This window comes from Microchirus variegatus (genome assembly GCF_963457635.1).
Source record: "Microchirus variegatus genome assembly, chromosome: 5".
Taxonomy (NCBI): Eukaryota; Metazoa; Chordata; class Actinopteri; order Pleuronectiformes; family Soleidae; genus Microchirus; species Microchirus variegatus.
The window spans coordinates 16,820,922-16,938,202 of NC_139806.1; the positions used below are offsets into that span (position 1 = coordinate 16,820,922).

The 117,281-nt window shown below is 39.3% G+C and overlaps 14 protein-coding genes and 1 pseudogene across 16 annotated transcripts in view; 9 read left to right on the forward strand and 6 right to left on the reverse strand.

Annotated features, from left to right (window-relative positions):
• LOC310927276 (espin-like protein) overlaps positions 1-3,210 on the reverse strand; it is a gene marked incomplete at both ends in the record, with an annotated part of 4,899 nt that extends 1,689 nt beyond the window's left edge. The window contains 4 exons of the mRNA XM_083889571.1: positions 1,074-1,253; positions 1,824-1,942; positions 2,424-2,526; positions 3,196-3,210. Of these exons, the coding sequence (XP_083745697.1) occupies positions 1,074-1,253; positions 1,824-1,942; positions 2,424-2,526; positions 3,196-3,210 (417 nt within the window). The remainder of the gene's footprint in view (positions 1-1,073; positions 1,254-1,823; positions 1,943-2,423; positions 2,527-3,195) is intronic.
• A 6,840-nt stretch (positions 3,211-10,050) lies between these two features.
• kif1ab (kinesin family member 1Ab) lies at positions 10,051-29,654 on the reverse strand (the record flags this gene model as incomplete). 2 transcript variants are annotated; one of them, XM_083889822.1, is made up of 48 exons in its annotated part: positions 10,051-10,108; positions 10,918-11,036; positions 11,159-11,351; positions 11,493-11,612; positions 12,274-12,383; positions 13,039-13,110; positions 13,219-13,401; positions 13,728-13,873; positions 13,975-14,036; positions 14,149-14,282; positions 14,390-14,504; positions 14,638-14,661; positions 14,791-14,896; positions 14,980-15,064; positions 16,110-16,176; positions 16,264-16,372; positions 17,101-17,156; positions 17,254-17,372; positions 17,507-17,597; positions 17,850-18,033; positions 18,352-18,487; positions 18,654-18,739; positions 18,869-18,987; positions 19,090-19,227; positions 19,882-20,060; positions 20,251-20,399; positions 20,536-20,626; positions 20,722-20,794; positions 20,879-21,059; positions 21,143-21,226; positions 21,334-21,440; positions 21,534-21,613; positions 21,703-21,778; positions 22,419-22,498; positions 22,580-22,779; positions 23,818-23,856; positions 24,013-24,155; positions 24,809-24,887; positions 25,229-25,307; positions 25,417-25,434; positions 25,514-25,579; positions 25,704-25,781; positions 25,949-26,060; positions 26,198-26,376; positions 26,885-26,953; positions 27,142-27,321; positions 27,556-27,629; positions 29,549-29,654. In XM_083889822.1, 48 exons carry the CDS (start codon positions 29,652-29,654, stop codon positions 10,051-10,053), a joined length of 5,154 nt encoding a protein of 1,717 aa, XP_083745948.1. The 2 variants fall into 2 exon arrangements, with proteins under 2 accessions (XP_083745948.1, XP_083745949.1); XM_083889823.1 differs by lacking the exon at positions 23,818-23,856.
• Positions 29,655-35,612: 5,958 nt separating this feature from the next.
• agxtb (alanine--glyoxylate and serine--pyruvate aminotransferase b) lies at positions 35,613-38,680 on the forward strand (the record flags this gene model as incomplete). The annotated part of the gene is made up of 11 exons (XM_083889009.1): positions 35,613-35,873; positions 36,378-36,570; positions 36,663-36,727; positions 36,848-36,948; positions 37,034-37,104; positions 37,190-37,274; positions 37,375-37,473; positions 37,556-37,625; positions 37,763-37,858; positions 38,002-38,130; positions 38,573-38,680. 11 exons carry the CDS (start codon positions 35,613-35,615, stop codon positions 38,678-38,680), a joined length of 1,278 nt encoding a protein of 425 aa, XP_083745135.1.
• Positions 38,681-39,416: 736 nt separating this feature from the next.
• Positions 39,417-42,911, forward strand: LOC310927277 (peroxynitrite isomerase THAP4-like; the record flags this gene model as incomplete). Its single annotated transcript, XM_083889572.1, has 6 exons — positions 39,417-39,441; positions 40,412-40,562; positions 41,127-41,236; positions 41,363-41,466; positions 41,589-41,636; positions 42,810-42,911. The coding sequence occupies 6 exons, from the start codon at positions 39,417-39,419 to the stop codon at positions 42,909-42,911; spliced, it is 540 nt and encodes a 179-aa protein (XP_083745698.1).
• A 452-nt stretch (positions 42,912-43,363) lies between these two features.
• On the forward strand, positions 43,364-46,912 carry LOC310927278 (peroxynitrite isomerase THAP4-like; the record flags this gene model as incomplete). Its single annotated transcript, XM_083889573.1, has 6 exons — positions 43,364-43,388; positions 44,345-44,495; positions 45,128-45,237; positions 45,364-45,467; positions 45,590-45,637; positions 46,811-46,912. 6 exons carry the CDS (start codon positions 43,364-43,366, stop codon positions 46,910-46,912), a joined length of 540 nt encoding a protein of 179 aa, XP_083745699.1.
• A 452-nt stretch (positions 46,913-47,364) lies between these two features.
• On the forward strand, positions 47,365-50,913 carry LOC310927279 (peroxynitrite isomerase THAP4-like; the record flags this gene model as incomplete). Its single annotated transcript, XM_083889574.1, has 6 exons — positions 47,365-47,389; positions 48,346-48,496; positions 49,129-49,238; positions 49,365-49,468; positions 49,591-49,638; positions 50,812-50,913. 6 exons carry the CDS (start codon positions 47,365-47,367, stop codon positions 50,911-50,913), a joined length of 540 nt encoding a protein of 179 aa, XP_083745700.1.
• A 452-nt stretch (positions 50,914-51,365) lies between these two features.
• Positions 51,366-53,711, forward strand: LOC310927280 (peroxynitrite isomerase THAP4-like; the record flags this gene model as incomplete). The annotated part of the gene is made up of 5 exons (XM_083889575.1): positions 51,366-51,390; positions 52,347-52,497; positions 53,130-53,239; positions 53,366-53,469; positions 53,592-53,711. 5 exons carry the CDS (start codon positions 51,366-51,368, stop codon positions 53,709-53,711), a joined length of 510 nt encoding a protein of 169 aa, XP_083745701.1.
• Positions 53,712-54,454: 743 nt separating this feature from the next.
• On the forward strand, positions 54,455-57,433 carry LOC310927281 (peroxynitrite isomerase THAP4-like; the record flags this gene model as incomplete). The annotated part of the gene is made up of 5 exons (XM_083889576.1): positions 54,455-54,479; positions 55,550-55,700; positions 56,821-56,930; positions 57,092-57,195; positions 57,314-57,433. The coding sequence occupies 5 exons, from the start codon at positions 54,455-54,457 to the stop codon at positions 57,431-57,433; spliced, it is 510 nt and encodes a 169-aa protein (XP_083745702.1).
• Positions 57,434-59,587: 2,154 nt separating this feature from the next.
• LOC310926835 (bcl-2-related ovarian killer protein homolog B-like) lies at positions 59,588-65,733 on the reverse strand (the record flags this gene model as incomplete). The annotated part of the gene is made up of 4 exons (XM_083889039.1): positions 59,588-59,713; positions 60,457-60,620; positions 64,014-64,142; positions 65,511-65,733. The coding sequence occupies 4 exons, from the start codon at positions 65,731-65,733 to the stop codon at positions 59,588-59,590; spliced, it is 642 nt and encodes a 213-aa protein (XP_083745165.1).
• A 6,179-nt stretch (positions 65,734-71,912) lies between these two features.
• On the forward strand, positions 71,913-75,527 carry LOC310927282 (very long chain fatty acid elongase 1-like; the record flags this gene model as incomplete). Its single annotated transcript, XM_083889577.1, has 7 exons — positions 71,913-72,015; positions 73,820-74,010; positions 74,105-74,185; positions 74,322-74,378; positions 74,478-74,583; positions 74,970-75,109; positions 75,219-75,527. The coding sequence occupies 7 exons, from the start codon at positions 71,913-71,915 to the stop codon at positions 75,525-75,527; spliced, it is 987 nt and encodes a 328-aa protein (XP_083745703.1).
• Positions 75,528-76,788: 1,261 nt separating this feature from the next.
• LOC310927283 (cell division cycle protein 20 homolog) lies at positions 76,789-79,873 on the reverse strand (annotated as a pseudogene). The gene is made up of 9 exons: positions 79,690-79,873; positions 79,279-79,377; positions 79,064-79,189; positions 78,620-78,816; positions 77,853-77,947; positions 77,523-77,760; positions 77,302-77,427; positions 77,057-77,174; positions 76,789-76,949 (listed from the first exon to the last, which is right to left on the reverse strand). The product of its transcript is annotated as a cell division cycle protein 20 homolog (transcript).
• Positions 79,874-82,376: 2,503 nt separating this feature from the next.
• Positions 82,377-86,068, reverse strand: LOC310927552 (cell division cycle protein 20 homolog; the record flags this gene model as incomplete). The annotated part of the gene is made up of 10 exons (XM_083889867.1): positions 82,377-82,555; positions 82,651-82,768; positions 82,901-83,026; positions 83,139-83,376; positions 83,469-83,563; positions 83,789-83,985; positions 84,186-84,311; positions 84,890-84,986; positions 85,149-85,282; positions 85,879-86,068. The coding sequence occupies 10 exons, from the start codon at positions 86,066-86,068 to the stop codon at positions 82,377-82,379; spliced, it is 1,500 nt and encodes a 499-aa protein (XP_083745993.1).
• A 1,886-nt stretch (positions 86,069-87,954) lies between these two features.
• On the reverse strand, positions 87,955-92,978 carry LOC310927100 (uncharacterized protein). The gene is made up of 6 exons (XM_083889351.1): positions 92,739-92,978; positions 90,891-91,073; positions 90,532-90,789; positions 89,153-89,251; positions 88,884-88,901; positions 87,955-88,601 (listed from the first exon to the last, which is right to left on the reverse strand). The coding sequence occupies exons 1-6, from the start codon at positions 92,803-92,805 to the stop codon at positions 88,516-88,518; spliced, it is 711 nt and encodes a 236-aa protein (XP_083745477.1). The 5' UTR covers positions 92,806-92,978; the 3' UTR covers positions 87,955-88,515.
• A 6,472-nt stretch (positions 92,979-99,450) lies between these two features.
• Positions 99,451-105,955, forward strand: ppp1r7 (protein phosphatase 1, regulatory (inhibitor) subunit 7). The gene is made up of 10 exons (XM_083888813.1): positions 99,451-99,523; positions 100,693-100,788; positions 101,377-101,432; positions 101,705-101,770; positions 101,929-102,059; positions 103,294-103,456; positions 103,602-103,718; positions 103,823-103,927; positions 104,026-104,112; positions 104,203-105,955. The coding sequence occupies exons 1-10, from the start codon at positions 99,484-99,486 to the stop codon at positions 104,389-104,391; spliced, it is 1,050 nt and encodes a 349-aa protein (XP_083744939.1). The 5' UTR covers positions 99,451-99,483; the 3' UTR covers positions 104,392-105,955.
• A 1,274-nt stretch (positions 105,956-107,229) lies between these two features.
• On the forward strand, positions 107,230-116,969 carry ubxn7 (UBX domain protein 7; the record flags this gene model as incomplete). The annotated part of the gene is made up of 11 exons (XM_083890389.1): positions 107,230-107,335; positions 109,661-109,814; positions 110,037-110,101; positions 110,221-110,286; positions 110,644-110,756; positions 111,345-111,491; positions 112,922-113,012; positions 113,461-113,591; positions 113,869-114,382; positions 114,505-114,584; positions 115,937-116,969. 11 exons carry the CDS (start codon positions 107,230-107,232, stop codon positions 116,096-116,098), a joined length of 1,629 nt encoding a protein of 542 aa, XP_083746515.1. The 3' UTR covers positions 116,099-116,969.
• Between the last annotated feature and the right edge of the window lie 312 nt (positions 116,970-117,281).

Genomic DNA, 117,281 nt, shown 5'->3' on the forward strand with positions numbered 1-117,281 from the left:
TTATGAGATAAGTGAGAACGCTTGTTATCGAGTTACTGGGATCCAGAGTCAAGTTTTTACTCTACTAAGCAAACTCGCTGCTGGTTATAGCTTCACATTAACTGCACAGCTATTAGAGTGGCATCTTTATAATTTGGCCTTCTTTAAATCCGCAACGCACATTCCTAAACACAAGCCTAACAACTCAGGATAAGGCCATCACAAAGGCCGCTGTGTAGCCCTGGCACCCATCATTTGTCCACAGAATGTGCCTCATTATATCTTTGTTGTACAGAACCCAACTGGGACAAAATACCAATAATTCAACTACGCAGTCCTCTCCAAGGTCGACTCTGGGTATGAGCAGAGGAAGGCACCGGACATCGTGATCTGACGTCTCTCTCTCCTCTCCCCCATGTCTTTAAAGCCTTATATACACCATAACTGAGATTAGAGATTGACAGGCAGACAGACAGAGGACGCCCAACTGCATATTCTTGTTCATGTTTGGTGTTGTCTCAGTTAGAGCTGAAAAGATTAGTAGTACCCTAAATTAATCGCCAACTATTTTGATAATCAATAATCGGTTTCAAGCTTTTTTCATTATTAGAACATGATTTCTGATCGTTTTAGCTTCTTAAATGTGAATATTTTCTTGGTTTCTTTGCTCCACATAACAAAGAATTAATTAAAACGGAATCACGTTCGAGAACATCATCATTTCCAGCTTTGACAAACACTGATCAACGTTTTTTAACATTTTCTGACATTTTATGGACCGAAAGATTCATTGATTAATCGAAAAAATAATCGACAAGAAATTGCCAGTTTAACTTAGCACAACTCTTTAGTTGTTGCTTTTGTCTTTACACTTTGGATGTGACATTTCTGCTCCATAGCCTGTTGCAATGTAGCAGCCATTTTACAGTTCATTAATCAGAAATCTACCATTTCCACCCAGATTATATCACAATTTTTCACTAAGGGTGCCCACTCCTTATAGAGCCACACTGTTTCTGTCCGTGCAGTTTCTACCTGACCCCAAAAATGAACAAATATGTTCTCATACAGTACAAAGTCCAAGCCAAAAGTACCTGTGTGCTCTGTTCCTCCTCGTCCTGCAGCCTGACCTGCAGCTGCTTCACCATCACCTGTCGTTTCCACTCTGCTATGGGGCGACCGGCTTCGTCATGAGTGGGCACCAGGGAGTCGATGTCAGCCAGAATCACGTCGAGGACTGGCGTCTGGTCCAAAACCTCCTCGCTGTCAAGCCTCTGACAGCATTTCAGCAACATAAGACAGTCCACAGTGTCACAGCTGTGCTCCACGTCTGAAGCCACATCCACAATATAACGTCAAAATATCTGTAAGCAGCCATTCTGCATACATCATAAGCTGGAGATAAAGTTATTATGAACACCAAGGATAAATGATTAATTAGTAAGAAATAATAACAATGATACTTTTATTTGAATGCCATTCGTACATTAAATGCAGCGCAAAAGATAGATGAACATAATCTAATTTAAGCTTGTTAAGATTCAAATCCAAATGCTGATATTGGCTTTGTCAGCCAATCACACAAATGTGAAAACTAACAGACTGTTTTGTGGGGGAGTTTAAGTCAAGTTTAAATCCTGTGGCGGATGAGACTGCTTCCAAATTCTTGCGTGCCTGTATTATAATCGGTGTTGTCCTAGATCCTGTATTATATCGTCATTTGTTGTGCATGATAGTTGTATTATGTCGGTCTGTGTTGTTGTAATCTGTGACCACGGAAGTGAAAACACTTTCACTCTTCTTTACTGCAAATCTACAACTTCATCTCGGAATGACTGGCTCACCGATTGTCCAGTGAAGACGGCAGTGAAGCCAGCATGCCTCAGAGACTTGACAGACTTCATACGAGACATGAGGCTCAGATCTCTCTCCGGAGGTTTTAGATGATGGAACGACGTCACAACTGGAAACGAAGAGAATATAAATGTTTGTCAATGTTTCCGTGACCCAGTGCTTCTCAATCCTGTTAGAGCAGGGTTAACATCTATAAACATGCAGGGCAGTACTGAGAATTCCTGCTGTAACCTTTGAGCTACCGCTTTAAATAATCATATCAGTAGTATTTAATTTCATATACAAGGCATATATTTACATTTGTGATGTGTATAAAGTCAATATTTATATAGTTGTATTATTATGCATTATTTTTTCTTTGCAAAAAAAACAGTTGATCACCACTTGAGGGCCACCTAAAGTGTATTTGTCAGTACATAAAGAGAGGTGGAACACATTTAAAGCAACAAATGGCTCCAGTTTATTACATTTTAAGCACTTCAGAATTAGGTGACAGATGTTGCATCGCCGTCATCACTTCCAGCCTTTCATTAATCTTAAAATAAAACACACAGTACACAAACTGAAATCCAAAAGTGTTTTTCCATCACCTGTCGAAGCCAACTGTACGTGCTGCATGGAGCCTGTGGTGTGTTTTCTGGACGTGGAAGCAGCAGCAGGGTGTCGAGGTAAGGGGGGCACCTCTTTCACTGGCTGCTGGACACAAAAAGAGTATGAATAAAAAAATGGTCACCTTTTTCAGATGTTTCTTTTGGAGCTAGACTGAGGGAAACTGTGTGACAATAAAAATCTATAAAATGTCAAAAAATGTCATAACTGCATATGTATGGAAGTAATTCTGTGCTATTTGAGTTTGAATATGAATTTAGAATTAGACTTTGAATGTTAAAAACCATCAAATTTCAAGCACTGATTTTTTTTTGCCTTTGATTTTTTTTTTTTTTTACATTGAATTCAACGTCTCAAACGCCTCAAAATTGAATTTCTTGCTACTGAACTTTTTTGCAAAAGTGATTTTTTTGCAACTTCATTTTTTGCGACTGAATTTTGTTTCAACATTGACAAAAATCAAAGGCAAACAAAATATCAGTGCTTGAAATTCAATGGATTTTAAGTCCAATTTCGATGCACAAAAAACTCAGTGTTAGAAATTCGAATTCAAACTTTAAACAGATTTACTTCCATACATACTATGTCTGTACAAACTGCTGAGTCAGCACTACTTTCATGTTCAGGGAGGTAAAACCCTATATCCCACATCCTTAAACAAAATGAATAGTTGATTTATAAAACCAATCAAAGAGGCTTTCTCTTTCTCTTCAAAAGTGTATCTGTGAGTAATTTAATTCTCTTATTGGTCACCTTGATGTTCTCCATGTCAACTCTGTTCTTTCCTCTACTGCTGTGCTTTAAAGCCACAGAAGTTCCTCTTTCTGGGGGGGGGGGGGAATGAAAAAAAAGGTAATTAACATAAACAGAAACAAGATAAACCATACACAATAAAAGTCCACTGGTGGAGAAATATGACACAGCTCACATGGTCACATACTGTAATCCTCTAAGTGACCGAGACCCCCAATGGTGCAGCTGCACAGAGAGAGAGTAACTCAAACTGGTGACACTCATGTGTGGACCAGTGACCACTGTACTTTTTGGATTGGATACTGATGGACACCAGTGGACACCAGTTTGCGTTCTATTTTTGTTTCTGCGCCACACTGAAGTGCCCTAAGTGTTGTCATTTTTTCTTTAAAAGTATGTGTGTCCATCTTGATTGCCATATAATAAAATAAAACAAGTCCTCGAGTACACCATTACTTGGTTTCCACAAATTCAATCTGGTCTTCACAAAGATAGAGAGGTGCAAACGTATCACTGCTCCAAAAGACAGGTGTTATTTAAAGAGAAATAGGAATGACTCTAACAACAATTTTAAAAAATCTCTTAGCATTCGAAAAAAAAAAAAAAAATTTTATTTCCTAACTTTTTATATAAACAAATCATTATTTAACAACGATCATAACCCAGATGCATTCAGTACTTACCCTAGAGCTCCAAAAACTGTGGACCCATCAAGAGAGTGATGGCACAAAATAAGACTTGATGAAACAGAAGATGGTCCAGTCCACTTCACTGTGGAGCAGCCCGTGTACAGTAAGACCAAGGAGCAGCATCAGCTGGAGCCAGAGCCAAGCCTCAGATGGGGGGGGGCCCTTCTTTGTGTGCATAATTAAACAGGTGGGATAGAGTGACCCGCACCTGGAAGTATAGAACGATAGCACACTGTATGTGGGAGATGGCAGCTGTATGGGCTGTATGTGTGTGTGTTTGTATTTATGTCTTTGTGAGGTCAAAAAAAATGTAAACCGCTATATTTGTGGGGACATTTTGTCTGGGCTCCATGACTTTGAAGTGCTTTTTCAGGGTTAAGACCTGGTTTTTGGCTTAGGGTTAGAATTGGGATTAAGTTAGGTTTAAGGTAAGGGTTAAGGTTAGGAACTGAGTTGTGATGGTTTAGGTAAGGGTAAGGGGCTAGGGAATGCATTGTGTCATTATTATGTGCTCACTAAGCTATAAAGACAAGTTTGTGTGTTTGTGTGTGCATGTGTGAGACATGGCCTTGGAGCGACATTGTGTTTTGTTTTTTTTGAGTTGATTTATTGTTCTGGCCTTAGCGGTTGAACATCCTGTTGCCATAGAAACCATCGCTGACATGGTTCCTCAGTGGTTATGGTTTTATTCAACATTCTTTTACTGGCAAAAAAAAGAAGCTTATACTAACATTATATTTAACATACCTCCTGACCTTTAGTGCTTAAAAACTTGAGTGTTTTGCTTTCATTTTATAGCTCACCATTCTTCAAGCCCTGCTACATGAGCTGTTTATTAAGATGATGAACCGTTGCTGTACTTCTTTGACTGTATTTGACTATTTTTTATGTTTACTGTGTTACAAAATGTTGTGTTTTTTTTACTTTGCAATCGCTCTTATTGTTATCATCCTCCTTTTCTGGATGTTACCTCGCTGTTTGGCACATGCAGAGAGAGGATTATGTAGACAGGTAGACAGAGATATGGAAACACAACACATGGTTAAATATTCAACGTCCATTACAGAGAAAAGACCTACAGTATGTTACCAAATATATTGTCCGGCGTTTTTGTGTAACCATAGACTGTCGCTCAGTGCTCGATGGGAGGTAGCTGCTCAGCTGCCCCTCACTCAGTCTGGAGCCTTTGTGTCAAGCTCAGTATTTCTGCCTCTGTCACGAGTCGGACTGGTCGTGCTGCTGCTGCTGCTGCAGCAAAGCATATGTCAGTGCATAATCAATAATGGAAGGCGGTTGCACAAACACAGCAATCTCACAGACACACACGTGTGTGTGTGTGTGTGTGTGTGTGTGTGTGTGTGTGTGTGTGTGTGTGTGTGTGTGTGTGTGTGTGTGTGTGTGTGTGTGTGTGTGTGTGTGTGTTCACTCAGAACAAAACTGTTGCATAACAGACATGAAAACACCATTTTGTTGGGGGTTAACATCAATATAAACTTAGATTAATAACCTTTGCTGAATCAAAAGAAAAAACAGACCAGACCCAGTATATTAGGTTTGTTGTGAACATTTTCTGATGACTGTTAACACCCAGTTCTGGTGCCTGACTCTGACCCTGGTACCATCTAATGGATGCTTCTAGGAACATTCAACATCTATTTTCATGTAATAAAATGTATTATGCTTTTTTCAATTATGAATGTGACAGTACAAATACTTCATTTTTCAGTGTACAACTTTGCAGATATCCAACATTTTGTCTGTTCGCAGCCAATTACAAGTCAAAAGTCTCTGCTTTGTTGTATCTTAGTTGCAGGAAAATGCAACAATCCTTTCCTGGCTATGGATATAACATCTTTTTAGGATAGGAATTGTTTGGATAATATTGGTACAGACACCGATCAATACTGGTGATGCTTACGGACGAAGGAGGTGTCCTTCCCACCCCACCACCAGAGGGCAGGATCCTCGAATTTAGTGAGAAGCTGTCAATCTTTAAGGTTAAATTTGGCCACAGAACTTCCTCATTCAGCTTTTTCTCAGTCATTTTACCTCCTATGTACAAAGGAGTATGAGCTGAACTGGTTTCCATTTGTTCTGCATGATGACAAGAGAGCAAACAACACAGTAAAAGTCAAAAGTAACCATTACGAGAAGGTTGAGAATTGCATAACTATTGATTGTTGGCCACACACTTATTGATATTGGTGGCAGTTTAGCTTTCAAATACCTTCTCCTCAATAGATAAAATACCAATAAGCGTGTAAACAGAATAATTTCTATACATTTGACACGTACTTTGTACAGAGGGATCAACAGAGGACCAGAAACCCATCCCTGAGGAACTCCTTATTTCAGTCTTTTTGGACACATGCTATAAAGGTAGAAAAATTAAACGTACACTTGTTCGTGCTGCTAGTATTGTACAGTATATGTATGGTGATTTAACACACTCGTCCACATACCATTAAATATACAGCAACAAAAAGACACAATGCTAAAAAGCTGCTTAAGTTTTCAACACTTGTTTATTTATTCGCCTTGCGTTTTTTGTTTTTTTTCTTCTTCACAATTTTTGTTACATATCCACAGATATGAGGAAAAAACTCTGGAACACTCAAAAGATAAACGTGAGGACTGAGATTAAGACGTCGTCACAGGCTGGGACCTGCCACTGCTTTCGCTTTGTCAACTCAGAGCAACGGCGCAGACCTGGAATCAGCAAACCACCATCTCATCCTGACGCTGACCTGAGGTCAGCGCCGTTTACTCTGAGGCGACACCCGACAAAAGCATGAGGCCAGTTCATCTTATTCATCATGGTATACAGAGGAAGAGAGAGTTAATATCATCTGTGTGACGAAGACCCAACACAGACATTCTCGTATTTATTTACAAGACAGAGCCGAGAGGAAGGTTTCCAGTTATTCATTACAAGGATCATGAATGACAATACTTTACAAGCAGCACTTGAGAGGGAGAGGGAGGAGGAGCTGTTGTCATTAGCAAGCAGTAGTAAGGCAGGAGAGAGGGGACAGAGTACAGCAGAAGATAAGTGGACCTGCATGCTTTGATCCAGATGACAATTAAAAAGCAGCCAAAATATGAAATAATCATTTAACTTTCAATTTTTGGCCTGTGCACTAAGACTGTCTTCAGTGTTTTGTTTTGTTTTTAAATGATGCCCTTGAACAATTAGGGCTGGAAGCACTGCTCAACATCTGCCAGTTATAAACTGAAGAAAAATATATAAAATCAATGCATTTTGCTGCAGTGCTGTTTGTTTATAATATTGTCAAAAGTGAAGATGGCATCAAATCTCCGCCTCCTTTCATGACATTTAAAACACGACCCGGCCTTTTCGTCACATTCTTGAAAACATCATCACATCAAATCATAGGAAATAAACTTGCTTTGTGCCCGAGTGCAATATATTATAATCTACAACATAATCTATCCTTCGAAGCGGCATAAATAAATCTATTTTGTGTTCTGTTCCAGCAGACGGTATACATTATATATAACTCTTAGCCGTTAATCAAACAAATGGAGTGGATTATACCAAGATGACACAGTGATCGTTGATTTTTTTTTTTTTTTTTGCTCATAGAAAGAATATCCAGTACTATAAATAAAGTGGATTGTGAAAAACTATGTATTAGTCTGGTTTGAACAGATTTTAAAGCATTAGGCTGCTTTGCTCAACAGGTTTGCTGGCCTGTGGCATAAAGAGGCCTAAAAGCTTCTTGTGGGAGTCGGATTAGAATTAGAAAGGAGATTAGAAAGACATAATGGCTGGCTGACCATGTCTCTTATTGTTGAGTATGACATCTAATTTAAATGATGTCTGGCAACAAATAACCAACATTCAGGGGTCATCTTGGTACAGTGCAAAATAACTGCGACAAGTAAAAGCAACCAGGAGCCATCCTTGACATAGACATAGTCATAACAACAACAAAGCTAATCATACTGTACTGGTTTCAAGCTGTAAAAGAGTAAGCATTTACAGTACAAAGGCAAATAAGTGCAACAGTAAATGATAATGGGATATATCTATATATATGCTGTACTGTACCGTCACTGTACCAACATACTATAAAGCATCATTGATAATATTCACTCTCCAAAACATTTGACATACAGTAGTTCATCGATATAAAAAAAGACCCATAACGTCCCCTTCTACTCTACATATTAGGTTCCTACCAGACATTTTGAAACAAAGTCAGTGTTGATGTCAAAGACAGAGATGATGAAGTAGGAAGGGAGGAAATAAAAAAAAAAGAGGTGAAGAAAGGGAGGCACTATCTGGTGCATGGGGGGCAAAAAAGCCCACTCAAAGCAACTGCCCTCGACAGATTACAGGTCCTGGGTCATTTTTAGCTTTCCACGTAGCTACAGTAGGGGACTTAAATAGTAAAATGTATAACAACTCTGCTGGCTCAATTTTAACCAAACATTAACTCTAGTTGTTCAATGTGTAACCGTGTGGTTTTAAAAACTTATGCCTAAGTATTTACCAATTTGCTTTCTAGGTAAAACTTAGAAAACCAACAGGTTGTAACAAATGTTCCTTAAGAAATTATCTTGGTACAAGACTTAAAGTGGGGGACAGTGGCCTTGAAAGTACATTGAGATAGTAAACATAACAAAAAAAAGGTACAGTATATGTACATATGTACTCACAGGCATGTACTGATCGTCTAATCTTAGTCTCAGAAGAAGGCAAAGACGCCAAAATCCCCATAATGTCTATTAACTACTTGCTTAACTTCCTGTTATTCCCCAAAAACTGTCTGTGCGCAGAAGACAAAGACCAAAACAAGACAACAGCGCTTTTGGTTAACAATAACTGAGTAAATGATACGAGACGTAAAGATAATAAAGTGCCATTAAACAAAACAGGTTCAGCGGTCCTGTCACAAACGAGAACCTAAGAGAGCAACAACACAGGTACAAACTTACCCCTTTTTTTTGTCCCACATCGTTCCTCATGCTACTTCAGTGTTAAAATGACTCTGTGAAACCTCTGCAGGGAAACAAACACTCTATAGTAGAGCACCAAGCCATTCCAAAACAGACATAATATACAGTATTTAAATAGCGTATGTATGTGGAGTTACACACTTCTACACAGAAAAGAAAAACATCCAGTTTGGAGTTTTGGTTTTCACTCGTTTCCTAGAAATACATGGATATATAGTTGGGACCTTATCTGGTAACAATTTGCATTAAAACAAACATGGTAATAGTGAGTTCATAATTTTGTAATAACGAGGTAACACCATCTTATTTCTCAAGTAACTTCCAGTATGGTGATAGCAATTATTTAATATTACTATAAAACCATGTTATTAAGAAGGCATTATCCAGGTTACAACTTGGTAATGACAATAACTACAATTCCATTACTTTTTAAATGTTTGTTTAACCCCTTTTTTTAAAACCAGGAAATCCTTCTATGAGGGAGACCTGGCCAAGACAGCTTCAAACTTCAAATAATATAGTACACACAGAGAATATAAAACAACAGTCAAATGTATTTACAGGGGGTGAACAGCTGCACATTTATATCCCAATACCTAACCATATAGATTTTTCCACATGGATTAATATACTTCCTTCATATTGTTTGGAAGTTACTTTTGAAAAAAGATGGCATTATATTAATATTTACTGTCTATCACTATAATGTTACTGTACCGTCATGTAAAGTGTTGTTTTTATTTCAGTTAAAGAAGATAAAGCACATAGTAACTAACTATAGGGATGGTCTCAACGGTTTCTACATGTATATAAAATTAAAGACTATAAACTACAGCAGAACTAGAGTCCAGTCGTCCAGCAGAGACAAGTTAACTAACATGTTTGAGAGGTTAGTATTTCAAATATTTCTGTATATTTGTAATGGTCAGGACTCAGGAGGGAGCACACACCATGCAGGGACTGAGCTGCTGACTGTAAAAAGAGAGTGGGGACAGTTTGTTGTGATGAGTGAGCGACTGAGTGATTCCACATAGACAAGGTTTTATATGGTTAAATGTATATGTTTGCTTATAAGGTCAATGTTCATAAGAGCAGGATTTTGAGCGTTTTGAGATTTTTTGTTTGTATTGTTTTGTTTTGTTTCTTTTTTCTTTTCCCCCCCATCAAGCTGGTTCACCTCTCACATCCTCTGAGCAGACGGAACCGACTGCACCGACTTTCTCCGAGAGAGCTTTGACCTGCAGAGACGTGAAAACATTTGGACATGGGCTCATTAAAAGTTAAAAGTTAAAAGTTAAAAGTACACTGTGTAAAAAAAAATATGTAAGACTTTTCTTGTAACATCTCCCTGTGAATGTCTTCGTGGAAAAATAGCTGCAAAAAACGTTTTTGGCCACTTGAGGGCGACAGAACCATGTTATGAAGCTAACATATAGCTAACATAAGCTAAGTTTATTGTTTGACTGTGAGCAGCATGACTGAAAATATGGGTATATATGGAAATGCAAAGAAAATATTGTTTGTGATATGGATATTAATCCAGATTATTATTTGCATTATTTTAAACGATTGTTGACTTTGTGAAATAGGGGAATAAACAATAAAAACGCCACAATAAAAACAGTGGCAGAGGTTTGTGATTCCTTTTCTAGTTTAGAGGTAAGTAGTCTGGATGTAAAGGGTGATTTCACAATTTCAGGCCTCTAAAAACACAAACAATCCTAAAAACAAAACCTGATAGGATGAATAATAACTTTTTGTCTCAACTATACATACAATATAATCTGTTCTCACGATGCCATGACCTACAATGACTATTAACAGGTTATCATTACTTTATTTTCATAAAGAAGGTTTGACTCTACCTAAGCAGCTACATAATCAGCACCTATGGCTTTTCATATTAAAAAGCTGACATAATAAGTGCAACTGCTGTTTGCTAGTTTATGAACAAACAAGATAAAGCTTGCATTTTCAAGTTTTGAACCAGAATCTTACAGGGCAAACACTTTAAACCTTTAAACAGTTACGTTAAAAATCCACCCACCTGATAGTTCCAGCTAACAGAGGGTTGAAAGCATACAGCCAGTCATGCATCTCTTTGTCATTGGCGGCCTGCAGCAGAATCCCACGATGCTCAGTGCACACAGCGAACGTGTTGGGAGTCTGGAGACATTCAACACACTCGGGTTACTAAGTCATATGAAGATCATTCAGGTTCACAAAAACACTGTTTATTTCTTTCATTGATAAATTGGTTTCAGCATTGAACGGCGGCTGGGTCGTACCCGTAGTAAGGTTTGTTTGTCCTCACTGTATTCCACCTTTGCAGAGGACAGGTTGATGACGGCTCTCTCCACGCTGTCCCTCTCGCTGCGGTACAGGTAGACGTAGGGCCTGCGCACCACCACGTAGCGCTTCACCCAGCCGCTGGTGTGGGGCTCAAGGAAGTGCAAGTAGCCCTTCTTTGACACGATGGGGCTACATGTGATAAAATAATAATATCTAAGAAGATGATTATTTCCTGAAAGAAAACATGTGTGTGTGTGTGTGTGTGTGTGTGTGTGTGTGTGTGTGTGTGTGTGTGTGTGTGTGTGTGTGTGTGTGTGTGTTTATTCTGACCTGACACGTATCTCCTGTATGTCAGGAACAAAGCTGTATCCTCTGAGAGCTTTCTTTCTGTCCACTGGGCTGAAAGGATCCAGATCTGGAGTCGATGCCTCTGAACAGGGTTCAGTCAGCCTGCAAAAAAACATGAATATATTAATATTAATAATGTGACAAAAAAAAGGGATAATAAGCTGGTGCCGATAAGCAAAGCAATTTTACTTAATTCTGAAAAAAAAAATACGAAAGACATCTCACTGCTCTGATTTAAATGTTTAAATGGGAACATTTTACAAGGAAAGTCTAAGATGTAAGGCGTAAGCAAATGAGATGCATTGTAGGAAATGTAGGATTCAGAGGTTTTAGGGCTTCAGTTAAAGTCAGGGTATTTTAGACTGTGATGCCTTTGTTTAGACCCATGGTTCTTAAACTGTGGTACGTGTAGCACCAGTGGTACACGAGCTTCCTCTGGTGGTAAATGTAGGAAAATCAGAAATGTGATCGGAGTGGAGCTGAGGAATTCTGCTCGGAGTGCGTAAAAATTGAAACAATAATAACAAATAATAATAAATGAAGCCTTATTTCTTGCTTCATCTTAATCTAATTTCACTATACTAGTGTCTGAAGTATTTGTGAGGAGGATGATGACAGAACAAATAATTATCTTATTGGGAATAAATCAGCCTACTGTGAAAAGTCTGGAGCTTTGCTCGGCCTATTTACACCACTGTATGCCTTTCACACACTTGCACCAAATTAAATCGACATTTAAGACAAAGAAGATATTGCTACATACCTGATGTCATAGTGTCCTTCGACCAGCGATGGGCAGGTAGAGGACGGAGTAAGCGTGCTCAGTCCAGACGATGACGAGTCCCTCATTAAAGATGCAGACATCTCAGACAGCTAAAACACACGCACACACACATACACAGACAGAGACACAAGACAAGAGGGACAAATACGGACAAAACATGCCAGCAAACAGTTAAGCACGAACAACACAGACACGCATTCAGAAAACAACTCAGTCAGACAACTGTCATTTATGCAGCAATGCACTGGGAAATAATTCTGTACCACTTCAACACAAATCCTCATCATGTCTAAGAGCCCCTCATTGATTAAAATATTAAAGAATACATGCACGGGGGATACTGAGTTAGTGGGAACCTCTCAATCTCTGAAAAGGAGGAACTAGTGAGGGATGAAGTCAGGAGAGAAACCTGTTGTAAGTGATGGGTATTGAAAGACAGAAGTGAGTGAAGACCTTGGTCAATATTATCCTAAAAAGGTTTCTTGTTTGACTGTCATATACATGTATCATCCACCAGATACAAATATATGGTATATGAATAACATTTACCCATGGTCTACAAAAAAAAGTTTAAAAGAATTGGGTGAAGTGAGATTAGATCAGAAAAGGAAAGAAAAGAATCTGTTCTGAATTATTACATGAGTTAATGGGTGAAATGTGGGGCTTAATTATTTTGTGACAGTACAGCAGCAAATGTTCAGAGGGATTATTGGGCCGGGTTAGAGGGCCTAGACTGGGGCTCACCTTGCTCTCACTGGCACTGCTGCTCACCTGGCTGTACTCTCTGTTGAAGGTGTGCATCAGCAGACGCAAACACTGAAACGGAAAATAGACAGAAAATGATGTTGAATTATGTCGGCACGGGATCACAACGGTTAAAAAACATGAGCTGAGCTCAGGCAAATGTTGTGGAGCAGCACTCACCTTGGCCGCCAGCTCCCTCTGCCTCTGGTTGGGGCTCTCGGGGATGAGGCTCGGACTGTGGCTGAGCACGGGGCTCTTTGCAAAGTCGCTGATGTCACTGCTTTTATACAGCACTTCCTGTCCGGCCTGCAGAGTCGCCTCCAGCTTCTCCCTCAGCAGCAGGTAGTGCCTGGTCTTCTCCACCTAAAACCACAAATGTGAAAGTTATATATCATTTGTTGTGGTCAGAAAGAACCTTTTTATATGCTTTCTGAATGCTTTACCTCCTCATTTTCATATTAAGTATTTTCACATTAGGCTGTGAGCAATAACACAGTTATATAAAACAGTTGCTACCTGAAGATGGAAGGTTTAAGGGAAGAATTGTACATAATTGTGTTTCATGATTCAGCTGGAGTAAAAGCAGTTTTTCCAAATTTAGAACCCATGGAAGACTAAACAAATTTTTTTCTGACTTATGTTTTGTTAACATCATCATTCTTACAAATCTGTCGAGTTTATAAACCCACCTCCTGAAGTAAGCTGAGTTTCTCCAGCTCCCACTGGTGGTCAAGGATGAGACTGTCACTGCGAGGCCTCCATCCAGCCAGGTTCTCCTCTCCCCGGACGTACGCCACCGAAGTATCCAGCACACGCCTGCGGCGGCGCTGCATGCCTGACGGGGAACAATAAGAAAAAAATGAATGTTTTAGAACACAGATACCCTGTTATGGTTCACAAATTTTTTATTAATTTTACATCTTTGTTTTGTCTCACCTGGACTTCCATTGTCTGCCACGTGACAGAGAGTGACTTCATAAACTCCTGTGACACGGTTACTGAGATGGAGAGAGGAAAAATTGACACAGTACATTTAAAAAAAAGGGAGAGGTGTGTAGAAACACACAGTGAAGCCTGAAACTCAGATTGTATAAATCTAAAAATCTGCACCTCTCAGAGGGACGGAGGCAGCCGGTGCTGAAGAGATTTCTGATGGAGCGAGAGGCCGGCAGCTTTGTGTCACGAGAGTAAAAAACCATGCAAAAATCTTTGGTGATCACTGTCGGTTGTGTGCAGTTCTCCATCTGATTGAAACACACAGAAAACATCAGAATACATTCGCAAGGCCACAGTGATTCCACTGATCTCAGTTCTAAAGAAATATTGTAACTTGCAGTTTTCCACATATTACCTCCAGATAAGCAGAGAGGGTGATGTAGATCTTCTCCCTGTAGGGAGTGACTCTGTTCAAGAGCAGAGAGTTGTGCATGGAACTGTCCCACGCTGCCTCAAACCGGTAGAATGTTCTGGTGTGAGAAAAAGAAAATGGGATCATTTACCTGCTTCATTTTAAAAGCAGAAAGATTGCGATGTGAGGTAAAGGGCATTCTTGTCAGAAAAGCCATTAGTGAAAATATAAAAAAGTGATTGCAATTGTACCTATGATCTACTCCCAATGAGACGCTGCCATAAACAAAGACAAAAGGTGAAAAGGGTGAGAAACTCGGCAAAGAAACTGATCCAAGCAAAATTAAACATGCAGTAATGCAAGACTTTAGCGACACACACACACACAAGCAGACAGATTCATACTTGTCATCATGTTTAGGCCAGAAGTATCCAGACGACAGGATGTTGAGGGAAAGAATGTTGGGGTCTATGATGGTCTCATCAGCCTCTGGTGTGTTTCGAATGCGACCTAAAAATCACATAAATCATAAATGAGATGAATTCATTCCCACTTGGACAAAGATTGTGTTGTCACTTTCCGTCATTACTCACCAATGACCAGCTCTTTCACCTCTTTCCACTCAATGTCATTTCCTGTTTCATGAGCAATGGTGACTGTGATCCTCCTCTGAATGCCCTGTGGAGGTTGTGAAGCAAATCAGCAAATCAATATTGTTACTAATCACATCCACTGGAACAAACTGTATCTCTTGCTATGATAAACAAGTTAAATGAATGTGGATGTAACATGTTTTATCCGGATATTTTAAATATAACTGCTGATGGTAAAAAGACTTTAAGCACACTGGGCTTAAAGTGACGTGAAAGACGTAAAAGGGGTTGTATTTAGTGTCTGAATTATTAGTAGGTGTGTTTAGGGCAATTTGGCAATTAAGTCAATCAGTATTTCGCTTCCAATTCCCTTTCAAATTCAGGTGCATCGATGCCTGGCATATTGCTATTTAAATGGCAAATGCAAGAAACTAGAGAAAATAATGATTAGCTGCTGAGGGGATTGAGAATTGCAAATTACAAATTTGAGCTGAAAATCAGTGCTTAAAAAAAGAAATGTTTAAGGAACCTTTCCACTTTTAAAGGTTGTGTAGATTGTAATGCAAATAATTGCTGTTTTCACATTTAAGACAACAAATAGCATCGCCACTAATGTGTGTGTGAGATGCTGATGACAAAGAGGAGGAGAAGCGCTGAAGTTTGATGTGTGTCCCCATGTGACACAAACCACCTGCCTATGTTGGCCCATCTAATGCCCCGTTTACACATGAAAATACTGCATCAATGACTATAGATCAGGGTGTTTTTGGTCAATGGTGCGGTGGCTTCCTGCCGCCTCCAGATAACGATGGGCCAACATTGTGTCCGACTACACCTCATTTTAAGAACAAAATACTGATGAGTGCAAGTGCTTTTGCTACTCACACGACACTGGCCATGAAAATGACAAATGAGCCAATTGGAAACTGTGGTTTGCATCAGTAAGACATTTCGATCAAAGCAAAAATAAGAAATCCTAGTTTAATTTCAAACGGAAGTACTATTGAGTCGAACAACATAGTCATGTGTATTCAGATAATTAATTCCTTTTTATTAATTATGTATATTAGCTACTGAGTCTATTCATGTGAACTTAGGAAAACATGGATGTCATTAAAAGGTGGTCAGACCTGATGTAAGAGGTACGTGCCGTGACAGGGCATCCCACTTCTGTGGTCAACAACAGCAGGTATGTAGCTGCAGACAAGGAAGAAATGTTGTTAAGTATTCAGTTTAATGTTACAGTATATACTATGACGAAGCAATTTTATTTAAATGACTCACTCTCCGTTGGCCTCCAGCTCACAGATCTCAAAGAAGGCCATGAGGTCATATTTGGCGTGACATGGTCCCGCAGTGGAGCGAGTCAAAGTGCTGAGCTTTGTGGCTGGCACTGAAGAATGACAGGAGAATAGATTAATGTGTGACAGACCAGACCAGTTCACCCCAGACTGAACTGATTAGCATTGAGCTGGAGGGGAAGACAGAGCAGGATGTGGAATTTTGCTTCAGTGTTTGTAGTACACTACAACACACACAAACTTTCACATTATATTAAAAATACATCGGCATGCTTTAAGTTTTCCTTATCAGTGAATGTTGAAGAAAAGTAATTATGGTTTTAAAATTCTTAATAGACTGAAAAAACACTTAAAACATAAACAAAATTTAGCAAATATGAGGCCGAACATACTTTACAGTTAGGTGTTCCATCTAAAAGTGTGTTTGCACAAGGCAAAAACATTGTATTGACACTATTGAAGAACATTATATTGTTATAGTGTATATTATTCATGAATTATTGCCAAGCTCTATACAGTATGATGACTATAAAAGCTATGGAGAATCATTGTTTATTAATATATTAGGGACGAACATGACATTCAGTTATTCAGGTGAAAAACACATTTATTGAACAGATGCAGCATAGCAGTTGTTTCTCAATTTAAATGATACAAGCTTTTACGGTTAGCCAATTATCTGCAGGTTTGACTTTATTCCTTCTTTTCCCAGTGATTTGATGATAATAAAACTTCTAAATCTACTACCTATAGAAGGCCATGGAGTGGAATAAATAAACAAATCATGGATAAATGCTAATGTTTAATCAACTCGACAAACCTGGTTTGGATAAGGGCATCACCCTGGGGAACTGTCTCCTGGAAGGTCTCAGGGGACTAAGAGACGAGACAAGGAAACCAAAATGTGAAATGTGTCTGAATAATACATTAACTCATAATAAGTCACCAGTTGAAATAAACATTAGTGTATAACCTGATCAGGTCTTTGCAGAGTGGAGGGAAGGGTTGTTTCTGATAATGACCAAACACCTCGAAGACGATGGGCTGAGTCTTGATGTACTCCACGAAAGATTTGGTCACCTCCACTGTGATCTGGGGAAGGACGGAAGCAGAGAAATTAAACTTCATGTTTCAGACTAGTCAAAGACCCTGTTTACAAACAGCAGCTAGCCTCTAAACATTAATATTTGTTAATAATAGGAGAGAGTGTAGAGTTCAGTACGCACATTTTGTACGTGGTAGAAACCCAGCGGAGGTCCTCTGCCTGTGTTCTTCAGCGGTTCAGTGGAGAAAGCTTCATCGTGACGGTGGATGAAACTGAAAGGACAGAAGATACAAGTGGTTAATATTTTGGAAAATCAGTTTATCTCTATCACATCTCAATAACTTTAAAAGAGATCAAATTTGTTGATGCAAATGAAATGTGGACACAAATGTATGCATTCTACTAGAGTTTTGTGCCAATAATAGTGTAACACATGACAATTGGACCAACAACATAGTCCTTTTCCTCACAGCGTCTATGACGACGTGCAGGGATTCAAGTGTTTCTGTTCAGTGTCCACTCACTTAAACTGGCAGAAGATGTCGGCATACTCGGCTGAGATGCTGGACGCCTGTAAGACGGTGACTCTGAAGGTAAAGGTGCTGCCAATCTTCAGGTGGGTCAGAGCTTTCTCAGGAGAGAGGTCCAGAGGAAGATCCAGACCCAGACCTAAACTCTTGGATGGGCTGCTAGGAGACTCCAGTGTGGCTGCACGTTACAGAGAAATTGGTAAATGTGTGTGTATTTTTAATTGTGCTTTTCTATTCTTAATGGCCATTTGCTTTACAGTACAATTTCGCATTTTACCATACAAACACACATTCATTTTGGCTCCTCTACAGGATAGTGTGTAACAGTTTTTCTATCACATTAGAGCAAGTAAGGATCAAACCTCAGTTGAAAATGCTTTATGTTGAAGCTGATAATACGTTTTGTTTTAGATCTGTATGACAGAGCAATTTCTCATTTCTTCTCCATTCAAAGTCAGAACAATAAAAAAAAATGACGCACACGCACCCATCTCACCTTCACAGGTGTTGTTGTTGACTTCGTCGACAGAAATTCGCATCACATCATTTTGTCCTTCTCCCTCCACAATTCTCAGCTCCTCCTGAGAGGTGTTGGAGTGCGACATAACACCAGGACAAACATCTGTTTGGAACTGAACACAAGACAAGGAAAACATGAGCTCAGCGAAGTCGACAACATCTGAAAGGTTTTCAACCGTCTCTCTGTTTGTTTTTAAATGACATGCTTAATTTTTACAGCAACACAAGCAGGATCATGACATACTTTAAAAAAAAAAAAAAACTATAAGGAATCACTACCTTCTCAAAATGTTTGTCTTCAAAGGAGATTTTGGCAGTGCCAGACTGCCTCACACCAGAGCCATAATCAGGGGCCTCCTCATCAGCTGGAGAAACACAAAACAGAGGAGAACGTGACCAACTTTTCAAAAACAAACCAACAGTTGCTCAATTTTTTCATTATCTTTATGTGTGATTATATCTGAAAAAACTAATACTCATATAGATGTTTGTACCTGAGATGGCCTGCACAGCCACTCTGAGGAAGCCTTTCACTTCCCCTTTCTCGCTGACAATGGCCACGCGATGCACCAGAGGTACTGGGTACAGCAAGTTACTCAGGTACACAAAAGCCCTGAGGATTAAAAGCAAAGAGAGTGATGATTTACAGCATATTAAACGAGTGTAATTGAGAGGAGAGGAGTTGTTTGTGTTTGGTGTTCGGTCGACGTCTGACCTGCCAACAAGACGGAACCAGGGGAAGCGATCGTAGAAAGGGTCGCCTCCGGTCAGGGCGTGGTCGCAGTCCTCCACAGCGCTGCTGGGGAGTTCTGCAGCACGGTCATACATTTCTCTCATCAGGTCCAACCTCTGCCTGCAGGGAGCAGATGACCAAAAAACACAGACAATGAGGGCCAGACGGCAACTGTCAGGCTACTCCTCCCAAGTCTTGTTTTAGCTGTAGTTTGGCTGTACCTTACAAAGACAAGGCACCATATTTTAAAATATTAATTTGTTTTTTTGCTTAATTCTATAAATTGTTCAGAATTCAACATTCAATCAAGTACTTTTTCTTTAAAAAAGTCTTCGTAAAAAAGACACAAGCCAGTAGACAGGAGATAAAGGGAAAAAAAGATTCTACATTCATACGTTCATACATATTAATGCAGATACTGATTTCATAAATATGGATGATGCTGTTTACATATATGCGACATTTCCATTACCTTGATACCTGGGAACATCTTAAAGAAAAAAATGTATTCTTAAAAGACAACATGTACTAAAAAAAAAGACCTCTATCAGGCGTTTTTCAGCCATACTTACTAAACATGAAGTAAAAATAGTAGTACTCCTAAAATGTATGTTTTTTTTTATTGTTTTATCTTAATTTCTATGTGGGGTGCATCAGAAGGCATGACACTGACATTAAAATGAACTAACTCTATCATCATGAACTTAAATAACTATAACTTAAATAAAAACATTGACCAAAGACTCTTCAAAGAGAAGATCGATAAGCTTATACCTGAGTTTCTCTAGAGTCCAGTAATGTGTAGCTCCATTCTTCTGATCCTGCACTTCGACAGCTACTATAGTCTGAGGGAAAGGTCGGCTTTCTCTCTCCTTGGCCACACAGGACGGCATCAGGTCAGGAGGCAACGGAGAGTAGAGAGTGTCCGTCAGCAAGACAAACTGGAACTGAACCTGAGGACGACACAAGAAATAAAACATGAGAGACTGACTCTTTACATCCCACTGTGATACTACTCACCAGCCCACTCACATCTCCAAACAAAAGCAAATTCCACTATTCATAAACAATTTTTTTTTTTTTTTTTACCCAAACGAAATATGTCCCAGTGTTAATTAAGGACAATGTTTACTAATGCCCCACCTTCTTCTTCAGCTCCACACTGATAGCATTGGCCTCCTTGAGGAAGATGGCGTTGCCCCAAAGCAGATCTCTGAGAGAGGTGAACTGATAGAAACGCCACTTTCTGAAAGCCCACAGAGCCAACTCGGTCTCATGCTCTGTCCAAGGCACTGAGGAGGCAAGACAGTTAATGTGAGAATCACATATGATCAAATAAAAGCCAGATTTGTTTGAATAGAGACGAACTGTGTTTGTGATGTTGGGCTATTTAAATAAAATTGACTTGACTTGACTTGACTGCATCACCTTCCTCTTCAGGCTCCTCCTCTTCTTCGGGTGACTCCAGGTACCGAGAGTCCACTTGTTTCTGAAGAGCCTCCAGTTTGCTCTCATAGTCCTGAAAGAAAATAGATGATCAGAAAGAGAAAAAACTTTTATGGGGAGTTCTAATTCTAATTCACTGTAATATCTTCTTGTCGTGCTCTCTCTCACCAGTCTCTGCTGTTCTAGCAGGTTACTGGCTTCTTCTCTTTCTTTACGGTACTGATCCTCCAGTTCCTGAAGCCTGGAACAAGATTTACATAGTTAGAGTTACAGTAAATGACAAGGCCATGTTATTAAATTAAATGTTATTATTGTCCAAACTCACCTCTGCTCCATCTCCTGCTTCATGTCGATGCCTTGTTTCTCCAGCAGTTCTCTCTGTGCAAAGGCCCAGTCGACGGGTTCCACGGGCGTCTCAGCGCACGGCGTCCTCTCTCGCTCCAGACGAGCCTGTTCTGGGTCGTTGAAGCGAAACACGTGGCTCTTTCCCATTATGATTCGATTCCCTATGAAGTTAAGTTAGGAAAGGGTTGAACGCCTTAATGAATTCTAAAATTAAATAGCAATGTATTAATTTTTAGAATCTTACCTGATCGCAGAACAATAGGTGAGGTCACTCTCTTCCCATTGACGTATGTCTCTGATCCCTCACACGGCTCAAGGATGACACATCCTAATTTGCAGATATAGCAGTTATTTTAAATATATTCAATATAACAAATGGAGGATTGGAACATTCATTTTCACATCTTAAGGTAAAAACAGCTCCAAGCCTTTTACCTTCTCCCTGAGGGCCTATGGTGCTGCTGAATGTGCAGTGCTCATCTTTGATGAAATGGCCACTGAGAACAATGTCTTGGCGAGTCTTGGCATTTTCACGGCCAACCCTGTGGGATAACGATGTCAAATTGAAAATGAGTAATAACAACAGCTCTGCGTAAGGACTACACCTCGAAACAGGAAACGTGTAAAAGCCCTACTTTGTAGTGCCGTCTTTAATGTAATAGAGAAGACATTCAGACATCAGTGGGTCTTCGTTCAGGTTCACCAGGTGAGGCGTCTGAAAGGTGAAGTCATGATCTTCGTTATTTAATGTGTGTTTTTGAAAGAATAGACACATCGACAACAAGCAGCTTGCAAACACCTCACCTTTTTCGGGGAGAAGACGCCCAAGGTGCCTCCGTCTTCTCTCATGGCAACACCCATCTCAGCCAGCAGGGCCTCTCTACAGTGAGCACACACACACAACACATCGCACACAGTGGTAGGGTTGTGTGAGCTGAAAGGCCTGGATGATGCATGAGACACTGCTCATAAAATATTTATACAATTTCGAAATGTCAGGCTCCCATCAAAGTCAAGAGAATTCTTTCATAAAAAGAAAAAGAAAAATACCTTCAATATCACATAAATGACTCATTAAGCATGGGTTTAAAAACATATGGCACTAATGTCATGTGACCAGAATGTGAGTGACGGATGCAGTAATCATGTGAACCAATTTAAAAATGACGGTATCACACTGATATCAGTATCAGTAGCTACTCCAGGCTGTGATGATAGTATCAGACGAAAATCAGGCCACTTTATCGGAAGAAAAAGTGGTATATCGAGCCATCCCTGTTGTCAGTTTCATCCATAGATTCATACTTTCATCTAAATTATATTCTATACAGCATATGACAGATTCCTAGACACCAGGAAGCAGCAAGGAAATTCAAATAGCAAGCATATCCTTGAATATAAATCATGTCAGGTGTTCAATTACATGAATGAGGGACTTTACTTTGGTTTTGATGAAACAGACCTGATAAGTAGAACTGCATAAATGTATATGAATGAGAGCTGAAGACCACATGACCAACCTCTCCATGCGAATGGCCTCCGTACGACGCAGCTTTTCCTCCCAGGTTTCATTGAGCTCAGCAATGATTTTCTCAGTTTCCTGTGAAATGAAGACATGGATCTCATTACTGTTTCTCCTAACTCTACATTAAACTAGACAATTTTCACCTATCTATCCTACCTTGAGCCTCTCGATGGTCTCTTCACTGGCCGGGCTGAAGATGCGATCATGAAGGTTGGTGATGGACCCGGCGCGACTGGACAAGGCCGAAATGGAGGGAGACGGGCTCATTCCTGTCATGACGTGGGTCACTGTGGAGAGATCACCCCTTTGATCGACAGCCTGGCGATTATTTACAAAGTTCTTATAATCGCACAGGTCTGCCAGAGAGAGAGGCGTTGCATGGAAGAGAGCAAGGAAGGAAGTACAGGAGGAAGGGAAGGTAGAAGCAGATGCCAGGTAATTAAGGAAAGACATCAGGGATTGAGAGGAACACGCGGAAAATGGGAGAACGACAGGGAGGAGTACAACAACAAAAAAGAAGAACAGAGCTCAAATAATGGATCAAAGAAGCAGAGGTCATTTAAGCCATCACAGACGGAGAAAAAAGAAAAACTCAAACCACCCAATAAATGAAAGATATTGAATGTTAGAGGCAATATTCTCTGACACTCAAATACACAGAAACCGAGTCAACAAGCTTGCAGGCATGAGATTATGACAAAGAAACAAAAGAATACTGTATGTCACTACAATGCAAATTTAGCTTCACCAATTCGATTCTGTCTGTTGAGCACAGCTCAAAGCTCCTGAGTCATAGATCCACGCACAGAGAACCTGGATGCAACACTTGCCCCTCACTGATCTAAAATGGCGTCCTCCCAGTCAGTCCTTTATTCCATGATAACCAATAATTGTTTTAGAAGGTGCATTAACCTGCATGCTTTATGCCAACCATGATTTGTATGCTGCCAACTTTTCTAATGTATATTGGAGAAAATACGCAAACAAGTATGCATAGGATTGGGGACAGGACAAAGTTTTTCAGGCATTTTATAAATGTGCTTACATCAAAATAAGTGCTTACAGCTTCCCGTATTAAAACGAGAGGCAGAAAATTAGTGATACCATGGAAATAAGAACTAATGGAGAAAAATGGAGGCCATGTTGCTGAATTTTCAAGAAAAAACATAGATAGATTTATATTTTATCCTTTTGGGTGGGTAATATTTGTGATGCTCTTAATAATTACTGTATGATTTAAATAGTTTTTGCTTATTTATCTATATTCTCTGACTTCACATATGGTCTCTTGGGGTTGCTAGTCAGGTCTCTGGTGTGGTAGAGGAGGAAGGTCGGCTTGGGATTCATTTCTTTTGGTTGCAAAGCGCAGGCTGGCTAGATTTATTTATACACACATTTCAAACCAGCGATGACTGGGCCGGTGCAGCGATACGCTGATAGGACAGAGGAGAGAAGACCATGTGTGAGAGACACTGTCTTGGATGTGAACTATGAAAAATGTGTGTGTGTGTGCATGTGTGTTTACACCCTATATGTTTGACATACATATACTGTGACTGGAAGTTGTGTTTACCCCATGCGACACTCACTCTCTATGATGTCTCCCAGGCCCTGTGCGTACAGCAGGTCCTTGAGGCGAGCCACCTCCTCCTTCAGCTCACGCACCAGCCGGTTGTTGGGGTCTTCGTTGATCACAGCATTGCATCGAATCTGCTTGGCACGGTCAGCGTACCTGGAGGAACAGAAAAGTGCTAATCGGTCAACAGGTATCTGTAATTATTCATTACTGACGCAACACTACAGAGCAACATAATGTTAAGTCCATTTTCCTTTCCATGCATCCAATTGTTGCAAAATCTAAACTGTTTACTCTGCATGTGTAATGGCAAATTCAATTTCTTTGTCTAGAACCTTTCCCTAACACAGAATACCAGGTCCTTTTGTGTATTGTGTATTGTATATTGTGTAATTAGGCTGCCTATCTAGCCTGAACTTGCACCTTATTACAACATCCGCAGGGAGTCGGCTCCCCGATACCTACAGTAGACAAAGAGGTGTGAAATTAGGTGGGAAAGGCAGACTCCTTTGTCTATTGGAGGAATGCAAAAGGGGAGTTGCTTGGTTATAAATGTGGAGTCACTTTGCTCCGGGTCTTTCTCCAGCTAGGATCACGCCTGTGAAGATTGACCTTTTCCTTGCAAAGAAAATAAAACCTTGTCGGCCAGCAGAAGTTCTCTATTTCATTCTTCACCGGCAGCAGAGAATTTCCACAACACATGTAAAATCTGTTGCCTTAGTGTGCAGGGAGAAACTGCACATTTATATGATGATGATGTATACGACTGACTATCTTTAAAATATATTTAATTGACATTAGTTTCTTACCGGAGAGTACTGAGGGTTTCATCATAGTTGATGTCAGCCGGGCTGAGGGCAGCCACCATAGCAGTGCGAGAGTTTCCTCCTACAAGACGGAAAAGAAGACGAAATGCTCCAATTACTAGCAAGTAGAAAATAAACAAGCAATGTTACATGTCTAACTGATTATGAATATCACGGATTATGTGCCTTCACTGGTATTGATGCAGAATGGTCATTGTCTTCATCACAATGCATCTTATTATGATAAAAATATATTTTTGGGTGTTGAAAATAATTATTTCTAATTAATATTAGAAGTAGCAGTAGTGGATTAACCACTACAACTGTACATCTTTCTTATAAACCACCTTTTTGCAAGAAAATAAAAAATCAGTATTCGTAGTAGCAGCAGTAGTAGTAGTAGTGGTAAAAAATAGTATATACCCAAGTTCTCTCTCAGTAGCCAGGTCAGGACTGAATCTCTGTATGGAATAAAACTTTCAACCTTCTTCTTTTTCTTGTTCTAAACACAAAACAAAAACAAACTGATTAATTCGTCATTGATCCTGAAGAACAAAAACAGAGTACATCCTCTTTGCCTCTTCCCAGCTGTGGTAGCTCATGTTGCTTACCTTGTTTGGTGCCGAGTCCTGCTGATGAGAGACAAATGTGTTATTATTTAAATAACAGGAGTACGTAAAGAAGATGAGAAATTAGTAAAAACCATACCTGTTCAGCTAGAGCGGAAATAACTTTGCCCAGAGTGGTTAAAGACTTGTTGATGTTTGCTCCTTCCTGCAAACACAAAAACATCAAATTCAGTTATCCGACATGTTTTTTCCCCATCTATTATGTGTGAATGTTTTAAAAATGCCTCATAATAATTTATATCACAATAAAGGAGCAACCTCCCTCTCACCTTCAGTCTGGTCCCTTTAGCTCCGGTTGAGTCAGCTCTCTCGCTGCCGGCCAAGTCCACCAGACTGATCTTGCTGACCTATTTGACGGTAGAAAATACTTTTAATTATTTCACCTGTAACTCACATAAAAGAATGGGCAGTAAAGCTTAGCTTGTGGTTAAAAGTCAATACTACAGCATTTCTATTAGATAAATAGATTGTGACTTGTACTCGTGTCAGTATGAGCTGAACTTAGTGTCAGAACCTTTTCCAAACTGTTGTCCGTCTCCATGTCGTGTTTCTTCTGTGTGAAGATGATGTTGAAGACGGCGTGGGAGCGACTGCTGGTCTCATTCATGTTGGTAGCAGCCACAGTCCTGAACATTTAGGAGGATATTATTCACTCCAATTCACCACGACCAAATCGCTCATCTAAATAACATCTGCCATCCATCACTACATCGACCATCATGAGAGAAGGTTCATCCATAATTTGCAAACAAGCTTCAGTCACCTGGCTTTGTTTCCAGAGTCCATCAGGTCCTGGATGTCGTTGTAGGAGGTGACGGCAAGTTTGGATAAATCTTCAACATAGGGTCCCATCAGTGGATGCTCTCTGACCCGCAGGTTGCCTTTGTTTTTGGGGTTCAGCAGGTCACGCACACGCTCACAGTAAATCTCCATGTAACTCACCTGTAGGAGGCAAATAGGAAGTCATATCATACAACTGTGTACTGTAATGAGCTATACAGTAGTTACAGTTGTACCTATTGTGGGAGGTAAATATCAAAAATCAAGTGAATAATCTGATTCACTCCAGATCTCAGGTGGACCATGAGAGGCTCTTAACAATAAATCACCAATCATTTGTGTGATTATGGGCGGTTCGGTAGAAACATATTCAAAGTTGGTTAGTATTGTTTAATTGTGTCTTTAAGTTTGAATTGCATTGTATGGACTATACAATGCAATTCAAACTTAAAGACACAGGAATATGGTCTGGGACCTTTAGATTGGTCCCAGACCAATCTAAAGAGCCAGCAAGACCATGGTATTTCAGATAAAATTATGTCTTATGTGGATATTAGGAATAACAAAGGAAAACATGTGTATATCCTTGTGTGTTAAATACACATAATTATTGGGCTGCAGACTCCCTAAAATATTTCAGGAGAAAATGGTGGAGGTCAAGATCACTCACCTCCACAGAGTAAGACATGTTGTTGTCATTATTGCAGTCATTGATTTTGGTGAAGAGGTCCTCACACAGCTAGGAAATAAAGAGGAGATTGTCACTTTTATAGTCAGAATTGCACCCATATACGTTGTTTTTCAATATTATTTAAAAAAAACACAATCAATCACATCAAAATACTATTGCTGTGTTTTTACTTTCTGATTAGGAATATTGACATTATTTTTCTCTTATTGATCAATAAGAATTGTACGCTGTGTTACCAGAGGAATGATTCCTTGTTGGTCCTTCTCCTGTCGTCCCATCATGGTGTAGCTTTTGCCTGCTCCCGTCTGGCCATATGCAAATATGCAAACGTTGTAGCCTTCAAAGGCATGAAGCAGCATCTCCTCCCCGATGTCCCTGTACACCTGCATCTGGGACGCATAGTTGATGTCCTCCGGCTGCAGATGTGGAGGGAGTGGAGTGGAAATAATGGCAAATGAAGTTTAGGGAGACATGCTTTTCACAGCATGACATGTCATCAAAAGCAAGCCCGCTGCTACAACAGAATGTGTTTAACAGCATGAAATTATTGTCAAACTATAAAATTAGCCGTTAGTTTGAGAGCAAGTCATTCATTTTTTCTTATCTGAGCAGCAGCAGTATGTTAAAGAAACAGAGATAATGATACTCACCGTAGTGTGTGACCAGTAAGAATAGTCAAAGTTAAAGCTCTTGTTTTCTTTTGGCTGTTTGGGGTTCAGGATAGCTAAAAAACATGGAGCAAAACAGACCCATCAATTAAATAAAAACAAAAGTAAATATACACCTTTCAATGCAAAGTGACACACCGTTTGTCTCCTTTATACGGTATGCACATTCAGCTGTGACAGTTTTTTCCAGAGTAATTTACACATTAAATAAAACAATGTAAGGGTGTTACCCACTCAAGCTGCTACAACCCCACAGTTTGGAGTGTCTCCTTTTAGACTCAATTTAATTCAAATTAACAATCAAACTAAACAAAGGATAACAGATCAGGAGCGAGGGTGGACAGACAAACAGACAAACAGACAAACAGACAAACAGACAAACAGACAAACAGACAAACAGACAAACAGACAAACAGACCACTGGATTGTCTACACAGATCAGACAGGACTTATAAGAGTTTAATGAGTGTCAATAGCAGATGTTATTAAATGCACCTTGATCCTTTATTAAAGAGAGGAGGGGTGCAGTATATGTGCAGTCAAAAACCAAAACAAACTGAGCAGATGTGCAGATTTTGCTTGCTGCAAACTGAATCCAGTGTCGCCCCCTGCAGATAAGTTCAACATAGCAGCAGAAATCTCCTGCTGAAACGTGAACTCAGCCAGAAACAACAGTAATGCTAAAATTCAGGGGAAAAAAAATAAGAGGAGAGAGCTGTAAGCAAGTTAATTAGCTGAAACAATGAAAATTCAGACAGAGTGAGGTCATTAAAAACACTGACAGGCACAAACGCGCGCACACACACAAACAGTGTGTTTGACATCAGCTGACCCTGTCAGGGCTCAACCATAACAATGAGGTCTCTTTGGTTCCTGTAGCTTGTGTGATGAGAGCGCAGAGCTGTGGCGGTCGCTGAATCCTGCACACAGTGACAGGGTTTCAGGCCTGACTGAAGCTTTTGTTTCCCTGTCTAAATGCCAAGATGGCGCATGCTTTCCTACCCTCTCTCCAGCTACCGGAGGCCAAAGCTGCCTACCGGACAAATATCTGAGGTGAAATGCAAAACTTGGCTCAGTGATAGGTCACAGGACTGCAATGTAAACAGAAGCACAGAGCCACAACACTGTGGGTCGAATAAAGGCAAAAGTGAGGACGTATGATTTGCCGTACACTGTAAATGAAGATAAAACTGCTGCATCAGAGTGACTATGAATTATCATGTTCCTAATAAAATGCTTATTTTCATATTCCTGTTGACATGTTGCAATGCACGATCTAACAGGACATTCAAATCTGATGAGTAATGTAAATAATCTACATTATGTGACAAAGATTGAAATACATGTCTAAATCCAATGGTTGCTTATTCTGAATAGGACCTTGTTTAACCTCAGGTAATAAGAATGATAATGCTGTTAACAAGACAGTGTCTTATTCAGACTACTGTCTTAATCAGGGCTGATATCAGAATATTGTTGCAAAGTAATTACTGTCTTTACATGTTGGGATTGAAGCAGCATGACTAGTAGATTTCAAAATGGGAAGTATGGACAGATATTTATAATTAGTCTGGTATTTTTCCAAAGATCTATTGAGATTGTAGCTTTGACAATTGATATGTAGCTTTTATCTTTTTCATCTAAAACTTGCGCTGTGTCATAATCAGTATATTGATAACTGATGAATAACGTATAACTGAGTAAGGACAAGGAATAGTACAAAATGTTTAAAGAGTATACATTGCATGTACATGTACATATTATATAAATGTTTAATATATTTGTTTTGCGGTCTCAAGGTGTACTTTGTTCTATTAGAACAAAGTGAGCAGCAGATCAATACTGTAGCATCTCTCAACACCTAAATATGACATAGTCTGTACATCAGTGTCAGTCCAACTTCAGTGTTTTACAGCTACATCCTCACTGCAGTCAAATCATGTGCCACATACGCAACCCTTCAGCTCGTACTCACTTGTGGTGTTCCCCGTCATCTGAATGATGCATTTACTGTCCTTCCCGATCTCTCTGGAGTTGAAGGGTCGAACCCTCACAGCTACTTTCACCGAGGCCGCTGCCATGATGCAGGTGGGTGTGTGAGCAAGTGGAAGAGCTGCAGATCCTTGTGGCGACGCACACAGACAACTGACTCCTGCACAGGCAGATCACGAGAAACACTTATTAGAATTGTCAGCAACATTTGCTGTCAAGCACCTATATGTTGTCATTACATTAAACCTCAAAATTATTTAATAATCTGGCAAAAGGATTTGTTTCACCTGACTCTTTTGTGGCTTGTTAATGTAAAGATAGATCTATATTGAGGGCGCAGCTTTGACAAGCTCAGCATACAGCTGAGAATAACATGATCCTCCATTTTCAGGCCCTGAATCAGTGAGTTTGTCTTCAGCCAGAGACTCAAAACTCCTACCTCACACTGACTAAACATCTGGGTCATCAGTGGTCAGAAGGATCATCAGCATCCCTCATATTCTACAGTAAAATGGCAGCTTTTTCCTCTCCGGACATCATCCTCTAACCTCAGCATGAGCTGAAGGCCTTGTGCATAAAACTGTCTCACCACAACACAGACAATAACACATTTCTCCTGTCGAAGTAGACCTGTGACAACTGATTATATTTACAATAAATAATCCTCTCATCATTATGTGAAATATGTTTCTCTGTACATGGCCCATTTATTTATTTGTGTTGTTGTTTTTAAGGGTACATTTTGCTCCACTTCATCGAGGCGCATCAGCCTCCAACCAATGACAAATCTCTCTTCGTCGTATGTATAAAAAAAGAACACAACAGACACCAACTGTAACATGTGATCGCACATTTATATATTCATATTTGTATAAGCTGTGTATAAATACTGTCTCCTCCATCTTGCGAAACCTGCCGCACCTCAAAAACAGGCCGCGTAAACACAAACGGAATAGAGACTGGATCATCTAACGCTGCGTCAGAAACCAGGTCAATTCACATTCGTTGTTCGAATCACATTTTCATCCATTTTGGCCTTGAATTGTGTATTTTTACTGACTCGTGGTGAGTGTGTTATTTCCTGAAATTCATAATTGCTGGACAACAGTGGCTCACGGCCACAACAACTCGCACATTAAAAATCCTGTCGCGGTCGTTTCTAGATAACGTACACAGGCCCTTTACGCGTCACCTGTCCTCATCTAGGCGTGACACATGCAAAAACATCTCACATTCGTGTCTTACCTCAGCGACTCAGGCTCGACGACCGCAGAGGGACAATCCTCTTGTCCATTCAAACCTGCCCCTCAGATTTCCTCAGTGTGCACACCGTTATGGTGCGTCTCTCTCTCTCTCTCTGTTTTCAGTCTTCGCTGAGTCTACAGCATCCTTCCTCCCAGCGCATCCATACATGGAGAATCCGCCGGGGAAACGAGCATTAATTTTAGGAGCAGCAGCTGCGCTGGGTGGGCTGATGAATACAGCGGCGCTTCAGTGACGGCGACAGGAGGAGAGAGGAGGAGGAGCGAGATGGATCAGCAGCAGCAGGGTGGATGTTCCAGCGCGCTGTGCGTAAGTCGGTCTGAAAGAAGGGAAAATGGCGGTGTTGCTGTGGCAGGGATGCTGCTGGGAGGCGGTGGTGACATCAGCAGCATCAGCATCACCAGCAGCAGCCATGCAGCTCAGACTGAGGCACAGCAGAGGAGAGAGGGATCACAGCCAGTGGCGTGCACAAACATTTCATGGGGGCAGGGGCCCAAGTGATGAAAAAGATGAATAATTAGTCATTGAAATTAAATAAATAAATTACTTTACAGTAGTACTTGATCATTTTGTAATTTGAACACGACCATAGATGGATGACTGAAGAGCTCAGGACCTGGACCTGCAGAATCTCTATATATCAAATTTGTATAGTAGATATCATCCAAAGTCAATTCAATGTGCTTTACAACACAATAATACAAAATTAGAATAGGACAATGGGTGAATCAAATATATGTGTAACAATATAGACTAAAAAAGAGACACAAAACATATTAACATACAAAATACACAAATATGAGGGAATGCAAAAGAGCCACAAAGACATAGGTGGACAGTGCCCCCAATGGCTAAAATATATAACTACAAAATAGGTCCAATAAAACATTTCTGGTTAATGTATAATATATATTTTAAGTAATGCAGTGAGATAAATAAATAACAGTGAGGAAATAAATTCCAATTGTATTATTTTGGCACGTGACGTGGTGCATTGTGACATACAGCACCACAGTGACATGAAACAGCTCCTCAGCACTTTCACTGAGCACTGTTCTGATTTTTTTTTTTTACCCTTTGTCTTCTCTGCTTCCCAAATACAACAGCGTAAGAAAAATCCACATTGTTGGTGTAATATATACTGTATGTGTGCGTGTTGTGCTTCGTTATTAGTAACTGGAAAAACATGTTTCTGTTTTCAACTCTTTATCTCCTGTATGTGAATGATAGGCACTGCAATGAAAACTGCATTCACTCACTCATCTTCTGCCACTTTATCCTCCACATGAAGGTCGCGTGGGGTCGCTGGTGCCAATAGCTCAGTGTTAGAGCGGGTAGTCTTTCAACTCAAAGGCTGTGGGTTTAATTCCTGGGCTCTCCTGGTCTACATACTGAGTTGTCCTTGGGGCTGTGAGTGAATGGGTGTAAAACAGCTCTGAGTGGTCATCAAGACTTTTGTTGCTATATAAATACAGACAATTTACATAGGGCAAAAGGCGGCGTAAACCCTGGACAGGTCGCTAGTCGACCACAGGAACCAAAAGACAAATAACCATTAACACTCACACTCACTTGGTGTGTGAAAACCCACAAACCACAGGGAAAACATTCAACCTCAAACTCTATGCAGAAATGCTGAAAACTGCATTATTTGCTTCATTATTTTCATTTGAACTCGGCTCCTATGCAGCTAAAACCCAGCTTATGTGCAATTAAAGTGGTCAGAAACTGATTAAGCGTATGTGATATACACATTAGTTGCACTGTGTACTGTTAAAAGGTTGTTAAAGGTTTGCCTCCCTCTAGCACAAAAGTCAAACTCCGCCTATGCACAAAGTCAAAGCTGCCATCTGAGTGACACCTTATGGTGAAACTGGAGATTGTGACAAATGGAGACTGCTGAGACTCAGCTCACACAGCCTTTTTCCCAAGCTCATGTCAGGAACTATGGTGACCCTCACATGCCAAACATGATGTTATGTCAAAGAAGGGATGTTGTTTGCCTTTGTATACACAGTAAGCTGCCACTTTAAAACACATGCTCTGACCACAGTTAGTCCATGATGTAGAAACATGGCAGTTCACGATGGTGTCCTCTGTATAGAGCAATGTCTAAAGTACACATAAAAGGTTCTGAAAGGCTATGAAAACCATATGATTTTCATCTAAAGTGGATATGCACAACTTTCTGCCAAAGAAAAGGGAGTTGGAACATATAGACTTACAATGAGAAGCAGTTAATGCACACTCAGTAAGATTACACATTAATCAGCTGTGGCTTCTCTGTGCAAAGGGGATGGGGGCAGGCCTTTTACATGTCCAGTGACTTGTTGTATTTCCCTTTTTTTGACAGACCTTGGAAGCTCCATGTGGCTAATAATTGAGCATTCAGTTTGTGTCTAAAACAATACGTAAAATATTTCTGGGCTGAGTCCACGTGCCTGAGTCATTATCTATAGCCAACTGTACGACAGTGATAACCTGCAGGTTCAACACGACAAAGTTGGATGTTTAAGTGAGAGAAGACCAATGCTTTTTTTGATTCGCTTTGACACGAGTCATCATACACGAGCGTCGTGTATGCACTGTCTATGACGCAAGCAGTGATGTGGAAGGCCTACCACTGGGTTAAAAAATAACTCATTAGTACAAGATAATGTCTCTTCACCGAGCTGCACTATGGACAAACAGTTTTATGATGCCTTCTTTGAACAAATATATCTATCTGCGCCCCTTCTCTTATGGTGTTTTTGTAGATTTTGAAATAACAATCCATAGCAAAGGTCAGTGAAAGAAAAACATCAAGTCCCATTTATTTACAGGTGGTCTAATTATTGACTAAGACAGACAAGGAGAGGGCACTTTCGGCTATGACATAACCAGAAGACAACATTATCAGATTTTGTTTAATTACTGACAATAGTCACATAATAAGTCTTACTTTTTTTTCTTACTTAGAACAAATGGGCTTTTGTTTCTGTATAAAAAAAAATTATATGACCATTTTCTTGAATGTTACCTGTCATTTTAACAGCTTGTACTGCTTGTTTCATATTATTGGTGAAAAAAATAAGCTTCAATTGTTAATTTTTGTCTTCAGAAGAAAATACTTTTACTACTTCTATTTATGATGCCATGTTTTCTAAGTCGTGTGGACACTTCAGCAAAAAATATACAATGTTCCATGAGCATAAAGATATCACAACATTACACCATATCACCCTTTTGCTTGAACATGAATTTTCAGGATAACAGGATAAGGTGAGTAAGAGTAAAGGTGAAGAAGAACCTGTTCAGCCAATTTTTGTTTTCGAAAAAAACAACAAGCCACATTGATTCTGGAATTCCTCCCTCTGGCATGGAGTGACTTGTACTTATTTGACTTTAAAAAAAACCTCATTGGAATGACCCAAAATCCCAAGTAAAGCACCGCAGACATGATCATTCAGAGAAGGAGTGATCAGAGACTGATAGATAAAGATCCACTTGGTCAACATTATTGTGTACTTGTGTGCGTGCGTGTTAGTGAATCCTATAAAACAGGGGCAAAGTGCTCGTGCAAAACGTAGAGGACTTAGATTCCTTCATTTAAAAATTTGCTAAAAGAAAATGTGTTTTTTTTGTTTATTGTTATCAAATGTGGATTTGAATTGAGTCATTATGTGACGTCTCACATGGGAACAAGAATGTTTTGTTGAAGAACAAAACATTTGTCTATAAAATGAACTACACAAGCCTTTAATGGCGCACTTGACAATGAAATTGGTCTGTTTCCTCAGCTGTGTATTTATGGGTCGACTGGGGAGGGGATGTGTATCTACATATTTACCGGCCGCCCCTTCCTCCTCGGAGAGAGCAGATTGGCTCTGAGAGGAGACTCCTCTTTACAAGCCCAGTGCTGGCAGGACAGGAGAGTCAAACAAAATCAACAAAACCACCTGCAAACTAACCTGAACTGGATCCAAGCTGATAAGGTGCTCACTTTTCCCTCAAAAGTTCAAGAGTCAGGTTTATTGGACTGGAAATTGGGACAGGCAATAGAACTGAAATCAGCACCAAATGTGAATATTTATTTATTTTTTAAATCCAATAATCTCCTTTAAAGCACTTTGAGTTTTAAACTTTAAGTGGCACTTTACATTATTTTAATACTTTTGAAGTAAATAATTGTTTTATGTTGGACTATAATATAACTTTTTATATATGTGTCTCTATTTGGTTTTATTATTAGTGCACTGGGTCTGTTCAAATGGTGTGTTATGTTATGTAAAGTTGCCTCTGTGTTTGAAATGTGCTCTACAAATAAAGCTCCCTTCTGTGGTAAAACATCCACTATTAACTCTTTGCACCAGATGTGTTTACATTCAAATTAGTTTAGAAAAAAGTGAGTTTGCTTGACACATTAACATTTAAGTGAAATGTGGATTTGTTCTTTTAAATCACCAATTGTGGTTCATTTTATTATTGAAAATGTACACATGAACCACATGATTATAAACTATGCTTTTTAACTATGTCCGTTTCGAAACTTTGAATCATTGAAATCTGGCCTGTACATGACATTTCTTTAGTTTTTGACACATGTATCAACATGACCTCATATGGCATAGAATAAATCCCTTGTGTCATCCCTTAAGTCAAGTGACACACACCGCCCCTCGGCCAACAGGTCAAAGGCCTGTTTTAAATCTTCACCCAAAACTCACAGTCAGACTCAGTCTCTCCGTCTGTCGGTGCTGGTCACACGCGGTGAAAACGTCTCAGGAACCCGCACAGCAGTCGTGATGCAGCGGTCTCTCTTCAGCCGGGGTGCGCTGCTCGCCCAGCAAACTGCAGCGGCCCTCGAGGGTCGGGGCGCACCGCTTCTGCAGCGCATGGACCGCTCCATGTCCTCAGTCACCATCCCGCCGCCGGCGTGCATGCAACGGCCACTCGAGGCTCCACTGCGGTACCTGTTCGGGCCAGGACCCTCAAATGTTCCTCCACGGGTTTTAGCTGCTGGGTCCAAGCCGATAATTGGTCACTTGCACGCAGAAATGTATGAGGTAAATGTTTTAGTCAGTTTAAGTCAGTTGAAAATATTAATGGTAAAACTGTCGGGAGTCTGGGAAGTTTTCAGTCAACTGAATTTGCTTTAGTCGAGTTAGATTTCAAATTAATTCGCCTATATATCATTCCGAACAGTCCATTTGTGGCTATGAACTCAGGATACATAATCACTCTACTCTGATTGGAACAACATTATTATATATAAATATATTTTATTAAGGGTTTAATTGAAAATATGTTTACATCACATACTTTCTATTTTATTTAAGGTTGTAGAGATGCATGCCAACAATTACATTACAATAAAACAACTATATTTTAACTATAAGGACACTACATAAATATTTATGGAGTATGTTTCCAGATCAATAGTTGTGCGTAATAGCGCATTGGATACGATGTTCACCAGCACTTCAAACACACACTGATCGGTGACCACTAAACATTTTTGTTTGTTCGTTTGTTTGTTTGTTTGTTTGTTTTCCTGCTCATTGTCTTAGATCATGAACGACATCAAGAAAGGGATCCACTACGCCTTTCAGACAGAAAACAACATGACGATAGCCATGAGCGGCTCTGGTCATGCTGCTATGGAGTGTGCGGTGTTCAACATCGTGGAGCCTGGAGAGAACGTGCTCGTCGCCATTAACGGAATTTGGGGAGAACGCGTTGCCGAAATAGCAGAGAGAATGGGTACAACTTTACGCACGACTTTGACGGACGCATCATTCATGTCTCTGTGTCTGTTTATCCAGTATTAAATCACATTTCTGTATTTATTTTAGGTGCTAATGTACATAGAATGGTAAAAATGCCAGGTGGATATTTTACTAACAAGGAAATTGAACAGGTAAAGCATTTTCTGTACTTGTATACATACAAGCCGAGTGCAGAGCAAAGGGGCATGGTCAAACAGTAGAACATATTTGCTATATTACATGAAGTGACTTCATTCTTACTTTATTTGCAGGCCGTAGAAAAACACAAGCCTGTCCTGTTTTTCCTCACACATGGAGAATCCTCTGCTGGCCTCTGTCACCCAATAGATGGCATTGGAGACATCTGCGAAAAGTGAGGCTCATCCTGTATCTGTCACAAACACAACAGCTGGCTAATTATTACTAATCACAATGTCATCATTTCTCACCTCCCACAGACACAACTGCCTCTTTCTGGTCGACACAGTCGCCTCACTTGGAGCAGCACCAATTTTTATGGATAGTCAAAGTAAGAAAAACGATGAAAGATTAAATTCACCTCCCTGTTGCACCTTGCACTCCCATGTGACGTAATATGTCTCCTGTGCTCCCAGATATTGACATCCTGTACACTGGTTCTCAGAAAGCTCTGAATGCACCTCCTGGCACAGCTCCCATCTCTTTTAATGACAGAGCATGGTAAGTGACGTGCGAGTCCTACATTTGATCACAAATCTGTAGATTTGCGAACAAACAAGTTATCAAAGTTTTGCCATCTCTTTGTGCCTTTCCTTCATAGTCACAAGATGTTTAACAGGAAAACAAAACCAGTATCCTACCTGTTTGACATGACACATTTATCCAACTACTGGGGTTGTGATGGCAAACCTGCCAGAGTGTAAGTAACACCAATGTTTTGACCTATAACACCAAAGTTTGCTGTAAACATAATATTAAATGAATTATATTCTGGCTTTCAGATACCATCACACTGGTCCCGTATCAGGATTCTTTGCTCTGAGAGAGAGTCTGGCAATTCTTGCTGAGCGGGTAAAGGACCGACATTTTGTTTCCAGACACTGGTGGTGGTACTTTTCACCACTTTATACATAAACCACATTAATGATACACTCAGTGGCCACTGACAGCCTCTCCCCTCATCTTTCTGACACTTTATCTCCCTCTAGGGGCTGGAGGAGTCCTGGAGGAAACACAAGGAGTTGGCAGCCTACCTTTACAGAGGATTGGAAGACCTTGGCATGAAGCTTTTCATTCCCGACAAGGTGAGGGACATACTACAAAACTGTATGATAAATATCAGCTGACATTTAAGAAGCTAATTGTGAATATGAAATGCTGCTGCCATGTGTGTTGATCTGTTGGGATCAGATTAGTTTGTTTTTTTAATACATGAAACATGTTGCAGGATTTGAGGCTTCCCTCTGTCACAACCATGGCCATCCCTGAAGGCTACGACTGGAGGGAGATGTTGGCCTATATCATGAAAAACCACAACATAGAGCTGACTGGAGGCCTGGGCCCCTCCATTGGCATGGTGAGCTGTGTCTACTGTTTATATATATATATATATATATATATATACATACACTCAGTAGATATTTCTTACAGACATAAACACAAAATTCACAAACAAAAATAGACTTTATCTATCTCACAATCAACTATTATTTGTCTCCATATTGCCCTATACATCGTGTCCTCTTCTGTTACACCAACTGTCCTCATGTCTTCCTTGATAACATTCATGAACCTTCTCTATCCTCCCTCTGCACATGACCAAACCATCGCATCCTTGCCTCTCTTACTTTATATGCAAACTGTTCAACCTGAGCTGCCTATTTCAAAGCGTATTTGAAACTAATTTGTCAATTATTTACCTTACCTTAAATGTACGGTTATCAGTCGGGTGTTTTCATAGCGGTCAGAATTGTGCTGCTGAGTCACTGTGGTCTCTGATGCACTGCTCTTTTCAATAGGTGATGAGGATTGGATTGATGGGATACAACTGTGAGAAGACGAACGCCGACATGGTACTGCACGCTCTGGAAGACGCTCTCAAGAACTGCAAAAAGAACAAAGCCTAAAGCAAAAAAAAGAGCAAATTCCTCCACCTGCAGGGCAACTGGAGAAATGCACGTTAGTGTAAAGCAGGTGTGCTTTTGACCTACAGACATTTTATAAAACACATACCATTCTTTTCTTTCTTGTATAAGTAGTAGGGTAGTCAGCTGAATGACTAGATAATAAACTCCATGAAGGAGCATCCAGCAGGTGCTGATCTACAGTTTCCCTTGTATAAAAAACAGTGTTGTTTGAGTGGTGAGTGCACTGAATAATGTCAATAAAGTGTGCTTTATTTTATCAATCATTTGTGCTGCCTCATTGTGGGTGGGGGGTGGGGGCAGATATACCTATATGGACAGTATAATCAATGAATGCAAATAAACACAAATATTACTCAGTGGACCTTAATCTGTGCCATAACTACATTGCCTACATTACCTTGCCTTGCCTCATTGTGTGTGAGTGTGTGGGGGCAGCCTCTGTAAAGCAAAGTTCTTGCCAAAAGTACACATGAAAGCTTATTAAAAAAACATTTTATTTGAAAAAGATTAGACATGTATGTATAAAAATCTATGGTCAGTATAATCAATTAATGCAAATAAACACAAAAATTACTCAATGGGCCTTAACTACATTTCCCACAATTCACCTCTGTGGTCCTTCCTGTATAAATAGACGTCACATCGACACCTGTCACAAACAGACTAATTAAAAGCTTGTGTTTGAAATCCAGATTTCCTCCTCGTCAAAATTGGAATGGCGTGTCCTGTCACTCAAACAGGTGGGTTCATGGTTCACTGTCATTTTCTAACTGCTAAATATTGACTTTGTTTGCATGCTCACTGTCTACAATGTTGTGTTAACACACACGTGATTCCGTTTCTTATAAATAAGCTTTTAACAAAACAATTGATAAATTAAAATGTGTTCCCAGGTGTGTGTCGATTGTTTTACACTCTTGCTGACCGCGTGTGGTGCGTTCACGTACCTCCACTTTAGCCAACTTTAGCTTCAGTGAAAGGAAATTAAAGCCCACACCGTACCCATTTAGCTGTTTACACGAGGTCACCTTTACATCTAAAAAAAACCAAACAAACATGTTCTTGTGTTTGTGACCATAAAAAGTGAGTAAGAAAACTATGTTTCCAAACTAGTTCAATAGAAGAGTCAGTCACCTTCACATGTTTTGCTGAGACTTCTCCTTCCGGTTTTCATGTCGTCGCCGCCACAGTAACCGTAGCATTACCGACCCCTAGTGGTTAAATAAAGGCGTGCAAATACAGAAATATGAAGTACTCTTGTGTTGCTTGGGGTTTTCATAGTAATTAGGATTGGACAACTATTATACTACTATAACTAGACCAAAATACATGAACATAACGTTTATGGATAATCACAAAAAACGAATAAATACAGTTGGAAGCAAGGAACAGTGTTGAATGCTTAAAATGTTTTGAAGTATTTCAAATATTTTCAATGACCTCTACCATAGGTGAGGTGTCAAGAACTCATTTTTCTTGCTGCAGTTTTACTTTGGCAGCTACCTTGGTGTTTATTTGAAGTACAGTGCAATCTGAAGGTTTTTCTTGTCCAGTATTCAGTCTGTGGAAAGAGTTTAGCCCAGTACAGTCCTTTGTGATACCTTCATACTAATTGGTTTGAACAAAATCAGTAGTTTCACCTTCCACAACCTCCTGTGATCCATGGTCTTGCTTTTTCATGTTTGTGTGTGTTTGTTTTACCACTGGCAGCATTGAATTCAGCCCTCCTCCCTTTGGACTGGCTTCTGGGCACATGGGAGTCTGATGAGCATGGGGAAGGCAGCTTTCCAACCATCAACCCTTTCCGCTACACAGAGACTCTGCAGTTCAGCCATGTGGGACAACCAGTCATCAACTTCATGTAGGACACTTTGTCACTGAAAACAAACACAATGTCGTTTTCCCTGAGAGGCAGTGGTGTGTTCACGTTCCTCCACTTTAGCCAACTTTAGTGGGCACATGTGGTTTTTAAATCATTTCATCTTGTACTTGATGTGTCGTCCCTCCTGAACTGAATTACAGCAGACTGGTATAAATTCCTGCCTTCAGATACTAGAAATATTGCCCCTAAAAACAAGGGGAAGGTTAGAGTTTCACCTGTTGAAACTCCTTTTCAATACAAGCAGTAAAATGCTGGAAACTTCTGGAAAGTAAAATGGCCTGTACATTTAAGCCTCTGAATGACTTAATTTCTGCCATGATGGTCATTTGTGACATGAGATTAAGGCCCATACCTTACTTTCAGACACAGCCTTGTTGTTTCTGCCTCAAAATGTCTTGATTTCATTAATAATGGTTGATTTAACTCACAGATTATGGTCCACTCAGTCATTTTGCCTGTTTAAATCCTATAAAGGTCCAATTCAAACTAAATGAGTAATAGAAGGCCTCTCTGTATGTTGACAGACTTGTTCTGTGTTGACAGGTCTGATGCCTTCCATGCAGAGTCAAAAAAGCCTCTGCACAGAGAGTGTGGCTTCATTCGAATGCAGCCGGAAACCAACAAAGTGGCGTTTATCATTGCACAAGACTCGGGTACTTTGTCACCTTGATATTGGGTTTGTTTCTAAAGGAAAGCATTGTACTTGGGCTCCCCACAAGATGCGTGATTGTGTAGCGAAACACATGAACATGTTGACTGCAGAGTCTTGTCTTATTCAGGCCTGGTGGAGCTCGAGGAGGGGGAGTTGACAGAGAAGCAGCTGAACCTGAAGACACACACTCTGGACAGGATTTCTTTTGCCAAAAAGCCACATGTTGAGCAGGTAAAACAGTGATTCACTGCATCATGCCATACACTTTGATTTTGAAATCTGCAAAATCTATGTCCACTATGTTCTCTGAAAATGAATCAGTAACATCTTTGCTGCTCTTTTCCATCTTTCAGATTTCCAGAGTGTTTCAGCTCAGGCCAGATGGGAAGCTGGAGCAGACTGTTTCCATGACAACAGACAAACAGCAAAAAATGACGCAGCACTTGCACATCATTTACTGTCGGTCCACTTGATCCAACAGGAAGGCGGGGTTCTTAATTCCCATTGAAGAATCTCTCTAGTTACACAAGTATGTTAAAAGGAAGGAGGGAGTCTGGATTGGGTGTTATGGTGTAGAAATTGTTAGCGCTGCTATTCTCTGAGCACCAATAAATACTATGCAACTAAATGTGAATTGTGTTGATTCTTGTTTTGTCTACATGTTTGGGCTGTAAAGCTTATAAAGCACTGATTAATAATACAGTAAGAAGTCCTTGTGTCTTTACTGGAGATGATTATCTATGTTTTGACTGGGTGGAGTTTGAGTTGTGCTTTTATTTTTTAAATTTGGTGACATGAATTCTAAGTTATATTTTCAACTACTTAAAATAAGCACAAGCTTCCATCACTCTTTCAGGTGAACATTATGATACAAATGAAATGAGTCAAAACATCAAACTCAATTCAAAGCTGGCATTAACTTCCATGAATTTCAATCACATGCTGACCACGTCAAGTACAGGTCTGAACGCACCAAATCCGGTCCCACATATAATCACACAAACCACAATCACAGGTGGTTTGGGGGCCACATTCAATGTAATGTGTCCAGACAATAATTGAATTCTCGCCAGCGCTGCAATATCATAGTATAGATAACTTGTTTTTTTGAAGGATAAACGTCTCAAAATCTTATCTCACAATTACAGCAAGAGTCATGTTTATTGGACTGGAAATTGGGACAGGTAATAGAACTGAGATCAGCACCACATAAACCTCCTTGGTGGAGGTCAATTATATTCTGGGTTTCAGATACCATCACACTGGTCCTGTATCAGGATTCTTTGCTCTGAGAGAGAGTCTGGCAATTCTTGCTGAGCGGGTAAATGACAGACATTTTGTTTGTTAGGCTACAACATGCACATAAATATTTAACATGAACTTGTCATTTTTGTTTTGAATACATTAGCAGGAAAAATAGTTCAATTCAACACTATTTTCAAAGTGAATTTGGCACTAATGTGTCAATTATTTACCTTACCTAAAATGTACGGTTATCAGTCGGGTGTTTTCATAGCGGTCAGAATCGTGCTGCTGAGTCACTGTGGTCTCTGATGCACTGCTCTTTTCAATAGGTGATGAGGATTGGATTGATGGGATACGAGAAGACGAACGACGACATGGTACTGCACGCTCTGGAAGACGCTCTCAAGAACTGCAAAAAGAACAAAGCCTAAGAGAGCAAATTCCTCCACCTGCAGGGCAACTGGAGAAATGCACATGTTAGTGTAAAGCAGGTGTGCTTTTGACCTACAAACATTTTATAAAACACATACCATGCTTTTAGGGTAGTCGGCTGAATGACAACATAATAAACTCCATGAAGGAGCATCCAGCAGGTGCTGATCTACAGTTTCCCTTGTATAAAAAACAGTGTTGTTTGAGTGGTGAGTGCACTGAATAATGTCAATAAAGTGTGCTTTATGTTATCAATCATAAACATATATGGACAGTATAATCAATGAATGCAAATAAACACAAATATTACTCAATGGACCATAACTACATTTCCCACAATTCACCTCTGTGGTCCTTCCTGTATAAATAGACGTCACATCGACACCTGTCACAAACAGACTAATTAAAAGCTTGTGTTTGAAATCCAGATTTCCTCCTCGTCAAAATTGGAATGGCGTGTCCTGTCACTCAAACAGGTGGGTTCATGGTTTACTGTCATTTTCTAACTGCTAAATATTGACTTTGTTTGCTTGCTCACTGTCTACAATGTTGTGTTAACATACACGTGATTCCGTTTCGTATAAATATGCTTTTAACAAAACAATTAAGTTGAAATATTAAAACGTTCCCAGTTGTGTGTCGATTGTTTTACACTCTTGCTGACCGCGTGTGGTGCGTTCACGTTCCTCCACTTTAGCAAACTTTAGCTTCAGTGAAAGGAAACTAAAAAGCACACACACTGTTCGCATTTAGCTGTTTACACGAGGTCACCTTTACATCTAAAAAGAAACAAAAGTTCTTGTGTTTGTGAGCATAAAAAATGTGTAAGATCCCGTTTTCCAAACTAGTTTAATAGAAGAGTCAGTCACCTTTACATGTTTTGCTGAGACTTCTCCTTCCGGTTTTCATGCCGCCGCCACCACAGTAACCGTAGCATTACCGACCCCTAGTGGTTAAATAAAGGCGTGCAAATACAGAAATAGGAAGTACTCTTGTGTTGGTTGGGGTTTTCATAGTAATTAGGATTGGACAACTATTATACTTCTATAACTAGACCAAAATGCGTGAACATAATGTTTATTTATAATCACAAAAAAACCCCGAATAAATACAGTTGGAAGAGAGGAACAGTGTTGAATGCTTAAAATGTTTTGAAATATTTTCAATGACCACCATTTTGTGGCCTCTACCACAGAGGAGGTGTCAAGAACTCCTTTTTGTTGCTGTAGTTTTACTCTGGCAGCTACCTTGGTGTCATAGATATTTATTAACTCTACTCCGATATTATCAGGAAACTGTCCGTGATGTACAGTCATTTTTAATACCTTGATACTAATTGGTTTGAAAAAAATCAGTAGTTTCACCTGCCACAACCTCCTGTGATCCATGATCTTGCTTTTTCATGTTTATGTGTTTGTTTTACCACTGGCAGCATTGAATTCAGCCCTCCTCCCTTTGGACTGGCTTCTGGGCACATGGGAGTCTGATGAGCATGGGGAAGGCAGCTTTCCAACCATCAACCCTTTCCGCTACACAGAGACTCTGCAGTTCAGCCATGTGGGACAACCAGTCATCAACTTCATGTAGGACACTTTGTCACTGAAAACAAACACAATGTCATTTTCCCTGAGAGGCAGTGGTGTGTTCACGTTCCTCCACTTTAGCCAACTTTAGTGGGCATGTGTGGTTTTTGAATCATTTTTGGCTCAAGGCCTGGGCTGTTGAAGTTTCCCTGTGCAGGAGACAAAACCTGGTCATATCTTGTACTTGCTGTGTCGTCCCTCCTGAACTGAATTACAGCAGAACGGTATAAATCCCTGCCTTCAAGCACTAGAAATATTGCCCCTAAAACAAGGGGAAGGTTAGATTTTCACCTGTTGAAACTTTTTTTCAATACAATTAGTAAAATACTGGAAACTTCTGAAATGTAATAATGGCCTGTATGTTTAAGCCTCTGAATGACTTAATTTCTTCTATGATGGTCATTTTTGACATGAGATTAAGGCCCATACCTTCCTTTCAGACACAGCCTTGTTGTCTGATTGGTTGTTTCTGCCTCAAAATGTCTTGATTTCATTAATAATGGTTGATTTAACTCACAGATTATGGTCCACTCAGTCATTTTGCCTGTTTAAATCCTATAAAGGTCCAATTCAAACTAAATGAGTAATAGAAGGCCTCTCTGTATGTTGACAGACTTGTTCTGTGTTGACAGGTCTGATGCCTTCCATGCAGAGTCAAAAAAGCCTCTGCACAGAGAGTGTGGCTTCATTCGAATGCAGCCGGAAACCAACAAAGTGGCGTTTATCATTGCACAAGACTCGGGTACTTTGTCACCTTGATATTGGGTTTGTTTCTAAAGGAAAGCATTGTACTTGGGCTCCCCACAAGATGCGTGATTGTGTAGCGAAACACATGAACATGTTGACTGCAGAGTCTTGTCTTATTCAGGCCTGGTGGAGCTCGAGGAGGGGGAGTTGACAGAGAAGCAGCTGAACCTGAAGACACACACTCTGGACAGGATTTCTTTTGCCAAAAAGCCACATGTTGAGCAGGTAAAACAGTGATTCACTGCATCATGCCATACACTTTGATTTTGAAATCTGCAAAATCTATGTCCACTATGTTCTCTGAAAATGAATCAGTAACATCTTTGCTGCTCTTTTCCATCTTTCAGATTTCCAGAGTGTTTCAGCTCAGGCCAGATGGGAAGCTGGAGCAGACTGTTTCCATGACAACAGACAAACAGCAAAAAATGACGCAGCACTTGCACATCATTTACTGTCGGTCCACTTGATCCAACAGGAAGGCGGGGTTCTTAATTCCCATTGAAGAATCTCTCTAGTTACACAAGTATGTTAAAAGGAAGGAGGGAGTCTGGATTGGGTGTTATGGTGTAGAAATTGTTAGCGCTGCTATTCTCTGAGCACCAATAAATACTATGCAACTAAATGTGAATTGTGTTGATTCTTGTTTTGTCTACATGTTTGGGCTGTAAAGCTTATAAAGCACTGATTAATAATACAGTAAGAAGTCCTTGTGTCTTTACTGGAGATGATTATCTATGTTTTGACTGGGTGGAGTTTGAGTTGTGCTTTTATTTTTTAAATTTGGTGACATGAATTCTAAGTTATATTTTCAACTACTTAAAATAAGCACAAGCTTCCATCACTCTTTCAGGTGAACATTATGATACAAATGAAATGAGTCAAAACATCAAACTCAATTCAAAGCTGGCGTTAACTTCCATGAATTTCAATCACATGCTGACCACGTCAAGTACAGGTCTGAACGCACCAAATCCGGTCCCACATATAATCACACAAACCACAATCACAGGTGGTTTGGGGGCCACATTCAATGTAATGTGTCCAGACAATAATTGAATTCTCGCCAGCGCTGCAATATCATAGTATACATAACTTGTTTTTTTGAAGGATAAACGTCTCAAAATCTTATCTCACAATTACAGCAAGAGTCATGTTTATTGGACTGGAAATTGGGACAGGTAATAGAACTGAGATCAGCACCACATAAACCTCCTTGGTGGAGGTCAATTATATTCTGGGTTTCAGATACCATCACACTGGTCCTGTATCAGGATTCTTTGCTCTGAGAGAGAGTCTGGCAATTCTTGCTGAGCGGGTAAATGACAGACATTTTGTTTGTTAGGCTACAACATGCACATAAATATTTAACATGAACTTGTCATTTTTGTTTTGAATACATTAGCAGGAAAAATAGTTCAATTCAACACTATTTTCAAAGTGAATTTGGCACTAATGTGTCAATTATTTACCTTACCTAAAATGTACGGTTATCAGTCGGGTGTTTTCATAGCGGTCAGAATCGTGCTGCTGAGTCACTGTGGTCTCTGATGCACTGCTCTTTTCAATAGGTGATGAGGATTGGATTGATGGGATACGAGAAGACGAACGACGACATGGTACTGCACGCTCTGGAAGACGCTCTCAAGAACTGCAAAAAGAACAAAGCCTAAGAGAGCAAATTCCTCCACCTGCAGGGCAACTGGAGAAATGCACATGTTAGTGTAAAGCAGGTGTGCTTTTGACCTACAAACATTTTATAAAACACATACCATGCTTTTAGGGTAGTCGGCTGAATGACAACATAATAAACTCCATGAAGGAGCATCCAGCAGGTGCTGATCTACAGTTTCCCTTGTATAAAAAACAGTGTTGTTTGAGTGGTGAGTGCACTGAATAATGTCAATAAAGTGTGCTTTATGTTATCAATCATAAACATATATGGACAGTATAATCAATGAATGCAAATAAACACAAATATTACTCAATGGACCATAACTACATTTCCCACAATTCACCTCTGTGGTCCTTCCTGTATAAATAGACGTCACATCGACACCTGTCACAAACAGACTAATTAAAAGCTTGTGTTTGAAATCCAGATTTCCTCCTCGTCAAAATTGGAATGGCGTGTCCTGTCACTCAAACAGGTGGGTTCATGGTTTACTGTCATTTTCTAACTGCTAAATATTGACTTTGTTTGCTTGCTCACTGTCTACAATGTTGTGTTAACATACACGTGATTCCGTTTCGTATAAATATGCTTTTAACAAAACAATTAAGTTGAAATATTAAAACGTTCCCAGTTGTGTGTCGATTGTTTTACACTCTTGCTGACCGCGTGTGGTGCGTTCACGTTCCTCCACTTTAGCAAACTTTAGCTTCAGTGAAAGGAAACTAAAAAGCACACACACTGTTCGCATTTAGCTGTTTACACGAGGTCACCTTTACATCTAAAAAGAAACAAAAGTTCTTGTGTTTGTGAGCATAAAAAATGTGTAAGATCCCGTTTTCCAAACTAGTTTAATAGAAGAGTCAGTCACCTTTACATGTTTTGCTGAGACTTCTCCTTCCGGTTTTCATGCCGCCGCCACCACAGTAACCGTAGCATTACCGACCCCTAGTGGTTAAATAAAGGCGTGCAAATACAGAAATAGGAAGTACTCTTGTGTTGGTTGGGGTTTTCATAGTAATTAGGATTGGACAACTATTATACTTCTATAACTAGACCAAAATGCGTGAACATAATGTTTATTTATAATCACAAAAAAACCCCGAATAAATACAGTTGGAAGAGAGGAACAGTGTTGAATGCTTAAAATGTTTTGAAATATTTTCAATGACCACCATTTTGTGGCCTCTACCACAGAGGAGGTGTCAAGAACTCCTTTTTGTTGCTGTAGTTTTACTCTGGCAGCTACCTTGGTGTCATAGATATTTATTAACTCTACTCCGATATTATCAGGAAACTGTCCGTGATGTACAGTCATTTTTAATACCTTGATACTAATTGGTTTGAAAAAAATCAGTAGTTTCACCTGCCACAACCTCCTGTGATCCATGATCTTGCTTTTTCATGTTTATGTGTTTGTTTTACCACTGGCAGCATTGAATTCAGCCCTCCTCCCTTTGGACTGGCTTCTGGGCACATGGGAGTCTGATGAGCATGGGGAAGGCAGCTTTCCAACCATCAACCCTTTCCGCTACACAGAGACTCTGCAGTTCAGCCATGTGGGACAACCAGTCATCAACTTCATGTAGGACACTTTGTCACTGAAAACAAACACAATGTCATTTTCCCTGAGAGGCAGTGGTGTGTTCACGTTCCTCCACTTTAGCCAACTTTAGTGGGCATGTGTGGTTTTTGAATCATTTTTGGCTCAAGGCCTGGGCTGTTGAAGTTTCCCTGTGCAGGAGACAAAACCTGGTCATATCTTGTACTTGCTGTGTCGTCCCTCCTGAACTGAATTACAGCAGAACGGTATAAATCCCTGCCTTCAAGCACTAGAAATATTGCCCCTAAAACAAGGGGAAGGTTAGATTTTCACCTGTTGAAACTTTTTTTCAATACAATTAGTAAAATACTGGAAACTTCTGAAATGTAATAATGGCCTGTATGTTTAAGCCTCTGAATGACTTAATTTCTTCTATGATGGTCATTTTTGACATGAGATTAAGGCCCATACCTTCCTTTCAGACACAGCCTTGTTGTCTGATTGGTTGTTTCTGCCTCAAAATGTCTTGATTTCATTAATAATGGTTGATTTAACTCACAGATTATGGTCCACTCAGTCATTTTGCCTGTTTAAATCCTATAAAGGTCCAATTCAAACTAAATGAGTAATAGAAGGCCTCTCTGTATGTTGACAGACTTGTTCTGTGTTGACAGGTCTGATGCCTTCCATGCAGAGTCAAAAAAGCCTCTGCACAGAGAGTGTGGCTTCATTCGAATGCAGCCGGAAACCAACAAAGTGGCGTTTATCATTGCACAAGACTCGGGTACTTTGTCACCTTGATATTGGGTTTGTTTCTAAAGGAAAGCATTGTACTTGGGCTCCCCACAAGATGCGTGATTGTGTAGCGAAACACATGAACATGTTGACTGCAGAGTCTTGTCTTATTCAGGCCTGGTGGAGCTCGAGGAGGGGGAGTTGACAGAGAAGCAGCTGAACCTGAAGACACACACTCTGGACAGGATTTCTTTTGCCAAAAAGCCACATGTTGAGCAGGTAAAACAGTGATTCACTGCATCATGCCATACACTTTGATTTTGAAATCTGCAAAATCTATGTCCACTATGTTCTCTGAAAATGAATCAGTAACATCTTTGCTGCTCTTTTCCATCTTTCAGATTTCCAGAGTGTTTCAGCTCAGGCCAGATGGGAAGCTGGAGCAGACTGTTTCCATGACAACAGACAAACAGCAAAAAATGACGCAGCACTTGCACATCATTTACTGTCGGTCCACTTGATCCAACAGGAAGGCGGGGTTCTTAATTCCCATTGAAGAATCTCTCTAGTTACACAAGTATGTTAAAAGGAAGGAGGGAGTCTGGATTGGGTGTTATGGTGTAGAAATTGTTAGCGCTGCTATTCTCTGAGCACCAATAAATACTATGCAACTAAATGTGAATTGTGTTGATTCTTGTTTTGTCTACATGTTTGGGCTGTAAAGCTTATAAAGCACTGATTAATAATACAGTAAGAAGTCCTTGTGTCTTTACTGGAGATGATTATCTATGTTTTGACTGGGTGGAGTTTGAGTTGTGCTTTTATTTTTTAAATTTGGTGACATGAATTCTAAGTTATATTTTCAACTACTTAAAATAAGCACAAGCTTCCATCACTCTTTCAGGTGAACATTATGATACAAATGAAATGAGTCAAAACATCAAACTCAATTCAAAGCTGGCGTTAACTTCCATGAATTTCAATCACATGCTGACCACGTCAAGTACAGGTCTGAACGCACCAAATCCGGTCCCACATATAATCACACAAACCACAATCACAGGTGGTTTGGGGGCCACATTCAATGTAATGTGTCCAGACAATAATTGAATTCTCGCCAGCGCTGCAATATCATAGTATACATAACTTGTTTTTTTGAAGGATAAACGTCTCAAAATCTTATCTCACAATTACAGCAAGAGTCATGTTTATTGGACTGGAAATTGGGACAGGTAATAGAACTGAGATCAGCACCACATAAACCTCCTTGGTGGAGGTCAATTATATTCTGGGTTTCAGATACCATCACACTGGTCCTGTATCAGGATTCTTTGCTCTGAGAGAGAGTCTGGCAATTCTTGCTGAGCGGGTAAATGACAGACATTTTGTTTGTTAGGCTACAACATGCACATAAATATTTAACATGAACTTGTCATTTTTGTTTTGAATACATTAGCAGGAAAAATAGTTCAATTCAACACTATTTTCAAAGTGAATTTGGCACTAATGTGTCAATTATTTACCTTACCTAAAATGTACGGTTATCAGTCGGGTGTTTTCATAGCGGTCAGAATCGTGCTGCTGAGTCACTGTGGTCTCTGATGCACTGCTCTTTTCAATAGGTGATGAGGATTGGATTGATGGGATACGAGAAGACGAACGACGACATGGTACTGCACGCTCTGGAAGACGCTCTCAAGAACTGCAAAAAGAACAAAGCCTAAGAGAGCAAATTCCTCCACCTGCAGGGCAACTGGAGAAATGCACATGTTAGTGTAAAGCAGGTGTGCTTTTGACCTACAAACATTTTATAAAACACATACCATGCTTTTAGGGTAGTCGGCTGAATGACAACATAATAAACTCCATGAAGGAGCATCCAGCAGGTGCTGATCTACAGTTTCCCTTGTATAAAAAACAGTGTTGTTTGAGTGGTGAGTGCACTGAATAATGTCAATAAAGTGTGCTTTATGTTATCAATCATAAACATATATGGACAGTATAATCAATGAATGCAAATAAACACAAATATTACTCAATGGACCATAACTACATTTCCCACAATTCACCTCTGTGGTCCTTCCTGTATAAATAGACGTCACATCGACACCTGTCACAAACAGACTAATTAAAAGCTTGTGTTTGAAATCCAGATTTCCTCCTCGTCAAAATTGGAATGGCGTGTCCTGTCACTCAAACAGGTGGGTTCATGGTTTACTGTCATTTTCTAACTGCTAAATATTGACTTTGTTTGCTTGCTCACTGTCTACAATGTTGTGTTAACATACACGTGATTCCGTTTCGTATAAATATGCTTTTAACAAAACAATTAAGTTGAAATATTAAAACGTTCCCAGTTGTGTGTCGATTGTTTTACACTCTTGCTGACCGCGTGTGGTGCGTTCACGTTCCTCCACTTTAGCAAACTTTAGCTTCAGTGAAAGGAAACTAAAAAGCACACACACTGTTCGCATTTAGCTGTTTACACGAGGTCACCTTTACATCTAAAAAGAAACAAAAGTTCTTGTGTTTGTGAGCATAAAAAATGTGTAAGATCCCGTTTTCCAAACTAGTTTAATAGAAGAGTCAGTCACCTTTACATGTTTTGCTGAGACTTCTCCTTCCGGTTTTCATGCCGCCGCCACCACAGTAACCGTAGCATTACCGACCCCTAGTGGTTAAATAAAGGCGTGCAAATACAGAAATAGGAAGTACTCTTGTGTTGGTTGGGGTTTTCATAGTAATTAGGATTGGACAACTATTATACTTCTATAACTAGACCAAAATGCGTGAACATAATGTTTATTTATAATCACAAAAAAACCCCGAATAAATACAGTTGGAAGAGAGGAACAGTGTTGAATGCTTAAAATGTTTTGAAATATTTTCAATGACCACCATTTTGTGGCCTCTACCACAGAGGAGGTGTCAAGAACTCCTTTTTGTTGCTGTAGTTTTACTCTGGCAGCTACCTTGGTGTCATAGATATTTATTAACTCTACTCCGATATTATCAGGAAACTGTCCGTGATGTACAGTCATTTTTAATACCTTGATACTAATTGGTTTGAAAAAAATCAGTAGTTTCACCTGCCACAACCTCCTGTGATCCATGATCTTGCTTTTTCATGTTTATGTGTTTGTTTTACCACTGGCAGCATTGAATTCAGCCCTCCTCCCTTTGGACTGGCTTCTGGGCACATGGGAGTCTGATGAGCATGGGGAAGGCAGCTTTCCAACCATCAACCCTTTCCGCTACACAGAGACTCTGCAGTTCAGCCATGTGGGACAACCAGTCATCAACTTCATGTAGGACACTTTGTCACTGAAAACAAACACAATGTCATTTTCCCTGAGAGGCAGTGGTGTGTTCACGTTCCTCCACTTTAGCCAACTTTAGTGGGCATGTGTGGTTTTTGAATCATTTTTGGCTCAAGGCCTGGGCTGTTGAAGTTTCCCTGTGCAGGAGACAAAACCTGGTCATATCTTGTACTTGCTGTGTCGTCCCTCCTGAACTGAATTACAGCAGAACGGTATAAATCCCTGCCTTCAAGCACTAGAAATATTGCCCCTAAAACAAGGGGAAGGTTAGATTTTCACCTGTTGAAACTTTTTTTCAATACAATTAGTAAAATACTGGAAACTTCTGAAATGTAATAATGGCCTGTATGTTTAAGCCTCTGAATGACTTAATTTCTTCTATGATGGTCATTTTTGACATGAGATTAAGGCCCATACCTTCCTTTCAGACACAGCCTTGTTGTCTGATTGGTTGTTTCTGCCTCAAAATGTCTTGATTTCATTAATAATGGTTGATTTAACTCACAGATTATGGTCCACTCAGTCATTTTGCCTGTTTAAATCCTATAAAGGTCCAATTCAAACTAAATGAGTAATAGAAGGCCTCTCTGTATGTTGACAGACTTGTTCTGTGTTGACAGGTCTGATGCCTTCCATGCAGAGTCAAAAAAGCCTCTGCACAGAGAGTGTGGCTTCATTCGAATGCAGCCGGAAACCAACAAAGTGGCGTTTATCATTGCACAAGACTCGGGTACTTTGTCACCTTGATATTGGGTTTGTTTCTAAAGGAAAGCATTGTACTTGGGCTCCCCACAAGATGCGTGATTGTGTAGCGAAACACATGAACATGTTGACTGCAGAGTCTTGTCTTATTCAGGCCTGGTGGAGCTCGAGGAGGGGGAGTTGACAGAGAAGCAGCTGAACCTGAAGACACACACTCTGGACAGGATTTCTTTTGCCAAAAAGCCACATGTTGAGCAGGTAAAACAGTGATTCACTGCATCATGCCATACACTTTGATTTTGAAATCTGCAAAATCTATGTCCACTATGTTCTCTGAAAATGAATCAGTAACATCTTTGCTGCTCTTTTCCATCTTTCAGATTTCCAGAGTGTTTCAGCTCAGGCCAGATGGGAAGCTGGAGCAGACTGTTTCCATGACAACAGACAAACAGCAAAAAATGACGCAGCACTTGCACATCATTTACTGTCGGTCCACTTGATCCAACAAGAAGACGGGCTTCTTAATTCCCATTGAAGAATCTCTCCAGTTACACAAGTATATCATTCATTAACATGATGGAGTCTGGTTCAGTGACGAGCTGCTATTCTCTGAGCACCAATAAATACTATGCAATTAAATGGGAGTTGTGTTGATTCTTGTTTTGTCTACATGTTTGCGCTGTAAAGCTTATAAAGCACTTATAAAAATATGGTAAGAAGTCTTTACTGGGTTTGTTTTGAGTGGGCTGAGTTTGAGTTGTGCTTTTATTTGTAGATTTGGTGACGTGAATTCTAAAATTGAAACTTTGTTTACGCCACATACTTTAGTTTGTTGGACGACGCTGAACTTCAAAGTTGTAGTAGCGCATGCTAATAACTAAATTACAATAAACAACCATATTTTAACTTTAACGACACTAAATATTTATGGAGTGTGTTTCGAGATCAATAGTTGGAACAGTGCATTGGGTACGATGTTCACCACCATTTCAAACACACTGATCAGGTACCACTAAACAGCTACACCATTTTATTTGAAAAGATTTTTCATGTACACATGTATGGTCAGTGTAATCAATGAATGCAAATAAACACAAATCTTAATCTGTGCCATAACTACATCTCCCATAATTCACCTCTGTGGACCTTCCTGTATAAATAGACGTCACATCGACACCTGTCACAAACGGACTAATTAAAAGCTTGTGTTTGAAATCCAGATTTCCTCCTCGTCAAAATTGGAATGGCGTGTCCTGTCACTCAAACAGGTGGGTTCATGGTTCACTGTCATTTTCTAACTGCTAAATATTGACTTTGTTTGCACGCTCACTGTCTACAATGTCGTGTTAACAGCAAACACGTGATAATGTTTATTATAAAGAGGCTTTTAACAAAACAATGAATGATAAATGTGTTCCCAGGTGTGTGTAGTTTGTTTTACACTCTTGCTGACTCCGTGTGGTGCGTTCACGTTCCTTCACTTTAGCGTCAGTGAAAGGAAACTGAAAGCAAACACCGTTCGCATTTAGTTTACACGAGGTCACCTTTACATCTAAAAAAGAAAGAAACTTATGTCTGCGACCATAAAAAGTGCGTAAGAAAACTGTTCTCCCAACTAGTTTAAAAGAAGAGTCAGTCACCTTCACATGTTTTGCTGAGACTTGGTTTTCATGCCGCCGCCACCACAGTAACCGTAGCATTACCGACCCCTAGTGGTTAAATGACAGACGTGCAAAGTTCTGCAGAAATCGGAAGTATTCTTATGTCGTTTGGGGTTTTTATAGTAATAAGGATTGGACAACTATTAAACTACTATAACTAGACCAAAATACATGAACATAATGTTTATGTAATGCACAAAGTCACTTTGAGATACAACATTTATCATAATTTACCTTAGATTTGTGAAATGTTTCTTGTTTAACAACTGTTTGTTTTCTGTTCATCATCTGACATTTATCATGATAATTAATGATTCAACAACTGATTTGTTTCTCCCAAATAGAGATACAAGGACTTGAAAAGGCAAGGCTAATGTATATGTATTATTCACTGCACTTTGTATAAATATAACAAGCATACACAAAGAATAATAATTTTAAAAAACGTAAAAAAAACCAAATGCAGTTGGAAGAGAGGAACAGTGATGAATGCTTAAAATGTTTTGAAATATTTAAAATATATTCAATAACCACCATTTTGTGACCTCTACCACAGATCATTTTTAATACCTTGATACTAATTGGTTTGAACAAAATCCGTAGTTTCACCTTCCACAACCTCCTGTGATCCATGGTCTTGCTTTTTCATGTTTGTGTGTTTGTTTTACCACTGGCAGCATTGAATTCAGCCCTCCTCCCTTTGGACTGGCTTCTGGGCACATGGGAGTCTGATGAGCATGGGGAAGGCAGCTTTCCAACCATCAACCCTTTCCGCTACACAGAGACTCTGCAGTTCAGCCATGTGGGACAACCAGTCATCAACTTCATGTAGGACACTTTGTCACTGAAAACAAACACAATGTCATTTTCCCGGAGAGGCAGTGTCCCCTGTGGGCACAAGTGGTTTTTAAATCATTTTGGCTCAAGATTTAAAGTATTCAGTTTCTTCAAATGTCCTTCAGTTTAATTGACTCTGGGCCTGATTTATGGCAGCTCTACATACAAAGACACAACAGGCATTCAAGGCAGCAGAGTGAGAATAAAAGAAGCATCATTATCCTAATTATGTGACAATGCGCCACAACGTTGCTTTAGTAACGAGGAGAAAACGTAAAACCTGTTTCACTTCTTATCACACCCAACAGTGGTGCTGGGTGTGACCAGACATGACTTCGCCTACAGGGTTATTAAGTATGTTAAACCAGTAAGGGTTCATAGGTCCTATCTTGTGGCTGAGTTGTTAAATTTGACTCAAAATTATTTGATGACCTTCGTGACCATTGTATTTCACAGATTATATCCCACCAAGTTGCCCTTAACTGTTGATAAACCTGTTAGTGATTATAGCACCTGTTTTTAGCTAAAACGTTGCATCTGCCTTAAAATGACATGCTTTTATCGACAAGAGTTACTGTGACAATTTACAACCCAGTTCGGCCCTGTATGTGTAGAAATGCCTGTAAAGGGCCAATACAAACATTTAGTATTCGTTTCTGTCTCAAAATGTCTTGATTTCATTCAGAAAGATTATATTTCACAGATTAAGGCAAATCCCTTCTATTTTACCAGTTAAAAAAACACAGTAAAATACAGATTTTCACTTGCTAAATCAGTGAGTGATCATTTACGAGGGTTACATTTTCACCTGTTGGTACTCTTATAAAGGACCAATACAAGCAATAAAATGCAGGTAAATTCTGCAAAGTAATAATAGCCTGTATATTTAAGCCTCTGAATGACTTTCTGCCATGATGGTCATTTTTGACTTGAGATTAAAGCCCACGCCTTCCTATCAGACAGCCTTGTTGTCTGATTGGTTGTTTCTGCCTCAAAATGTATTGGTTACAGTAATAATATTAATAATAAAATCCTTTAAAGGTCCAATTCAAACTAAATGACTAATAGAAAAGCCTCTCTGTATGTTGACAGACTTGTTCTGTGTTGACAGGTTCAATGCCTTCCATGCAGAGTCTAAAAAGCCTCTGCACAGGGAGTGTGGCTTCATTCGAATGCAGCCGGAAACCAACAAAGTGGCGTTTATCATTGCACAAAACTCAGGTACTTACACTTTGTCACCTTGATATTAGGTTCATTCATGAAATAATCTTCATTATGTTTTGTTCGGACTGTATTCTCCATTATGTGTTATAACAGAAACATGATTGTGGGAAAAACATGCACAGGTCACACACACCCATACAGAGTCTTGTCTTATTCAGGCCTGGTGGAGATTGAGGAGGGGGAGTTGACTGAGAAGCAGCTGAACCTGAAGACACACACTCTGGACAGGATTTCTTTTGCCAAAAAGCCACATGTTCAGCAGGTAAACAGTGATTTACTGCATCATGCCATACACTTAATTCGAAATCTGTCCACAATGTTCTCTGAACATTGATCAGATTTAATCAGTAACATCTTTGCTGCTCTTTTCCATCTTTCAGATTTCCAGAGTGTTTCAGCTCAGGCCAGATGGGAAGCTGGAGCAGACCGTTTCCATGACAACAGACAACCAGCCACTAATGACGCAGCACTTGCACATCATTTACTGTCGGTCAACTTGACCCAGTAAGAAGGCGGGCTTCTTAAACATAGAAATGCTGCTCTTCTGTGCTAAGTAATCCTTGATCAATAATCCCATTGAAGCATCTGTCAATTTACAAGTATATCATTCATGGTTTGGGTGTTATGGTGTAGAATTGTTTGACCCACTACTAAATCTAAATTTATTGTGTTTAGGTTCTAGTATGAATTATTTATCATATTTTCACTGGTTGGTTACTGGTCTCACTTAAAAAGCACTATGCTCAGTGAAGAGCTGCTGTTCTCTAAGCACCAATAAATACTATGCAACTATGTGAGTTGTGTTGATCCGTCTTTTGTCTACATGTTTGGGCTGTAAAGCTTATAAAGCACTGATAAAACATAAATACAGTAAGAAGTCCTTGTGTCTTTACTGGAGTTGATTTACGGAGGTCTGTTCTCCCCGAGTGCTATTCTAGTTTATAGATTTGGTGACATGAATTCTAAGTTGTATTTTCACCTACTTAAAAAGATCCTTAAAGCGTTGCCCCAATTCTTCCCTGTTTCAGTTTGGCTCGTCTTAGAAATAGCATGGTCTTCAGTGACTTGCAATATTCGTTCATGTTTTTCCCCCAATGAGTACGTCTACTGGATTATGTATTTCACTAATGCTTTATAGTGTCAAAGTGCAATAAAGTTCACAAGGTTCTTAAACTCAAGGTTTTTACTGATTGATTCAAAGGGATACATACTTTAAATGTGTGAAGATTTAAGTTTATTGTGGATTAAAAAAAAAAAAAAAAAAAAAGAATTCAGACAAACTTGTAAATTAACACTTTGAAAGTGACAACTATCATGTACAAATCACACAATCATCCTGAAGAGCTGTGGAATCAGCTCTTTTCATACTGCAGTGGTCATAGTCAGCATAAAAAAATAAAATCATAAATAGACTATTTACAGATTTAAAAGGAAATCAGTACAAACCAGAATCTGTGCCGTCACTACACATCATTCCTCTGTCCTCAAGTTCTTTGGTCAAAAATGAGCACAAAACCCAACATCGTCTGATCAATCTAGTCTAAAACTGGTGCAAAAGCTTAATCAATCATAGGATTTTGGGTCAGATTAAGGAAACATCTGTAAATACAAAGATTAAACCCATTAAGTGTCAGCAGTTAATATCCCCAGATATTTCTCTTCCGAGTGATACACCTTTGCTTCAACATGTGACACCTGACTCAGAGAATTCAGAGACCCAGCCAGCTGAGCGTTCATTCTTTCATCACAAACAAAGCTTCCATCACGAGTCAAAAAAATCAAACCCAATTCAAAGCTCGTCTCTACATCCGTAAATTTCGATCACATGCCGACCACGTCAAGTACAGGTCTGAACGCACCAAATCCGTACCCACATCGAATCACACAAACCACAATCACAGGTGGTTTGGGGGCCACATTTAACCCAACAAGTGTCCATACAGTAACTGAATTGTAGTCAGCGCTGCAATATCAGCACTGATCAACACATAACTTGTTTTTTCAAAGGATAAAAGTCTCAAAATCTCATAATCACATAATTACAGCAGCGATTTACGTCCCTTATTTTCCTCCCCCTCTACCTGTCACTCACACAGACACAAAGTTACAGACTCACACAGACAACGGAAACCTTTGTGCAGTCAGAATTATGACATCACCGGTAACGCAAAATTCACTCACTCAGGAGTCACAGAGGACGCATTCCGGATGCAGTTTAAGGCCAGGAGTGAAGTGTTTTGTGCCGTTTGTATGTGAACAGATTTCACAGGACTGATGTCGCTACCAGGTCTGAAAGGAGCCACAGAAACAGCACTGGCAAAGCCCTGGTTTACTGTACTATTGTACGTGGTGTGAAAACATACAGCTGGAGTGAGGGAGTAATGTCTTTGCCTTGTATGCTCTTACACAGCATGGCGACAACTCTTTGGATGAAGGGTAATCACCTACAGGCTCATCTGATCCCCCCCCCCCCGAGGAAACACAAACATGATGCTAATAAAACACTTCCTGATGGCCCTTCAGCAACACACCGAGATCTGCTGGCAGGACCTTGTCCCCATCGTGTACAGTCACCACCACCACTCTGGCTTCCATAGAAAAGTATTTTCCTGTGAAACGATCACAAGGCGGCTCTCATGCTCAGTCTCAGCGGTTCATGGCTCCTTCATGATGTAGACATACACTGTAGAAAGGAAGTACTTCAGGGACTCGATGATGGAGGACAACCAGTGCTGTTCAGGGGTGAGATCTTTCTTCACCACACACTTTGTGATGTCCACCTGAAAAATAATTAGACAGTTCAATTCAAAACCCATTTAACAGACTTGAAGAACTACAAAGGTATGTGCTTTCATTGACGATTGATGATGTTTGGTGTATTATATTTGCTATGTTTTGTTTATACTGTCACATCTGTGCCTGTTCTCTTTCTCTATGCCATGTTTGTATGTTTTCAATATCTTTAAATAATATATATATATTTTTTAAGTTCTTGGGGGTAAGTTTACCTCAAATCTTGAATTGACAGTTCTTTTTTTGCGGTTGTCCTTTCACTTCTATTACAAGATATTGAAAACATACAAACATATACATATATATACACATATATATATATATATATATATATATATATATATATAAAATATATAAAAAAAAATATATAGTATAAGACTATGGGTGTTTTCACACCTACAGCATTTGGTGGGCACCAAACGTGTTTGGTACCTTGGTTCGGTTCGTTTGCGTAGGTGTGAATGTAATCTCTGTACTTTGGTGCGCACCAAATCAACCAGTCCGAGACCTGCCTGAAGGGGTGGTCTCAGACCGCTTTATCTGTCCTACTTTGGCATGGTTATTTTTATACAGTGTTTGTCCAAATCTCCCCAAGAGAAAAAAAAAAACAGTGCTCATGCAACATCCATTAGAGAGAGGACTCAACACTTCCCCCACAGTGTTACTCATGCATCATGACGCCCAAAGCCATAACAAGCCAGCATCAGCATGTGCGGCAGCGATCGCTTACCCATCCTCCCCGCCTCTTCAGCCATGAAGCCAGGTACTTGCGGACAAACTGTCCCAGACTCTGCACTATGATGTGAACGTTGGTAGCACGTTCTTGTCTGACACAGTCCACTGCCAGAGCTCCTGCTACTGCATACATGGCCACCACCTTACCCCATGTTATACCTACAGGAAGAAAAAAACAGACAGAGACATTGCATCAGTTTATGGCTATTTGCACAACCAGTGCTGCTCGTCATTCACAAAGAACTGATTTGAGCTGAACTTTGCAGAATGATGTATGTGCAGAGGTCATTTCCTCTCTCCTCATCTTGAAAAATGTTGTCAATGCATTTAATACTCAACTGAAAACATTATCCAGCATTTATTTTGATCATCATATTGAGCCAGTTCCATAGATCCAGCCTCTCCTAATGTGAATATGCTTTTCATTTTCTATCATGATTGTAAGCCTTAATGCAAATATCTGCTCAATCAATCACATGACATCCACACAATGCACTTCAACATGTAGACATGATCAATACAACGTGCTCTAGTTCAAACTCATGAGAATGAGGAGGAAAGCTGATGAAAATGCGTATCTCCTGTGTATTTCATGCACAAACAGCCCAACAATTTGTTGAAAAAGAAAGCTCCAAAAGTGAAAATGTCCAGTGAGCAAAGATCATCTCTGAAGATGTAACAAGGCAAAAGTCCAAGTGTGGTGCATATCCTGCTTTCACAGTTTTTAAGAAACTAACAATATACACATCCAAAAGATGTAATATGCACAAGAGCAGTTGGGGACCGAATGGGAAACTGATAGGGTCAGTGAATCAAGAATGTGAAAGTGAAATACTGGGCATTTCATTTTCTACGATCCATCTAAAATATTAAATAATGTTGCTAATCTAAGTTACAGACTTGCGGTCCTGTATGCAGCAGTTGAAGGTTACATGCCTTGCTTCAGGGCATTTCCCAGTGGGAATGAGAGGGTGGGGACAGATAGGGCTGGGTATCTAACTTTGGTACTTTTGTGGTATTGACCAAACTTTGAACTTACTTTGTATCGTCTTATACAGAAAATGTGTCGTCATTCATTATCAAATCAGGTTCTACATCATCAGGACCAGGTTTTGATCTCCATGAGGTCTACGGCTCCCGACAAGGATTTGAGCTTCAAGTCTTCAAAGTGGCAGCGTTGAGTGACTAGAATCAATAAATTGTGTGACATTTCTGTGACCTGGTGTGTGGATGTGGAGCAGCTGGTGGACCTTGTACTGGAATAAAACTGTAAATACACTGTGCAGGTTAACAAACAGTGCATTTGTGTTAATGTGGCTGATAACAGGTCTTACTGCGTCATATGCCAGCTGTAAATTAAACAGGGCGAGGCTGCCTTCAGAATGTGGGTGAAATCTGACACACTTTCATACATGTACAGTTCAACAGAGTCAGAAAATGATGTTTGCCTTTACCATTTAAAAAAAAAAAAGGATTTTACATCCTCCTACTCCTAATCCAGTCTGAAAATGAGTGACATCCGGCCACCTGTACAGTTTCCAGGGCAGTGGGGATTGTTAGAACAACCGTCACTGATGCTGTGCAGAGTCTAATGGCATTAACCTCATTTAGGTTCGGCTCGCATTGTCACGGCTGCGATTCAAAGATAAGGAAAGGTTATAAGCAGATAGAGCTCTGGGCCAGCTTAAATAAGATAACTGTCCATGAAAGCTGTCAGAACACGTCACAACTCACTACCTATTGAGAAGCATGCTATGAATAGAGAGTGTGAAGGATAAAGCTGGAGGAGTGGAGGGTGGAAAGAGAGAGAATGCTAATTTTACTGATGGAGAGACGGCAATACAGATGGCCGGTTACCCTTTGCCAAAAAGAAATATGTGGATGGATTAGATTCGCTTACGGCTTTTGCATTCATGTATTTGGGAGCATGATAGCAAATACCATAAAAGCTGAAAGGATAGTTATAAAATAAATCCAGGACAGTAGAAATAACAAACTTGCATAATTTATTTCTATTTATAACCAGGCTTTGACTGGTCCCAGAAGGCAGGGGCAGCCTGGGTTCACCAGTTTGTTATTCTTTACAAGGAATCCCACGCTGTTTCCAAAAAAAAATGATACCCCCTTGACGTCAAAATAAGCGCCAGTTTAGTAACAACACAGGCATGAAAATGACATTTCACTTGTCTGATTTGATCTCTTTCATGTAACCATGCCAAATGCTACATGCTAGACCATTCAATCTATCCCAAAGGCTCATACAAAAGGGAAATTACTCTTTTTATTTATGTGCACAAAAAAATCTGTCACTGCTGCTTTTGATTAGTGTACAAAACAGAGTAGTTGTCAAGACGACCAGAAACAAGAGCCAACAGAAACATGTTCAAGACACAGACTGACAAAATGCTCCCAATCCTCTCTTAAGACCAAGATCAGAGTTGTTAAGGTCCATGTCACTGAAGAGCCAAATATGCATTAGCCTAATTCATACGAGACACTGCCCAAACATGTCACACGGCAAACGAGTGGATAGACTCCTCCAGGCTGTGCCATGCAACTTGGTTGGTCTTTCCATCTCTAAGACAAGGACGTGTTTTAATGTACAAAACTTTAGAGAGGAGTTCAGACCAGGTTGGTTTTCTTGCTTTCTTTCACCTTGTCAGTCGCCGTGTCAACTAAAGCACGCAATAAAGGTTTTTGTCCACAGCCCCTGGACAGGTGCTTGTAAAAGAATGCAAATTAACTGTGGGCCAAGTTCTTTATATCAAACACACTGACTCATTTAACATTATATGAAAACATTTTGATACAGCTGGTGATCTGTCCAGTGTCTCTTCTGCCAAATGTCAGCCAGGATTGCCTATATCTCCTTATATAGCTATGTAGTAGAACGCAAGATTACGTCAAAAAAAAGGAAAAGCCGAAATTCTTTTCTTTTTTTCTTCTTCTTTTTTTCTTTTAAAGGGCAAGTTTGGGCAAAAGACAGACAGAAATAGCCAAAACTAGTCAGAGGATATTACCCAACTTTTTCTAATAGCTTCACATCTGCATCCACAGTTGCATCATAATAAAATTTATTTCTAAAAAGTTGAGTGAAATATGGTTATGGAGTTAAACCGGTCTATACGAGTATATTTATATCAAGAGTAGTGTCTGCTGCCACAGTCCGACTTAATCATTCTCTCTAGTATCCAATATGGCTGCACAATACATAAACATGTTTACGATTATCCCAATATCAACGTATATATATATATATATATTGCAAAGACTGCTTGAACTGTGTTAAAATGTACATTCAGAGTCTGAATGTAAAACGAATGAATGCCACAAGAGTGTCAAAGCATAGACACTTTATAGATGTCGAAGTTACTCGTTTTAAAGTCTCACCCACTCTTTCTCAGTGGGGAACACTCTCAGCCAGCTGGCCCTGATTAATGCTCTAACAGTCATGTGCGACATGGAAGGGCAAATGGATGAACCGACACGTCAGGTTTCGAACACGCAACACACATCATCATTGACACCCTGGGGTTCTGAAGAGCCGTGTACCTGTTGCAAAGATTTCCGTCGCCACGCCGATAAAGGCATCCGAAACCATGTTCTCCATGGCAACAGAGATGCTGAGCTGCCGCGCCACGTTCCTGTACAAAGTGGGCTGTATACACTCCAGCTCGTCACCTAGGTAACAGAGGAAGTGAACAGGAGAAAATGAGAACCATCATCACCATTTACATCATACAAACTGAACCATTCAACTATATCTCTTACGCCTATAAATTGTATTGACATTTCTGCCTGATGATATGTAAATTAGAGCTGCAACTAACGATTATTTTCTCGGTTAATCGTTTGGTCCATAAAATGTCTGAAAATTTAAAAAAAAACTATGATCATGTTCTTGAATGTCTTGTTTTGTCCACAAACCAAAATGATTCAGTTTTAATGATTTCTTTGTTATGTGGAGCAAAGAAAATATTCACATTTAAGAAGCTAAAAATCTGAAATCTTGTTTTAACAATGAAAAAAAAGCTTCAAACCGATTATCAAAATAGTTGACTAGTTGATTCATTTAGTCATCGATTAATAGTTTCAGCTCTAAAGTAAAGGTTAACATTTGTTGTGTCTCACTCCCACTGCACTTGTACTAATGTGAATAAAAACACGGTGAGCAACATTCACGTCTCTGCTGATGTCCCTCAAGACTCTTGAGAATTTTAGCAGCTGTCTTAAGTGAATTCTGTCCTCCAGATATTATCACCTGGCTCAAGCTGTTCTCACACACAGACACTCATATTATCCTTTATCATTCAATCCAGGTTTATCAGAGCTTCAAATACAAAGTATAAATAACTACAGTGAGGCTACATGATTAAGACAAGTCTAAAGAGTTCACGTCAATAACTCAGTTAGCTCAGTCATCAGAGTCCTATTCCTTCAATTGTAGGAAAGTAGATTATAATCCAGGAACTCTGTTTTTTAGACCCAAGGCAAATGACTCAACTACTGACACAACTATCAGGTCACACTGGCTTTCAGCTGAAGACACACTAGACAAATAAGAATGCAGTGATTGCTTGAAAGCAATTAAACCATTAAATCAATCAGAGTTGGACCACAGTGTGTCATTTACAGTACACAGGATTGAACATTTAATCCTCATCTCAAAGTTTCTCCTCATTATAAGAGAGAATCCATCCTGAAGGATGTGTTAGTTATTTAATATTTATATATTTCTGAGCCCCCACCTTGTCTGTGTCTCTTTTTTGTTAAAGATCTGGAACATGGGGAGGGACACCACCTTTTAATTGCACTGATAATCTCCATTTGATGAAGATCAACATTCAACAGAAAACAAAGAGCTTCAAGGCCAGAGTGAAAATAAATGTTTATCATTGAAACCTTTGTCCAGCCTTTGCTTTATTGCAAAACTTCAATGAACAAACTTATATTCTTTATGAGGAAACACCAACACACTTGAGATGTTGCTGGGACAGTTTCTCCACTGTGACATTAAGTGACTATTACAGATGTTCAGGTTTCTCTTACCAAGACAGAGGAGCACTGTAGACACTTCAGAGAGTGCTGCATTCGAGGGAGCGAGGTTAAGTTCAGATTTGGACAATCCCAGCCCGTTCTGGTTGAGTCTGGACAAAATGTAGTCTCTGCACAAGGCTTTGGACTGGGATACCAGCTCCTTCTCAGTCAGAGAGCGGTCAAACACATCCAGGACCTCCGCAGCAAACACAGAAGACCTCCGCAGAACGTCCATGTCCTCCTGCCGAGGATCTGGGTCAGCGTTTAACGACCTCTTTGGATCCACTCAGTCTCAGTGTCTGTCTTTTTCCCAGCAGGAGCTAAGTTTCGAGGTGGAGACAAAATGGCAGCAGTGAGGAAAGAAAACCTTTGAGGCACCTGGAGTTGCAACTGGTTAGATGTAAAGACATGGAATACACATTTTTACACCCCTAAAATGGTGTGGTCCTGTGCAGCCTTGGAAGTAAAGTAGGTGGGCCTCAGACAGGGATATACATGTATTATTTTACCAAATTAATTGAAAACATACATTCTTTATTCAGGGAAAACAAATATAAACTAAAATGCTTGAGGTCTAATGAAAATGTGATATTTTACATACATAAATATTTCATATTGTGTTTGTATGCAAATATAATGTCACAGTCACAGTTATTTTAATCAATATTGAGATTATAATCTTTATGGAATGATACGTTGCAAATGTTAGGTTCACACGTCTGTGTTGTGCTACAGTACATTCTTGCTAACTGGAATCTGGACGTGGGCCTGTGACAACTAGCACATACAACACAACTAGCACATACATCTTTAGCACATTTTAAACGAATGTGCGTGCAAACACAAGTAGACAGAGCAGTCTGAATCAGAGCAGAAACTTATATAATAAAATATAATGGAGGCGTTATTGTTGTGAGTCACACGGTGGGATAGTCAAGACATTGCTAAACATTCTGTGATTACGCAACAAACACTGATAGCACAAGATGACAAAGTACCGTTTCTGTTACAAAGGCAACACAACACCTACATGTTGATTTGAGGGTCATTTTTAACGTATTCATGTTTTTTTTCTGTTTGGATAAATGACTAATTGGTTGTCATTCAGTTTTGTTGAAAAGGCACTCTTACCTTCAAGATGAAAAAGCCCACATCCAGGCCTTCGATGTCTCAGGTATGAGCGGCGTCCTCCGATAATTGACCTCCAATTAAAAGTTAATGACAGAACATTTCAAAGCAGCAGCTCTCTTTCTACCTCTGTGCGGTTTCCAACACAAACATGGTCGTCTGTCGCATCAAAAACAGCTCTTCTGCTTCAGAGAAAACTGTGAAAAGACTCACAGGAGAAAGCGTCTGGGCGAAGTTCTGCCTCAGGTCTGACTTCCAGGAGGAATCTCGCTCCTCTCGGAGTCGAACTACTGGCTTGGCTTGAAAGGCACCGACTGATCCGAGCGCGAGGACGCCTACCTGTTGTCTCACCTTCCCATTGGCGCGCAGAGGGTGCGTTGGTTTTCAGAGCCAGGAAGAGCCCGTGGGGAGGAGTTAGAAGCCCGCCTGCATCACAGCGACTGAAAGAGGCAAAGCACACCGCGGCGGACAGAGGGAGACAAATCAGCTGCATCCACACTTTCATTCACATGTCCCGGCAGATCGAGCTGCAAACCAGGGGCGCAGTCAGGAAAATACTGCCCCTGAGGCAGGGATCTATGGAATCAAATGTGGGTCATATTCCAAATTTAAATGCATTAACAGAATTGCCTTTTCATTTTCAAAATTAAGCTGTATTTTTTGATTCATAAATGAAATTAATCAATATTCCAAACTGCATTTTCATTTTCTTATTCAAGACCGCTCATTCTGGGAGTTGATTAAAATTATAAAGAAAATGACATTCGAGATTTAATTTTCAAAACATCCTCCAGCAAAAAGGTAATAAAATCCAATTTGAAATGTTAATTAAAATGCATTAACAGAAATGCTTTTTCATGTTCAAAATGTAGCTGCATTTTAACTTGATATGAAATTTTGTGAAGATAAGCAAATAATTGAAGATTTGTTAAATGATCTGCGGGGCCAGATACTAATGCTGGTACTAATTGCTGACCACTGCCTTAAGGCAAGGTGGTGTGCAGTTTGTGTAACTTTTAAATACAAGCAAATACAATATGTTGAATGAATTTACACAATGCTGACTAAAGCGGGCAGCATTTGGAAGATATTTGTTTTTCCAAGTCTGAAAACACAAAATGTTTTGCAGCAACTGAGCCAATACTAAATGTGACGTCGACAGACTGCCCGCCACTGCTTGGCAGTTTAATTAACTGATTCTAATGATTCAGTTACACCAAATACAACTGCTTTACTAGTAACTAGTTTGTGTCGCATAATAACGTCACATCAGTTTCATGCAGCCGTGCTACGACGACTCCGCCCGTGTTGAGAAGATACTATAGTAATGGAGAACGATACCAAACCGAGTAGAGTCGAGCTGTACCAAGTCGTGCTGGAACCGGTGGAAAAGCCACTGTTTCCAGGATCCTGACACTTGTGGCATATTCAAAAACTATCCCTTTAACCTTGCACGATACGATCATTTTAATAACTCGCAATAAAACTTTTTACTGAGTAGTTGTGGAGAAATTCTGATCCAGATGTACAGTATGTATGGCTGATTAAATCTAGAAGAAATGCAACATAAAAATGCAAACATTTGAACATCTTTGCCGTTTTAATTTTAGCCGTGTTTTTTTAATAATAAACACTGCACAACAGAGCTATCACAAATCCAAAAATGGTGTGACACCTTGTGTATTGACACTGCCTACCTACACACTTCCTGAACTTGTTCTGCTGAGTTCTCCCTGTGAGTCGCTGCAAAGGTTCTCAGTTCTGAGGAAAGTCCTGTGGCTGCACCGAGGTAGTAGTTACTGCCACCTGTGAGTCATTAAAATGGAGTTTCCCAGGTCAGGTGTGTCACCCTGCTGGTGATGTCACGCCAGAGTTTATGTAAGTGTTCCTGCTCAGGCCAAAAGTGTCACACTTTTAATCCCGTGCAGAGACAGATAAATATAGACGTTGGAAGCTGCACTTATACAGCTCTACTCTATGATGCTTTGTGTGAGGTAGTTTTATTACTATTACTGTGGGCACATTTTAAATGTATTTAAACAATATTTTTATTTCATTGTGGTCAAGATATAACAAGGTAAAGTTACATATGAGGCTTCAAAATTATATCAGGCACCACCACACTCATTATTATGTGCAGGGTTATGAGAATATGAAATTATTTCACTGTTAATTTGACTGTCTGAACCTAACATGGCCTCATCTGTTTTTTTGTCTCATTAATTCGGGCTATTTCAACTTAAAGGTTCAGCCACTGGGTGTCGCTGTTTCACACTCAAAGTTATTTAATTCATTGAAAGGATAAATACTACAGGTGAAATTAAAAAGTCTCTGTTAATTATCAATGCCATTGCTTCTATGTTGTTATTTATAATACATTAGTATATAAAAATCTTTTTTTTTTTTTTTTTTTTTTTCAATTAATTGCAAGGAACTGAAATTGCATGTTTTATTAATTTGTGGTAACATTTAGTATCTATTTATTTATCCATCACCAGTAGTCAATATAATATAACATAATATATATATCTTTTAATATATCTTTTTTATTATTAATATTTTACTGGTGCTTGGCTTTTAATGAGTGGGTGTTTCATATTATTTAATATTTAGTATTCACATTTATCAATTTAAATGAGAAACCTAAACTTCCAAACATGAACACAAACGGCAGTTTGTCTCAGCTCAAGTATGTCAGTAATGTTGTAATATTGCACTCTGGCATATTATGGGACACAGTAGCTGTGGCGTGTTTGACATTGTTGCTAAAACACTCGTGGAATCTATCCCGAATGACAAAGATGTCACCGAAAAAGTTGTATGTAAGTGTATGAAGTTCATAAACAATGGGACTCTCTCTTAACTGTTCAAATAAACCACCATACTGTTTACATTCATGTTTATAAAGTACACTCATGCACTTTCAGCAGGCCGTGTGTGTCCTCTCACATCCACAAGCATCTGTGCCATCGAAATTGTCACAATTGGTTAATTGAAGACCATTGGTACGTCTCGAGGAGTTTTACCTTGTTAGGCTGTTGTGCAGAGAACTATAGTCCACAGACAACACAGTGCTGTGCTGTTGTTTGTTATAAATGATGCCATTGGGCAAAATCAGGACTTAACTAAATGTGAAATGGACCACAAGACCATAAGAACAGGGAGGATGTTGTCATATATGACAATAGGCAGTCAATAGTGAATATCAGCAGCATGTTTTTCACTTTTTCAATGATAACAACTCTCACATTCATCTCCAGTTTATGCCTCAATCTCTACCAGCCATCAGTCCGTGCTTGGAGCCATAAAAAAATGTAAAACAGCCATTTGTTTACGGAGGTGCTCCATGTTTGCACATTTTAGTGACTGAAATAAAGTGACGTATTGACTGTGTAGGAGCTGGTTTACGCCGTTCAGTGTGGCTTTGTTTCTAGAAAAGAAAATGTGACAACTGTGCAAGTGTAAATATGAAATAGAAGAAGAACAACAACAATTTAGCAAGTAGAATGTATACAAGTATATACAGTATACATATATGTATATTCATATATATATATGTATGTATGTTTGTATGTATGTACAAATACACAGTCTAATATGACTGCACAGTGAAAATGCACCATATATATTAGGGCTACTGGGAGTGTGCTTTTGTGAGTTTTTTATGAGCACCTTATGGCTTGAGGGGAGAAGCTCTTCCTCAGAGGTTCAGTCTTGCCAGAAGTCTATGTCAACTACTCAAGGATGAAACAACATTATTATTATTATTCTGATGAGAAACGTGCACACAAATGCAGCAGCTTTAAAAGAAGTGACTCTATGCAGCTTTTTTCCATTGCAGAAACACTTGTGCAAACAGTGACTTTCCCCCCTCATTCCAATACAGATCAATAAGTGAAACTGACCTGTTGCATATGTTAAACAAGCTCAGGGTCTCTTTTGCTTGAACAGTTTTTACCGAAGGCGAGTGAGACTGCCACGCCTTTGAGTAGCCATAAAGTAGCCACTGATCATGTGTTCGGTTTCTCTGAAATATATCCACTGCTGACACACGTTGAACTCCTGTAAACTCAAGACTATGTTAAATATTTTCACCCAAAAATAACTTATTCTGAATTCCATTTCAATTAAATGAAGTTAAACACACAGTGAGGCGTCACATTTGTGTTGTCTGTCTTCAAATGAAAATACACCACATCACATTTGCGCATACAAGTTTGCCTCATTAATTTAAATGCCACATTTAAAGTTTTTTTGTGTGTGTTTTTTTTTAAAGTATGCATCAAAATGTAAAAAAATAAAATAAAATAATATAGAATCAGAATATGTCATTCAACTTTGTTGTGTTTCAATGTCAATGTCATTTGTGGCAGAGTTGCATGTGCTCAGCCTTAACAATGAAACAATGTAAAGTGACATTGCTCTTTCGTCTTTCTTGCCCTCTCTCTCTCTCTCTCTCTCTCTCTGCATCATTCACACCATTCCTTTCATTCCAGCCAACGCTTCAGTCTAACGAGCGAACGTGTCGAGGAGGAAACTTCAAGCACCATCCAGACCTCACACCCTTTATTGCCAGGCTTGGGGAACAGGTAAAACCAGCAGGGTCTGGGCAGGAACCCAGCCTCTAAGCCACTGCACAGGCAGGAAGGGATGGGCAACTCATAGTGTGACACAAGGTTAGTGAATGTAATTGATTTTACCTTTGGCCGAATTAATGTTTGAGGGACTTTTTATTTTTATTTTTTTTTAATTGTGAAACATTTTTAATCTTTTACTAAAGTCAGGAAAATATGACATGAATTTAACAAAGAACATTCTCAGTCTCTTAGTGTTTTTCATCTTTCACACCAATTCAGCTTTTTTCTTTCTTTTTTTACCCTGTGTTTATTAATTGGCTTTTATTTCCAAACAATGGGGCCTTTCAACCCCCCTGGTCTTGGTTTCTTTGACCATCCTCCAACTCTCTGGTCCTACCCCTGTCACCACCATTGATGAGACACAGTCCAATCACTGACAGGCAAACTGCAGATGGAAAGGTGGAGCCTAGCACTGAAACAGGGTGTGGTCCTGAAACCAGCAAGGTCTGTAGTAGTGGCCTGGGGTTTAAATTGACTTGAATTACTTCATTCTCGTAGTTATCATAGCCGGCCTCTCACCTTCCACTCATCACCCTCTTACTTTTTGTCCCTCTTTCCCCATCGATGAGAGATTCTGCTCCTGTTGGATTTTCAGTCAAACCTTTGAGGACAGCAGCTGGAAGACAGCCTCCCACGGAATAGCTGTTGCATGTATCTGGTCTGCACTTTGTCCCCCACACTGGTGCTGCTGATCTCTGGGATCTTCAGGGTTGGCTGTGCAGGAGGCAGGGCTGAGGAGTGGTGCTCAGCAGGTGAGTCACTTTTCTTCCTAGAGTTTGAGGGGAGTCACCTTACTGGCCAAACTCAATTTTGCTGTTCCTGTTACTGTGTGTTGTGCTTTAATTGTGAGTATATGTATTTGTCTTGTACTGTGGATAGGTGGTAGTGGTGATATCCTTTGCCAAATACTCCTTCAGCTCAATTTTTAATCAAGCTTCTGGCGACATATCACTCGTTCTGTGTCTTTAAAAACATTTTCTGGAGTTGCACCGGCTGATCAGCTCAGATCTTGAAAGCACATTTTGGCTAGGTTGGCCTCATGGGCTAAGTTCTTTGCCTCACCTGTTTGACTTGCTCTGTTAGTCAGCATGAGAGCATTTCATTGTGTTTAGACTGACGGCAGAAAACCGATGTAATCAAATTCAATCTTTCGACAGTCAGTTGTTGGTTTTTGTTGCTGTAAATTGTATTTATTTTTTGACTTGCTTGGTATAAAAATGCCTTTCTATGTGAACAGATAAAAGGTTGAGGATCTTTGTACAGATTGTGTTCCTTGTATTTTCCTTCTTTTCAAAAGTCTACAGAGTACTATGAGAGTAGAGTACTGTGCCAAATGTCATAGGCCACCATTGGATTAGACAGTTTCAGCAATGCTATAATGATCATACAGTTTAATTATTTCTCAATCCCTTCATTGGAACACACCCAGAATATACAGGAAACATGTTGTTCTATGTAGGTTAAAACAAACAAAGAAAAAAACCTGCTTCTTCAGGCGAAAGTGTCAAGTATGTAGTATGTGAACAGTCAGTATGACCACAGCTCTCTTAAAGCTGAACCCTAGTGAACGTTACCGGTAAAACCTGTGTCTGTCCTACTATTTCATCTGCTGGGAAGACGGTCTATTGTGCCAGGTTTATTCAAGACACACGTTTGGGCATTTCCTACATGTGTTTTATGAGTTTCATTGACTCGAGACCAACTTTCAGTCACATCATTCCAATCCAAATGCCAATGTGACAGAGCGTAAAGCTGGTTGGTGCCATGAGACTTTCGCCCAGTACTGTACGTTTATGACACACAGAGCTGTTTGATGAGGCTGAGCAGCTGTCTCATATTTGTTCAGTCAGTGGGGAAGCAGCTGCACAGGTCGCTCACCGGCATACCTGCCCGGTTCACCGTGTTCTCAGCTCAGTCTTAATGTCCTGGGTTCTGAATCTTTTTGTCTCTTCTTTTTTTTTTTTTCAGGAGTTTGATACGAGCAAAAAAAGCCATTTGTCACGATGCTGCCGGAAGCCCTGTCAAACGTTAAAATGCATAGTTTTCTAGAATGGACAACTGGTAAGTGTCTTTGTTTCTGTTCCAGAGTTGTCTGCTTTGTTGTAAATCTGAGCAGTTGCCTTGTGGAATGGTCAAAAAGTTTTCTAAAAAATATTTATTTGAGTGGCGGGTTAGAATCAATGGTCAAAGTAAGAGGTAAATTTAATGTAAAGGAAGCAGTCACTGTTCTTTAAATTGATTAATAGATACCTGATTATTGCTGCCTTGTGCTTTTTGTTTTTTGTTGTTGATAATGTTCATGTATGATGTTAAATGATCTCGTCTTTGCTAGAACGCCCTTTTTTTTTTAAAAAAAAGAGAGAATTTGCTCTATATAGTGCTGTATTCCACTGTATGAATAAATGAAATACATTCTTATTAAATGATGTATGAATAAAAGACTTTGCAACGAGAATTCTCAAAGGGAAAAAAAAAGACACCCTGAATTGTCCTAAATCGAAACTTCAAATGCAGTAGACGCTCATGATTGATTGTCCACGTTTGTCTGTCCCTCAGATGTCCGAATCAGAGACTACGCTCTGATGCAGAGTCCCGTAGAGATGACCGCCATCCTTTTGGCCTATGTCTTCTTCGCCGTGTATGTCGGGCCTCGTTTTATGGTGAACCGCAAACCCTACAGCTTAAAAAAACCCATGCTCGTCTACAACCTAAGCATGGTGTTGCTGAATGCCTATGTAGTCTATGAAGTAAGTAGAAAGAAAATGACAGCAGGGGTTATTTGCTGACTCAAATCCCAAATAATGTTCACATTAAACTGATCATGTGTTTTTGTTGACATAGTTCTTGGCTGCTGGATGGGGCACGACCTATACGTGGAGATGTGACCTCGCTGATACCGGCACCAGCCCTCTGACTTTTAGGGTAAGGCAGCAAATGGTTCATCACGTGTCTCTCTTTTTTTTGTGGACAAACGCATGCTCCGTCTACAGCCTTTGTGTCCTTTTGAATGTTCATGTTTAGATATTTGACAACTGTTCTCGTCTCTTCCGCTCACCAGATGATACGAGCTTCTTGGCTTTTTTATTTTTCAAAATTCATTGAACTCCTTGACACGGTAAGAACATTTCCATCTCTCTCTTTCTCTCTCAGTTTCATCTTAACTCGTGTACACAGAACATTGGTCTTAGCTGTTCCTTTTTGTTTTAAATTGTAGGTCTTTTTTGTGCTGAGGAAAAAACAAGGCCAGATCACATTTCTCCATGTATTCCATCACTCGGTCATGCCCTGGTCATGGTGGTGGGGCATAACTCTAACTCCTGGTGAGCTTTACTCTACATTACACTGTGTGAAATATGTTGGGACTTGAAAAGTGGGCTAATTTAGAAAAAAACTAGAAAGTGGTCCAACACCGTATTCTTCCCCAAACAATAAAATTGTAATCAATATCTGTAAATGCAAAGAAATACAAAGAATTCCTGTATCCTCTTTATTTTCTTCATCTCCTAAAGTGAATGGGTTTTTCCTTGATTGACATCCCACCCTCCTCACGAACATTTGTAAATAATTTTTTTGTGTGAGCACAAGGTCAAAGGCAGAGGAACCTATAATTCTGATTCTTTTGATAGCGAGTAGATGAGTAACTGAATTGATGACTGTAAAATAAATAAAAAACTAATAATTGCTTTGCTGTATATTTCTCCTCAAGCTGCAGGCATGGGCTGCTTCCACGCCATGATAAATGCATTAGTGCATGTTATCATGTACTTCTACTATGGACTCTCTGCTGCAGGACCTCGCTTCCAGAAATACCTGTGGTGGAAGAAGTACATGACTGCCATCCAGCTGGTACATCCCTTAATTATTTTAGAAAAAACATATTCTTGTTTTCATCTTTACTATTCCAGAATAATCTAATGTTTTTTTGTGTGTGTGTGTCCTTTCCCCTGTTGTATAGACGCAGTTCATCATGATTTCCGTTCACATCAGTCAGTACTACTTCATGGAGAAGTGCGACTACCAAGTTCCCATGTGGATCCATTTGATCTTGATGTACGGCGTCATCTTCTTCTTCCTTTTCTCCCACTTCTGGGTGCAGGCCTACATCAAGGGCAATCGACTTCCTGTGCCAAAAACCATTCCAAAACAGAACGGCTCTGCTGGTGAACCGACGACTGCAGTGGCCAATGGAAAGCACCTGGAGAATGGAGATGCTTCCCACCATAGCAATGGCAAAATCCTCATGGGCAAAGTAAAGGAGATCTGATGTGGGGACTGGAAATGAGGAGGAACAAGGCCGCTCTAGAAAGCCACCTTGAATTTGACTTTGTGATTCATGTACAGTTGTGTATTGGAGTGACACGCATTCCGATAAACTACTTCTAAACTTTGTAATTTTTATATAAATCTTGAAACTATATGCGCACCTCTTGGGATATGAATGCCTTGCATGCGACGTTGTGATTGGTAGTTGTGAGTAACTCTTAACTCTTGACACTCACTGTATGATGAGCTGGTGCACGTTTTGTCACTGATGGTGTTCTTCAACTCGAGCTTGAGGCCACGCAAGCTCGACCTACACTGTTTGGCCGGCATGACCCTGTTTGTTGGACTTAATGCACCGTTTCCACTGAAGACTAGCACATGATGTAAATAACAGCTCCAAAGTTTATGTCAAAAGGTTTTCATTGTAAATGTGAATTTTTTTTGTCCCCCTTGTATTTATTTATCATTTGAAATAAAATACATTTTAGATAAAGGTCTGTCTCGTTTGGAAAACAGTTGTGGTGTGCACACATGTTAAAAAAAAAACATGCCACACTGAAAATGTTCAATTTTAAGAATTGTGGAAAAGAAATGTTACACTGTATATTACAGCATTGTGATTTTGCATTTTATTTTGCATAATTAGGTGGTGACTTGCACTGCTCTGTGTGTTCATTGTTCATGTTGTGCAACACCGTATGGGATGGTGTATTCTCAACACATTCTGAGTGAAACCAATAGTGATCTTTCTCTTTTTATTTATTTATTAGAATGAAATAAACAAAATACTGCAGATAGTTTCTGTCAATCACTGCAAAACTATGAATTAATTAATTAGCATACCAGTGTTTTGATTTTTGATTTGACACTTCTCTCAAAGGTTTTATTATGTTCAAAATATTAAATGTTTAATTAAACTATTTATCCATTTTACCCAATTCAGGATGTCTTCACTTCTAATGAAGACCAAAAGCCCCAAAATAAGTTTAATAAAGCTCTCCTTTGACTTATTTTTTTCTTATTCAAATGTGTCTAGGATCAACATTACAATTTGGACTGCATTATGTCAGATCATGCAAACACTAAATACAACATAGTCCAGCTGTGTTGCTGTAAAATAAATCAACAAATATTCTTCTCCCATACAGTAAAGAAGAAATAAACGCCCACAACATGACTCTGGTAAAATGCTGTTACTGATTTCTATTTTTATTCTATTTCTGTATCTTATTTTTTAATTACAACATGGATCATTTATCTAATTAAATCCTGTAATGATGAAATGCACTGCTAGTTGATTTGGCCTTCTTAACAGGGTCGACCTCAAAGCTCTTCCACAGACGGATGGTTTCATCCCCTGCACCGGTTGCAATAGTGGAGCAGTCTGGGCTCAGAGTCAAGCTGAGAACTCTGCCCTTGTGGCCTAAAAACAGAAATTATATTGAAGTAAAGTTCACTAGGTGTTATCTAAGTAAGTGTGAAAGTATGAGAAACAAGCACAGAGTCTGTCCTCTCAAAACAATGACATACCGTTGAGCTCTGCGACTCTGGTGAGTGCTGGATACTTCCAGATGACAACGTTGTTGTGGGCATAACCGTGGGCAGAAACCAGCTCCTTGTAATTGGAAGCAAACACCAGCGAAGAGATCTAAAAGACACAGTGAACAAGTAATCAAGAGCCATGTTGTCGGTTTCAAGTTCTCAAAATCAAATAAAAGCAGCAACTTTATCTGATGGTTTTCATAAAAACACAAGAATGTATCAGTGTGCAGTACCTGGGACTGAGTGTCAAGAGAAGTGAGGCAGGAGCCACTGTCTACATTCCAGGTTCGGATGTGACGATCACTGGTACCGCCTCCAGATGCCAGGACGTTTGGCTTCCATGGACACCAGGCTAAAGCCTACAGCAACACATCCAGATAGATTTTACACACCTATAACAGAATATTCATGACAGGTATCTTCATGGAAACAAGCATACACTGTAGTTGTCTACCTTGACAGCTCCTTGGTGTTTGCTCCAGCAGTGGACCGGCTGGCTCCCATTGCTGGTGCTTCCGTCCTGCACACGGGGCCACACACACACCAAGTTGTCATTGCCCCCACTGGCCAAGTATCGCCCATCTGGAGACCACTTCAGCCCACACACCTCCTGTGAGTGGCCAGAGATTGTGGCGATATGATGGTTTGCCACCCTCACATCATGATGGTGAATGTTCCCTGATCTAGAGCCACTGAGGGGGATAGGAAACATGACTTTTAGTCCATCAAAAATCAAAACCATTTGAATGAATGGCCTTAAAATGAGACGAGGAAACAACTGTACCTGGATAGAACATGGTCATTCCAGCTCAGGCTCCCAACTCTAGCTGTGTGGCTGCCCATGCTACGTAAACGCTTCTGGTTTTCAACATCCCACAACTGAGAAAAGAGAAAAAAAAGTCTTAAATATGGCTCCATGATGCACAGGAGCCACAGTAAGCAGAACTCCGCCTCAACACACGGTGTGGATATAAAAACTCTCAGAGCCTTTAACTGCAGTCTCCCATTCACTCGTGAGTCACGGCACCTGCTCCTACACTTTGCAAATGTATCTTACCTGGATGAAAAAACACACAGACTTTACTTTGACCTAAAGATGAGGAAATGAAATAGAGAAGAACAGAAAGAAAAAGTAGACTCCTGCTGGAAGATGGGGAGATAGATGGAGGAGTGCTTCTAAACTAGCTCTCTGTTTATGTGCAATATGTCGTTAAACTGCCACCAAAATTATTAAAATGTCACTTCTCTACATTTTACCTGAGGACTTAATCCCCACTTGAGCAGGTATACTTTACATGAAAAACCTTGTTTTTAAACACTGGTTATTAACACCGAACAATCCAGGGTGTACCAGCCAATCACTCTATGTCAGCTGAGATTGGCATAGCTGTGGAGGATAAAGCAGTAGAAAATGGATGGATGGATGATTAATAACACATTTTCCTGTCAGCCAACAAAGTCAGCAGTGATATTTTCAGCATTTTACTGGGACTTTAAGTTCCAGGCATCCTTGTGAACTCAGGGTCCATGTGTACATCACCACACACTGACCTGAACTTGAAAATCACTGCTGCCGACAGCCAGGTAGCGTCCCTCTTTGGACCAGGATAATGAGCAGACGTAGTCCTCTTCCCGTTCCATTTTCGTTAGAAGAGTGGTGACTCCTTGAGTGGCATCCCACAGATAAACACAGTTGTGAAGAGCCACAGCAAGAACATTTTGACTGCTCCAATCAAGCAGATTCAAATCTGTAGAAGAATATGTAGAAATGAGAACTTTGATTTACACGGATCTTTTTCTAGCGCTGTATTCTCATCTATCTTCCTCAGATTGCTGTACACACTCACCCACACACATACATATATATATATATATATATATATATATATATATATATATATAGTACATTTATATAAAGCATACATTATGGATATAGGACTGTCCACAAATAAATATAGGAAATAAAAATAGGAGACTGTGAAGTGCTAAACTTACAGAAATCATTACGAAGCTCAGGAGCATCCAAGATTTTGTCAGGAGTTGAAGATATGTATCTTGTCTTCTTGCCCAAGGCAGGAGTTGCAGTCTGACTGTAGAGGACTTTCAAATTGTTTTGATAGCCTATAAACAGAGAGGAAAAAACACTTGATTAACAAATCCTCACCCCCTTTATTTATACTTTGCAGCATGTTGATATATAATATCATCACCTTCTGGTGCATTCATTGGTTTCCCTCCAAAGTGAAGGATCTTTGCGTCTTCAATGTTGAATCCATTTCATGCAACAGACAAGGATTCAATCGAAACAACTGTTGTACATAGTTGAACAATTCCAAGCATCAAGATCAAAAAAATAATAAATATTAAGAGCATTAATAATATTTATTATATGATATATATTCATGTATATTCATGTCATTAATATACACTGTGTGTGCTTGTTATTCTTTAATTGTTAACAGTTGTTGTAGAGACTGTGGGTTTGGATGGAGATTTAGGATAAATGTGTCTATACTGTATATTGAAGAGCTGCAAAAATGACAAAGATCTGTAACATTCTGCACAACAATTATATTAAATTTTGCAGGGGTAACATTGCTCTTTTGTTGCACACACATTACCTGGAGTTTCGCTCGGTGTACTCGGAGACACATAGGCAGATTTCCCCGGACACAAAAAGCTGAGGCCAGCGGTGTTGGAGGAGCTGGTCTTCCGCTGCCACCTCGCCACAGGAGCGTCTGTCGAAGTCATGTCCAACTTCAGCAGGATCCTGTTTATGTCTTCCTCTAACTCAAACTGCGCCATTTTATCCAACTGTTCACATGAATGGGACAAAGAATACAACTGTAAACTTTAATCTGCAGTGTTTACGTAAAACAAAAGCTAGTAACAGCTGCGCACTGTTAGCTCAACAGCAGAGTTAGCACTACGTTAGCAGCTAGTTTGAGACGTAAACGTTTCATTGAGGACAAAAACCCTTTGTAGCTTAAATAAAATGTGATAAAATCAGACAACAAAATAATATTAGTTATGACGACTGTATTTCATACAAATTAAAGTCAACTTAACGCAAATATACATAACAGGTTGTTGCCTTAAACAGTTAAATCTGTGTAAAATAAAAGCAAACTACATGGACATTCATCCAAATTTCCTTCAGCTTTATCAAATTAAATTTAAAAAAAAAAAAAACCGACTCCGTTTTGTCTAAAAATTAACACGTACAAGTCACTTTTTCCACAAAACGCGGAGAACTATGATTTTACACTTACCTCAATATGCAACAGTTGAGAATATTACGGTGAATGTGGCGAGAAATGACAAACAGTTTAAATGCCTGTGAATGACTCCTGCTGTGCGCGCGCTCATGGTAACGTTAAGTTTGGTGGAATGAAAACAACTTTTATTAAATCACATCCACTGCACAAAATGTTGGAATTGTAAGGCCTCATTCCCTGGATTTAATAATGACTTTACATTGTTTTTTCTCTTAAAAAATAGAAATAAGCAAAACTACAAAATAATAATAATAGCAACAACAACAACAACAATAATAATAATAATAATAATAATAATAATAATAAATAAGCCATGCTATTGCCCATTATTTATTATTATCTATCAATAATTTTCTTTCTTGTACCTCTGCTCCATTATATGTTAATTTAAAATGTATAATATAAAGTGTAATTGTATATTGTACATAACTTTCATCTGTATCATTATCATCTATGTGTGTTTGTATATTTGCATTGTTCAATTATTTCACAACGAAGAAAGTAAACAATATACAGTATATAGATGGAAACATGTGTATACCGCCATCTAGCGGGAAAACCTGATGGTTGGTTTTCAAACTGTTTTCCATATCCAGACCTTTTACTTCTTTTTTTCTGACTCACATTGTTGGTTCACACCACAGTTAGCTTTTACAGACTGTTTAATTACCAATTCTTTAAAATCATGAACATTTTATGAATATTGTGATTTTTGTTGTTGTCGTTTGTCTGTTAAATGTGCAACGACCTGTCCATGAATGTATGCAGTTAAGTACATTTGGATACAGACGCACAGCACAGTCACAAATACTGTAGACATAAAACAACAACAATAAGAACAGTAATGTATCATGCTGGGCCGAATTGCACATTGCCTCTTTATAGTGCAGTGTAAATTGCATTGTACTTTATTGCAGGTTGTCCATTTATACATCAGATAGATGGAATATAGTGGAGAATCATGTCCACAGACCTGGTCCGTCCTCAGTAAAACGTTCACTCAAGCATAACACTTTTCTTATAACCTCATAACTCAACATAAAACAACAAAGAGAAAAGCTCCTGCTTAAGTGGTGTGACATATACTCCAATACTACATATTGACTCGCAGAGGTACCAGTGTTGAAGTGTATGTGGTCAGAAATTCAGACTGGCTCAGTAAAGTGGTAGACCGTTGCTGTTGTGGCAAGGGTTCAGTTACATTCATTTAGGGGCATTGTCCTTGCATTTTATAAAGACACCTGAGGCATTGCAGTCAAAGACTTATCTGAACTGTAAATACTTAAAATCTCCAATTTTACCAAACAAAAAAATAATTATTTTCTTCACTCTGCAAGGCCAAAGGGCTCCAATAGACGAGGAAAACAAACAAAACAAAAAAATGTGTACCTTTAGCCAAAGTGTGAAAACATGCTCATCCTTTTTACTTTTCAGTCCCATCTATTGAAGACTGAAACGCCCCAAAAAAAAATTATAAAAAAAAAATCTGAATTGCTGAGAAGATCCAATTATAGACATCCCAAACCAAATCTGGTTTCGCAGTTAGTTTGAATCTTGCACTTTTTTTCCCCCCCAAATAAGATTTAGCTGTCCAAGAGCAACATGAGAATTCAGACTTAATGATGTTTTTCACTGAATGCAACATAGTACAGTGAAAAACTGTTGCTCTACAATGGAAAACTGACAAAGCAATTTCACAATTTAAACACATTTAAGTTTTATAAGCAGCTGACAAAATCAGTTATGCAATCAAACAATTTATTTGTAACCCAGTCCAAGATTTAAAAAGGCATCCTCTTACAATGCAAGCTAAATGAAGGTTATAAGCACAGTTGCAGAACACATAAGTTGAGAACAAACACTAAATTTTTGCTTTACAACATTTGTAGACCTGTATAAATAATACAGACAGGAGCAGTAAGATGCAAACGATGGCTAAAACACTGGGTGAAAATCTTTATTGCAAATTAGATAAAATATTCATGCAAAATCATTCGGCAAAGACCCAAAAATGTAAAAAAAATAATAATTTATCTGATTGAATGATGAAATGCACCGCTAGTTGATTTAACCATCCTCTCTTTGGCCTTCTTCTTAACAGGATCAACCTCAAAGCTTTTCCACAGACGGATGGTTTCATCCCCTGCAACAGTTGCAACGGTGGAGCAGTCTGGACTCAGAGTCAAGCTGAGAACTCGGTCCTCGTGGCCTAAAACAAACAGAAATTAGATTGAACTATAGTTTACTCTGTTATTCAAGTATGGGAACAAGCACAGAGTCTATCCACTCAAAACAATGACATACCGTTGAGCTCTGCGACTCTGGTGAGCGTTGGATACTTCCAGATGACAACGTTGTTGTGGGCATAACCGTGGGCAGAAACCAGCTCCTTGTAATTGGGAGCAAACACCAGCGAAGAGATCTAAAAGACACAGTGAACAAGTAATCAAGAGCCATGTTGTCGGTATCAAGTTCAGTTCTCGAAACCAAATAAAAGCAACAACATTATCTGATAGTTATCACAAAAACACAAGAATGTATCAGTGTGCAGTACCTGGGACTGAGTGTCAAGAGAAGTGAGGCAGGAGCCACTGTTAACATTCCAGATTCGGATGTGACGATCACTGGTACCGCCTCCAGATGCCAGGACGTTTGGCTGCCATGGACACCAGGCTAAAGCCTACAACAACACATCCAAATAGATTTTACACACCTATAACAGAATATTCATGACAAATATAACCATGTCATCACAGAGTCCAGTGAAACAAGTATACACTGTAGTTGTCTACCTTGACAGCTCCTTGGTGTTCACTCCAGCAGTGGACCGACTGGCTCCCGTTGCTGGTGCTTCCGTCCTGCACACGGGGCCACACACACACCAAGTTGTCATTGCCCCCACTGGCCAAGTATCGCCCATCTGGAGACCACTTCAGCCCACACACCTCCTGTGAGTGGCCATTTATTGTAGTGATATGATGGTTTGCCACCCTCACATCATGATGGTGAATGTTCCCTGATCTAGAGCCACTGTGGGGGATAGGAAACATGACTTTTAGTCCATCAAAAATCCAAAAAATTTGAATGAATGGTCTTAAAATGAGACGAGGAAACAACTGTACCTGGATAGAACATGGTCATTCCAGCTCAGGCTTCCAACTCTAGCTGTGTGACCGCCCATGGTACGTAAACGCTTCTGGTTTTCAACATCCCACAACTGAGAAAGAAGAAAACCAGAACCACCAGTCAGGATTTTTGTTAATATTCTGTACAACACAGATGTTTGGACTTTGAGTGGGTAGAATATACACAATTTAAACCACCTAGATTTTTTTTTTTAATGCCTCAAATTTGCTATGGTGGTTAGAAACGTTTTACTGGGACTTTAAGTTCCAGGCATCCTCATGAACCCAGGGTTCCATGTGTACATCACCACACTGACCTGAACGTTGGAATCACTTGTGCCGACAGCCAGGTAGCTTCCCTCTTTGGTCCAGGACAATGAGCAGATGTAGTCCTCTTCCCGTTCCAGTTTCGTAAGAAGAGTGATGTCTCCTTGAGTGGCATCCCACAGATAAACACTGTTGTGAAGAGCCACAGCAAGAACATTTCGGCTGCTCCAGTCAAGCAGATTCAAATCTGTAGAAGAATATATAGAAATGAGAACTTTGACTTATACTGATCTTTTTCCTAGTGCTGCAGTCTCATTTATAGGACATTATCCATCTTCCTCGGATTGTTGTAAATAGATTAAACATCGATTATGGATATATTCCTGCGCAAGAACATAATAGGACCGTCAACAAATAAAATAGTACACGCTGAAATGCTAAACTTACAGAAATCATTTCGAAGCTCAGGAGCATCCAAGATTCTGTCAGGAGTTGAAGATATGTATCTTGTCTTCTTGACTGAGGCAGGAGTCGTAACCTGACTGTAGAGGACTTTCAAGTTGTTTCGATAGCCTATAAAATAGAAACACACAGAAATCCTCACCAAATGTATTCATACTTTGCAGCATATTGGCATAATATCCTTAAAATGGGAATCCGTATCGATTCCTGGATCGGATGTTGGGCAGCTTAAAAAAAAAAATATTGGATGCAATTCAAAAATCCTATAAGTCACATGCTTCACTATGCACCGACTATCAAATGCAAATAAAAATCAGCAAAAGCATTTTGGCTTCCTCCCACAGTCAAAAACATGCAATATGGGGATGAGGTAAATTCATCACTCTAAATTGAATGCATGAGTGAATGGTTGTTTGCCTCCATGCGTGTCCCTGTGATGGACTGGCAGACTGTCCAGGGTGTGACCCTGCCTATCGCCCTATGAGCTGAGATTGGCACAGCACCCCTGTGACCCTCCGGTGGAGGATAAATCGGTAGATAATGGATGTTTGGGCCATCTTATTTTTTCTTTTATGAGAAACATTTGTTACAGATGAAAAACCATGTTTTTGAAATGACTCTACACAAATTAATTACCTGCTTCGAGTTTGTGATATTGCATCGTATCGTCCCATCCCCAATATCCTTACCTTCTGGTGCATTCAGTGGTTTCCCGCCAAGGTGCAAGATCTTTGCGTCTTCAATGTTGAATCCGTTTAAAGAAACAGACCACGCTTTCTGGTTTTCCTGTTAATGTTATACAGTCAACAATAAACTCTGGAACATACAAAACGAATCATAGACAGCATCTAAGGTCACTTATTCTGGACGACAAACTGAAAAACTACAACACGTAAAGCTTAGATAGAACTGTAAGAACACCTGCAGAGGAGGTCAAACTTCACTTACTGATGTTGTATTGTTTGTGTCCACGGGCTCATTCTCCTTTGTGAGCAGGAAACTTGCCACATCCATTTGGTTACTGTTTCTGGTGGGAATGAAGCGGTCAGCACCGACCTTGGAAGGAGTTTTTTTTCCTTTGCCTATGAAACAAAACATATTTATAAGAATAATACAGAGAGACGGTCAACATACAGCTGCAGTGCGATACAAGCTGCTCTGCATAGGGTAGCAAGGTTCTGTTACAAGTGGTGAAGGCAGCCGACCAACTGATATGGGACCAAACTACAACGTCTAAAAGGGCATTTACACTGGAAAAAATTAACGTCTGTTCTCTCCCAATAACACTAAAAATGCAGAGCGTTCACATACAGAACTCAGGCGAACAAACACCTTTCCTTCTCCTGTAAATTGTGCACTGATGGACAGGAAAACAATGACAGATTTAACATTATATCAGGCAACTTAACAACTGAAAGATAGAATACGTATGCATGTATGGTCACTTAGAGAATTACAGTGGTTTTTAATCCACAGTTAATAAAAGAAAGGGAGGTGTAATTCCACTTTACAAACAGCCCCTGTAAAGCTGCATTTCCACCCAGTCTCAACCACATTCAATTTAACTGTTGTACATACCTTTGAACAATTCCAAACATCAAGACGACTAGTTACATTCTACAAGACAATTATATTAAAATTTGCAGGGGTAACATTGCTCTTGTATGAAGTACATTACCTGGAGTTTTGCTCGGTGTTTTGGAGGAACTCAGCGACACATTGGTAGATTTTCCCGGAGACAAGCAGCTAAGGCCAGCGGTGTTGGAGGAGCTGGTCTTCCTCTGCCACCTCGCCATAGGAGCGTTAGTGATGGGCATGTCCAGCTTCAGGATACTGTGGATATCGTTCTCTAACCCAAACTGCGCCATTTTGTCCAACTGTTTACACGAATGGAACAAAGAATACAACTGTAATCTTCAGCGTTATTTCAAAATGCTAGTTACGGCTGCGCGCTGTTAGCTAAACAGCAGAGTTAGCACCACTTTAGCAGCTGGTTTGAGCCAGTAAATGTTTAATTCGATGGCAAAAAAACGCTTCATAGCTAAAACAAACATGTGTTATAACCAGACAACATAATATTAGTTCATGCGACTGTATTTAATACTAATTAAAGTCACCTTAACGCAAATATACGTCACAGTTTGTAGCTTTGGCCCGTCAATGGCTAAATCTACGTCGAAACGTAAAATAAACGCAAACTACGCGGACATTCATCTATTTAATTCATCCTAAGTAAATCAAAACTGACTCTCCTCATCTAAAAACGAACACATATTGTCACCTTTTCCAGAAATCACGGAGAATTCCGAGTTTACACTTACCTCGATATTCAACAGTTTGAATCTGGTGAGTAATAACGCCACACAGTTTAAATGCTTGTATCTCGTACTGTGATTGGTTGAACTGCCGCACTGCTATGGTAACGCTGCGTGTGCGTCGTTGTGATTGGTCGACCGAAAACAACTTTCTTCGGCCAGAAAAATATGTACCGCCATCTAGAGGGCAAACATGGTGGTAGGTGGTCGTCATATCAACAAACCAGTATTTTCCATGGCCAAGCCTGTTTTGGTTGGTCCACTCAGTTAGCTTTTCCACAGGTTGTTTGTAAAACTGTTGTAGAACAATTTTTTTTTATCAATATTGTGATTTTTGGTGAGTGAGTGAATGCGTGTGTGCGTGTGTTGCTGTAAATTGTTGTTAGCTTGTTATGTTGTCTATCACTAAACCTGTTGAATGTGCAACCTGTCCATGAACACAAAGGACACAGAACAGCTAGACATACTATAGACACAAACTCACTAAATTGCCCTTTTATAGTGGAGTGTAAATTGCATTGTCCCTTATTGCAGGTTGTCCATTTATATATCATAGATACGTTACATATATAGTGGGGAATCAATGTCCACAGACCTGGCTTGTCCTCTGCAAAACTTTCACCTTTTTTGCTTAGTGCGAGTTTCAGGATTCACAAACAAATGATAATGGATCCTGAAGGTATATCTGAGAGCATCCTCAAACATTGGTTTCATTTATTTGTTTTCAGTTATGCCGCTGATATGATTGAACACTTTTGCAATAATATATAGATAATGATAATGGCTTCATAATAATACATAATAAAAGCTCAATTTATAACAATGGCCACTGTGTTTTGGGGATCATTTTAATCAATCTAACCAAAATAAACTGGGAAATATAATGACATTAAATTGTGCACTTTGTTGTTCACATTGAGGGAGCACCAAGGTAGCATTCTGTTTGTGACCAACCTTTATTCACAAGTCATACGTTTGGTGCTTTAAATAATGCTTTTAATTGCATTTAATTGCATTCCCCTCCTTTTAATCCTTTTTTTTTTTTTTTTTATATAAATACATTTTATTTTTGCAGTTCTTTTTGTTATAATTGACAGAAACACTGAAGAGAAGTGTAGGGCTGTTTTCGATTTTGTTTTTTAAAACCCATCTTTCTCTGTTGTTGTGGGATTGTGAACCCCACTAACCTAAATCAGTGAAAAAAAACCCAGTATATTCTTTGAGTGAAGTGGCCCTTTAACAATTTCCAGAAAAAAAACCCAGTCTGAATCGGATTTAGTCTTTTTTGCAAATCTGTTGTCGTCACACAGCAGATTGAAATAACTGAAAACAGGTACATTTGGGAAAAAAGTATCTTTAATTAAATATTCCTGTGAATTTTATTCTCAAGAACAATAGGAAACAACATAGTTGACAGCTGCAACAACACAATTAACATTAGGACATATTTACAAACCAATCAACAACGCAGACCAATCAGCCTCTTTGGAGAACTCGACATAATCCCAGAGTTTCATTACTTCAGTAGCCTTTATCAACATACTGCAAGTGGTTACATTCGCAACTTCTATGGATTAGATTCTGTATGTGCTTGAAGCAGAGTTTTCAGTGTATTTTTCCACTCATTTTTTGCACTTGAACGTCTCGGACAAGTGAAAACATCTGCCTGTACAGTTAAATAAGTGTGCAAAATTAATTAATTATTATTTACAGCAGACAGTGGACATACATTTCTCGCCCTCTCTTTCTCTGTGGGTCTTTATTTGGAAAAACAATATATACACAGCATAAGTATCAGTGTGAAACATGCATGTTAAAGTGCATGCAATGATGTGGTCTGAAATTCAGACTGGTTCATTACAGTGGTAAACTGTTGCTGTTGTGACAAAGGTTTGGTTACATTCATTTAGTGACATTGCCTTCACAGAGAAACAAAGACGATAAGTTCAGTAAGTGGATGTAGCTCAAATATAAGGCTGCTTTTAAGCTGGAGCTTTGGATTACAAGGCTTGATAACCACTGCCTTTTTGCTCTGGACCCATTTCAGTCATGTCCTTCGGGTAATGTATAAGTGAGCCAACAACACCTATAAAGAAGAAAGAAAGAAAAGAAAACAGATCACTTTCAATGTTCCCCACCAGGAATATCGCTAGTCTACTATATATATATATATGCACATATACATATACATACATACATACATAAAAATCACATAACCGACACACAAAACCTGCTTCAACATTCAGACATCATGCTAATAAAAAGGGCATGTTGTTTTCAATTCAGTTAATATTCAATCTTCACACTGTCCTTTCAAACCAAGTCCACACAGACTAAAAATAAAACACAGGCGGTGCCGTTTTCTTACCTCCAGGGTGCCTCAGACCTAGGCAGAGGGTGAGAAAGACAAAACTCATGACCATGCTTCATATTTCCCCATATAACTGTGAGGCTTTATACCAGATAAATCATGTGACATGTTTTATAACTATACTGCATTTTATAAGGACACGTGAGGAATTGCAGTGAAAGGCAAACATTCATCAAAATAAACCTGCATCACGAAGAGTGCTTTTAAAAATGAAAGGTGAACAACTTCATTTTCAGTTTCCAAATGAATAATTCCTTTTCACTTACCCCGGTGTTTGGACAGAAGGAGGCTGATTAAGATCAGGCCGCTAAAAGTCAGCACTGCCAAGAGTGGAATCAGAATCTGAGGCACAGGAATCCCTGAAACTAAGAAAACATAACAAATATGTAAACGAACGATGACTGTTTGTGAGAAAAACTTGTCACTGTAAAACATGTGGGATTGAATGTGGTGACGGACTGAAATCATTGGAGCAGGCCATTTAAATTTTTAAAGCGTGCATTGTGTCATGTGACTAACAGTTCAATGTTATCAGCTGCTGCCACAATCCTCAGCCTGCAGTGGCATTCAAGCATTTTCCTTTCAGAGCCCGAGCTACCAGAAAGCTACAGGTCTAGACCTGTGAAATTCATAAGCCAACAACACTTTGGTTCTTTGATCACTGAAGCTGAATTGAGAATAAAGTTGACAAAAGTTGAGAACTGTCTTAAAATAAAGTTGGACCCAATCACAACAATGCCTTTTACAGTTTGCGTATTTACTGCGTCTGCTTCGAATTTTATGAAAAATGTGCTACAATCGAAGATAAACAAAGTTTTAGTTACCATTTCCAAATGAATCTTTCTACCTCGACATAGACAAAAGTACAGGCGTCTTTTCTATCAGTGTATTTAGAACGAGCTAAAACAAAGATACCACCTGAGAGGAACGTCATCATGCTACAACAACAAATCAGCAGCTGTTTTATGATGAATTATCATTTGAAGTATTTTTCTCTTTTCAGCATCAGCAATATAATTGAGAAGTTTGGATTCTTACTCAATTTCACCTAATTGGTCTAAAAACATTTTGAAAACAAACAATTAATAATTATCTGCAAATAATATGGATATACATATTCAAGACACTTTGATAAGAATGACTAAATTGTTAATATAGGCTACAGAGTATCATTTTTTAAACGTTTTTGTTTGGTGGTGTGCCTCGTGATTTTTTCAATGAAAAAAATGTACCTTGGATCAAAAAACACTGATGTACTGAGTAATAAAATATATGACTTGGTAAAATAAGGCACAGATCAAATAATAATCCAGATTTTGTGAATAAACACGTTTTCTAGGGGTGAACCCTTAATTCAGTTTGTGTACAGTTGCTGTTGTTGATGAGTTCAGATAATTATGTGAAAAGTGTTGAACATATTTAAGTTGTATGTTGGCAAGAGCACTTAAGTGTTTGGCATAAGTACATATAGAAAGTTGTTATTCTGCACCATGACATTTGATCCAACATAGAAATATATGATTATAAGAGACAACAGGTGTACTGATCTGCACATCTTTACAACTACAGCACAAACCTACAGGATCTACAGACCAACTCGATAACAGTAATTGCATTCCTTCTCAAAGCCACCAAGTACACAAACCCGATTGATCCTCGGAAAGCTTCAGTTCTCTCATTAAGTTGATGCATCCCTCTTGAAGGCGGAGCCTCTCTGCCCTTGTGCGCAGCTCTTCCTGGTCCCACAACACTTTGAGGTCCCAGGCCTCAGGTACATGAGCCGTCCATGTGTCGGTGTGGTCCAGAGTGAGACAGACCTTTCCATCGCAAAAGACGCGGTCTTTCCACTGCAGCCGAGTCCCCTCCAGTATGCATTCACGGGAACGAAGAATAGTGTGGTTCCCTATGGAGCAAGATATTAACAAGAAGCATTCGACTCTGACAAAATCTGATCTCGACAGCTTGGATTCCATATTCATTTTTAGCACATTATGGTTTTCTTACTGAGCACTGAAGTCTGGTCGACGCTGTTAAGAGTTGGAAGGTGTGCATCAGCTGAAATGGCTTGGATTATGCTATTAAATTCCTGGCTCGTGGCTGTAAGAGAGACTCCATTGAGAAGAACCTGTTCCTCGAAATGCTGAGAACCCAGCACTCCCCATCGCTGGGCCTGCACTATGACAGTTTCTAATGGAAGAAAAACAAAACACACACTGAAAAAACAACAATATGGAGACTACAAAATGCAGCGCTAGACTTTGAGTCTGTGTCAGAATGTTTTTGAGACATGAATCTGATTTTTGAAACTCGGACCCTTCAGTAAAAGAAGCTGTGGGTCTGGCATGGTGTTAACTTGCTCATGTGAAAACATGGCACTTGAGGAAACGTAAATATACAACTGGAAGGCCAAAAGTACACCCAGTCCCGTCTTTACAGAACATCATTTAAAGGTTGTTCATGCTTTACTTGAATGCAGTTTCTATTTATCCTTTATTTAGCCAGGAGAGTCCCATTGAGATACAAGATCTCTTCTTCCAGGGAGTTCTGGCCAAGATAGAAGCAAAGATAGTACAACTAATAAGAGGAATCAGACAATTTTAGACAGAAAACTCACACCAGAATATAAAAGTTAAAAGAAGGTAATTAAAAGAGAGTAAAAAAAGAGAAATATTGTGTAGGAAAAAGAGCAGACGTATACAGGCCATACCAACAAGATCCTGAGAAATTGTTACTTCTAAAATGCTTTGTCCAACACAGAGCCACAGATGACCATTCCATTATGAATTAATTCATTAGTTGTCTGTAGGCTTGAGCAGATCTGATACTCAAAGTCGGTCTAATACTGGTCAAAAATCACTGGATCAGTGATCAGAAACAGACATAAAGCTTTAAATATCACAGTAAATCACAAAGCAACATGCTGTAAAGAGTGACATGGGACTAGAACATGAGTGAGGCCCAAGTACGTCAGCCACAAAGGTGATAAATTCATCGACGGTCGAAGAGTTTACAAAAGATTAAAAAAAGGCTGTATCAGTTCTTGCAGACACTTATGTTTGTGATAAGATAAGGTGAAGTGAAGCGAGCCAGTTGTAGTTGTTTAAATGTCATAACATGGTGACAAATGATGTCGAAACCATTTTCAAAACAAACCACAGACAAGCCATCGGTTGTCACAGAGGAGCAAAGAAACTCGACAATCTTCACATTTAAGACGTGTTCATCAATAAAAACTTAAACCCATGAATCATTACAGAATAGCTCACAGTTAATTTAGCAGCCAATAACTAATACATTCATTGTTGTGGCATCCAATCATTGCATTTGCATTTGCATTTGTAAAACAACAGTCCCAGCTTTGCCACACCCATGACATCTCATGCAAATACAGTAAATCTTTCTCTTTTTTTTCCTCCCACAACTACTGTCAGACAGGGTCAACAAAGACTGGGGTTGGTTGGTTTCATTCTCTTGTTAGTGTGAGAGTTCCTGTATCAATGGGAAACTGTTACACAAGAAAGAAAGTTTTACCAAGGTATAAGAAAGTATAAATAAAGTCAGAAGTTATACAGTGAAGGAACAGTATGAACAAGGCAGTGCAAAGCACATTTCATGACAATTGATTAAAAAAAAAACTTTAGTAGCAGTGGTATAATGCCTTAATAACCAAGTATAAGTATTAAAATAGTAAAAGAAGGGTTAAAGGCATAACTTCAGTATAAACACAAGAGTCACAATCTAAATAGCGTTCATAAGTCAATGTTTGTTTGTTTGCGTTGTTTTTCCTCTGTGTCTAAGCTGAAAGCTGAAAGCTGAAAGCGATGCAGTCGTGCACAGAGACGAGCTTCTTACCCACTGGAGCGAGAACAGCCTGTGATAAGCGGCACAACATCAGCACAAAAGTGAAAAGAAAATGCATTTCCAGGGTGTGTTTTTTCTTCTTTGTCGTCTCTTTACTCCAGTCAATGTTCCGTCGTCAAAGGGAGGTGAAAAAAAAAAAAAAAGACCAACGTCTCCGTCTCAGTTTGCAGAAATAGCCGGGGTTGCCTTTAAGGACCTTTAAGCCATTTAAACGTGACCAGTGCAGGAGTCAATGACATGGGAAGCGAAGCAGGCGAAAGCTTGAACAATAATAAAGACCGTGACAATGACTGGACGGTGCTGAGGCTTCTCTCTCTCTCTGCTTCGACGATGTTTCCTTTAAATCCGTCTCCTCTCTGATTGGCTGATGACGCAGATATTGTAATCCTGTGTAGGAGGAAGGTGGGTCGAGCCAGCTCCTGCGGCGACTCCTTCAGGTGGTTTTAACTGAAAGAAAAAGAGTCTGTTTACCCACAGCAAGAAACATACTGGTCTGTCAACGAGCTTGTGTGTGTGAGCATATGTAACGTTATATTATTTTTCCTTTTCATGTTATAATTACACAAACTTCAAAGTTTGTATTTTTTACACTGACACAGGGATGTCATGTGGAACCTTTGAGATTTGCTGTCCCCCACGTTCACTCTTGGGGTGCCCACATGGTATTTAAGGGTGTGTGTGGCTCTTTTTATTTATTTAAAAAAATATATTTTTATCATTTTATCTCATTGCTCTTTCTTTGTAAGCACCGTAAATCGATTAATCTGTAAAGAAATCTGTTTCATTTCTACTGTTTATATGTGTGTATGTATTGTATGTTTGTAAACGGTTGTTTTTAAAGGTGCTTTACAAATAAAGGTACAGTCTTATTATTTCCCCCCCCCCTTCTGCTGCTGCACACACAAATGCTGTGTGCTCATGTTGTTTCTGTATTGCAGGGCTATTCAACTAACATTTCTGGAGGGCAAGCTTTTGGGAAGGCTGTCCAGCAGCTATACACTATTTTGTGTTGCATGTACATTTAACAGATACAAATAGATACAACATGTTATAAATTATTTAACACGATTAAAATGGCTGCTAGTTTTGTGGAAAAAAAAGGTAAGCAACAAAACCACCAACACTCAGGTGCAATACAATTTGCGTATAGTGCAAAAAGGTTACAGTTACTGTACCAGCAACATTTGAGTATAACAGTCACAATTGGCTCTTACAACATTAGAGGTAACAATATAAACAACATTAAGGTGCGATGGCCACAATAGGCTATTTTTTGCAGAAATATAAGTAACAGTACCAATAATATTCGTATTCATATTCAATATTCACTGATGACCCCACAGCTAGCATAATGGGCACCGGCGGAGGTGCGGCAGGCCTAGAGCCAGCACGTGACAACATCTACCTGTTCAAACCAAACAGTACCAATAATATTCAGGTACAATTACTACAGTTGGCTCTTAGTGCAAAAAATAAAAGTTACAGTACCAACAAGACACAGGTAACGCTACAGTTGGATCAAAATATTCTGGTACATACATAGGCTACAATTACAGCAGTACTAGTATTTGCCAAAAAGGGACGCAAAGTGTCACAACATGTCGCAAAGAGCCAGAAATAGGCGAAGCTACGGTTTTATTGGCTTTTAATAATACATTCATTATTTATGGGTTAATGGGCCATGGGCCGGTCCAAATTGCTTGAAGGGCCGGTTCTGGTCCCCGGGCCTTAAGTTGAATGGCCTTGGTGTATTGTTTAGCATTGTCAGTATGCACATATGGAGGTTTTCATGCACTGTACGTCATGCTTATTTTACAGAGGGGCCACATTACACATTACAAATTACATTTTCCTGTGTACCACACACTGGGAGTTTCTTTTATTTGCCCATGTCAGAAATAAATGGAGACTGCCTCCAAAAGATATTCGTATGGCGAATTCTTCACAGTGCTACACCGGTTATGTGGACATGTGGAAGCCATAGATACTGTAATACGGTTGCAACCGATGAGGCCATAACCCACAACATCCTTCCTGACCTGTGGTGTTTGTAAAGTTTAGAGCTGTAATACATAACTTTTAAATGTAAACAGAAATCTGGCACATCCATACCATTCATTTTCAAATTGTTCACACAAGTGCTGATAAAGTCACTTTTTCCTGCATTCAAACCATATTTTAATGTCAGTGATTATACTGACTGAGATGTGACCTAAAAACTTAGTCCTTCTACAATGTCACCCATCGTCCACAATTGCCCGTGACTGCGTTATATGTAATTATTAAATGAATTCTAAAAACTCTTGCAGAGCTTTTTTTTTTTAAGCAGAATGGCCTTTAAAGTGTCCAGCTTCCTGTTATTGTGTGCTACTTCCAATACTTGTTTCCCTCAGGAAAGGGCGAGTCTGTTTTCTTAATGATGTTGTGGAATCATTTTGGAACTTTCGATATCAAACTGAACCGGCAGGTCAGGGGCTAGGCTACTGAACCTGGCTGAATTTAGCCTCAAGTGGGTTGCTCAAAAGCAAGAGTGCACTAAGTTACCATGCTTATTCTTTGCAGTAAACAACAGGATATGTTAATCCTGACGCTCAATCTGTCCAGTCAGCTGTTGATCTGATAAGAAGTACACGTTTTACACATTATTCATGAGTTTTATTAACCTGCGTTAAAGTATTACAGTGATTCCATGTTGTTCAATTCATTTTAATTCTGATTAGTCTTGAATGATTGCATGAAGACAATAAAACATTTTTATTGTGATATATCTGTGCAGTTGGTGAGATGATTAGAAACAGCCGAGGTTGTAAAAGTGGTTTCATTCAAGTCAGTGATGAGAGTAATTATATAAAATAGTAATTCATTCATCTGAGTTTGTGTCACAGTGATGTTTTAGATGATGAAGCTCTGATACTTAGACGGAAGTACCTGCATGAGGTTATTGATAAATAATCCTCATTATCTTCATCACACAGCACAGAGCTGTGAAACTCACCAGACATGATCTGACAGGGACATTAGTATTATTTTTACATTTTCTTATATTCGCTTGTGGAAAAGTGGAACATGTGAATAAAGGCCAGCTGGAAAATGACATGCCCAAACTAAATAGAGTTTATCTCTTCAATGACAAACTCTATGTGAATTTTGTTATCAAAATAAAGACAACACTTGTGAGATTCCACCAGGAGTGTAAGCATCACTGGAGATGCCACTGTGGCAGAGTAGATGCAGATAGCACCAGCATACAGTATATGAAGGATTTTTTTCCCTTGTCTAAAAAAATATTGAAGTTTAAATTTAATATCACCTTTTAAAATATGCAGTAGGAGTTTAAACTCAAGGAAATATGTAACAACATGGACATGAGCTGTCTGATTAAAGTCTGATGCTGCTGAAGTGAAGTAGAGTAAAATTACAGAAGTTTTAGTAAAGAGATGTCCAGGCTTTCTCTAGTTTGGCACAGTTTGGTATACTGTTTGGCACCATCTGTGCCATTTGAGATTTCTTAGGTACCAAATTATTAAACCCATTCATTTCATGTCAGTATATATGGATAAAAACTTTTCACATGTCAATATACTGTATTACCCTATTCAAATTAAACCTGAATAAAACATAATATTTGTCTCTAACATGAATAGATTTACTGAAAATTGCAAACATAATGAAAAGTGTATAAATAATATTATTAATGATGATAGGATGAATAACAACAGGCATAACAACTGAATAACACTTTGAAAAATCCACAATCAACTATTTATAATTTACAATTTTCACTTTACAGAATGTTTACAACCTTGGCGTGTATCACAGTAATTATATTTGCAGAAGAAAACTGTTAGTCGATTCTCCCTGTTCGTTCTGCGCTCTGGACCGTAAAGACAACTCACTGACTGCAGAGTCGTCAGTTCATGGATGTATTATAAGAGATTTATTATTACCCAGATCAATCAACTATTATGAATATTCTGCAATATTCTAAATTCTATTGCATTAAATGTCTTTGTGGTCCTCTGTGTTTGTCATGTTGGGCTATACAAATATAGTTTTGACTTGACAATATTGCCAATGCCTATACAAAACTGTGCCACACTTTACAAGTAGGCTATAGGCCCAGGTTGTATTCATAATCTATCCACACGTCTTTTAAACATTCTGTTAAGTGTTTGGAAACCGTTAATAAGTAAATCTAACTGCTGCCATACTTGTCAATGATTCTGTGACCTGAATTTTCCAAAAATATTAAGTCAGATGCTCAGTTAAACACAATCCTATGTGTTGACAATTATTGTCCATCCCAGTGAACAAAAGCATACAGTTCTGAACTTTGCTTTACTGACCGACACAGTCTGTTGTTTTTGTTAGTCTGATAATACGGAACAATTTGTTCGTCTTTGTATCTCAAATCTGGGTCATGAATTATCTTTGTTTCTTTTTTTTTAATCACATCTGATGCTTAATGTAAAAAGTCTGTGTTATCAGGAATAAATGACATATACACATACTGATACTGATGATTAGATATTCTGAACTTGTACAGCTAGTATCTTTGGTTAACTTCTGCATATGTGTGTTATATTCACCAATATGACATGTAATGTAATCTCCAGGCCTTTAGACTGACTTCCTTCTGCAGGCATCTTAAAATGGAAGGTATGCATGACATATGTGATTGTGTAAACAGTCTGTCTGAGAGAGCAGGAGACTTTACAGACAAAGTGAATTTTAGGAGTCAGGCCCCGGTCGTTTAATTTAAAATAAACTGTCTTTGCAGCAATATGTTGTAAACTTGCACAATGGTAGTTTATTTTTGTAATACTTTGTATGGCTGTGATGCTGCTAACGTTAGGTTACTTAAATATAGTATATACATATGTGTTATCTTAGTCTATACACTGGTTCTTATGAAAAAATTCAGCTGTGACATGCAGTGGGAATGCAACTGGGCCCCATTCAGTGTTTTTGTCTGTGTAGTACGTATGTGGTCATTGGCAATAAATACCAGATAAAATGTTGCCATCTTACTCAGAACCAGTTGAACATTTACAGGTATATATACCACAATGCATTTTTGGATTGATAATAAAAGTATTAAACTATAAAACTATTACACTTTTTTTTTTTTTTTTTTTTTTTTTTTTTAAAGGCTGACTGAAAATAATACCAAGCTGTTTTCTGTTAGTGTGATTCATATGTATGGTGAAGGTAAACACAAAACATGCTCTGATAAATATACACTATCATGAACAACACCAAAATATAAAATATAAAGGACAGACATTTTAAGTACAGTTGTACGTAAATACACAGACTTATACAACATTGTTTGTCATTCGTTGTTTTTATTTATCCACTCTATTATTAGATCATTACCACTAACACTGAATTACAAGTATGGTCAGTACAATAATTGGGATGAAATATCTGAAATAACAGTTTTATTTGAAGTAACAAGTTTCAAACAAACAAATATTGAGACATGGAGAGATGGATGCAGTTCAGATCAACCTCTGCTGGACATTTGGTCTGTGATTACAACCTTGTGTGTGTTGAACTAGCTTTAGTTGTCTTTTGGGTTGTCTTGCTGCCAAAGTTTCCTGCCTTTTGTCCTCAAATAGCCTCAATAGACTTCAGTGGATACAATGGAAAACATGCCACTCTATCTGGACAGAAAAAGACACAACATGCACGCGAGTCAACATTTAACCATCGCCCAAACTCTGTTTCCATTATTGTGGCATCTTATCCTGTGTCCTGCACTACTGATAATAACCCTGGCCTCTGATTTTTCTCTTTCTAATTGTGTGTGATCCTGCTAATCCTATTTAAAATACCAAATGCAACAGCTTTGTTAAATTCTCAGACACCCTTTGCACCAAAACCTTCTCCATTATCTGTAAATGTCTTTTTGCTTTTACTTGTACTGTAATGTTTTCATCTCTGTGGAAACCAAAATAATAATAATAATAATAATAATAATAATAATAATAACTCACTTTTACCAACTTCTAAATTTTTCAGTTAATCAACAATTTATTTGTCAAAATGCTCAGGTTGTTCAAGACATAGCTACAATTTTCTTTTTTGTTATTAACTTTTCTACCAGAGGCAATGTTTTGAAAAGGCAGATCAAAGGCGAAGTCATTGAGAAAATACATCATTCACAGCTGAATTTATTGGGGGCAATGCACATATTTTATAATCACAAAATAATCTTCATTCTAATAACTATTATTATTAGGACTTGTAGTGGCGAAAGTACACTTAATTCCAAAGCCACTGAAAGTCATCATGCTATGGTAAGGTTCTAATGGGCTTGACTCATAGGCACTGTTTTAATTCATCAATCACGAAGGCAAGAGAAAGTCATATGAAGGGTTTGCACATATATTTCCATTTGCAATACATCCAAGTTACATTCCTGTTCACATGTACACAAGCCTGTCTAGCATCACCAATGCATAGAAATATTCCTTTGATATCCCAGGTTGTGAATGATGATCAATAGGTTCAAACAGTAAGACAACGTAATCCAATATCACGTAGTAACCTGACGGTCAAAAACCCTTATTACACCTAATTTAGTAAGCTAAAACGGACACATGAAGCCCTGACCTGCCAGATATTCTCTATTCTACTACTACTGTTACTCGGTTTTGTGGGACACAGTGCCCCCGTGTGTTTCGTCGCTGGATTGGCAGAGCGGTTGTCAGCAGTGTTTACAGGAAACATGGCTTCACTGGCTGTTGGAGAGCTTCAAGACATGGAAGGTCAGTAAATATGTAAACATGCAGCCGTATCCGCTTTGCATTATCCGGTTGAAACAGTACCTATCTTCAAATAAACATGGTTTGGTTTTATAGCAGCACATTCAACTTCTCGTTGTCTTTGCTGCCAGGCAGACCCCCATCCTTGGCTAGCCAGCGAGCTAACAGGCTAACAACAAGACTCGTTAGTCAGTGTTATTCAGTCAACTCATCCTGACTTGGACGAGTCATGTACGGCTACTTTTCTCTCTGCCTGTTTCGTGGTCTGAAATGGGATTTTATGTTTTTCTGAGCCTTTTCCGCCCCTGTGTTTTTCTAGTTGTGGGTCGTTGCTGTCTACTGTGGTCCTGTTGGCTAACTGGCTAGCTAGCATGGGTAACAGTATTCCACGTGAACTAGCCTTAGCCTGTAAAGATGCCTTTAAAACGTTGCTGTAGCTGGGGTTTTATGTGTAACCGATGTATTTACTGGTAGCTATTATAATCCCGACAGGGCTCGCATGTTCTCATGCATGTTGGGAATCGAGACACGCTCATTGCCATTGTGTTGGTAATGCGTACGCCTGTTTTGCTGCAAATAGCCAATCACAACTCAGCAACTCTAGCACGGTTTCGCAATCCTCGTCCCGGGGACACGTCCTGCATGCTCGCATGTCCCTGCTTCAACACACCTGATTTAAATGAATGGGTCTTTATCAGGATTTTTCAGAGCTTTTGCAAATATTCACAGGTGTTTTTTTTTTACATCACAGGTGATGTATTTAAGCCCCATACTAAGAGTGGCTTATAGTTTCCCAATATATTGTATCATTACCCCTGTGTCAGGACATGTACAGTTTCACCAAATTCTTGTCAATACACAGAACAAACTTGAGCATGGCATGGTGGTGAGTGGCAGTTCTCAGGGTGATATCTTGGCTAACAACAGCAACAAAAACAATTACTAGTTACAAACAAGGTATTCAGAAAACAATCTTTGAATGCACTAATCATAGAACCTTGGAGCTGATAGGTTACAACAGCAAATGACCACACCTTGATTACATTTCCTGTGTACCTACCTAATAAAGTGGCTAGTCACTGAAATAACAATTTAAATTAGGTGTCAGCGCTGCAGCAGTTTATTGTATCAGCTGCTGATACAATAAACTTCCCTTCATCTTCTTTCTGTAGTGGACCGGCGGGGCGAGTCTGAGGAGTCTGGTGATGATGAGACCAGAAGGAGGAGTATCAATGGTGATGTGGACCCCAACCAGCCCACTACCACAGGTAAATATTCACATCTTACTTACATATTTAGTACTTCAGCCTGTCCTTTCCTAATAATTAGGCATTAGCAAGCCGATTTTGCCACAGAAGAAATGGCAACAATAAACAGCCTTCTATTTTTGCTCTCAACTGGTTCTTTAAAAAATGTATTGGTTGAATTAACATAGATAATGCATAATAATCAACATTTCTGTAAATATCTACAATTGAGCCAAGAATTTAGTTGTCATTTGTAGTCTATGGCCTGATTTTACTATAGGCTCTCTAAAAAATAAAGTAAGACTAAAACACAATCAGTTGTAACTGTGGTAAAACATTAATTAAATATTCCATTTTGCCATTAATTATAATACAGCCAAAATGACACGATTACTTTAAAGCACTAAAATAAAAGCCAGGACAACAATGCACAGTGAGAATATACAATATAAGTAAGAATCCATGAGAAAAATGCATATCATAGCCACCATGAGCAGACAACTTTTAAACAGAATGTATAGTATTAGAGCATGCATGTAGTAGGGTACATAAAACAGCATGCAACATTAATTAGAAATGTATCTGATAACAAAGTCCCTGTCATTAAAGGTAAAGAAGAGTCTCCTGTTGACATGGACACCATCACATTGGACCCAGAGGAAGAGGTCAGGACACCAGAGTCTTTTAACACATTTCTACTATATCACTGTTCATTCTTTTTTTTGCTCTTTGGTTCCTTTTGATATTTTAGAGTTTGGGGAATTGAAACACATTTTAAAAAGGTTTTGTAAATGTTTGACCACAGAAACTGCATGTTGGTTGTCTCTAAATGTCAGTGAATGGGAAGGGCACATATTACTGCTTATTATTCATATTTATATTACTTATAGACGCTATTTCATTCAAAAATGGTCTAAGCTGTCTGGTTTCTTTTTAGGATGTTGATCTTATTCATTGTCGTATCGGGAAGATTGAGGGATTGGAGGTGCTACTAAAGGCTCAAGTAGGTAACCTCAGTATGTAGCGCCACTGTCAGGGTTATGAATTATTTTACTTTATTTTTGTTTCAACCACTCTCCCCCTGTTTGATTTAAATAACATTTCATATTTTGCAGCTGCTAATTGCTACCTATTTGCTTTTGAATTCATTTCACTTTACAGACTCTCTCCTTACGACAAAACCTCGTCAAAAAGATAGAAAACCTTGACAGTTTGAGGTCACTGCGGGAACTAGATCTTTATGACAATCAGATCCGCAAACTGGAAAACCTGCACAACCTCAAGGAGTTGGAGTAAGTCTGGAAAAATAAATCATCTGTATGATCTCTTTTATGTAGAAATGAAAAACACAAAGAACTGAAGTTAAAAAAGTGATATAATGATCAGTGTTTGTGTAAGTTTCTTTGCAAATTGAATATATTACATATTACTCATTAATTATCTTTAAAAAATGTATGCGCTACGTTACAGTATTGCTTTATTTGCAAAGTAATAAATGTGTTACGTTACTTTTGCATTACTTTCATCAAATCACCTGCTGCAGCGTAGGTGGCGGGTTCACATTCCGTCACTCTTGTCTAATTCAGACGCAGACTCAACAAAACTTGCTGTAAAAAATAGAGATGGTTTATGTCCATAAGTTATGTAATTTATTCCATTTCATCATTAAAATATTTGTTTATTAAGGTCACAATTGTAGACCTTTTTAAACAGATATTACATTATAATGGCAAGAAAGGATACTGAAATTCAAAAGAATTTTATTGAAACATTTGACTGTCTGTAATGCAGAGAATTCATGAATCAACATTTTTAACCTGCAAAACCAGTGGTGTGAAACGGGTCGGTTGCAGAAGAACAAGACCATAACCTCATCATACTCAGTGTTTTATACTCCTGTTCATTCATCATTATTTCAGTGTTGAATGAATGAATGTCAGTGCCTGTTCACCTCAGGCGCTACATTGATATCGCCCGAGGCAAATGGAGGAGATATTATTTTATAAGTGAAGTGGTCAGTTTTATTGCTAAACTTGTTCAGTGTCATCATTGTTAATTAAATAATAAACATACTTTTTTTTCTTTGATTCCTGAGAATCAAAATCTCTCATAGAGAATATTTCTTAGGGGTGACTGTAAAATGACTGCAATGTGCTGCATTTTAATCCCAAACTCGAAACATAACCTGGTCAGAACGAGGTTAAACTTGGAGCCTGTTACCATGGTGATGCAGATTAAAAGACGGTCTCTTTTGTGACACTGAAGAGGTACTTGAGTTAGGCGAAAATAAATACTTAGACGTAAGAAAGTATCGCTGACATTGTTTCGCACAGATGTGAATGACAGCCACACAGCAGCACATTTTGACAATGTCTGTGAATGTCACATGTGCCTCATATCTGCAGTGGACAAGGACGCATTCACTACTTTGATATGGTTCATGGTAGTGTGTGTCGTATGGCTCATTAAAGAATCTGTATTTTTAATCACATTTTATGCTAACGGTGAAATTTGACTGGTCAACAGGCAGCTCGATGTGTCCTTCAACGTTCTGAGGAAGGTGGAGGGTCTGGAGCAGTTGACACAACTGAAGAAACTTTTTCTGCTTCATAATAAAATTAGCAGCATAGCCAACCTGGAACAATTGACAGTCCTGGAGCTGCTGGAGCTGGGCTCCAATCGCATCCGGGTAGTGTTTTTAATTGTGTTAAACCTTATTTTGACTGTCTTGTAAATCTTGACATGTTGCTGTGACATTGCGATGATGAACATACATACATTATATGCCATGAGGTATTTATCATGCATGAATTAAAAATGTGTTGTGTTCACAGATCATTGAGAACCTGGATACACTCTCGTCGTTGCAAAGTTTGTTTCTTGGCACCAATAAAATAACCTCGCTTCAGAATCTGGAGGGTCTACACAACCTGACTGTTTTAAGTATTCAGGTGTTTAACTTCAAATTTCCCTCAGCAATTGGCAGTATTTACAAGAATTGAACCAGATGAATTGTAATGCATTTTTCAATAACGCTGAGTGAATTTGTTTGCAGAGTAATCGGATCACTAAAATTGAGGGTTTACAAAACCTTGTCAACCTGAGAGAGCTTTACCTGAGCCATAATGGCATCGAGGTCATTGAGGGCTTGGAGAACAATGTGAGTTAATGGATAACGGTCATGCTTTTTTCCTTGTGTGTGAACATGTACGACTAAATCAGTTGTGTACATTAAAAATGCTATTTGTTTTCACTCAGAAAAAGCTGACAACCCTGGACATTGCAGCCAATCGAATAAAGAAAATCGAAAACATCATCCATCTGACAGAGCTGCAGGAGTTCTGGGTATGGGTCTGCTGATTTTGTTGTAACTATATGGTCATATGGCATTGCTGATTTTTTTTGTATTGATGTTGTCTGTCCTTCTCGCTCCAGATGAACGATAATCAAATCGATAACTGGTCAGATCTCGACGAGCTCAAGAATGCAAAGACTCTGGAGACGGTCTATCTCGAAAGAAACCCACTACAGAAGGACCCACAGTACCGGCGAAAGATCATGTTGGCGCTTCCCAGTGTACGCCAGATTGATGCTACCTACATCCGCTTTAAAACTGCACTGTAAAAGTCACCTGCCAACCTCACAGTGTTCACCCTCACCTCCCTGCCTCCCTCATTGGCCTCACTGAATCATAAATTAACTCCGTAGATAAAGATTCCAACAATAAACACACTTGTTGAGGCTTACTCAACATACATGGCGTGCATGTATGCGCTCATTCACACCTTGATCTGCGCTATTGTATGGAAGTTTACTTATTTATTACATTGGATTTGAACTGTTAAACTAGCTGCAGCCAATTACCTAATTTTTCCTCTGCACTTATTGTTGTTTTGTTATTTCCAACCAAAGGCATTTCCCTCATATCGTGCCCTTTAGCAAAATAGGAAGTCAAAGATGCAGTACTGACACTGTGCAGTTTAAAGTAAAGAGGCACTTGCATACATTTTTCTTTTATAAGGAAAGTATATCAGGAGAAAAAGATTAATCATTCTAATAAACTGGTATACTATATGTGTATTTTGACTTCTATTCCTTCCATGTAGATTGCCCGTTTCTGATTACCAACAGTGACCTGTGTAGTAAAGTAAAGCTCCTAAGAATGTAAAAATAATAATTATGTGTATCACAAAGATATTTTCATAGTTGCGTCATCCCACCCCCTCCCCCCCCTCCCCCCTGAGAGTTCATATGTAGTAGTTAGTTGTCAAGTATGTTGCCCAAACAAACGGTACTTCGGTTGATAGGGGGCTCGGTCATGGGTCGGGGAAGAACAAGTAACATTTCCATACAGATCTAGATTAAGGGATGAACCTTGTCATTTTATTGAATTGCCTTTCCTGTGAGAAATGGGCATTTCACATACTTGGTTCTCTTTTGGCAGTCTTTGTCGCAGAGTAAATATACATTGTGTTTTGAAAGGTATTCACTATGGAGGCCTGTAATGCACCCACGTACAAATAATCTAAATTACTCAATACTGTTGGCTGAAACATTAAAAAGGAAGATGTTAATGTATTTTGATTGGCCATTTTGCTGTCTTGAACCAATAGTGAATGGCTTGGTTTATTCTCTTACAAACGAAAATAGTCTTTTACTTGATACAAATGTCCCATCTCAGGGTGAAAAGGACACATGCATGGTAACATAAGACTCGGCACTTCACTGGGTTTAAATACAAAGTGCTAATCAGAGAGCTTTCTGTATAAGATATTGAGTTTTGTTCACCACACGTAGGCTTGTCATGGGCCTACAAGTTACTAAACTGGGCTGAGTTAACACTCAAGCTCCTTTTAACTTCCTGGTTTTTATCATAGATATTTATTGCTGGCAATTGCAAACTGTTAGAACTCACTTGGTTGGGGATATGAGCCTATATCAGACAATTAGCAAAACTGAAGGACAAAATCAATTATTACGTAATACTTATATATACTTTAGCATTTTTTTTTTTACTTTTACTTACTTACTATATTTGGCCAGTGGTGACTGGAACTTTAACTTAATATACTTGTAAATATAGTTTGGGTATTCCATACAGGAAGTCATCATCACCTTTGTAAAGTATTATCCCTTTTTTCTTGTTTATGTACAGTAACACAACAGCTCTATGTACTATACTGTCATTCACATAATGTGACCTTCATTGGTCATTGAATGAGCAGCTTATTCCAACTGCTTTTAGCCTTTTGTTGTTAGAACTGACTCTGGGTCAAGTTTTGGACTTGGTTAATGCTGTTTTCAAAATGAATGTATTATGCAAACAATAAAATTACAGTACTTAACCCTCTATAGTGTTAATTCATAAATGATTGTCAATAGAACTACTGATGTGAAGCCATTTTGAAATAAAATGGGATGTTACCATTTACTTGTCACTTGGCAGGTGACTTACTACGGGTATGGAAAATCAGTGCATCATCAGAATCAAATCAGAATGAGATACTTCCACACTGTCTCACAGGAAGAAATTAATGAAGACAGACAATTTAAATTAAATTACAACCGTAAAAGAAACCATGCTTTAAATCAGGGGTCTCAACTCAAATGACCTGGGGGCCAATGCGCATCTATTGTGGTCATGAGGGGGGCCAGCCTAGAGAACAAAAAGTGGAAAAAAAACAACTGTTCACAATATTGCATTATGATATGACAATAATACTATTTATGATGCAAATGTATTAATCTATTCAAAAACAGAATTTTTTTACATTACATAAATAATAGTGTGGACAACTGTAATTGTACATTCGTAAACACAGTGTGTAGCTGTGTCTCAGCTACACACTGTGTTTAAAAGACGGAGAAGTCGTGGGCCATGTTTTCATGATAACATGATAAGTGGAGGGCCACGTGTAACCGATAGGGGGTGCTGCATGTGGCATGTGTGCCAGTCCTTGCACGGTCGTGGATCTGCATACATATTTCCACCATCTTATATGGGTAAAAGGAAACAAATATTTATTTTACAGTGTGAATTTTAATGGTAAAAATGACAAGTATATTCTATATAAAACCTAAACATCTTAATGGATACAGGAAAAAAATTGAAGGCCCTTTAACATTCTAGAGATTGCAGTGCTGTGTTTAATATAGCAAGCCTTTCCTATTGCATATTACAACATACTGTATCTCCCCTGCTGATTTTAAACATGATTCATTCATTAAATAACGTTTATTATCTTATTTAAGGGGATATTTCATGTTTTATCAATTCAAATCATTATATGAAAAACGATCCTCCCTCCGAATTTTACAGTCACTACAGGCCCTACAGTCACTTTGTGCTGGGGCCAGGTCTGAGTACCGAACTACATTACCCACAAAACATTGCAACGCTGTGGCGTTTGTGACGTACGGGGCTCGCGCCGCGCCAGGCGAGAGGAAAAGACAGCACAGCGCATGCGCTACATTTATGTTGTTGTTTGTGGCGGTAAGATGGCGGCGCTCGGAGACACCTCAGCTCCGGGAATGAACGGGTTAATACAACAATTCACAGCAATAACAGGTAAAAATAACGTATTATTTCGCATTTCAGCCATCAAGTAGGTTGGAGTTGTTTAATCGGAATAGCTCGCTTGTCTAAAGAAAACACGAAATTAGTGCGTAGATGAGTAAAGGGACGTTCACTCTTGCTCTGGCCCCTGCGCTGTCAATGAGGGAGAAAGCAGAGCCAGATATGTGCTTAACTTAAGTGAAAGACTCAGGAAGGTGGTCACAAAACCACCGGCTCTATTTGTTGGGTGCACCACAGTCACTCGGACGTGTTGGATTATTCTCTGTGGTGTTTAGTTGCGCCACAGTTTCGCTGCTCTTGTGTTTTTTCTTCCTGCACTGCCTGGTTGTTTTATACTGTGCAATGGACGTCGACTGTGTGCACATTTCCCCTCTTCGTCTTCATCATCATCAGCAGCAGCAGCCAGTCTTCATGTCGTCTCGCTGTCAGGTCTATAGTGACCGTAGGCTGAACCACATTTGTGTGAGCGCACCGCGTCTCTCACTAGTCGCTCAGACGCCCTCTGTGGATTGGGAACGGTTTGACGAGACCAACTTTATTCAGTTTTAAGTTATTTTTTTGGAGAAAACGGCAAGCTCAGGTCAGGGTAGCTGCCTGCAACTAGACTTGGAAAGTGAAACGGACATGCGCAGTAAGAGCGGACAGAGCATCGCAGTCAAACGGCTCAGTTTTCTGTTAAACCGCAAAAATAAGCAAAATAATCATTTATTTTCTCTGATGTATAGCAGTATCATGCTTTAATGTGTTACCCAAACATGTTTTATCTACTTTTTAAAGATGACAAATCATTCAAATTCCCAATTAACAATAGATCCTTGAAAAGAGCAAACGTTACTTGGTCAATGGTAATTTCTGTAACTGATCATTTGAATTGCTGAACCAGCAATTGCCACGAGATACATGTATGATGTATGTATGAATGTCTATAACATAGAGAGCATTAGATACACAGAGACAAATTAGAAAACATTAGAGACATCTAATGGTTAGACTGCAGATTGTAACAAATAGAGGCCTCTCTGCTCAACAGAACCCCCAAATACCAGAATCGTCCTAATAATTTTTTTTTAGTATAGACCATTAAAACAGCACCCCACATACACTTTTCTTATCCAAACAATGTCGAAGTTGACACTGCACATACTGGTGCCCTCAGTAAGTCACCTGCCATGTTTGACGCCTGCCAGACAACCACTGTGTGCACAACAAAGTGTGTAATTTACATTTAAGTGTGTTATTTACTGCCATGGTTACCATTTCAATGCAATTGCACTAATATCGCTTGCAGTTATTTTTCAAACACTGCCAAATTTGGCACTAGTTTAAAGGCTGTCAACTGTGTCAGGCAACAGATGTTTGTTGAATTAGTAGAGACTCTTCCTCCAAATGTTTGGTATTTTCAGATACAGTTAGCTTTTTCCTTCTTATGTTCAAAGTTGAGTTTTATTTAGCTTTATTTTGGAAACTGACAAGACTTCCTTTACTCATGTTTCAATCAACACATTAATCTTGGATGGTCCAGTTCGTGACCCGTTCAGAAACAAGGGTTTTTTAGATTTTATCACTCCTCTCACTAGGGCTGAACAATGAATCGAAATTTTATCAAAATCCTAATACAGCTTGCTGCAACTTTAAGGAGGTGCAATATTTGTTCAAGCCAAAATGTGTGTCAAAATATAATTTTAGATTAATTATTATCTTGATCTATACACATCTTGTTCTACAGACTGAAGATAACATCTTTGTTTCTCACAGAGCTGCACAGATATCACACAGTAATTCTTTTAAATATGTTTTTTGAATGAAAATGAGAATAATGATGTAAAAATTCCCATTCCCCCTGATATCACGAATCGTATCGCAATCGTATTTCCTGTCAAAATAATCCCAATTAGATATTTATTCAAAATTGTTCAGCCTTACCCCCAACACTCAAATAACATGAGGATTGGGTAAATTGAACACTCTAAACTGACTGTAGGCGTGAGATTGAGAGTGAATGGTTGTTTGTCTCTGTATGTGGCCCTGTGATGGACTGGCGAACTGTCCAGGGTGTACCCCGCCTATCGCCCTATGTCAGCTGAGATAGGCACAGCACCCCCGCGACCCTCCGGTGGAGGATAAAGCGGTATATGATGGATGGATGGATGGATGATTCCGCTTCAAAGCACCCAACACACACTTTGGCTGATTTATCCATTTAGCTTGCATTAAGCATTTAGTTGACATAACCCATAATGGTCATTTCCTGCAGGTTAAATGTGTATTTGTACATAAAAAACTGACTGTGACTGTCGATGTCCTCCTTTCTTTAAGGAGCCACAGAGAGTGTCGGGAAACATATGTTGGAAGCGTGTAACAATAACCTGGAGATGGCAGTGACCATGTTCCTGGATGGAGGTGGGATAGCAGAGGAGCCCAGCACCAGCTCCAGTTCAGCAGCTTCAAGCAGCAGAGCTCCACCCACAGAGTAAGTTTGTGCCTGTGCGAGAGGAAGAACGAACACAGTCTATGTATATTTATGACCTGTGACAGTGTCTTAAAAGATGCACCGTCTTTTTTAAAGTGCTCCTATATTTCTCTGTGGGGTCAAAGTTGGAGGAAAAGTGTGTTGTTTTTTTATTGCTGCTGGTTGGTTTAATTAAATCAGATAATATTTACTTACAATAGTATGTAATCATATAATTCTCAGTGAAGTACGAGCACCCATTCCACAGAAGCAGGACATATTGGTGGAACCAGAACCACTGTTTGGAGGTATTGTACAGTTTTTTTCTTATTCTTCCCAATTTAAACGGCAACTAAATTAAACTATATTGATCTTTCCATGCATTTTAATGATAAGTGTGCTTGTAATCTGTCTATTACACTTGCAGTGCCAAAGCGAAGAAGACCTGCTCGTTCTATATTTGATGGTTTCCGAGACTTCCAAACAGAAACAAGTAAGTCACGTTTAAGTCTTACATTAAGTTCATCCCACACACCTATTTTTATTTTAACACAAGCTCAAATATATGTACTATTGATATTTGTTTAACATAAATTAAATCATGTAAGACTGTTGAAAAGTTAAGTGGGATAAACTTTTTTTATTTTGTCAAAGTTGTGCAAATACAGGGAAGAGGAAAGATACTGATATAAGAGCACTATCAGGATCAAAGTGTCCCATGTAAATGGTTAGAGTTTGGTTGCAGAGAACAACGTATACATTTATTCTGCAACAGCTAAGTGACACATTCTCTATGCCCTTTTTATGTCTGTGTCCTGTACGACAAGTGTAAATGTTTTTCCATTCCTAGTCCGCCAGGAACAGGAGCTGCGTAATGGGGGAACAGTGGATAAGAAACTGAGCACCCTGGCAGACCTTTTCCGTCCTCCCATTGAGCTCATGCACAAAGGCAGCTTTGAAACGGTAAGGAGTCACTAACAAAATACTTTGTACCACACGCCTTAATTGGGTTTGCATGAACTTTTACTGAATTTTCAGATGGTGACTTGGTAAGTTACAGGTGTGAAAGGTTAATAATAGCGTTATTCTGTCACTGTATTTGTGAAATCAGCTGTTCTAAACTTCGGGTAATAATGCTGATTATGTGAGTTTTATGTTGTATTCTGTATAATATATAGAGACAGAGATTTTTAAACTCGGTGAGGTTTTTTTTTTATTCCTAGTTAAATAAAAGTTAAATTAAAAGAAATAAGGTAAGGCGTTCTACAGTCTTGTGTTCTGCTGCATTCTCGCATTATCCAGAGATTATACTAGGAAGACAATCTCTGTGAAATCTCGGGAGCAACTTTTGCAGAAATTTGTATTCACACATGCAGCCCTGCAGGACAATCTCAAGAGAATCTCATTGTTCAGTGCATGTGTGAAAGCAGCTAGAGGTTATGACTCTTGTCCATAGAGGAAAAACTGCATGTATGTGCTTTTGGTTTTCTTATAATTTGTGTGTGTGTGTTTTTTTTCCCTGATTCTGTATTTTCTCTCGTGTTGTAAAAGGCAAAAGACTGTGGGCAGCTGGAGAACAAGTGGTTAATGATCAACATTCAAAATGTTCAAGACTTTGCCTGCCAGTGCCTGAACAGGGATGTTTGGAGCAATGACGCAGTGAAGACCATCATCAGGGAACACTTTATTTTCTGGCAGGTATGTACTTTTAAACAGAAGCAGATAGAAGGGTTAACTGTGATGTATATTCCTGACTTTGCTGGAGCTACACTACTGTTCAATAGTTTGGGGTCACCTATATTATTTGTTTGTGTTTTCCATTAAACGTCACACTTTTATTCATCAAAAGAGTTGCAGAATGAATAGAAAATATTAACAAGATTAGAAATAATGATTTTTATTCAAAATAATAACTTCGCCCTTCAAACTTTGCTTTCGTCAAAGAGCCAGCAAAACTGTTTTCAGCTGTGCTAACATGCATTGCACAAGGGTTTTCTAATCATCCAATAGCCTTCTAACGATTAGCAAACACAATGTACCATTAGAACACTGGAGAGATGGTTGCTGGAATTGGGCCTCTATACACCTATGAACATATTCCATTAAAAACCAGACGTTTGCATCTAGAATAGTCGTTTACCACATTAACAATGTATAGAGTGTATTTCTGATTAATTTAATGTTATATTCATTGAAAAAAAGTGCCAGTGTGTAAGAATTTGTAACATAAAATAGTGAGGTCATAACAAACGGGGAACTCTTTCACTCCCCCAATTTCTTTCCCAAGAGCTTCAGGGAACTAAGATGGGCTTTGCATACTAAAGAGGACGTTGTTCTTTGCATACTTTACATAGTAAGCTTCCACCTGAAAACCTATTATGCCCACTCTGGCTGGTTTGTCTGTTCAAACTGCTGTAGAAACATAACAGCATATAATGGTGGCCTCTGTTATGCAAGGCCCCTGCCTGAAGTACATAATGGTGTAATAAAGTAATAATAATCCAAGGCTTATTCTAAGGCAATGAAACCCAAACATTTTTAAAAGCACTATACACTTACACAAACACAAACACACTAATGAGTAGTATATCCAATTTCTACCAATAAATCTTCCTAAATGTTACACACTGGTACTTTAATGACTTTCCGCCACTGGAAATGGCTTTTTCACCAGTAAAGCACTGAATTTACAACAGTTCTTCTCAAGACATTATGTTTGTTATTATGTGTCCCAGTCAGGTGAACATTATTATGATTTTGATTCTGTATATTAACAAATGAAACAAAACCCTCTTGAAAACTTTCTTTTCAAATCAAATCTCTTTAAGGCTGCATGAACATTGCACTTCTTCCTGGTAAGCGCATTTTATTAGTCGGGAAAATAAAAATTGTGTAGACTCAAATTGCAAAGCCATACAATTGAGGTCACTATGTCTAATAATGAAAAAGCAAGTTAGCAAGTGCAAAAATGTAAACGGTACAAGGGTAAAATAAACCATATGATGCCCAGATATCTGTGTCCAACCTCATGCAGGATGTCATGATAAAGTTGGTGAACCATTCAAATGAAGATGCGAGTAGCTTTGTGTTAAAAACTCTCAATTTTGCACAATTTTCTTACATTACAGGTTTATCATGATAGTGAAGAGGGACAACGATACATCCAGTTTTATAAACTGAACAAGTTCCCCTACATTTCCATCCTTGATCCCCGCACAGGTAAGTCCATGTGAATTGAGGAAATGGTCTAACATTTCAGCCATGTAGTAGTAGTGTAGTTTTACGTACAGAAGCACAGGTGACTGAAGAGAAAGCTTAAACAGGTATCACTCCCTCGGCTCTGATTGGTCTCTCTGGGAGAAGTTTTTTTTTTCCTTCTTTTTTAATTAAGTATATTAGCACAGGGCATTGAAAAGGGCTGTGCAGCATTACTAAAGCACTTGAATGATCACACCTATTCTCTGTGGTATTAGACAAATGTGTTGTCAAATGTGCCACAATACAGATGTAACAAGTGGGTGTTTGTGAGTAATCCATGGCACAGATGTGTTAGCTAAATTCTAGGATGAGGCATTGAATTCTTTTGAATAAGTCCAATTTCCTCCTGTAGCCATATTTTATTCATCTCTAAATTCATTTTGCTGGGGTTAATGATGATCTTTCCTAGGTCAAAAAATGGTGGAATGGAACCAGCTGGATGTGACATCATTCCTGGAGCAGGTGACGGGTTTCCTGGCAGAGCACGGGCAGCTTGATGGGCCTTCTTGCCACGCACCTCCTGCCAAACGAGCTCGCTCTGTGGGTCCCTTATCTCTTACATCATCTCTAATTGTATTTATTTTGCTTGAAAAACCTGGGCTGTGACGACTAAAAAAATGTTTTTAATGTTGTAAAGCATTATCTGAGATTTTCATAACGTTGTAATACCGGTTTGTTTTGTCTCTTCCTAGCCATAAAGTCTGCATATATCGTAGATTTTTCAATGTAAAATGAACATAGACTGCGTCTACCTGATTAGTCATTATTTCTTGATTTTTTTTTCTTAAACCGCTGTACATTTTTTCCTTGTCTCTAGGAAAGTCTGATTGATGCCAGTGAAGACAGTCAGCTGGAGGCGGCTATTAGAGCCTCACTACAGGAGACCCACTACGTGTCCTCAAACCTTCCTGAAGTTCCCGATTCCCCTCGATCGGATGACGAATCGGATGCGGAGCCATTCTCCGACAGCGAGGGTCCCATCTCTGTTGGCTCTGACTGCTCAGACAGTGAAACACCAGCACCCCACGAAGAGAAAAGTTCATCCAACAAGCACACCCCGGTCCCTTCAGCCTCTGCGACACAGCAGCGTCTACATCCTGATAGTTCAACGTCTTCCTCCCAGAGAAAGTCTCCGTACAAAGAAAACAACCATAGTCACAAGAAAGAGGAGAGCAAAAAGAACCACCTGGAGCCCCCAGCAACTGGTCCTCATCATCTTCAACCTGCCCAAGATTCTGGTGGGAACCACTGCTCTTCGGTGGCAGAAAATTCTGGACCGACAAAGATCAGCAGCACTAATGCCTGTGATGTAGACTGTCCTGATGATAATGGTACGGGAGTGTGTTTGCACAACGCTCACCACTGTATTTTGGCTTTCAAAAGGGTTGACAGCAGCTGTATCATTTCTGAAAAAAGGTTTTTCCTCAAATGCTCATTTTTTTCCACCACATAGGTCCCAAAGCCCGGTTGATGCTCCGTTACCCAGATGGACAAAGAGAGCAGATTTCCTTGTCTTCTAAAGCAAAACTTTTGGTGAGAACACAGCTGAACACCTGTTTTTGATTGATAGTTTTGAAAAATACAACTAAATCATTGTTTCCAAGTGTTAGATGAGATGTTGTCGTGCTCTTTCTCTCAGGCTATGTCTTGACCTGCACCATTTGCCAGATTTCATGATGTTACTTTGTCTGTTTTAGAAATAGTGCGGCAAATTGTAGTTGTTTAAGGTTCAGTGAGTAAAAATTAAGTGAAATTATTTTATATTATAAAAATAATTTGGCAGCACCTCTAAATCAGAGGCCATGGTTCTCTGTAGGAAACCAGTGGATTGCCTAATCTGGGTGGGGAATGAGTCTTTACCCCAAGAAAAGGAGTTTAATGGCATTTTTTCCACTAGCGATACGTGACGCAGCTCATCAGGGATATTTTCTTAGTACCTGCTCAGGCGATGTTCCAAGTGAGCTTAGCCGTGACGTCGTCAGACTGCCGTACACTGATTGGACAGAGTGCCGTCACAGGAAGTGAGGCACAAGAATCAATCCTGACAATGCTGAAGTGTAGATGAGTTGAAAAGACTTAAAATCCTGAAAATGTGGCTTAATCTCCAACATTTAGCGAGGAAATGTGTAAAGTCTCATCATAACAGAGGTGTATGCATCACAAACCCTGACTGTGTCAGACGGAGTCTGTGCTCTGTTCATGGAGGAAATGCTGAACAAATCTTCAGTTTACACTGAACTATATTGTGGAAAAACATATGATGTTTTTCGGGGTCTTGTTCACAAGTGACGGGACAATGGCGTGTAAGATTGGCTGGAGAAACAGAACAGCAGGAGCTGTATTGCAGTCGCTGTACCACACAGTTATGATGAAAAGGGAGCTGAGCCAAAAGGCAAAGCTCACCATCCTCTGGTCTTTGTTCCTACCCTAACCTATGGTCATGAGCGATGGGTCATGACCGAAAGAACGAAATGGTGGCTACAAGTGGCTGAAATGGGTTTTCTCAGAAGTGTGGCTGGGGTCTCCCTTAGAGATTGGGTGAGAAGCTCAGACATGGGAGAGGCCACTGCACCTTTGCATGGAAAGGAGCCAGTCGAGCTGGTTCGGTCACCTGGTAAGGGTGCCACCAGGGCGTCTCCCTAGGGAGGTGTTCCTGGCACGCCCACCTGGGAGGAGACCACGGGGCAAGACCAAAGACCAGGTGGAGAGAGGCTAGACTGAGGTTTCCAGTGTATGCTGAGCTAGTCTAGTAGCTGCTGGTTCCAGGTCCATATTCATTGTTCTCCTTTAAGTGAAATAAATGTGATTATTTCCTTGTTATGCCCAAACAACAACATGTATTATCACGCAAATACTTACTTATGATTTCTCTCTCTCTCTTTAAGGCGCTGGTAAGACACGTCCAGTCCAAAGGTTACCCTAATGAACGCTTCGAACTTGTCACCAACTTTCCCAGAAGGAAGCTTGCTCACTTGGACTATGATATCACACTGCAGGAGGCGGGGCTTTGTCCACAGGAGACTGTATTTGTGCAGGAGAGGAACTAGCCTTTACACATTCACTTTTTGTTTTTCTGTATTTCTCTGGTAGACCTCACTCTTTCTCCAATGATCGGAAACAGTGGTCCCATAACCTTCTGGCCCCCCTTTTTTTTTTCTTTTCGCCAAGACAACTCCAAGTGAACGGACCACTTTCTCCACCACTTTACTAGTCTGACGGGGGACTTCTGTACTGACAGCCTAATCACTTTGTAGTGTTCATCCACTGGCCAGTAAGATGTTGCAGACTCCCAATGTTTATTTATTGTCATAATCTGTTCTGATGCATTTTCCATTCATAATGCTCAGTCAGCAGGACAGATTATACATGATATAGCTCATATTCACTTAAAAAAACTCAAACAATGGATCATAAATTGACAGTGAGGCACCAGGGACTTGTACAAAAAGACTTTTCCTCCCAGAAAGGACTTTAAATGTCAGAGTTTATTTTGTAGCTCTTCTTGTTACTTCCTGTACCTGGGAACAGGTAAAGGGAGACTCAAGCTTGTTTATTTCAACCCAGATTTGTTCTCTTTCTCGGTCATTGTTTCAACAGTTAGGAAAGTAAAGACACCAAGACAAAGGTCTGGAAATTACAGCCCAAAAGAATGTGTTGGATGTCAGTGAAACACTTTGTGTAGGTCTAGGAGAATTCGGACTGATCTACACATTTTTATTCAAGTTTCTATTAGAGACTAGTGGTTTGTTTTTGGATTTCAACTTTTGATACGGAGTAGAATGAACGGTCTCACCAGGCGGACCTACACTGTACAGTGATGGCTTTGACAGACTGGTATTTAGCTGTAGTCATTGTTTCTTTTCTTTTTTTTATATGCTGCCAAGAAAATATGCTGATGTTGAAATATATCCACCAAAACCAAGGGAGATCTGCTTGGTCTTTTGTTACTTTATTTTATAAACAAATGATTGATGGATATTAATTTCTTCCATGAAAGTAAAGTTGTGGGTTAAAAAAACAAACCCAAAACAAATATTAAAAACAATATTTAAAATAACATTTCATTCATTTCATTATTAAAATGAAGTAGGAGCAACAGATCAACAAATTATACTTCCTCTGACTCAAAATATGTTTCGTCGGGTCCTTTTAATTTGAGGGAATCAGATTTTCTTTTAAAGTGTAGGGACCCTGTGCTTAAACCATGACATCATCAACTAAATTAAATGA

What these genes read in the sequence shown, in the direction of transcription:
- LOC310927100 (XM_083889351.1), bottom strand. Translation starts at nt 92,805, where the DNA reads ATGCATTTTCTTTTCACTTTTGTGCTGATGTTGTGCCGCTTATCACAG. An exon ending in CGACCAGACTTCAGTGCTCA is followed by an intron (nt 90,790 to 90,890) that starts GTAAGAAAACCA and finishes CTTGCTCCATAG; the next exon opens with GGAACCACACTATTCTTCGT. An exon ending in GCTTTCCGAGGATCAATCGG is followed by an intron (nt 89,252 to 90,531) that starts GTTTGTGTACTT and finishes ATGTTTTCTTAG; the next exon opens with TTTCAGGGATTCCTGTGCCT.
- ppp1r7 (XM_083888813.1), top strand. Translation starts at nt 99,484, where the DNA reads ATGGCTTCACTGGCTGTTGGAGAGCTTCAAGACATGGAAG. An exon ending in AGGTGCTACTAAAGGCTCAA is followed by an intron (nt 101,771 to 101,928) that starts GTAGGTAACCTC and finishes TTCACTTTACAG; the next exon opens with ACTCTCTCCTTACGACAAAA. An exon ending in CAGAGCTGCAGGAGTTCTGG is followed by an intron (nt 104,113 to 104,202) that starts GTATGGGTCTGC and finishes TTCTCGCTCCAG; the next exon opens with ATGAACGATAATCAAATCGA.